This window comes from Simochromis diagramma, unplaced genomic scaffold, assembly GCF_900408965.1.
Source record: "Simochromis diagramma unplaced genomic scaffold, fSimDia1.1 OVJJ01000343.1, whole genome shotgun sequence".
Classification (NCBI taxonomy): domain Eukaryota; kingdom Metazoa; phylum Chordata; class Actinopteri; order Cichliformes; family Cichlidae; genus Simochromis; species Simochromis diagramma.
In genome coordinates this window covers 13,284,950-13,425,954 of record NW_024386831.1, presented here as the reverse complement: position 1 = coordinate 13,425,954, position 141,005 = coordinate 13,284,950, and the positions used below count along the sequence as shown (strand labels likewise).

At 39.6% G+C, this 141,005-nt stretch overlaps 4 protein-coding genes across 16 annotated transcripts; 2 read left to right on the top strand and 2 right to left on the bottom strand.

Annotated features, from left to right (window-relative positions):
- Positions 1-3,433: 3,433 nt before the first annotated feature.
- Positions 3,434-38,994, bottom strand: galnt13 (UDP-N-acetyl-alpha-D-galactosamine:polypeptide N-acetylgalactosaminyltransferase 13). 5 transcript variants are annotated; one of them, XM_040028015.1, is made up of 13 exons: positions 38,552-38,994; positions 33,029-33,309; positions 28,542-28,707; positions 25,800-25,966; positions 24,722-24,929; positions 21,559-21,729; positions 20,823-20,940; positions 19,700-19,880; positions 17,879-18,018; positions 15,821-15,919; positions 14,578-14,712; positions 11,192-11,414; positions 5,208-5,318 (listed from the first exon to the last, which is right to left on the bottom strand). In XM_040028015.1, exons 2-12 carry the CDS (start codon positions 33,168-33,170, stop codon positions 11,229-11,231), a joined length of 1,713 nt encoding a protein of 570 aa, XP_039883949.1. In that variant the 5' UTR covers positions 33,171-33,309; positions 38,552-38,994; the 3' UTR covers positions 5,208-5,318; positions 11,192-11,228. The 5 variants fall into 5 exon arrangements, with proteins under 5 accessions (XP_039883950.1, XP_039883949.1, XP_039883948.1 ...); XM_040028013.1 differs by lacking the exon at positions 5,208-5,318 and adding an exon at positions 33,502-33,591 and having other exon boundaries at positions 11,229-11,414; positions 28,542-28,710; positions 38,552-38,992; XM_040028014.1 differs by lacking the exon at positions 38,552-38,994 and having other exon boundaries at positions 28,542-28,710; positions 33,029-33,170.
- A 2,200-nt stretch (positions 38,995-41,194) lies between these two features.
- rprma (reprimo, TP53 dependent G2 arrest mediator candidate a) lies at positions 41,195-42,405 on the top strand. The gene has a single exon (XM_040028407.1). The coding sequence runs from the start codon at positions 41,441-41,443 to the stop codon at positions 41,747-41,749; it is 309 nt and encodes a 102-aa protein (XP_039884341.1). The 5' UTR covers positions 41,195-41,440; the 3' UTR covers positions 41,750-42,405.
- Positions 42,406-73,256: 30,851 nt separating this feature from the next.
- Positions 73,257-90,337, top strand: prpf40a (PRP40 pre-mRNA processing factor 40 homolog A). Of its 2 annotated transcripts, XM_040028007.1 has the most exons (27): positions 73,272-73,325; positions 74,738-74,818; positions 75,997-76,140; positions 77,830-77,913; positions 78,521-78,539; positions 78,632-78,651; positions 78,779-78,820; positions 78,935-79,045; positions 79,388-79,508; positions 79,815-79,839; positions 79,953-80,168; positions 82,064-82,169; positions 83,286-83,350; positions 83,451-83,615; positions 84,608-84,716; positions 84,873-85,023; positions 85,151-85,284; positions 85,448-85,562; positions 85,918-86,009; positions 86,136-86,252; positions 86,977-87,114; positions 87,249-87,344; positions 87,441-87,527; positions 87,774-87,864; positions 87,963-88,024; positions 88,124-88,279; positions 88,510-90,337. In XM_040028007.1, the coding sequence occupies exons 1-27, from the start codon at positions 73,323-73,325 to the stop codon at positions 88,597-88,599; spliced, it is 2,640 nt and encodes an 879-aa protein (XP_039883941.1). In that variant the 5' UTR covers positions 73,272-73,322; the 3' UTR covers positions 88,600-90,337. The 2 variants fall into 2 exon arrangements, with proteins under 2 accessions (XP_039883942.1, XP_039883941.1); XM_040028008.1 differs by lacking the exon at positions 74,738-74,818 and having other exon boundaries at positions 73,257-73,325.
- fmnl2a (formin-like 2a) lies at positions 89,776-139,532 on the bottom strand. 8 transcript variants are annotated; one of them, XM_040028006.1, is made up of 28 exons: positions 138,819-138,932; positions 125,187-125,270; positions 121,942-122,022; positions 116,643-116,719; positions 111,702-111,785; positions 109,494-109,649; positions 106,254-106,362; positions 105,986-106,062; positions 105,044-105,137; positions 103,766-103,840; positions 102,423-102,533; positions 102,009-102,158; positions 101,589-101,690; positions 101,119-101,440; positions 100,834-101,025; positions 99,212-99,232; positions 98,199-98,323; positions 97,904-98,106; positions 97,542-97,776; positions 97,373-97,441; positions 97,203-97,283; positions 96,988-97,117; positions 95,772-95,935; positions 95,518-95,619; positions 95,304-95,399; positions 94,751-94,874; positions 92,157-92,203; positions 91,540-91,658 (listed from the first exon to the last, which is right to left on the bottom strand). In XM_040028006.1, exons 1-28 carry the CDS (start codon positions 138,930-138,932, stop codon positions 91,653-91,655), a joined length of 3,231 nt encoding a protein of 1,076 aa, XP_039883940.1. In that variant the 3' UTR covers positions 91,540-91,652. The 8 variants fall into 8 exon arrangements, with proteins under 8 accessions (XP_039883933.1, XP_039883940.1, XP_039883937.1 ...); XM_040028000.1 differs by having other exon boundaries at positions 91,550-91,658; positions 92,107-92,203; XM_040028001.1 differs by lacking the exon at positions 92,157-92,203 and adding an exon at positions 93,580-93,699 and having other exon boundaries at positions 91,551-91,658.
- Between the last annotated feature and the right edge of the window lie 1,473 nt (positions 139,533-141,005).

Sequence of the window (141,005 nt, the reverse complement as noted above, 5' to 3'; positions counted from 1 at the left end):
TTAATACCTCTGCAGTGGGCACCTTAGAGAGCTTTGAGAAATACTGATCAAAAAGCTACCATAAGTGAGGACAATGAAAATGCACAGTATATCTGCTATGAGTGTTTATTATTTACCCACTATGTCTAATGAGACTTTAGGCACAAATAGTTTTTGTTTCTAATTTTATGCTTAAATGGTTATTCTTTCTTTTATTTGGTGAAAAAATGCGAAGCTGAGCAGAAACAAGGAACATCAGCACACCCAACACAGTCAATATTCATTATTGGTCTATTTTTATATTTTTTGTACAAATATTTTTGCATGGACTTTGTTCTGGATTGCACTTCGAGCCAACACATCTCTATGAGGCTGTCAGGTTTTATTCAATGCCCCTCCTTGAGCCTGGTTCTGCCAGAGGTTTCTTCCTGTTAAAAGCGAGTTTTTCTTTCCCACTGTTGCCAAAGTGCTTGCTCATAGGGGGTCGCCTGATTGTTGGTGTTTGTCTGTATTACTAGGTCTTTACCTTACAGTGTTAAGTGACTTGTATTGACCATTGTTGGGATTTGGCGCTATATTAAAAAATTTTTTTTTTTTTTTGCTGGATTAATGATGCTATACCCAACAAGTTAAAAAGTTAGCTTCAGAGATTCTTTGTTTCATGTAGATGTGAGAAAGTTGTTGAGACTCACATACTTGCTAACATCATATCTAATCAGCCAATCACAGCCAGTGAATTTAAGCATGCAGATAATGACAGGATTATCGGCTGAAGTTCAAATCGAGCATCACCTAGGGGAAGAGATGTCATCTGAACATGGCGTTGTTGTTGGCGCCGGGTTGGCTGAAATTACTTATGTACTGGAATTTTCCCACACAACCATCTCTGGGGTTTAGCGAGAATGGATCGAAAAAAAGAAAACACCAAGTGAGCGGCAATTCTCTGGTCCAATGTCAAACTGGAACATGACAGTTCATTGTACTTAAACGGCCTTCATAGGCACCTGGTTACAATCTAATATATCTCATGTGGTGGAAAGAGGCAGTTGCATCATTGATGTGCAGAAAACAAATCTATGCAATAGCAAATTCAATTAGTTCGCAAGGCAAAAGTGGGTACTAGTCAAGCCTAACTTACTGTATAAAGTGATGAGTGTAAGGATGTTCGTCAGCATGTTCAAATCGTTTTCTAATTCCTACACTCTGTGCTAACAAAGAGTGGCAGCAGATAATATTGTGCTGGATAAAAATGCCGATTTCAAACACATTTACAGTGAGGAAGGTGTTTTATGCCATTTTTAGTTGTTTTACTAGTTTTTAGTTGGGTGACTACACTGACACCAGCTGTTCTTGAAAGTATTAACATGATTTGCTATGAAGTCTATTATGAAGCCTGATTTGATAGCTATAATAGAAGAAGTTGGAAATGTTACCTTAGTGTTATATCATGGTGGCCACTGGACTGTGGGCAGCACTTTGGAAATCCTGGTTCCAATCAATAAGCCTGACATTTATTGAGTAAGTCATCAAACCTTTTTTTTTTTTCCTGATTCCAGCTTCTGAAATGTGCAGACTTGCTGTTCACACAACTTTGCCTGTAAGAGGTTTGAGTATAGAAAACAAATATTAAAAATATATGCTGTCCTTTTCAACAACTTAAGGCTTCAAGGCTAAGCCGTTAATTAATCAACTGAACAAAAATCAGAAAAATGAATGAATATTTCAAATAATAATTAGTAAAGTTGTATAATTCATGACGTCCAGTGTCTGCTGGGTATTCTGCTAGCTTTATTTTTTCAAAGCTTTGCTCAAAAAGAACAATTTTGTGTCTCAGACTTTTTCAGAGTCACCTGAAAGGTCGAGCCTTCTGTGATTAAAAGCACACAGAATAATGACAAACTCCTTTACACATAAAGCAAAAAACCAACAACTAACATTCATTACAATGTAACTCTTATAGTATCCTGTTGTATTGGTGGTTTTTTCTAGCTCATAATAAAAGAGACGGTACAATTTGCTACATTTAAAAAGGACAGAGTAACCCCGGGTAATGAGATGTACGTGAGGCCTTAAAAGCTTATTAATCAACCGTATATTTTGGTGCGACAAGCTGTCAGGTGCTCAACAGTGAAGCTAATCATTATTTTATGTTCAGAAGTTTTATTTTTTCTACAAAAAAAAAAAAAAAAAAAAAAGCGAAATGTACAAATAGATGACAAATGTGCAACCCACACATTGAAACATTACATTCCTGTTCTAACACCATGCACTTTAAGATAATGAAAAACAATAAATGTGTGTGTGTAATATCAAAGAGGTCACTGATTTTCAATCTGAATGCCAAGCAGGCACCTGGCATCAGTTCAGTATTCAAGCAGCATGGGCAGTATACCCCACCCCACCCCTCATGTACTTAGTCCTTCAGATAGTCTCCGAATTGGTTTTTGTGGGACCAATGAGGATTTCCAAAACACAGCACAATTTCAAAACCCAGAGTCAGCACTGTTTTTATTACTTCCAAATCTATCACGTGATTTTGTTTAATCATCATTCAGTATGTTTTGCAAGAATATTCCAGTTTTACAGCATCTTAGAAAAATAATTGGTTCTGTATATATAACAACAATGGTGCTAGATACATCTGAACAGCATTATGTACAATACAATTTGTTTGCCGAATGTGGTGAAAGATATCTGTAAAGGTAACGATGAGTACTGATATACTTCATATTCACTTAATGCAATGATCAAGACTTTGTATCATTTATTTATGAGATATGGTAATTATTTAATATCAATAAGCTGCAATATTTTATCTCAAACCATCCTTTTCAAACATAAAATGCATCCACCATCCAAAATCACTAAAAACCAAACATGTAACAACTTTTATAAGGAAAGATTTGCACCCGGATATGTCATGATATCTCCTATGGAAAGAATTTGAAATCATATGGAAACTGACTTAAAAATAATCTTTTTGATGTAATGATGTTTTGATAGCTATAATATTACAGTGTGATTTTCTCAAAAGTACCTGTTAAAATCTACATTCATTCAAAATGTATCACTTGTATTTCTAGTCCAAAACCAACATCATATTTCTCATCACCTGTAATAGATTAACTTCCATGATGTAATTCCTGTTGGAGTAATACGGAACATCAACAGCTGCGTCAGTTAACAACCGACCTGGAATTTCAAAGATATGTTTCAGGTATAGTGCTGTGCAAAAAAGTCTCGAGTTGCCCCTCATTTCCTTTTGCTTTGCTTCCAAAGTAGTTAGAGTTTCTTGCAATTTTTAAAGTGGTCTTGAGCAATAATTATCATTTGAATCTTTAAAATTTTGTCTTTGGACATTGACTGCTTTTTATTTGTTGTTGTTTTTAATTTCAGACAAGTTCTTGCACCTGACCATTTTCAGACTAATGTTTTGGGGGGATTTTGCATTTTCTTTTTTTTGGGGGGGGGGGGGGGGGGGGGGGGTGTCTATCCACTTAATAATAACCTATGACTCATTCAAGCATAAGAACCTAACCCAAGGGATAAACCAGTATTGTGGCTACACGTAACAGACAACTTACCACAGAACCAATTTTAAATTGTATCTTTAGGCGCTTTGTTATTAGCATTCTGTTGCAAAAAACATTTTTCCCACAATTTCTTTAAACCATCATGACTATGAACAAAGGTATTCAGGAGAGAGGTTCAATAGTGAGTCTCTATAGCCATCTGTAAAACAAGGTGGCGGCTCTGTCATGGTTGTGACTGCAATTCAGCCACTATTACTGGGGGATCTTCAAAACTCATCAAAATTGATCAGATTTAGATCCACCATCCCCAAACACACCGCCAATGTAGCAAAAACATACCTGGATAGAAAAGCACACAGTGAAACACTGTCAATCATGGACTGGCGTCCCCAGAGCCCGGATCTCAACATTAATAAAGCAGTGTGGGATCAACTTGACAGAATGGAAAGAAAGGCAGCCAACATCCAAAGACGACCTTTGAATGTCTTTTAAAAAGCCTGGAGAACTATTCCTGAAGACTTACTTATGGAAGTTACAAGAAAGCTGCCTAAGAGAGTTCAGGCTGTGTTGAAGAATACTAAAAACTGATTTTTTTTTAAAGCTCCCTAGAATTATACAAACTGTTTTGTCTTATACTGCATCTCCATGTATGTTTGCATACTTCAATAAAGCACTGCAAATATCAAGAAGTTAAGGGTGGCTCAAGACTTTCTGCACAGTACTAGAAACTTTAAAGAGATTAGTACAACTCTTTAACAAAGTTTAAGGGATCTTCATAAAAATGGCACTCCTCTTAAGTTAAACTGTAACAACTGATATGGGTGTCAGGGCTTCAACTGAAATTTGATTGTTCAGTTTGTTAAGGTTGGGCTTCCGTTTTCTCTCGAGCAGATTTATTACCACACGGTCTCATGAAATGTGATAAAAAGACACGTCCTAAATAGCTAATGCTACAATGGGCTTGATAAAGAAGAAGGAAAAGCATTTGTAGGTTATACAGGGCTACGACTTTATCCCTTCAGTAAATCACCTCAAGAGGGTAACACCTATCAGTGCTGATCTCCATATGTCAGTCAACAGTTGCAGTTAAAATGACCACCATTCTGCTTGAAGCATAGACACAGTAGACACCGACATGAAAAGATAATGAGCAGCAAACCAGCTGTTTTCTTTTACAACTGTACCTATAGTAGATACATCAATGCCTGTCTGGATACAGTGGTGGTTATAGAATCTCAACCATTGCAAAGATACGTCTCAGAAAATGACAAATGGTCTCCTGTTTATGTTTTTCCAGAAGCTAATCAGCAGTCAGTGCAGCAGATTCACAGCTAGCAGGTGTCCATCACAGTGTAACTCCTTTGATGTGAGTGTTTTCCATGCACGACCCGATACGTCATTATCCTAGTTCAGATCTGTAAAAGTTCCCAAAGCTACAGCTCATCATATTTTTAGAAATGCAGGTGCCAGTGCAGTTTATCCTCAAACCTGTGTTGAACTGTAATACGATCAAATGGAAGAAAAGCCGCTGCTGCCCAGTTCTCTGCATTTCTTGGCCAGGATGTAAAAGCAAGAGGTGCATGATGTGTGGTAAGAGCCATCTGGTGAGGGTAAGGAAAGCCAGGACTGGTTGGGTGGAGAACGACAGAGGACTGAGGTGAAGAGTCAGACGCTAAGGGTCATGTTACGGAGCAGCCACTGCTGGGAACGGCTGCCATTGCAGTCTCTCAATGTGGGGACCATCTTGTCGTCCTCAGAGGGCATGTCCAAGCACTGGTTGCTATTCACATGCAGCAGAGTAAGTCGCTGGAGAGAAAAGATGAAAAAACAAAACAACAGGCAGTTACAACTGATGTAAATATATATACGCATGACATTAAACAATTACAAGTTGAAGACCAACCTCCCCTGTGTTTTACAGTCATGTACCCTCAAAGATGCAGGTCATCACTGAGGGCATCAGTGCCAGCTGCCAGTGCCTCACTGCTTCAACTGTGGTCTGAAGAAAAGCTGAATCTATGCGCATCACTCAAACCAACCCTCACAGATTCATTTTAACTACTAATTTCCCAAATTTCAGCTTTGTTGTACCATTGACCCAATAAATAAACTTAAGTCTGTGCCTGCACCATTTATTAAAACAATAAAAACAGAATGACAAAATAAGGAACATCAAGAGAAAAAGACTTGAATAAAAAAAAGAGTTACCCCTCATACAATACATCTCTCACTGTGAAACGCTGTGGAAATCGAGGCTCCTGTCGGGGGAGAAACTTGTCATTGGCACTTTAACAAAAGGATGTTTCTGTGATTGACTGAGCTTCAAAAGCATCAACCTCTCTAGAGCCAACTTCCCCCCCACATTCAGTGGTAATGGGAAAACGAGTTGTTTTAATGTTAAAACCACTGCAACAAACTCGCTACAGTGTTTTCAGTTTTATCACTATGTTCAGGTTTGCAAACTCCTGTATGTTCATTGAATAGCAGGTGAAGACATCATGAACAAGTGGATCACATACAAAGTAAATGTAGACCTGTGCATACATTTGACCTTAACAAGGCGGTCTACTGAGGCGTTTTCTAGTCTTTAAAGCTGATTTTTTGACCATTAAAAAAGTGATTATATTCTGATTACGAATGGAAATAACACATTGTTTACACATTCAGAAATTACAAAGCAGCTTTAAAAATTAATGTAGGGTCTGTTTATACTCCATTTTTATCTCTGTTTTGGTCTGTGCCATCAACAAAGGAAAAGATCCGGTCCTGTAGCTCCTAATTTTCACCAACCATTCACTGCAGGCCAGAAAATCAAACCAAAGAGCTGAAATGATAGCGATGTGAGGTGATAATAATGTTTGTTCCTCTGAGTGACCCTTATCACATACATGTGGTGATCTGGTCAATTCTCAGGAACAATAATAAATAGTTTTAACTATTTATTTATTCCAATTATTAAAATAACCTAGGAAAAAGAGTTTATTGTTAACACTGCAGCTCATTATATTTACTTTTTGATCAAAGTGCTACAGTATAATAGGCACCATTAGCACCAGCAGTAATACTGCTGGTGCTTGTTAGCACTGACCACATCACGATTATTTATTCAACACCATGCTTGGGATAAACTGTGTTTTTATTGTTAATGCGACACATTATAGTAGCATCTTTTTTCAGAACAGATAAGTAACCAGGGATCACGAGGAGAGGAAAAAGGTTACAATGTGACATTAGTTGCAACAAATATCTCTACCCTAATGATTGTGTGTGCCTTAATCAGTACACCACAATGATCGCCTCTCAGTTGTGTAAAATCTGATTAAAATTTTCCATTTTTGTTACTATGGTTGCTGTAGCTCAGGAGGTAGAGCAGATCAACTACTAATCAGAAGGCTGGTGGTTCGATATCTGGCTCCTCCAGTCTGCATGCCGAATATCCTTGGACAAGATAGTAAATCCAAGTTGCTTGTATGGATGGGTGAATTAGGCAAGTTGTATAAAAAGCACTTTAAGTGCTCAGTTAGAGTTGAGAAAAAAAAAAAAAAAAACTATATAAGAACCAGTCCATGTATTAGCAGTGTGTCACAAAAAACACACAATTTGTTGCCATTTTTCAGCTGATTCAAAGACAACACAGTTTGACAGCATAAATTTTTTTGCACCAACAAGGTGATTTGTAAAGAGTTATTAGCAGAAAACCCGCCATATTTGAGCAGGGTGCGCAGTGTGTCCTTAAAAATTTTGAGGAAACTAGACAAGTGAAGGACAAAAGAAGTGGCTACAGCAGATTCACTGTATTTGAAAGTCGTGTCCTTATAAAATAGGGGGGGGGAGATGTATCTGGCCATTGAACTGATCCATCTCTTGTTCATTGACACCTCATAAGAAATTGTTCCTGTGGAAGGATGAGGCAGAGAAGAGAAAAGGCCAAGACATGCCAAATTATATTTATAGTGATAAATCCAGTTTAGAAAATTTAGGTTCAAATCATGATGAACAGAGGAGTTCAGGAGAAAGGTACAACAGGGAGTGTCCACAGTTATGTATTAAACATGGCGGAGGATCGGTCATGGTTGGGGGTTCAATTCAGCCAGTGGTGCTAGGGACCTTGTCAAAATAGATGGAATTATGGACACAGAGAAGTAAAGTCAGACTCTGACCCACCAACAACTATAAGGCATCTGATTGGCAGCAGCTTCAGTTTTCAGCGTGGTCTCAAACACACTGCAATGCAGTAAAAGCACGGAACAAAAGAAGAGCTTTGACTGTCCTTCAAGAGGCCTTGAGAATTATTCCTAAAGACTACTTTAAAAAATGACATGGAAGCTGTCTAAGACAGTTCAGCCTGTGTTAAAGTATAAAGTCAGTAACACCAAATATTGACTTTCAAGCTCGTTGCAATTGCACAAACTCTGTTGTTGCCTTAAACTGTATTTCTATGTATGTTTGCACGTTTTGAGAATCACTGCACTTAGTTCCCTTTTTCCTAGCAAAATATAAAGAAATAAGAGGTTGCTCTAGACTTGCACAGCATTGTATACCCATAAAAACACCTGTACAGAACTAATGAAGGTGTGTAATTGCAAAGCTTATCATTATAGAAGTATTTTAATAACCTTACATTTCTCACAGTGGCTTCATTACACATCACAGGCCAAATATGCCATCATCTGCTAACTAAATTGACCGTGGGACAAGTTGGATTGGGCTCTGTCTAACTGGGCTCAGGTGACAATGACTGATTAACTGGCTTTCTTCATGAAAGACATTTTAGTAAAATAATGATGAGTGAAAACCATTTACACTCTCAGGGATCTGGTACTGTGCATACTGGCTCACTGTCACTGCCATAGCTCATCAAGACACTTAAATAGAACAGGGTCCCTGTTAATGTAATTACAGTATTCCTTCTCCTGCTCCACTCCATCGCTCCTGTCTGTCCTATGTGATGCTTTTTCGTGGAAACCAGAAAGGCTAGAAAACAGGACAAACCGGACCAGACTGGAAATAACACACCTGTTGTGATGAGCTCGAACTCAAGCACCACACAAGTGGTATGTACCACAGGAGAGAATCTGTGGCTATCTGCTACACGTCACCAGAGATAACACCCCCCACTAACAACTGTGAGAGAGCCCTCAATAGCCTTGATTAACCATTTATGTTTAAATCCTCAGTAGTAACATGCTTCCGCAATTTCATTCCTCACTTGAGTTGCTTTTCTCATCCTAATGATCACATGCAGAGGAGTAGGGGACTTGAGAGTTGGTTTGTAAAGAGAAGCAGAGCCTCTGCAGAGAAAAACAATGCCACGAGAGAAATTGGGAAAATTATGTTAGGAGCTACAAAGATGCCATGTAATATATGAAAATGTATAAGCGTATAAATGAAAACCAAAACAGAGATAGCCTCAGGTTTAGCAGTTTGCAGCTTAACACAATGTTATATTGGCATAAAAAATAAAACTCAGGTGAACAAATAACCTAAAAATACATCATGCCATAAAAACTGGTCATTAAGCATGATTTGTTTGTTTTTTTAAATTCTGCAATCGAGGCATAATTCTTCATTAAAACAAGATTGTGCTTTGACAGTTAACAGAGGATATTCAGACTAATGAGCTCACGGAGACGCTCAGGCCATGTTTGATCTCAAGCTATAAAACACAAGGGCCCAACACTATCTGCCTGGATACAAAGAAGTGCATGCAAACACAGCCATATACACACACACACACACACACACACACACACACACACACACACACACACACACACACACACACTGCCCTACAGGGCACACTTGTTCAAACAGAGCGAGAACAAAGAGAGCAGGTGGCACACAACCTCACACACCTGTCTAAAAACAAAGGAAAAGAACAATAAGCTTGTGCTACACTATACTTTAATTTAAAAAGTAGTTCTTTAATAGTAGTTGTAACTTCATAGCAAAGTTCTCCCTAAACTATTGAGAAGAAGAATAAAAAAGAAGCAAAGATCAACAATTTTTTCCTAATCCAAACTGAATGAATACTACATTTTTGAGCCATGCGCAGGGCATAATCATTTACAAAGCCTTTCTAAACAGCCTTAAATCATAAAGATAATATTTTTCCTTTCATTCAAAATCTAAATTTACTCCAGGGGAACATGTGGCACAAGAAAAGTATGATTTGAAAAAGAAAAAAAGTTCCATGTTCAATGAAATTACTCGAAATATGGAGGTCCTGTCCTTTGCTCATAATTATTACATGCTTGCTTTGGGGCAGAGAAAACTCCCATCTTCCTCCCAGCAAACCAAGCACAGTCTCCAGAGCAAGAAACCGAGTGTGTGCACAGCTGAGACCAGCTAATTAAATGATGACCGTTTCTAACCATAACCCAGGTTGAGGAATAGCATCCTCTTTATCACCACAAAGCACACTGGACTTGCTGATAGGCAGAGAGGTTCTTGTTTTGACGTGATCTTCTGTGCTTGCTGCTGGGGATCTAGATAGAGGAGTGGCTTTTTTGTGGGAGATACAAACACAGCAGATACTTTTGTATCTCAGGGCAGATTCAGCAACAGTGTCATTTGCTTTAATGGAGCCCTTCTCTTGTGTACGTGCTCCTCTCTGCTTGCTATGCTAGAAGGATGTCTGAGAGAGAACAGCAAATCAGGCCATCTAACAGCAGGTCACTATACTGCCACAACTCTGACACACACCAGCAGTCCCGGGAGCTCCTTACCCAATTTGCCCTGCTTGGACACAGAAACTGTGGCATGCTACAGTGAAATTGCTCTTTAGCGTTTTGAGAGATACAACAGTACAGGATTCTGAGGTGTTCACTCCAAATTACTCAACAGAACAGAATTGGCTACAGAGAGAATGACTGACAGACACAAAGCCTGGAAAAAGGCAGGAAAATAACAACTCCGAAATGGACAGAAATGCTGAGCTGAAGAACATTTCTCAAAAAAAGTATGTAAATAAGAAGGCTTAGCGGTGAAAAAACACTGATAATGGGCGTTTTACAATGTACATGGAACACTGTGTACACAGCTGCTTTTGGCCAATAAGAGAGTGGCCTGAGCAACTACAGCCATGAAAGATAGGTTCACAATGAAGGATCACTTCAAAAGAACTTGTAAACAATGGCGAGCCCATTTGAATAAGCTCCGCATGCAGATAATCAGCTAAAAATAAGCACGTCCTCCATCTCGGCCATCATTCATCATGTGCAGGCAGTCCAGGGGACAGCCAGTGAATTTTCACATCAAAATATAATATTTATTTTGGAAAATAAATGTCAATTGAGATGTAATTTAGCAAAAAGATTAGCTAAAGGTCTTCCAGATAGCATCTTATACAGAGAAGCATCTTGACAGGACATCTGTCATTGCGTAATGAAGCTCTTCCCATGTCTCTGTGCACTCCCCCCTTGAAAGGTCACCAATAACAAAAAAGTGTTAATGCTTCCTAAAACACATGCACATTCAGGCGTACACCTGGAAGAACCACAAGTCTACTCTCACTGACAAAAATCAGAAAGTCAAACATACTCTCAAAACAGCCAAAGTTGCCTATTACAGCCCAAACAGGTCTAGTGAATTCTAACAGTGTGAAACTACATTGCTACAGAGCAACTATGATGACCACCAACCTCTATTCTACACCTAACTTGTGCTAATCTGCTCACCTCACGCCCCCCGTAGCCCCCGAGAGCAGACTTGAGTTTAGAGAAAATAATCCGTGGGACTGAAGTAGAGGTGTCTAGCGACCTCCAGACGAGTGTAGTTGTGGAGGATCCACGACTGTATTGGACTGTTGTTACAGTACTCCACAGTGGGGCCATAGGTGCCGTCCTCCAGACGGCCGATGGTCAGACATGATTGGGTGATGATGTGGAGGAAGGTGTGCTTCTGCAGTGAGCCAGGAGGGAAAAGGGACAGATGGTTTTCAAGGTAAGTCACAGAGTCATAAAGTAATTCTTAAACTGATGCGTCTGTTCTTCGCAGTAAACTTTCCCAGACACTGACTAAATGTCTGACTTATTTGGTCCATTTCTTGTTTTATTTAGTTATTAGATAGACCATATCTTCATAAGCGATATGGGTCATGTTTCAAATTATTCATGTGACTATTGGCTCAGTCACCCACGAAAAAAGGTAACAGGATGGCAACCTCCTTGCAACAAATCAGTAGCAACAATCACTTGTAGGCAGATCTCATTAATGCAGACAGATTGGCAACACATTAAAATCTGTCTGCATTTATGAATCTGAGTGTATTTGCACCAATAAGCGCTTGCCCATTGAAAGTTTTCTGGTTAAATTCCTATATAAAAGCAAGCAGAGTGCCTATGTCATTCTTTAGTTAAACTGCCATCCTGCAGCAATTACATCACAGTTTAATGTTTAATATAAAGGTGCCATATTCTGCTGATTTATCACAGTGAATCCCTCTGTTCTCACAGATTGCATGTAACTGCCAACTTGACCCCGTTCAATGGCAGACTGTTGACAGTCTGATAGGAGACCCACTTATTTTTAATAGACATCTTGATGCACAAAGTGGCTTTGAGGTCAGCAACTGACTGCAAGTAGTTGCAGGCCTGGTTGCTGTCTCCAAAGCAACCACTTGAAAGTCTAGGAGGTTGGTTTCAAACCCCTGAGAAAATGACTACATCAACAATTTGAACATATCCTTACAATGAGGCAGACGATATTTGCCAAAATTAGCACAATGCAAATAATTTTGGGGGGGTAATTTATAAAACGAGATGGGCAATTTAAAAAGAGCAAAAAAAAAAAAAAAAGTTAGATGACATGTTTTTACTAAATATCTATGTTCTAATTCGTGGTAGGGTGTGGTCGGCAGGGAAAGCGGACCCAGCTGCGCAGCATCGCAATCACGCCTCGCCAACTTAAGATCGGTGTAGAGTCCTGTTGTGGTGTTGCTGTTGTTGTTGGTATGTGGCTGGCAGCTGGGAAGCTGAGCCGACTTGTGTGAGCTTCAAGCGTAATAAAGAGAATGTCCAACAGTGGTGAAACGCGGTCATGTCATGCCCCTTACCTGCAGGAATTTGATTTTATCTATTTGGTTCTCCTATTTTACTTCCTGACACAGCCTGTGGCTTAGTGTGCCTCACTTGTAAATAGCTATTCAATCAATATGCCAATCCATGCCTCAAACTCTTTATCTCCAATAAACTCATTACTTGCATTTTGCTGCAATAGTTCAAGTGTGAATTAAATAACGATTAGCTCAAATATTTTAAGTCTTAAAAAAATAAATAACATTTTGGGTTTCTTTAGCCAGAAAACTGGCTGGAGAAAAAAAAAAAAAAAAAAAAAAAAAGTTTAAAAACTACAGTAATTAGACTCTACTAAAGCTAAAACACAACTTGACAAGCACAGCAAACTTAAAAAAAAAAGTACAGATAAATTGGTGAAAACTTCAGCGCACTTAGAAATTTTGGCTATCATGTGTTTGAGTGGGATATCCATGCGAGGGAAAGCACAGTAAATAGAACTTATTACTGGCTGAAGCAGCAGAGTAGGTGAACAGGAAAGTGGATGTCGGTCACAACTGTAAATGAATACAGGAGGAATATGGAGAAGCCAGGTATTTCTGTGAAAGTGAAACTGATGACCAGATGAAATGTTAATGGTACTGTAGTCATCCAGGATTCAGTCCCTGTCAGTCACACCTGGGCTAAAAATAACACCGGCCACTGACAGCGATGAAACCCCAGAGCTGTTTACAACAGAGACCGGTCCTCTTCGTTATGAATTATTCATTTTATTCTCTTTTTTTTTTTCCATTTTAAGAAAAGCACACTGAGAGCAAAGTGTAATGAAAGGATTTCTCCATGGATTTGTTCAATGCTCGATGAAAAGGCCTCTGAGCTTCCTCACTTTGTCATATCGCCATGTCAGTGACAGGACATCTCAATCACTCGTAGACAACTCTGCATGCGACGCTGCCTTGTCTAACCATCTCCCAGAGGATTAAAAATGCATAAATTGTTCATATAAAAATGCTTTTTGAGTTGTGTAATCCATAATGTATTTTTGATGTATTCTGAGGAAACAAGGCTTGAGAAGAATATTTAGTTTTCCTATGAGATTTCCTGCCCACAACATCTGTTTCTTCATTTGACTGAATATCAAAAATGCAAGCTTATTACTGCTTGCATACCCAGGAATATTAGGTAAAGTGAAACCCTGGTGTTCAATATGCTTTGTCGATTTTTTATATTTTCTAATTCAGTGCTATAGCAAAAGGAAAAGACTTTGATACATACATATATACACATATAGCAATACCTGTAATGAGCAACACAGCTAAAAAAAAAATAGACATAAGGTTATTATTTTTTCACCTCACCATTTTGCACCTAATGCATGCAATCATTTTTCTTTGATATTTGTAGGTGATACTTGTGTTTTGGCTTGTTTGTTTTTTGAGGGGGGTTATAGGTTAGACTTCAGTTTCTCTCTGCGATGCAAATTATTTGGTGACTTGATTGTTCTGCTGCACATACAATATATTTGTCTACAAAATATAAAAGGATAAATTGCAATGCGTGATTCCAGGTCACCTATGTAGGAAAAGGCTTCAGTACACATCCAAAAATATATATATATTTATATAAACGATTTACCGTACTAAACACTAACACTTCAGAGTCCACACACTCATACTCACTATACTAAATCACAATGTGGCACTTCAGGAGGGACAAATTGAACAGCTTACCTCAAAATCATATTCCCACTTGCCAACATACTACATAATGAGACGAGAAAAGAGAAACAGCTGCTGGGTTGAAATAGCAACTCAACTTCCATGGTGCTTTAAAAAAAACAACAACAACAGCACACAGCACCATCTTGTGGCAGAAAACAGTCATTCTAGTTTCCCACGACCAAAGATCCTCAGTGTCCTACTGCTCATGAAATTACCTTTTGACAGGTAAAGGTACAAACGTTAAATTGAGGAACAGGGGAAAAGAATGGCCACTTGCTTTAGAACCCTTATTTTGAATTATTTGGTTCCTAAAAGGGCCACAGATCCTACCTCAGCATCGTACTCAAACATCTGATTGCCCTTCATGTGGTGACACTTGAGCATGACAACAGGCCCGTTGAGGCGGGAGACATCCAGGCAGAGGTCATCTGTTCTGATTTCTTTATCCGCAGTGTACGAGAACACCTACAGGAAGAGGTTTTATTCAGCTCTTGAAAAATATCAGTAACATCAACATCACAAAAAATAAAACAACAGTATTGTAAGGGGTTTTAGGGATAGATGACTAAACTGTACATATTTATTAAACCTTAATTTTTTTTCTTTTTGTTTTTTGTTTTTATTTACACTCCAGAGCTTTTTAAAAATTGATTGTGTACTTTATTGGGCATTTCCAGGATGTTCTACAGATATTTTTTGTACAAGACTGGACAGATATTCTGTCTTGTGTGCTGCAGAAAAAAACTATAATGAGACTTGAGTATAAAGAATATTGATTGGACCAAAGTGAATTCTGGGCTAGAAATCTTTGAGTCTAATCAACACTGGGCTTCAGAAATGAGAGAGAGAAAGCATTGTATTGAAAATCTGCACATTGACTTAGAAGTTGGAGATTAACACACTCCTCGCTTCCAACCTGAAGTCAAGTTTTTGGGCAAGATAATGTACTGCTAGAGTCTGCACTTTAAAATTAAGTACACCCCATGATTTAGTAGCTTGGAGAACCATCTTTAGCAGTAATAATTTGAAATGATGAGCAATAATTTGAAATCATCATTCTCTCGAATCCCTGTTGAGAAATTGAAGTTTGTTTCTGCGCAGCTCTCTTAAGCTCCTGCCATAACATTTCAGTCAAGTTGAGGTCTGATTTGACTGGACAATTGCAACACCGTGATCATTTTATTTTTCAGTCCTTCGGCTTTAACACGCTAATTGAAGCCTGGATGGTCTGAGATCTAGTTCTTGGGATTGTGCTTTTAATATCTTTAAGTATTACATGCCCTGACCTTGGAGTAAATTTGTTGGCATGTCTACTCCTGGGAACACTGTGTTAACACCTAAATGGTCCAGATCAGCAAATTATAGAGGTGCTCACACCTGCTAATGATCAATTAATCAAGTATGTTTAGTTAGCAACACCTGGCTGCTACCCAAGTAGAACGCTTAAGGCTGTGCTTAGTTTCATTCAGATTTAAAGTTACATTTGCAAATTCTATTATGATATAGATAATAGTATTTCTTTCCACAATTAAGTATAATACTCTCAATACAGTATTTCCTGTTATCTCCTCACCTGGTTTCCACCCATGCCGTGGCAGTTGAAAAAGCCAACCTTCTCGTTCTCCTTTCTCCCCATGTTGTCCATACACTGGTTGGTTTCAACATTTCTGATCTATAGACAGGAAGTTCATATTTACAAATAAGAAGTACAAGTTTATTAACTTTGTAACACTAAAGTCTTAAAGTGTTACATCATAGCATTTTATTTATGTTTCTTTTGACAACAGCTAGGCTACAGGAACAGAAAAAACATGCATTACCAGAATAATGACGTCCCATTTAATACATCAATAAAAAAAATTCCTTTTCTAAGTCCTTGTTTTTTGTCCTCCCTCATTGTTTGAATTCTTCATCCAAGGATCTCTTGCGCAAATTGATTATCAATCACTACATCTTAAATATTGTCTTCCAAAGAAATTAATCTGTTAACATATAATTAGCAACAGCATTTTAGTTCACTCAGTTGTACTGAGTATCTTTAGGGTTATTTAGTTTTTTAATTAACCTTTTAAACCCAAATGTATTATATTTGATCCATGAGTTTTGGAAACATATACATCAGTGTTTTGTTTCCTCCCAAAACAGCAAAATAAATTGCACAATATATTTTTAAGGGTTTTGTTTTTAATTTTTTTTTCAGAAGGTTTAATAATCACTCGATTTCCTAAATCTTTAATTTTCTGGCAATTATTTCATGGTTCAGGCTTTAAAGGGTTAAAAAAATTAACCTATTTCTTGGCATTTGATAAAATAATCATATAAGTAAATAACGGAGAATAATGTTAGTTGCCACCCCAGGTTTGCAAATATTGCAGCATTACTAATGCTGAAACCACTTTAAATGCAAGTCACAGATTTAATGATGCTTTCTTTTTGGAAACTGGAAAAAGTTTGTCACCATCTTCCATAAATCCTATAGCTAAAATCATGTATATACCATGTCACTGAGTTAATTTAGTCCAACCTCTGCTCATTATATCCACTTTTAAAGATGAAACTGAGCTAAGTTGACTGCACACTTCTCAATAAGCAATTATCACAGCTCCTACTGACTTCCAGTCAACTCAGCTATCTAATGAACTCCTACATTCACAGAGCTGAAGCGGAGCTGACTATGTATGTTGCCTAAGCCATTACCATGCCTATCATGCAGGAACGGAATGGCATTCATAATAATTAAGTGATATAAAACCTAATGGTTCCGGCTGTTAAAGAAAGGCTGACTGTGTGTTATGGGGGATGAGAATCAGCCAGAAGTAGTCTGGTTTAGAGGAAAATGGGGGGGAAAAAAGGTGCTGCAGTGGCTAAAGGGAGATAGAGAAAACCAGTTTTTACTGCAGTATAGGAGAGCAGTGCAAAGGAGAGAGAAAAGTCCCCTCATCCTCAGCTGTATGAGTGTTAGAGGATTACAACCTCATTTCACACTCAGTTCTTAGACTGACATTACTTTTACATGACCTCCATCTATGTCCAGATAGCACGGTCCATGTTAGCACTGAGTTGACCCCCGCTTCAATGCTTCCCGCACAAAGCTATGTTCATCAAGAAGATGATTGTAGTCACTTTAAAAAAGCGGAAGGGAAAGAACTAAAAAATCTCTCGTAAAATAAGCTGCGTCAAAACTGCAAATTAGTAGTTATCAAACCATACTACATGCTTACAATTTCTACCTATTAACAACCCTATGAAAAAATCAGATTTCTAAGGTAGGTACTCGGAAACAGTCTTTTTTTGTTCTTTAAAGAGCAGAATACAAAACTATCTAGAATGCATACACGAGCTTTATCTCACTGCCTCAACATGTGGGGGGGGATCAATACCGACTCCTTGAACAGCCACACGTCTGTTTATTATGCACGTTCAATACAAACTTGGTTGTTTGTTTTTCAGCTTTTTTTAAGCCTTTCCTGGATCCTGATATTTTCAGGCTATATCTCACAGAGATATTGTCTTTCTGAAAGAAAATGAAAAAAAATTAGGCCAGGCGCAAAAAGGATATATCTGACTGAACGCAGAAGGAGCCGGTGTATGCGATACATTATAGAAGATTAGAGTATAAGAGAGCTCATACTTCACCAAGAGAGTAGTATCTTCTTGGGATCTGGGAGTCTGGGTAGATGTTCTCTAGATACCAGGAAAACGGTTTGCACTTTAAGGCCTCACGGAGGGTTTTGCGAGAGGAGACGTCTCCGTACTCCACCCGCATCACGCCTGCAAATGAAATGTCAAGACAGGAAATGCAGCCATATGTATCAGTGAACATCATCCGTCACATTAAGAGACACATTTTCTGCTCTGAAAAATAGGATGGTTCTGTGTCTGTGCACCACCGAGACCCGACACCAGAGGGAACCTTTATGAAGGGAAACAAAGCGCTTTACCTGAAAATATCCTAATCATAATGTTAGCCTGCAATCCCATTTACAAACAGTGTAATGTGGAAGATGCATCTCCTTCAATAGCGCACAAGTGCAAAAGCTGTGCAATAACTGTGGGCCATGATGCAAGTCACTTTAGCCAAATGTGAACTGCCTGATGTATCAGCCTTGATGAAACTAAAGACTAAGAAAGGATTAGACAGCGACTGGGCACAGACACTTACAAACACATTAGACAGATGGTTTCTTCCTAAAGTGCCGCTTGAGGACTCGTAGCTTGAATGCAGATAGACTCAAGGTGGTAATTTAATATGAAAGAGCATGATTGCAATGAGGGAAAATAGAGGACAGCTTTCAAAAACCAGTCAACATGTAAGATGTACAGCACTGTATGAATCTATCACACATAACTAAGATATTGCAAACAGCTTACCAATACCAATAGCATCTCAGGCTTTAATGTGGGAAACAGAAATATCAAGTTGGCAAATAAAAACAGTGAGCTGAAGGCTACTTTTCTCTTCCTCTCTTTTTTTTTTTTTCCCTTCTTCTATCTGCGGGGGCTAAGCATCACATGTTATAGATCATGATGAATAGCCTCTTAGATCCAGTGCAGAGGAAGGACAAGGAAAGGGGTACACTTTTAATAGGATCACTAGATGCCACTCCCAAATTCAGCCTGAGCAACATACTGTGCTCTTCTCCACCAATAAGGGAGGTCTGGCAGCAGCACAACCCAGATCATTCTCCCTAATGTCCTGGAGGAACAGACAGTCATCGCGGGGCCACAATACACAGAGAAACTCATCCATCACAGCCCTGGCTCTGTCTGCACACATGCCCGTGGAGAATCCTGCCTGACTGAGAGGAAGAGAAGGTCACAATTTGTGCCGTAAGATCGAAAGATTGCGGATGATCCCTTATAGGTTGGCTGGCATCTAAAACAGTTAACCCGAGATTTCCGGGATACCGCTTCCTGCAAAAGGGTAATCACATTACTAAGTCGACAGATGGAGGGGTACTCATCTCTCAATCTGCACAGTCGTATTGTCCTAGTTTGTCCATATGTGTTTGAGCTCTGTTTGAAAGATGGCCGTTCGTGACTAATTTCTGAACCCAAGTTCAAGAGAGCACTAAAAAAAAAAAAAAATGTATCTGAGAGAAGGAATTAATTAATCCCACTTTGAAGATGGCAAAGCTGCATTAAATTCAAATATAAAAGTAAAAGAAAATGTACATTTGCATAAGAATAAAAAAAAGAACCTTGCAAGAGAATGAAAGACTAAAATGGAAGAGACATGTCTTTCCTTTTACACCAATTTGCTAAATTAACCACACAGGGGTCCAGCAATGAGGTTTGTTCACGTCTTCCTTTGACCAGCAGTGCACACTGAAACCTTTTTTATAACGTGTAAAATCAGCAGAGCTGATTTAAACTCTTGGTTTTCAGTTTTCTGCATCATTTTAGTGGCTGAGAGTAGTAGTGACATGGTGGCAGTTTCATTGCTCTGTACCTGGTGATATGATATAAAAGAAGTCTTTGAAATCATCCATCCAGACTTCGGCCAGGCGCCTGTTGTTCTTGTTGATGACTTGGCCCGTTCCTCCAGGGAAACTGTATGGGGTGGCCTTCCGGAAAACATGGCCCACATGTGAACATGTTACAATTTCCAAGGAGCCACCGCATTGCCAAATCTGCAAGCGTAGAGACAAGGCAGATTTATGTAGTATGTGACAGGAAAGCAGACAAATAGGCTGGATAAAAACTGATGAAACAGTCAGTGAATGCTTGTTCCCTTTGTTCTACCCCCTTGATGCTTAGGTGACCTACATAAATGATAACGTTTGTTACCAGTAAAAAGATTTGCTCTTAAATTTTAACAGCGTACCATCGTACCACACACACACTTACTGTAGATCTGTTTGTGACTAGATGCTGCAGCTCACAGGCATGCCTTATAACAGCACTTCATGTTTTCTGATTACTAACGACAAGCTGTGACAGGAAGACAAAAACACCTTCTATAAACTGCCCTTGTCATAGTTTCTGGTACAGTAGGTGTCCCCAGAACTAAATTTTCAATGATAGCAAATTCAGAGAGACTCATGAGGTGAAGTACGAACCACACTATCACTAACTGGTAACAATAACATATACTTTGTACAATAAACTGTACAAACATAAAGCAAAGAGACTAAATATTTTTCCCTTATGTTTGTGTAAGCTCAAAGCTAAGTACACACAACATGTAATATGAGCACACACATCTAAGGCTTTCATGTGATGTCAGTTCCACATCTGCAAGGTTTCATGAGTACATCCTGTACAGTTGTGACATTACAACAATGACAAAATCTGTCCACAGATGTCTGCCAAAGTGCTCAAACCCATCAATGCACAACAGTACATTTGCCAGGATGATGCACAAAAAGAGACTCTCACAAAAAAATCAGCAGCAGCAACCACATGGTTGCAGCAGGAAACAAAATGTTTGCAACAGTGTATTTTTTTTTTATATATATATATATATATATATATTTAGAAAGATCATCCAATTTTATAATATCTGTAAATATCTACAAAAAGGGAACATCACAAGGCAGAAACATGTGCTGGTACACAGAGAAACCACTCACTCTAAAAGACATTTCCAGGTTTTCTCCTCCCCAGATATCCATCCCTGGATCGTAACTCCCAATTTCTTCAAAATAAGTCTTGTCTATAGAGAATAAGCCTCCTGCCATGGTGGGAGTCCTGCAAAAAACATAAATTAAGGCAACAACACAAAACCTCTTTGTAATATTTCATTTCCTCATACTGAATTCGTTAGCATCTTTTTGTAACTAAGAGGAACATTGAGGATATAATAACAGGCCAATTTGTTTGACAATTTGAAACAAAGCCTTAGAGGGGCAATTACTTTTATCTTTTAATTCATTCTATACTCAAGTCAGTCCTAAATAAAGGATATTGTTTGCTGCTTGGAGTGATTTGCATACAGATGAGTTTTGTGAAGCCAAAAAAGGCAGCTCTAAGCAGTTTCTATTTTCCTGTTTCAAAATACATGGATACTTATACTACAAAGAGAAACATCACAACTCTGTGGATGCCATTTAGGCAGAAGCTGGCATCAGTGGGACACAGAGGGAAAGATGATCTATTTCTAGCTCTAGATAAAAATGGAGCTTTTTATAAAAGAATATTTTGTAGAGAAATTTAACTTTCAGCGTTTCCTCTGTAGCTTGCTGTACAGAAAAAAAAGCTGCATTTAATTAAGCTTACAAAATGTTTCCAACTTTTTCAGCGTTTAATCCGATCTCGCCTCTCTTATTTCAAGACGATATGCAAGTGCAAAGCCACACACAGATGTACCTGACAGGGAGTGTTCTATCCCCTTTGCGTCGATCCATCTCCCGCTGGGGAACAGGATACCATCGAAAATTCAGCTTCCAGTTGAATCCACCGTAAGTCATATCAGAGCCTGCCATGTATTCAAATGTCTCGTCGCTGATGACATCTATGATAGGGCACACCACTGCAGTCCTGAAACACACAAAGTGCCATAATGTTCACATGTATGATGAAACAGGCTTGACTGAAATGAAGCATGTGGTTCATTATCATATTCAACGTGCCTCAACATCCCACCATCATAAAATCGACCGCATACTGTGAAGAAATCAGGTTCTGGGTTGTAACTGCAAATTCTATGCACACCACGCCAGCAACTAGCTATTACTCACATTATTAAATGTTCTGAAGAAAATGATCATTAATCATAATGCGCTGCAATCAGCTGAACATTCACGTTTTGATTAATCAATTAACTGGTTAGTCTTTAAAAAGTTACAAGAAAATATGAAAATTAAATCATCAAATGTGTTGTTCTCCTTTTGTCCACTCAGCTGCTGTAATATAAACAACATTTCTGTAAAAACAGAGATGAATCCCTGTTTCAACTTATGAAATACGAAGTCAAAACAGAATGCAAAGATTTGTAAGTCATTTAAACCCTAAACACAAAATAAAGACAATATATTGAATATTAGGTGGAATACATAATAGCTTAATATGTTGAATTTATATCCAACAACATTTTTAAGGTGGAGCTGGGGGAACGAGGATTGTGTAACAGTTTGAAGGGCAGAATGACACTGTGTTGTAAAGGACAGGGATCTGAGAGGCTGATTGGCTTTGGAGAAGGAGTCAAGAAGATTACGGGATCAGAGGGGATGATGACAAAATTAAGAATGAGTGGAATTTAAAATAGTGGGAAAGCGGAAGTAACCAAAGAAAAGATCAACAGGGACAACAAAACACCTAGAAAAGCAGGCAGATGGAATAACACAATTTCATTTCTGAAATTATGCAAGCAATATTCAGAAAATCCAGGGAGATCTCGGTACACAAGGGACACGGAGAAAACCAATATTGAATCTTGAATATTTTGAATTTGCCCTCAGGCAACACTGCAGTAGAAAAAAACAAAAAAACAAAACAAAAAACAAACAAACACAGCTACAATTCTGTAATGGAAATCACTTCACGGGCTCTGAAAATCATTGCAACTGAACGCAATTTTATCGTAGCTAAAAATTTACCATGCAAAGAAAAACAGAGCCCGAGCTCATTTAAGATGGATTGAGAGGAAGTAGGCAAACTGTCAGGTGGTGTGATGGAAATCACAGATCCTGCATCCTATGGGATAAAGAGGAAAAGGACCACCCAACTTATTACCAGCACAGTTGAAAGGCTAAAATCTTATGGGATATATTTTCAAAAAGATATATTCTATGTTTTATATGCTGCCATCCAGACAATGTCTATGTTTATTTGATCGAGACAATTTTCTTGCATGCATTACAACAGCACAGTAAGACTGTAGCTACCCCACAATAAGAGGTTTTATTTAAACATTTTACATATTATACATTGAACAAAATCGAACACAGGACCACCGAAATTCTTGGGCAGCTGACAAACAACGATAAACATTCTCAGTTCTGTGTGTTGGAAGACAATGTAAATACAGTTTCTTGGAATCCCTGCATTGTTTTTATTGAAAGGCGGTGCAGATGTGTAGGAAGTAGGGTTGCACAGGTATTATTTTGTAAGATAAATGCATGTACTTCCTCTCAGGATAGTCACAGACAAAATTATTTCTTTATCAAAAAGAGCAGGTCTGGAAATGTAATCTTTGAACATACAGTGTAATTTCTGCACCATCTCAACAGTCTGCACTCAGACTTAAAGACATCAATACATGTGCAGCAGCATTCAGTAAAAGTGTAATGGCTCCATAATACAATATTCGGAGTCATATGATACCAATTTCCTCCTGAGGGTAAATTAATGTGTCTGACCTCAGATAAGGTAAGAATCACAAGAGGATCATCATCATTCATTACTGTCACACAGAAACAGTGGATGGCATAATGGTGTCTACAGAGCATGGGTAAATTGCCTTAAGTAGTATCTTAATATTTTGATAAACAGCATAAATTAAATGAATTCTTCATCACTTTAAATCAAAGCTATTTGTTTAATGGTTTTACAGATGCAGCAAACTCAAACCTTTGCCCACTTAATACAGATACTGCATAAGTCATATAGTGTTGACATGATGACGGTGTTAATTGTCATGGTCCCAGGATTCTTATTTGTTGGTGGTTTTGTTTATTATTACAGTTTCTTTTTTGATGCTGTGATTATTTCGCTTTAATGACTTTCTTGTATAACTTTACTGAAATTTCCCAGTATTTGCCTTAGTGTAAAGCTGCTGTGTGTAGGTGTGTGTCTAATCTCTGCATTTATTAGCTATTTCCCTTTTTTCCCTGTAATGATTCGTCTCCGGTGTTTTGGATTTAGTCTTACTTCCCCACCTGACTCGCTGTCTTTGATTATCTTCACCTGTGTCTCGTTACAGGGCTGTGTCCACTTTCCCTTTTTTATAAATACTGTCATATAAATGTTGTTGTCTTCCCCTCTGTCCCTGTCTGTGATCATCACCCGGGTGGTTTTGTCTTCATGCTCTTGCGGCTTAGGTTTTGTTTCTCTTCGTGTTTTGCTCTGTGGACTTCTGCCATCAGCCTAATTAAACGGCTTACCTTTTGTTAAACCCTGCTGCCTCCTGTGTCTGTTTTTTGGGTTCTCAACCTTACACTCTACACAGTTTGCATAACCTGCAGATTGACAGAAGCTATCTTTTCCTCTGAGGTTGCAGCATAATTATTATCTCATATCAGCAGTGCCAGGCAGCGTATTAATAACGGAAAGTTTGCTTTCCCATCAGTATTCAGATAGTTTTGGCTCAAGTACCCAGTGATGCAACTAAGGCGAAATATGATAACAACTGCAGTAATAAAGCCTTTTTAGGGCTCAATAGTAACACTAAACTGTCAAAACAATAGGAGGTTTTGCAGTAGTGTGGTGCACTGCTGCAAAAATGTCAAACATATGTGTGATTTCCTATCAGTGCCTTCAAAAAAACAGCATTAAATTCAAAATACTTAGTGATGTCAATTTTAGCTCCTACCTGTCCTCTTTGATGCGAGCCAGCAGGGGCTCTAGCCAGCCAACAGTACACTCGCAGTGAGCATCAAGAAAGGTGATGACCTGACCAATGGTGGCGGCTGCCCCCCTCAACCTGGCTCTGATTAGACCTGAACGCTGCTCCATCCTCAGGATCCTCACCGGCACCTCCAGAGTACGCACATAGTTCTCCAGTTTCTTCTTTAGGAAATCTGAAAGAAATTATGCAAAAGAAAATTCATAACAAGTTAAATATGGACAATATGATGATGAGATTTCAATCAGGTCATCAAATTAACAATTCGAGCTAGTCAGCTTATGTCCAGCTGAGAACTTATGGATTCCAAAATAAAATAATAACATTTGAAAACAAGGTTTTTAGCTACTACCTATTGGGATTATATGTCATATTTATGGGTTACAGAACTGCAAATTAAAAAATAAGGTAAAGATAGTAAGACCATAATTACTTGAGCATATAAATATTGTTTCTTGACTCATCAGAGGTGGATGTGCCACCTAAAATAATAGCATAACCAATAAAGGAAGAAATTCTTTACTTACATGTCTTCTAATATTTCACGATTCCTTAAACTGTGATATGGCAGAATCAAAACCTGGAAACCCGACCATTATTTCTATAATGCTCAAAAATGTACTTATCAATGTGTTTTTACTTGAGTCTTCAACATCACACTCCTCATTTGTTTTTTCCAGGGTTTAGTGAGGAGTTCTCAGAGTAAAAAACCCCAAAATTATGTAAATTTGAACCACAAACGTTCCATTTGGCTTTTTTATTAATCTAAAAGATCTTAAATGGTTATTTGAAGATTACAAGAACAAATGGGACTCACAGCCTTACATCGAAGGTTAATTGGTGTATTTATTCATCAGGTTCTAAAAATAAATACTAACACCATAAAGTCCTTATGTTGTAATTATTTTAAAAAAAAAGCTAGATTAGTTTTAATTTATCTTGCTACACAGCCAGAAACTTGGGTCCCTTTTATCATAATCATCCTACAGTACTCCATCACATACATCCTGTATGTATACTTTGTTAACGTACACAGATTACAAACCTCGCTCGCTGGCATCATCAACTAGAATAATTTCCACTAGCAAGTGTTTAGGAGAGCGGTTGATGACACTGTGAACAGTTCGCAGCAGCGTGCTCCATGCCTCGTTGTGAAACACGATGACAATGCTGGTGTTGGGCAGGTCATCTGAGTACACTTTGGTCTTACAGCTGACAGAGTAACACAGGGGGGGGGAAAAGGCAAATCAGTGACATAAGACTTTACAGAGGAAAGTTCCATTAGATATGCAGAGTCAACAAACTAGGTGAAAAGTCAGAGCTTTAATAAACCCTATTAATTTAAATCCATATCTGCTGGCAGTTAATTTAAAGAGTGTTTTTTGTCTTCTGTTGATAAAATAACATTAAATCTTTTTTTTTTTTTTTAATAGTTCAAATATTTCACAAATATTTTAACTATAGCAGATGTTTTTCCATACTGATAATTATTAATATGTAATCACCATTTTACAGTATATTAATCTTAGACTGTTTAGATTTTTACACTGACAATTGTTGGAGATTGCAGATTATTGTGTAACAATATGTATTACTGTATAACAAATTTTAAAAATATTATTTCATTTTTTGAAAGAAAAACAATTATACTTTTAGTCTCAAATAATTTAGTCCTGTAAAATTACAAGCAGTGACAATTAAAGTTTCTAAAAGGTTAATATATGGTAAAACTGTAATGTTACGATAGCTGATGATCTGATTATCATTTGTTATAATCTTTGATATTCTTCCCAGTTAAATTTACCCTTCATTCTAATTTGTGTTGTACAGTTATTTCATTTTTAACCTTAATTTATATTTTATTCCTTCCTAGTTAAATTTACCCTTTTTAATTTTTCATATTTATTTCCTATCTTATTCATAGCCTTTTCCTTTTTGTTTTCTTTAGGTCACGAGCAGTTGTCCAAGCATTTCACTACATATCGTACTGTGTATGACTGTGTACGTGACAAATAAAATTTGAATTTGAATTTGAATTTATTAAAGGATTCATACTTTGAAAATGTATCCCAAAACTAAAATGGTCATTTACAATGACAAACATAATTTCTCAATATGTTTGAACCACTGCACAGAGCATCTAATCTGTTGCTGTACTTCTACTGAGTTAGTTTCAAAATGCAGCCCATTATTTTGTATCAGAGAACATAAAGTTCCCAAGTGTTATCCAGTTTCGCCATCAGTGCAAAAACACTGTCACAATAGGTTTACTGAAAGATATTGAGAAAGAAAGTAGAAAAAGTTAAACCAGTGTTGACAGCTATGTCAGCATGTCCTTGGATTAATGTGACGTCTGTCAAAGCCAAAGGGTGTGAATGTGGGACGGTGCTCTAGTCAGTGCTGTTGAATAAAGAATTAGCTACATTACAGAAGAGGATGTGGACAGTGAAGGCAGCATGCATGGCTAGAGGAGGTGGTGATGTGGGGGAGGGGGGGTTACCGGAGCAGGCAGCATTGCTAGTTCTGTCCTGTCTATTCAATGTGACAGCACTGACTGACATAACTAGGCCAGGAGGCTGCCTTGAAGACATAATGCTGGTGAAATTTTGCACAGCTCAGCTGTGCGCTGTAATAAAGATGCTGTATTATTTATATGGACCCATATTGGGCAGAAATACAGAGTTCACATCATCTGAATGTTCAACTTTTTCTCTCTAATATAGATCTTCTTTTGCACTGTATAAATTTTTTATGTATTATATTTTATACATTTTTTCCCACATCCCAGACAATCTGGAGTGGTCTTCTTCTTGAAACAGGCAAAAACAGGAGCTAAAACAAAAAGAATGTAGGAGTTTAGAAAGATAATTTTGTGTCTTATTTCTCATTTGACAGGTAGAGACTCTGATAACCACTTAATGAAAAGTGCCGTGAAGAACTCAACTGGAATAGTTAAACATGAATCACTTGGATATTGTCTCCGCACTAGGCAAACGTCTGTGCATATCAGCAGCCTTAAATGAATGTGCCCATGTTTCATACAAGATGCATTTTGAATTTTCATTAGGTGTTCAAGAGGCTCTTGAATGACAGTAAACAAACCCTACTCCCATTCAAATGTCAAGCCTAATGCAAAACGCGAGGGACCTAATAGATCCTGCATGGAAATGATAGTCATTATTAAAGATGTCTTTCACAGTGGGTACAGTTGTTATTACTAATAACATGTAATGGACCCAACTGTTTAAATTCTATTTAAATTATCAGAAAACTTTTCTTACATTTCCTTAGTTTCTGCAGTCCTTATGAGACTATATAAGCATCTTTCAATCAATTTGATAGCATAATTTCTTGATTTCACTTTCAGATATCATTAAGCTCTCTCTGCAGTCTCCTTCGCACTCAAATAGTCTCCGTACAGCTTCGTTCAGCTCTTGCTCAAAACTGTAAGTGTGTCACATACTTGGCTCTGGTTTTTGTGTAGCGGCTTATCACTATAAAAATTCCTCCAAGAATAAAATGCCAGATATGGTGTCGACCATGGAAGTCACCTCTGTATTCTTACCAGGCTGTTTGCTTTGAGTAGAGTGAGTCAGTCTTGTTCTATTATTCTCTGTTGCTTTCTCAGTAACTCTGAGTTAATTATATGTTAGTAAAAATCTGACAAAAAAACAAAAAAAAAAACCCAAAACAAACCTCTTAGCAATGACGCTAAAAACATTATGTGCCATGAAATGTGATGGATATCAAAGATCTGCTGTTAGTGAGGACACACGAGCCTACGCACCCATCCAGCCTCACATCTGGCAGACTCCTGTTGAGTGCAATCATATCACTGGCCATCAGATTGAACTGGTTAATCTTAAAGAGCTCCTTCATTTTCTCCTGGTCATCCTTAGGGATGTTTACCGCTTTGCCCATCTCACCTGGACCCTCGTGGCTCCGTGATATCACTGCTGTAACATAACAAGGACACCACAGAAAAATATTTGATAAGAAAACATATTTTTTCTCACCAATGAGGCAAAAAATTAACATCAAACTGCATCATAAAACAAATCCTACTGCATAAAAAAAATGGACTCTGTGGAACAAGGAGAGTGCAGAAAAGCGTGCGTGTTCTATTTCTGTCCACTTTGTAAATTTTCTAAACTCATATAGCACCCAGAGCATGAAAACCTAATTTTCCAGATCAATGTGCATGTGCGTTTGATAACAGAAATAAATGTACTGGCAGCTGGTGTTCACATATGAACAGTACATCATGTTCACATTTATTACATTATTATAATACTGTATATACAAAAAAAAAAGTGAAAGCCTCTAAAAGCCTGTGCTATTAAAAGCAAGGAAAAATGTGTTTCTTCAAACATCAGTGCATGCTCAGCAGAGAAAAACCTTTAACACAGCGACAGTGCATCCTCTCCGCTTAAGCTCTCTCCTGGTGGTTCTGGCTTAGGCTGACAGGGTATTAAGCACTGTACACTTTGCCAGCTATATTTAATTTAAAAATTTAATCTATTAGGAGGTTTTGAATTCAGAGATTTAGGCCGATGTATTAATAGGTGAAAAAAAGCAGCATGACAGCAAAACAATTGCTACAGTTTTTGCTATGAAAGGCCTGGAAAATATCAGAATTGCTACTGGTGCTGCACAGCGCAAGCTTCTTTCACCGAAGGTAAATAACCACCCATTAATTTATGGCTCTGCTCTCTCTCACTCTCTTTCTCTCTAATAATCTCTTAGAACAGAGGCTGTGATTTCCACGAAAGGGGGACACATAGTTCACATTAGCTGCATGGCCTCCTGCTAAGAGGATTTCCTAAGACCCCTTTGTGGAGACGGACTGGGATCGGTCGGATTGTAACCTAAACTGATCCTGGGTTTTCTTTATAATGCTGCTGACACTCTTCATTTGGACACCAGCTGACATCTGATGGACACAGCTCTCGAGCTGGATGACTGAGCATCAAAACATTCTCAGCCTGCTCCAGCCATACTCCAATCCATCATTCTTTGTGTGTGGATAAACGTCTTGCAGAAAGAGAGAGAGCACCAAGCAAACCATCGATAGTAGTTTGGGTTTCTAAAGAAATTGTAGTGAAATTGCCAGCTGCAAAGCTGAGACTGTGCAATATTGCTTGATAGATGGATGGCAGCCAAGCAGCAGTGCAATGACTAAAAGCTGGAAGCTGTACAGTACAGGTTTGTGTTATCTGAAAGCTAATTTGTACTGCCTAATTTATAGCGGCTGACAAAGTATTAGATATGCTAATGTGAAAATAGGGTTAAAAGGGCAAATGAAAGGCAGAGAAAGGTGCTAAAATGAGAGTTAAATGTGTAATTATGTGTAAATTCTCAAGATCCAACTTAAACTATACAGGTAAGAGTTGTCATGTTTTGATTGTTAGCTACGAACCATGTGCACTAAACACATCCGTGCATCTTGGTTGTGAGCTTTGTGTTGGCATTGTGATTTTTTTTCCAAAGCCTTCAATGGTCATAAAGCTTGTCCTAGTGGAAAATGCAAGCTGGAAGGGACATCTTTTAATAGTCTTCCCCTACTCTGTAGGCACCAATTAGCTTCACTTCACATCATCGGTCACTTTCTTAAAGGAGCCCATAACATTTGAAGGGCCTGATAATTTATCAGTCTCTGAATTATCATAAACTGACACTCCCTAATGACACTTCTTGACCTGGTTTCCAAGTCCTTATCAGTTGATTAGGGCCCAACTTCCTAATGACGTTCTAATAAGTGTTGAAAACAGTCTGAACCCAGGATTTTAACAAAAGAGAGAACCTAGAGGCCTAAAGAAACACTTCAACAGACCAGTGCAATTAGCAATCTAATTAAATTGCTTGGTTTTCTAGAATATTTCCAAGCTTCTGTAATGCTGTGGTAGCTAAATCAGAAAGAAAGGTTCTGGAAGAGAGAAAGATGTAAAAGTGGAATATCAGAACAGCAGCCAACATGCTATTTAGGCAGTGCCAGGTAAGAGAAGAAGCCACAGCTGAGACCAACACACACGTGAGCGTGCAGATTTTGTGCAGTCATCATCACATGGCTCCTAAGGTTCCCCTGTTGTTTTCATTCTCGTTTACGTAGAAAAAGATCTGTGTAGTGTTACACAGTTGGAGTCTCCTCCTTAGGCTCAGTCCATTCTTTTTCATCCAGACATTACCTCCTCTTCTTCCCTCTCCTGCTCTGCTCTGCTTCCTGCCTTCACAGCTGCCATTTCATTAAAGATCAGAGAAGCTCCTCTTGAACACATAACCACAGAAGGCCATGAACACACATCACACAGAGTACTTCTACACGTCTCTGATATGTACTTTAACTGTAACTCTCTCTGGTGGTACATGACAGGTAAGGGGCTTTGTTCATAGAAAGATTCCAGCCAATTAGAATTAATGTACCATCTGTGAAATGTAAGTATACAGAACTGGCTTAATTATTCTTGGCATAGATGTAACAAACATTCCAGGAAGATTTTGGTCTATATTGATATGACAACATCACACAGTTGTTGCACATCCAAGAAGAGAATTTTCAGTTCCACCACATCCCAACGTTGCTCTATAGTATTGAGATCTGGTGACAATGAAGACCATTCACAGCTTGAGATGATCTGAGCTTTGTAACAAGGTGCATTGTCCTGCTGGAAAATGCCATCTGAAGATGAGCACATAAAGGAATAGATATGATCAGCAACAATGGAGAATGGAGATCAATCAAGTGAGACCATGCAAATTATAGGAAAACAGGAAACTGAGGCTGACTTGACAAGAGTGGCACCCGGTGTAGTCTTCTGCTTCATGGTTTGACATGTAATAACGCACCCTGATTCTACCAGCCTAAACCAGTGTGGCCATTTTCCTCTGACATCAACAAGGTATTTTCACAAAGACAACTGCAGCTCATTGGAGATTTTCTCTTTTTTGGACCATTTTCTGTAAAGCCAAGTTTATGAAATCTCCCCATCTGCCACCAACAACATCACCAAATTCAAAGTCACTTAGTTCACCTTTTTGCTCCCATTCTGATGATCCACTTCAGTGGGTCATCTTGACCATGTCTAAATGCACTGAGTTGCTACCACTTGATTGATGTCATTGATTACACATTTTGTTTATCAAGCTGTTGCACTGGTGTACCAAAGCAGCCATACTCCTGATAACCTAAAACTGCCTTGTAGATATTTTTTAGAAAGAAGAAATTTGTTATGGAGACATATACAAAACTTATTTTATATTAAACTGCAAGAGATATGAATTTTCTGTCTGAAGTTAAGCATTTTTAAATCATATTCTATAGGGAATACTTAATCGGCCTCAAGCAGTCATTCGTGGAACCCCAAGGGCTTCATTATTCAGCCTCAGAGCTTGTTTTGTCTACTTAACATACTAACACGTGCTTTATTGTGTTTTCAGCAGGTTTGCAGTACTGACTAAGCAAATTTTTCATGCAAGACTTGTTTTTACTAATGTGAATCCAAGCAAAGAACTATTTTAAACCCAAAATATAGCAGTGAATTTGTGCTAGACTAAAAATTATATTTTCATTTGACAGCTGAAAACACAAAATAAAACAGGGGTACACTAAACAAGATAAAACTTGAAACACCTGCAGAGACATTGCAAAATCCAGTGTTTGACAGCAATCCTAAGATATAGTTCATATACACAGAAAATCCTGCGATCTTAAATGCAAAATAACATCCAATGTAACTGCCGACTTTTGTATGGTAATGAGACAGTAACTTGGAGCTCAGCATCATTCTAACCTTAAAAGCAGATTACTAAGCTTCTTAGAAACCTGCTTACTTGAGGACATGTGAGGAAATTAACTCTCCAAGAGGAAGTGTGTTAAAGTGATTTGAGCAGCACACCTTTATACAGAAAAGCACAGTTTTACAACAACAACAAAAATCTCAATTTCATCAGTTTTGTTTCATAGTCCATTTAGCAAAAAAGACACTACATCAGAAATGTCTAATTCCTATAAATGTATTAATATTTTTGTAGTTATAAAACCAGAATTCCTACCTTTTCTTACATTACCATCAACTATTAACTGTTTCATATGTTTTGTGTTTTTCTGCTCTTTCAGGCAAAGCTTTCCCCTCAGTGAACACTGTTTTAATAGGATTTGTCACAGATGATGAATATTTTACACTCAAGTGAAATTTTAGAAGGTATTATTGTCTCCAGCTTACATTCTCATGCATGTTTGATACAAAATAACAGGGAAATTCTGCAACATCAACTTACCTCGAAGAGCAGGGAGCAGCGAGCGGTCCTTCCTATCATCACATTTGTTACACTCGCTGAAGTACAACAGCAAGAACACATCCACCAGCACCCACACTAAAGAAGTGGTCAACACCACCTTGCAGTAGACAAACCGTCGCATCACCTCTCTAGGATGACAGCCAGGCAAGTTGATAGCGAGCACTTAGGAGCGCTCAGGCTGCCAGTGAAACATCTGAAGTCCAATGACAGGGTGAAGTAACAGGGACGAAACCAAGCAGGTCTGACCGTGGGGCATCATCCTTCAGGAGATGGGAGAAAAAAAAAAAAAAAAAAAAAAAAAAAAAAAAAAGAGGACAGAATACTAAATTTAATGTGAAATGACATCATAATAGTTTAAGTATTCCTGCTATGAATCCAACTGATATCAATCCTTACAATAAAATGACATAAAATGCAAAGGAGGAACTACATTAAAGTAGATCAATATTAACCTCTTTTAACCTTTCTCAGGCTTCACTTTATCAGTTCCATTGCTCTGTTAGCATCCTCTGTCAGAGGTTTCCAGTAGCTACTTAAGAGACCTGCAAAAACATGAGTAGTATGAGTATGACCTGCTAAACTTAAGTAAAATTTCTATGATCTTTCTAGGATATTGATTGATCAGCTATAATCTAGTAATGACACTGCTTCTTCACTGTTTTAGGAGGAGGACCACCATTATAAAGCTCAAATATTTCCTTTTGTAATTTATTTTGTAATTGATCTACTTTTTGCTTTGATTTATTGCCCTAGAAATGTTTAAAAATATCCAGGGGGTCTTATACAAGCTGCGATTTCTTTTTTTACTAGTAGTGGTTCAGTTTGTGGCAAAACAACAATGAAGATCATGCATAAGTTTAAGAAGTAAGCTCTCTATTTACTCATCTGTGTGTTTGACCTGCTAGTCCATTCTTAAAACACTCGAGTCTGTCTTCATCACTTTAGCCCATTCATTTTCCCACCTTCTACAAGCTAGTGACCCACTTTTTCATGTCCTTCTGATCTCAGTGCTCGTCTATCATTCTGCCTTTCAGAGTCTCATTCGTGCGACCTGCCTCCTCCCTGCCTCCACCTAACTAAAAGATCTTCATTTAACTTTTCATTACTTCTTCTCCACCGTCACCAGCATCTGGGTTCCAGGGGCTCCTGTCCCAGCATTGTTGGGACTCCACTCTGCTATATGGAGTCACTGTAAAAGTACACTGCTCTTTCAGTTCAATGGTTTTCATGTTAGGACATAATAAACATATGGTGAGATCTGCCAAAACCAGCTGTTAGTTTCTGTGGAGCAGTAAGGATGCACTTGCATGTGACACAGTGCAACAGATGAGAGGACCACCAGGCTACACCCCATGAAAAATGATCTTGCATGACAGTAGCCTGTTTTGTTTTCAACTGTATATCGCACTTAATTTTTCATTTTTTAAGCATGACCTCCCTGTACTGATTTTTGCAAATCATATTTTCTTCCGGTGAAGTATAACTGACAGCATATACAGACAAAAATATACTCTTCTTCAGTGCAACAAATTCCTTTGGATTATTTTTTCTTGTTCAGCTACACGAGTGTGACTTCAGTGTCTGATCAGGTTTTTTGATAGGAACATTTTCGTAGTGGTCCCCTATGCTTTGCTTGGTGAACTTTGGGTCTTCGCTTACAATGAAGAGCTTTCATGCTAACAGCATGTAAGTGTGTGGCTGTGAGTGAACACTCCATGTTTTTTATCACTATTTTTTCACTGTCCACATGTTATGCAGGAAACCCATGAGCTACATCTCAGACTCAGTTAAATGTTTAAGTTTAAGACAATATGTTTAGAAAAAGACTGAAGAAGAATGGCTTATTTGGAATGGCTTTTTCTCTCAAAAAAAACAACAAAAACATGTCAGCACAGCCTAGCTTTGCAAAATCTGGAACAATTTCCTTTGGACAGATGAGACCAAAGTGGAGATGGTTGCACATAACCATGTTTGGTGAAAACTAAACAGAGCAAATCAGCACAAACATGTCCTGCCAGCTGTCAAGTACGGTGATAAATTGGTGATGATTTGGGTTTGTTTTGCAGTCAGAGGATCTGGGCACCTTGCAGTCATCGAGTCAACCACAAACTCCTCTGTATGCCAAAATATTCTAGAGTCAAATGTGAGGCCATCTGTCCGACAGCTAAAGCTCAGCCAAAATTTGGTCATGCAACGGGAAAATCATCACAAGCACAGCAGCAAATCTACAGAATGACTGAAAAAGAAAACAGGCTGTACCTTAAGAAAACTGTGCATGAACAAATATCTGCAAACCTGAATGAATTGAAGCAACATTGGAAAAAACAGTGGGACTGAAATCCTCCACGGTGATGTGAGAAAGTGAACAAATTATACAGTTATTGTTGCTAAAAGTTGTTCTATAAGCCACTAAATCATGTGGGTATGTAGCTTTTCACACACCGATCTGCACTTCAGTTCATTTTCTGTTAAATAAATAATAACACAGCATACTGCAATTTGTCATGTTTTATAGGTCATCTGAGGTCGTATTTACTTAACTTTATGACCTGGTAACATTTACATGCTATGTAAAACCATAGAGTGTAAAACCTTAGGGCATACTTTCCTTTTACCATGACTCTAGGTTCAGCTGAGTCTAATTCACTTTAATTCACTTTTATTTATATAGCGCCAAATCACAACAACAGTTGCCGAAAGAAGCTTAATATTGTCAGGGAAAAGACCCTATAATAATAGAGAGAAAACCCAACAATCAGGAAGAAACCTCTGGCAGAACCAGACAACGGCGACCTGTTAGGAGTGAGGAGAGGAAGACAGGGCAAAGACATGTGGTGGAAGAGAGCCTAGATTAATAATAACTAATGATTAAATGCAGAAATGTGTATAAACACAGAGAGTAAAAAAGGTGAGTAAAATAATAGCCAAATAGCTTATTACTCAAACTCTGTGCTTCTATAAATCACGGTCAATTCTCAAGCAATCTTTGCCTTCGCTGCAGGTGTTTAACTTTACTGCAAACATTTTCTAATTATAACTAATAATGATGAGCAACATATGAGACAAATAGCACTACACATAGTATATTTTCTTCATACACGGTTCTCATTTTCTATTTCTCTTCTTTGTTGCTTTTACAAGAATAATAAATAAAAATTAAAAACTGAGGAATGAAGGTCAAATCCAGCCTCCCACATTGGACTGACCACAGTCCCTTCGCATTCTTCCATTTGAGAGGATGAGTGAATGCTCATTTCCCTTGTACAGTCTTCACCCACTTCATCAGTAGTGCTGCTAAGACCATCTGGGATGCTTAAATACCAGAGGCAATTTGCAGAGGTTAAATATCTCATTGGCATGGAAAGTGCGCCTCACAATATTTCTGATGAAAGACAACATAATTTTCTGTCTAAAAGGATACTTGACTGAAATTATAGGTTTTTGTTAACTGAAAGACTTACGAAAGTACAATCTGGATGATATTACAGTCATGAATAACGCTTTCATTCAAATACACAAACCAAGCACAGAAATGGTCAGGAGTTTTTTGAACATCTGTAACAAAATACACCACAGTGCTTTTACATTATTCTGGGTAGTAAAACAGATCAAAAAGATTGGATGGTCTACCGATTGTTTCCAGCCTAGGATGATGTGGTACATCCCATGTATTAAAGCCACATGAGCCTCTTGATATTCTCAAAATGTAAAATACATTAAACATAGTTTCCATAAATAACTATGCATTTAATTGCCAATGCATTTAGATATAACTTACCTGAGTAGTTACTTTCATAACTAGCGGAAAAACGCCTGCAGAGGAGTAAGGACAGATTTCCTTATCTTTCACATGCAGCATGGTAATGACTTTGCACTACACACACACACACACACACACACACACCTATCTCTCAGTCCAACTCTGTGCCCCCTGTCTAAATGTCCATCACAGAGGCTGACACGGCTGCCTTAGGCTAACTCTTATCTCATTCAAAAACAAGGCAGCCTCTACCCAGCTGCATCAAGACTGAAATCACAGTGCAGTGGATGATTTCAGTCACTCAGACAGAAACTGCACACCACTCAATAAAGTAGATGGATGCAGTCTACACTTAATGATTGTAATGAACAAAATTGTGACATTAAAAGCGAAACACAAGTCTGCATCTAGCATATCACCTCCACTCACACTGTAGACAGATCAGTGATGATTCTGCCTTTATGATGTCTGTTTGCATCTCTAACCATCTGCTTTGCTGCATGTGTGTTACAAACATATTTGGGTGACTATGACTGCACCAGCCACACCACCAAGAGTTTGCTGGTCTGAAGAAGTCTGACTCAATTAGTCCCACCATCTGGAGAGATGAATATTTCCTGTCTGCTGTGCACAGCTCTAAAAATACATGTCTACATTCTCGACGTGAAGCGATTTTTTTTTTTTTTCTTTCAATCTTTTCAATAGGAGTGTAAACCACTGGCCATTATTAACTGCTTCTCAACTGACACTTAATTGTGTTGTTAGCAACACTCTTTGTTGTGAAATGTCTGGTGCAGTGCTACAAGTTAAATTATGTATTCCTCACCCATTCAACAGGAGTGCTTCTACTGTATGCAAATGAAAGGCTGTATACTTAAACTGCCAAACTGCGTTTCACAGTAATATAATTGGACACGGCTCACATCAGCATCTGACAATGGAACTGTGACAGTAACAGGAGACTAAAAATTTAATAATTTAAAAAAAACATAACATTTTTGCATGAATCTTTTTCTCCTCCACATTTACAGTACAAACCCTGCTGACCATCAAAGCACCCACTGAGGTTTGGGTGCTTTCTTAGGAGTAAGAGAGACCAGGCCAGCTAATAATTGACTTTGATATTTTCCCATCACGCACCTGCATCTAAAAGGTCACAAGCATCATGTAAAGCTGCAGTACTTTTTTAAGTGTTAAATGAAAACTGTATTGGTTATGTGTGGTAAAAAAAAAAAAAAAACCTGGCATACAAACACTTAATAATTGGGTTAAACATATTGGTACAAACTGGAAGTCACACTGGCAGTGGCACTGAAAAATAACAATACATACACTGATCTTAGATTGCCCACTATGCATATGCAAGAGATTGTGGCAGCAGAAAATCATAGGCTTACTGGAAGAAAAGACTCCATCTATATAGCTCACTGTGGTGGTCTTAAAAGTGTTGATTACCCTCAATCTGTCAATCTTTCATTCATGTTCAGGTACATTAGGCCTTGGCTTCAAAGACTGGTTTATTAATTGTTAGATGTCACATGAACAAGACGACAAATACTGTAAGAGCAGCCAACCAAAACCACTCATTTTATGGTAATATAGATTAAATCTAAACTATAACCAAGCTCTCGACCACATTAAGATCACCGTTTAATGGTGTGATGTGTAACCATAGGAGCCAAATTTTAGTCTTGCTATGCAAGGTGTGCACGCAACAGAAAACGGGGACACTCTTTGCTTACCTAAATTATGGATGGAGTGAACCATTGACCTGTTCCTGACTCGCTCCCGGGCAACGTGTTGAACGTGGACGACATACCCAAATCTACTGCTAATTACTGGTTTAAAAAAACGGGGCCAAATTTACCGCGCGAGCGCATAACATCTCGTAAAAAGACACCTAAGTTGCAGTCCATCTCAGCGCAGAGTAGTCCAAAATCCAGTCCGTCCAGTAAACCTTCTCATGGTACCTGTGTGGACTCCTTAATGTGATAAGTCTCCGGCTGAGCCGCACTAAACCGGTGGATATGAAGAGTCTCCATTATTTTTCCCCTTTTGCGTTTAAATGGATATGCGGTCACTGCAACAGACGCCTCTCTCCGCGCACCTGTTTTCCGAGTGAATATTGTAACGGTAAGAGGACAGGCTGAGATAATAGTCAGCACAATCTAACCTCAGCTCAGACCGACCTGCATATATACCGAGTCTCCTCTCTGATTGGCTCACAGCGACGTCGCTCACGAAATCCCTTTGAAGTAGGGCTCCACGGGCGTCTGGTAAATGTAGGCGCGTGCATGCCACCAAATATAGTGTTTGTTTTTTTAAATCATATATTAACATACATTTATCGAAATACGCTTAATTTGATTTTAGCTACTTGAATTTTTATTTTGTTTTAAATTCGTTTTCACGGAATCTTCTCAGACATATATTAGGAGGTCAACTTGATGACAGTTATTTTCCATACTTTTCATTTAGCATAGGTTACCTGCAGCAAGAAATACAGCTATAAAAGCAATCAAAAGAAACGCCCAAATACCTATGCTCTTTGTGAAATGATCTTTTATTGACATTCTCGGTTTTAACTTTGTCCTAATATTCTGAACTAAGCCTGATTCCTCGTGTGGTTTTGTAGTTTCGCTTTTATAAAACTTATAAGCAACTGTTAGAGCGTTTTCCTGTTTATGTTTCCAATAGGGACAAGGAGAAAGCTGGTTAAAATGCACTCTAAGGCAGATTACACCCGGTCAGGGTCTAAAGGTCAATTCACTGAAAATTTCCAAACGACACAGACACTTGTGTACATCACAGCTATTTTGAAGCAGACTTTTGGTGGATCGTGTTGAACAATGCTGCCATCTACTGTTATTGATAAGAAACTCGGTTTTGCCCCTGGGCAATTAGCCAGATAAAATCTAGCCGAAGCATTTAATAAACATTCAGGGAATCATAATAACTCTGATGTACTGTCAACGAAGTGCAACCACAGACTCCAAACTCTCCTTTATTGCTATTTCATTTACCTCAGCGACAATAAAGAAGCTGCAATAAATACTGCAATCTGTTTTCTGTGAAATAAATCTGACTTCCGTTCATATCTGCAGTGTATGCAGATGAACACTGGCTTCAGATCAGACCCAAATTATCCACTAGATGTCACTACACGCCCTCCTTGAGTTAGAAAGTAATAAAAAAATTTGAAAATAATACTTTTATTATCATTAGTAGTAGTAGTAGTAGTAGTAGTTTTAAGACTTTGTGTAACTAGATGGCTTTGGGGAGTATGTTTTTCTACGACAGCTGATGTATAGTATAAAGTTTTTCTCAAGTTTTAGAGTGAGCTCTACTGGCTGGGTAATTGTGAGGGAAATGTAAAGTAAAACTCAGTGGAAATAACCTGAGTTTTGAACTCAAAACTTTATTTCAAAAAAATTCAGAAAGGATTCCTTTTATTGTTTATGACAGGCCAAAGCTGTGAGGTGAGAGGCATAAACCCCCTAAAGGCAAGATAGGAAAACACTGTGCTATAAGCAGGCCTTTTGCATGTGGCAGTGGAGAAAACACTGATTCATATTATTAAATTTGCCTCCAAGCCATTTCAGGGTCCTCATATTGCGCATGTTGGTTCACTGTCATGAACAAAGCCATTGTTACAAACATCTGTAACACTTGTGTTCTTCTTATTATCAGTGGGAGCCTAAATCAGCCAGCTAAGCATCCAGTCTGGGCGGCTTTGGATCATGTGTAGGAGGGAATATATTTTGGACTTTTAATTTATATTCATAGGTTTCAGATTTTCCAACGGATAATCATCGTTGCCATTCATAAAAAGGAATTGAGTAACAGATCAACAATAACAATTAAAACTACGGATATTTCTCTCTCTCTTTCGTTTTATGTTTGCTTTTCAATTCACAGACAAATTCATCAGGACGTTTTCTGTAATTTTACGCATGTATTAACTACATCTTACTACATTTACTACATCATTTACTTTATCATGTAGAAAAACTGAGACGTGCTGTTTCAGCTGCAACACGCATCTGTAAAGCTTATGAAGCTCACTTTGCATTCGTATATTGAACAGTGCTGGTCTTCAGTATGGCTGCAGGAACATGATGCAAGCTGCTCTGGCCTCTCTCTGACACGGGGTCAGCAAAGACCTGTCAAGGTTTTGAATGAACCACCAACTCATTAAACCATGCATGCATACACACACCAACACACAGATGGCCGCAAACACCCAAACATACGTAACAGACAGTACGTAATGTCCTACATACATGCACATTCGTGGCACGCATGCGGTCCGGTCGTATGGTGGCGCTCTTGCTGTGCCTTCCTGCCACTGGAAAACAGCGACAGTCTGGCTATTTAACGGCGGGGCTGGTGGCTTCATTCCGCTCTGAAACTGGCAGCACACCACATGAAATCCCCAGTAATGCGATGCCAAAGCAGCTTGTTAAACTCAAGAAGAGCGCTGTCTGATCTGAGGGAACTTGTTCAACTCGCCGCCTCCTCATCTTCACTTTTCACTTGATGACAATTTCTGCCGGATCGTGCCCAGCGCGTCTTTCTCTCTCCGCCTTCCGCATCTGTCGCACTGAAAGTTTGGTTTTGCGAAAGTAGACATGAATAACACCGGCTTCAACCAAACAGAGAGCGGCCTATTCAACAAGACAGAGGAGTTTTTTTGCTGCAACTTTTCATCCGTGGTGACTGATAATGGCTTTGTGGCAGCCGCTCCGGATGAGAGGAGCCTCTTCATCATGAGGGTGGTCCAGATAGCTGTCATGTGCGTTTTATCCCTCACGGTGGTGTTTGGCATATTTTTCTTAGGCTGCAACCTCCTCATAAAGTCAGAGGGGATGATTAACTTTTTGGTAACGGACAGAAGACCGTCAAAAGAAGCGGAAGCAGTTATTGTTGGAGCCTACTGACTGATAAAGACATATACAGTGATCACACTCTGATCAGATGGCCACAGATCGGAGACAGTGTGATGATCAGCCGCCAAAACCGGGCCCCGTTTTCATAATGGTACTTAGAAAAAGAAACAAGAACTCAGAGGAGCGGTCACCTTGCAAGAGGTAACTGAACTCTGCTGGTGACTGATACTCACGGGGTGGGTCTACCTTATTTCTGGTGGCCTTTAAAGCCAAGAAAGACTCATTCATCTTCTAGAGGTATAGTGCGTTTTAAGCCTATTGTTGTATTAAGTACTGTAGGCTATTTAATCACGCACTGTTGTCATTTCAGTATAGTTTCCCTGTTTGTAAAGCAGCATCCTTTGTCAAAATAGTGGCAAAGTCTTTGTATTTGCTGCTTAGAAATACCTCCTTGCATCGAAAATGCAAGGGCAAAATCCATGAATGTTGTATGCCTCTGCATGCAACATGCAGCTCTCTATTTTCTGGTGACAGTTGTTTGCGTGTCTTTGTGGGCGGCGGTGAAAGTCCGTAATGCTGTGTATCATGTTCATTTGAATAAATTCATTCTGTAATTAAAGTTTTCTTCTTAAGATCTGCTTTTCTGTCATATCCTCCACCACGCCCTCTGCCAAAGTAACTGAGATCTCAGAAGCTAAAATTACAGCAGGAGAAAGAGCTCTTTGAATCATACTGTGATAATGACATGATGTTAAAATACAACAGAGGGTACTGATCCTGATGAATATATATTTTTAAGCTTTATCTATATCTATGAAGAGTTGTACAGTTACAGGGAACCAAGAAATAGCTGCTTTTCCCTCTTTTGATTTTTTAAATTAGATTTAGATTTAACATCTAAATATGAATTATTTTACCCCAAAGGATGCCTTTAAAATGCTCTAGAGTCCAAGAAAACAAAAAGCCTTCCCGCCTTCCCAAGAGAGCCCTGTCTGGGTCAGATTTTGATCCATGCAGCTTTTTACATCCTTCCTCCTTCTGCCAAAACATCTGTTATGCTCATCCCCTGCTTCACCTGGATTCTACCTCCCCTGGAGCCTTAAAAATGACTTGCTTTCTCAGTTCAGAGAGGATGAAGCTATCGGACAATACGCTGCTGTCTGATTGCCCACCTGTGCTCCGCTCGCAGTTAAATAGAATCAACTTACTTAATTTAAAATGCCCTTCACCCCAGTTACTCCCCCCATCTGTTTTACCCTTTCTGATCTATGCATCTCGTCTGACACGGCCTTACTCGTCTGATGAATGTTTGTCAAGGTGGAAACTGTCTCAGGCCACATTTGCTGTCCTCATGCTGGATCTGAAGAACTCAAGCAAGCACTTATTTTACTAATCGTGCTGAGGAAAAATAAATGAGTAAGCAGTAATTAGATTTTATACTCTTATAGGTGGAAGACCTACACATGGGTTACATGAAATTAAAACAACTGCTATCAAATATGGCACAATCCAGTAGAGTGGCAATAAATGCTGCATTTGTGAAGCTTATGATGTTGACTTTACTGGGGCTATATTTTATAGTCTTGAACAGTGGGGGGCAAATATTGCCTAGATTCTTTAGAAGAGAGGAGTTTAATGAAAAACCACCAAAAACAACAGCTTGAGAAATTGCAACAACTGAAGCAACACCTCTCGGAGTCAGCCTCCACAGAAACCCAGAGCTGGAAATCTTAAATATACAGCTGAGCTGGGTTTATAGGGTTCATATTCTGTTCTTGTCTTGCCTTCTTCAAATTTCTAATAAGAAATAACTGCAAAAGCACACAATCCTGGGAGGTTATTAATAGCAAGTTAATAGGCTTCTTTACATGTAAAATTCACACCCCATAAATTTACCTCTGAATAATTAAGCCACATTTAGTTTTTCAAGCTGAGCAATAGATTTTTTCACATTTTCACCTCAGGTATGACTCTCTGTAGTTAGAGCAACACATTAACAAAGCAAATGATGCAAAGAGAAACATGTCTTTCTCTGTTAATAACCGCATGAAGTGTTATTAATATAAGTAAACATAAAACATATAAACACAAAAAAAAATTTTGGCCTAACTGAATATGGGATACAATAACAGTAAAAATGCAGCAGGTATAATTGTATTTGTATATATGACTCCAAGCGTTTCTCTTTTCTGTGATTGCTTCTGTTAGGTAGTGCTGAGAATAGCTCTCAAATATTAAATATCCAGCAGAGAACAATCTTCTGTCTGCAGCTGAGCTGTAGTTAGTTTATCCCGCAGTGCTTCATACACATTTATATAGGCTGAAATCTGGCTCATTTTAGAGATCCTGAAAGAAGCAGATCTAAAGTTGGAAATTCAAGTTTAAATACTATAATTTTTCTTCTTATTTAGGATTTTACTTTGGATTTACCACTAGAGGCCATCTCAAAGAATACACACACCTGTCACACACCAATGCTGAGGGAGATTTAGGAGATTCTAACAGCAAACAGTCATCTATACCGCCGGCCTTCCTGCTCTCAGCAATCTGATAGTTCCCCGCAAAGCTTATGTTAAAGTCCTCTCGATATATTTAGGCACACATTAAGAGTTTTACTCGGTGTAAAACAAAAGCACCAAGCTATGGCTTCATAACATGGTTCAGTTTATAACTTGATGTTACCTGGTTTTGTGTTAATCATCATTTATTCACAGTGTTTGGGATTTTAAAAAAAACAAACAAACATGTTCTTATTTTGTTAATACACTTGCAGTGTGGTTAGAGTAACTTATATCACAACCGCAGCACAGGTAAAAACAGCATTAACTCACTTTATCCCATGTGGACTGTATGCCAGCTTTGTTCAACTGTGACTGCATCTGCAGGGTGTTGATTGTGGGCTAAAAGAGGCTTCGGGTCCTGACTCGCTCTCATATGATTGGCTGGTAAGCAGAGATTCAGTCGATGAACTGGATAGTGACTAAAAGCTCCAAATAGCAGCAAGGCACCACAGCCACCTCCTCGGTTTACTCCTATTCTCCCACAGCTTTATTCCCATTCAGTTTATTTTATAGCTGTGATGTGGGAGAAATAAATCTGTTAATGTCGTCTTATGTTTATCTCATTGAATTGTGGTTTGATGAAGTTTTTCCTCTGCTGTGTCTTTAAACAGTGAGATGTTTCTTCTCAAAACTACTCAGGCTCAATGTAATTCTTTATTACTTTCCCATTTTTAAAGAGTTGGTACACTGAAATAAGAGTGAAAATTAAAATGTGAAACACATTTTAAAAAGAGGAAAAAAAACATAAGCAAATTTAGCCAATTCTCTAATGCTGAATGTGATTAATTTAATTGTATTTAAAACAAAATAGTGATTGTGCCCATTTCAAAAGAGTTAGGACAGGGGCTTGTTTATATCTACAATTCACTTCTTCTTTGAAAAACCTTGCATAAGCATCACAGGCAAGAGATTTAACTCGTACTATATTTTTATTACAGATACATGCTGCTGCAGCATGTGCAGAATCTGGTTTGACATTGTCGTTCAGAAATAAGCAAGCCTCATCTGGGTACCACATGACACTCCGAAATCTGTATATAATGCAGTTTACACCCAGAATATGATATTATTTTAATGCAGTGTTATCCAAGGGCCTTAAGATTACAACCCTTCTGTATTGGTTTTCACCCATATCACTTGTATGTGGACAGATTTTTAAAGATTTTACATACCACAGCTGAAATCTACTGAAATCTAGACATTTAGACATTTTATTTTATCTTTTATTTTCCTAAAATCTCAAAGTATTTACCCGCACCAACTTTCACAGAGACCCGAACCCCCCTTTATCTGTACTTCTGAAAAACACAGGATTTATGGGATTTTCTTTTTATATCCCGTCATTTTCCTAATTAGCGTCATTAATTGTGAGACGTTCTACCAGGTGTTTCTTTTGCAGTATTTTCATACCTCTACTCCAGTTTTTTTTACAATGTTTGTCTTGCACCCAATTCCAACTGAAAAACATTTTTCATTTTATCTTTGTTGTGCTATTAAATCAATGTAGGGATTTGCCAGTCATTTGGATAGATTTTTTTTTTTAGCATTTACCACAGCCTTCTTGCTTCTTTGGAAACATGGCTGGAAAAAAGCTGAATGCAGACTATATAATGCAGATATTTTCATCAACAGTAAAATGTATTCGGTCTGAACCAGCTGGTGCAGATGTCATGAGATGCCAAAATCTAACGAAAGCAATAATTGTGGAAGACAAGTTGTGATAAATCCACGAAGACTAGTTCTGAAGACTGATTGCATTACTTCACATCTCGAACAGCAGTTATAGGATGAGTCATGGCTCTGTTGTACTGTTGATTGTTTCACACTGAAGCATCACTGGGATTTAACATCTGAGGAATCCTGCCACTAACACTTTAGTGTAATCCAATGTGTGTGTGCATACATTACTGAAAGAGTAGGAGCAAAAGTCTGTTCACTTTTAGATTACTCTCAAGCTGAACAACTCGTTCACTTTTTGTTTCTTGAAGTGCAGCTGGTAATGAGTAACGCAAAATCCCAACTTGGCTGAACATCACAGCTCCATGAAGCATCATTTTCAGTTTACGGAGTGACTTTAACTGCTTAATGCTGTTGTGTTCATTCATGTCAGGTTCCCGTTTTTTGTGAAAAACCTCTGATTAAGTTCCCGTTCAAGCAATTTTACCACTCAATGTAAGGTTTATGGCACAGCTGCCTGAAATTAACACCATTGTTAATTATTGAAATAAATTTTTATGTTTCTGTATGCCAAATTACAGCTATTTGCTTGCACTCCTGAACAGGAAGAAGTGGAGGAAATTTGATTAATTTCATAGAAATCCAGTGTGCCTGCTCAAATGTGGGTATAAAAACATGAATTCAGTTAGGTTTTGTTTTGTGACTAATATATAACAATATGATTTATAGTTATAAACAAGTTTTTGACAGATTTCTAAAACATTTGTTGCAGAAATTTAACAAATGACGGGTTGTTAAGAACGCTAACTTGGACAAAACAATAACTGACTGACAAGACCGACAAGATTACTATCTCATAATATAAATGCTAGAATCTATTTATTAATCAACCAATAGGAATACCACATGAGAGGTACCCTGACACTCATGTTGGTGTGAAAAAACAAAGCAAGTCCAAACCCAAAAGCTCATACACTGCATGTGCTAAACAAGAAAGAAAATCTCATTTAGTTTGGCCAGCAGACGCCTTGTTCGTAGAATGTGTCTTCCAGCTGTTATCATGGCTGCATCAAGGAGGAGATAATACAGGGATAGAGAAACTGCATCCATGTTTTGCTAGCCTACAATTTAATAAGTATTATCATCTCTCAGTCTACTTACATAAAACTTGATGTTGTGTATGCAGGTTTGTTATCCATGCTGGACAGCGTGGCCTGCAATAAACTTATAAGACTTCTGAAATCTGACAGTCAGTTGGTGCCTTAAAAAGTAGGTTAATATGAGTTTAAGGACAGAGTTGGGATAAAGGTGTGTGTGTGCATGTGTGTGAGTGTGTATTGAAGAAGTAATCGGGTATTTCTATTTTCTAAATAGACACTTGTTAAGTTTTGTAACAGGATCTTACACCGGTTGTGATGCTATCGTGTTGGGAAAATCCACAGTGATAATAAAAAGAACCTGTCAACGTACTCAAAACCTCTTTTGTGACAACGGCCATAATAAAACATCAATAAGTGAAAGACATAATAAGATACATTATCATGTAAATAAATCTTTAAACATTTGATAAACTTACAAATACAGTCAAAATTTAAAAACAATGTGGGAAGAAATGTGAAGTGTCCCTTTGTAAAATAAAATGTCCCCTTACTCAAAATTTATGGATGCTCTCAGTGCTCTCTGCCAGCTCATATTTGACCTGTAACGCAACAAATGTGCCTTTTTTTGAAGACCTTTACTAAAATGGTGAAAGTGAAAACACATTTTTGTTGTTACATCACTGTTAAAAAAACCTGCTTCTGAAGATTGACATGAACCCTTGTTTCAAAAAAAAAAAAAAAAGCAGAGTGCTTTTCACATACCTAAATTTGAAAACAAGTCAAATGTGACCCAAACACAATATAAGCGTTCCTCCCTTGTAGTTTTAGGCTGATCGACCACCTTAATCTTGATTATCCTCACTCCATGAGGCAACATCTTGCATGGACCTACAGGCTGAGGGCGATTGATGGTCATTTTATATTTCTTCCTTTTCCGGATAATCGCACTAACAGTTGTCACCTTCACACCAAGCTTCTCACTGATGGTTTTGCAGCCCAATCCAGCTTTGTGCAGGTCTGCAGTCTTGTCCCTGATGTCTTTTGACAGCTCTTTGGTCTTGCCGGTGGTTGTGGAGTGTTTGGAGTGGAAGAAACTGATTATGTGGACAGGTGTGTTTTATACACATAGCATTTTTTATTTATTTATTTATATGTATATGTGATTGATTGATTGTAATCACACACAAAAAATCAGCACACAGCTGATATGTAGGATTCTGGATGAGTTGTAGGGGATCAAATTTCACTCAGTGAAATACATATCAGTTCATAGCTTTTATTTAATGTGATGTTTTTTTCTGAAATTTTTGCTTAATATTCTGTCTCTCACCATTAAAATGAAACTGCCATAAAAACTAGAGACTTTTCATTACCTTGTAAGTCAGTAAACATACAAATTCAGGAGGGGATCAAATAATTATACCCCCCACTCGGAAGACAGACAAAAATGCACCTGCCAAAGTATTCACAGCCACCTTTGTCATGCTGCTGTGGTAGGTGTACCCAACACAGCGCAGTCACAAATAGACTCACAAGGTAAAAGCAATACCAGCTTTGCTATGACAGCTTGTAATTAGAGGATACATCAGATTTTGCTAAACCAAACAATTTTCACACTAAAGACAAGATTCATGACAGACAACAGCAGGAACTCATCATTCACTGCAGTCATGCAAGCACAGTGCAGCACAATATGTAATGAGTCTTTGTTGTTTTAAAATAATAGTGGTTTCGATGTGTTATTGAACCTGCAATCTATTACAGCTGTTGTGTGAGTGCGTTTCAGACTTTACTGACCTTCTAACCATGCCACTCTCTGCCAGCTACAATCTGAACAGTGCTGTCACCGAAAGGGAATTATTACTTGACTTTCGGGGGGGAAGTTTCTCTATACACCATTACCACCAGGTAATAACCTTTTCAAGAGACCACTCTGACAGAGTATCAAGGGAGGGAGTTGTTTTTTTGCTTTTTTCTTAAATTGCACTTTCAAACTGATTTTTGATGAATGAGAAGACTTTGCTATCTTTCATTCCTGATATACAAACTGTTTTAGTGTAGTAATATTTCTGGGTAATGATTTGAATCTGTAATCTGTTCATGTGGATGTAGTGTTTTCAGCAGCGAGAAGTAATATTGTAACGTGACAAAATGTGGGAGAAGTGAAATGTTGTGATTATTTTCCACACATCGACAGTCAAGAAGTAGAGCTCACTAACTCAAATCACCAGAAAAAGCTACAGCTCCTGTCAATCAAAGCAGCCACACCCCTAACTTAATGTCTTATATATAAGACACACACAAGGGATATCAGTGACTGCAAAAAGACCCTCAGTTCTGTATGAATCCATAAGAAAAACAGTCCACAGCCCTGACCTGAATGAGTAAATGACTTTAGATTATGGTTTCAAAACATCAAGATGGTGATTTCAAAAACACTCATTGTAAAGCTCACAAATCAGTAGATGATCTCACAGTAGGATCCATCTATTATATACCTTTAACACAATGGACTGAGCAGGAGAGAAACTACAGTTTTTGCCATTTCTGCAATGTCTTCATTTTTACAACTGCTTGATTCTCCAAGAAAACCCATGAATTTGGTAATCTATGAGGAGCTGGACAAGTTTTAGTCTGTATTTCTACTCTACCTGAAGCATTCATCCAAACTACTTCAAGCTTGGCTCTGCATTATCAGCAATAGGCCTAAACCCACCAAGTGTAAAGCAGACTGGATGAATGGTACACAACAAAAGCTAAGACCAGCCCCACACAGACAGATTCTTTTATTTATTAATGAGATGGTTTCAACAGAACAACAAAAGACCTTCTGCGCTCTTCCTGCTTTTACAGTTTGCTGCATCACATTTTTCCTGACCTGTCACCATGACCAAAGTGTATTTTTAATCAAGCGGTCTTTATTTTGAGTCAATTGTGTGTGAAGCTGTTTGTGCACTTTCAGTGGCCAGGAAAACAGCTGAAGACCTCAGTTTGACATCTGGCTCACACTGGCATCACACACCCGTCTGTGGGCTTTCATCATCACCACCACCACCTGCTCTCGTGAGACCTGAATGACATAGAGGAGTACTCATTCGACTGCTTTACCGTTTGAAAGGATAGAGAGAAACAGTGATGGTGCAGTACAATAAAAACAAGCAATTATAAGGTCACACAACCTCTAATTAATAGAGTTAATAACTATCCTGTTTTCAAAAGTACAAAGTCTTCTGCAGCATTTATGTGAAGAGCTAATCTTTTGGCTGAGCAAAGATACACTGATGAGAAGTGTACTCTTCATTCCTGACCGTAGAAATGAGCCGTGACAGTTTTGGCCTCCCTGCCAAGCACCACTGTCCTATCTGCCTATGCAGTGCACTCCCATGCCCCAGCTGTCAGCTGCACTCAGTCACTGTACCATTAATGAACTACTTTTGGCTGAGCCATACTTTACTATAACATACAGTATTTCTTAACCTGATCATCTTCATCCAAGCTGCATCATTTCTATGCTTTGGCCACAACAGACTTTATATACAGCTATACAGTTTGCCCCATGCAGTGTACAGATATAGGGTCAAGTCATTTTATTTACAGGGAGTGCAGAATTATTAGGCAAATGAGTATTTTGTCCACATCATCCTCTTCATGCATGTTGTCTTACTCCAAGCTGTATAGGCTCGAAAGCCTACTACCAATTAAGCATATTAGGTGATGTGCATCTCTGTAATGAGAAGGGGTGTGGTCTAATGACATCAACACCCTATATCAGGTGTGCATAATTATTAGGCAACTTCCTTTCCTTTGGCAAAACGGGTCAAAAGAAGGACTTGACAGGCTCAGAAAAGTCAAAAATAGTGAGATATCTTGCAGAGGGATGCAGCAGTCTCAAAATTGCAAAGCTTCTGAAGCGTGATCATCGAACAATCAAGCGTTTCATTCAAAATAGTCAACAGGGTCGCAAGAAGCTTGTGGAAAAACCAAGGCGCAAAATAACTGCCCATGAACTGAGAAAAGTCAAGCGTGCAGCTGCCAAGATGCCACTTGCCACCAGTTTGGCCATATTTCAGAGCTGCAACATCACTGGAGTGCCCAAAAGCACAAGGTGTGCAATACTCAGAGACATGGCCAAGGTAAGAAAGGCTGAAAGACGACCACCACTGAACAAGACACACAAGCTGAAACGTCAAGACTGGGCCAAGAAATATCTCAAGACTGGTTTTTCTAAGGTTTTATGGACTGATGAAATGAGAGTGAGTCTTGATGGGCCAGATGGATGGGCCCGTGGCTGGATTGGTAAAGGGCAGAGAGCTCCAGTCCGACTCAGACGCCAGCAAGGTGGAGGTGGAGTACTGGTTTGGGCTGGTATCATCAAAGATGAGCTTGTGGGGCCTTTTCGGGTTGAGGATGGAGTCAAGCTCAACTCCCAGTCCTACTGCCAGTTTCTGGAAGACACCTTCTTCAAGCAGTGGTACAGGAAGAAGTCTGCATCCTTCAAGAAAAACATGATTTTTATGCAGGACAATGCTCCATCACACGCGTCCAAGTACTCCACAGCGTGGCTGGCAAGAAAGGGTATAAAAGAAGAAAAACTAATGACATGGCCTCCTTGTTCACCTGATCTGAACCCCATTGAGAACCTGTGGTCCATCATCAAATGTGAGATTTACAAGGAGGGGATTTTGAATGTCAGAAATGTATATTTGTGAATGTGGAGATGTTATATTGGTTTCACTGGTAAAAATAAATAATTGAAATGGGTATATATTTGTTTTTTGTTAAGTTGCCTAATAATTATGCACAGTAATAGTCACCTGCACACACAGATATCCCCCTAAAATAGCTAAAACTAAAAACAAACTAAAAACTACTTCCAAAAACATTCAGCTTTGATATTAATGAGTTTTTTGGGTTCATTGAGAACATGGTTGTTGTTCAATAATAAAATTATTCCTCAAAAATACAACTTGCCTAATAATTCTGCACTCCCTGTATATAGGAAATGTAAATACAACAGATGTTGACCGAAGTGCTGCACAATGAATAAAATCATCAAAACACAATGTAAATGATTTAAGGGCAATAAAATGAATAAAAATAATAATTCAATATTTAAAAAAACATGTAAAAATCTAAAATGATCACAGTAAAAACAACAATTAAAATAATAAATGTAAACAAGAAAGCGCTAGGGGAAATGCAGCATGTTCAAAAGTAGTACGAAGCTCAAAAAGCTATTGAAAAGAAATATGTCTTAAATTGGGATTTGAAGAATTTTAGCGAGGTAGATGGCCTAATCTGAGGAGGGAGACTATTCCAGAGTGTTGGTACTGTGACTGAATACACAGTCACCTTTACAAGCCAACTGGGAATTCATAATAATAATAATAATAATAATAATAATAATAATAATAATAATAATAATAATAATAATAATATATTTTATTTATAGCACCTTTAAAGAGCCTTAAGAGCCTTTTAAGAGCCTTACATTAGCCTTACATTAGTGCAGCAAAATAAAAACCTATACAATAAACAGAATCACAATTATAAACCTAATGAAGGTAACAATAGACTAAGACCAAGAGATACTGGATGATGATCCACAACTCTAAGTGAGCAATATGGGACATAGGAATGTAAAAAGAAATCCACTAGATAATCTGGGGCAAACCCTTTTAAGCACTTGTATATCACTTTTATATGAGCAAATATATTTTAAAATGGATCGAATATATTATTACAGGACAGATCTGAAAACAGAATGACTACATTTGTAACCTATTCTATGCATCCAGTATGAACAATAGGTCAAATGTGACTTGCCAGCTGGGCAAAGTGTCCTTTCTTTCCGACCTGATGCGGTACCTTGGGAATTCATGCCTAATGGTGCACCTTCTGATTCTGTCACAGCACATGAAAGCCTGAATGCTGCATGATAAAACCTCTACAGGGTCATGACTTATTGAGCTACCTCAAATTGCTTCTCACGGTGCTGCAAGCTCTTCCTCCCCCAGGCCTGGCTCCATTATCGCCTGACTCTGTCTGCAGGTTACGGTCACATCCCTGACTTCCTCTATTTAAGTTATACTGCAGCTTAACTCCACAGTGCATGCGATTGATTTGAATTTAGAAAACTTTTAAATTATCACAGGAAAAATAATAATGCCACATGGTTCAGTTTGTGTTAAAGGTGAACACATGAAAGTATACTACAGTAATCCTTATGAAAGACAATAATTACTCCCATGTATGACTTTTCTATTAAAAGCATCATATTTTATAAGAAAAAGACAGACTCTTTAAAGGGGAGACTTGGTGAGTAAAGATAAGAAGTTGCGTTGACAGAACGGATCTATCATATAGCAGAGGAGACGTGGCGATAGAGAGAGCGAGCAAGAAGAAAAAGTAAAGATAAGAAAAAGATGGAAGTTGAAGCAAATGAGTCAGAAAAGCAGATAACTCGAAGTGCTCTTTCTGTGCAAATGATTTTCATCTGAGTGCAGAAGAAGAGTGCCAATCACTCAGTGTCAAAATTATCCAGCGCACAAGTAACGTGTCTGACATTCAGAAATGTCACTACTATAACATATAACAGTGCTTCTCCCACATACAGTAAGTGCATGAGCAACAGCCACTGGGAAGCTGTTGTTGTTGTGTTGCCAAAATAGAAGTAAATAATCTGGCAAATTGATTTTGACTACAGCCGTCCTGATAACATCTTCCTTTCAGGTCTCTTTTCTTCAGCTTGAGCTGCAGTCGCCGCGGTGTTATCTCCACCATGTGGCGTGCGTCTTTATGTGTGTGACACCTTTCTCTCCTCTGCTCATACACTATAAGGGTCTGCATCGCAGGTGCAGCTGCGACCACAAAGTGTTGCAGCAGTGCGTGTGCGAAATGACTTCTCGGCCTAGCGGAGCCGCACCTTACCGCACAACAGCTGTCACAAAAGATCAGCGCCCAGCCTGCCACACTCCAGGAGCTGCTTTCTGAAAGACCTCTGCTGTTCTGTTGTCCGAGCTGCTTATTCTTACAAATGAAAGGTCAGCTCCATCATATGACAAATAAGCGCCCACCTGTTTGACTGTGTCGGTTTGCATCAGCTCAGGTGTACGGTGCCACAAAGAAGTGTTTGTGGGCTATTAACGGTATAACTTCCAGGTAAAATTAATAAAGAAATGAAGTTTTTCTTCAAAATTATCAAAACATACTTTGAAGTGTTTAAGAAGCTCTTGCTGGATATTAAATATAATGTGCAATAAACGTCTTATCTAAAGCACCAGTCATCCAATCAGCCACCTCAGATGCTCAGATATTATTAGCCTATAAATGACTATGGTGAGTGACGTCGCTGCATTTTAATTGCCATAGAACCACCAATTTAAAAGACAAAGTCTGACTATAATATTGTGAATTAGCTACACATAAAAGGTTTGATCCCAGAGCTTTGCACCTGGCTAGTGTTAGAGACGCTTTGATCTATTTCTCTGCTTGTTTTCCGCTTTTTTGTAACCATTAAACAGCTCTCTGGTTCCTTTGAGGGGAAATTGATTAGCGATTAAAAAAAGAAAAAAACAGGAAAGAGGAGGAGAGGCGTCTTTGTGTCTGAACAGACTCCCGGGTCTGTGGGTGGCTTTTACAGTGCAGAGTCACTGTTTGGAGAGGACAGCAAGAAGATGTCCGCAATATAACATCTATATGAAGCTGCTAAAGCAATCGTTTTATGCATATGGAGGTAGTGAAACATTTCACTGTATTTCACATGTACTCTTACTTCCTCTGTGTTAGAAAATTGAATAAAAAGAAACTGATGATGTGATCTCGGCTCATGCAGTAGACAGACTGTGACGCTGGCTGCAGATTCTGAAAGTACTCAGACCCCTGCGCATTTTGCACTAGATTTAATTCCAGATGGATGAAGCTTCCTTTTCAGTAGAAGGCTTTACACATTTGATTTTAACAGCAGTGTAGGTGATTTTTGCTTTAAGGATCCTGTCCAGCACCTTGAGATAAAATCTAAAGGTCTGTGCACAGTTAGGGTTCAGTTTGCTAATATTTCCACACATTACCTATTATGTGGAGGTTTGAAGGAACACTTATAGAACAAAGCAGACAGAAACAGAAAAGAAGCTGTAAGAACTTGAATGAACTATTCAATAAAGTGCATTCCTTAAATCTGTATGAATTATCTGATCTCTGCATTGCACTACAAACAAATGTTTAAAGCTCACATTAAAGTCCATTCAAACTGTATTCAAAGATTGTTTGAAAGTATGCAAAGTAGGGCTGGGCCATATCATACCGTTCACGGTATGACCGGTATAATGTTGGGCAACGATATGAAAAATGAAATATCGCGATAGAATATGGGTAAAACACGCATGCCTTTTTTCATACACACCGTGGAAAAAGCATGGCGGCGACGCAGAATGAGAAGGGCGAAAGCGGATCGTTGAATGAAACGGATGAACCAGAATTGGTTTGTAAAAGTGCTGCAATTTCAGTGGTGTGGAACTGGTTTAGCTTTCGTCCATCAGATACACAACAAAGCACTATTTTTGGTAGAGCATGCTAGCAGGCCGTCGTTATTACCGTGTTTCTTGGAAAATACGGCACATTTAAAATCAATCCTTTGATTTTTCTGAAAATCGACAGTGCCCCTTATAATACCATGTGCCTTATGTATGAATTCTGGTTGTGTTTACTGACCTCGAAACGATTTTATGTGGTACACGGCGCTCGAAAATCTGTCAAATGTTTCAGTACGACTTTGCTAAGCTACGAAGCCGCACCGCTTGATGGATTGTCGGAGCATTACGGCTATCGTAGGCAGAAGCCTTGCGGAGTGATACGTACGGTGCTTCAACATAATATTACTGTATTGTGTGTGTATAACCTCTTTTGTGGATATTATACATGGTTATGCTGAGGATATGTCGGCCAATTTCCACTGGAAATGCCTTTTGGTTAAACTGTCAGAAAGGAATTTGCATTTGCACTGTTACATTTTTATATAACTTTAATGCACATAAAAAAACAGCTGCTTGTTTAAGTGAAAATACATTAATGTTGTTGTTGGGTTTTTTTGCACTAATAAAGTTGTGGAGTTGTGAAGTATTTTGTCCAGTGTCAATTATTTCGTCAGTTATATCGTTATCGCAAATTTTCAAATGTATATCGTGATAAATATTTTTGGTTATATCGCCCTGCTCTAATGCAAAGTATGAACTTGGAGGAAAAGATGTGTTTAAAAAAGCATGAATCTAGACAATTATTTAAATTATTTTCTTTGGTCTTAGAAAAGCGTTGCCATTTGGGATATGCTGTATGCAAAAAAGGTTGTTGTAATGTAGAGTAAGTTTTTACACTTCCACTTTTACATTAGTTTATTTTCACTGAAGTTATGCAGGAAACAGTTGGTTTAATAAATATGGTTAATTTGTCTTAACACATTATGACACTACATTACACTTTTCTTCAGTTATCCGTCTGCTGCTCCAATTCTTCCTGGTTTAAATAAAAGAGGAGGCTCCTGGTTTTCTTCTTCTTCTGCTACTGCTCCTTCTTCTTCTTCTTGTGCAGAAGGTCCCAGCATTAACAACCTCTTGCAACAAAATACCCAAAATTAAGTATATCTTTATTTCTCTATTTCACCTTGAGAACTTCTATAGCTCTTCTATATATTCATTACACTTCAGTAACACTGCTACACTTTTCCTTTTCTTATCATTTTTCAGTGTCCTGTATAATGCTTTTCTAATAGCTGCATGGTTGAATTGAACCCTGTATGACCCAATCAAAACCTAGAGAATATGACTTGCCCCACTTTTTCTTATATATTACATAAGTGTCTTCACTTTGACCTGTTGTCTCACCTGTGCTGCAGCTTCTTTTTCATCGTCAGTGCTGTCAATGCTTTTTGCTTCCATTTTACTAAGTGCCATCTCCACCGTTCCCTGTTTAAGTGCCTGTTTGGCCCCAGTACCTGCCATTTCATTTCCTCTAATACCAACGTGTGCAGGTACCCAAATTAACTTAATTACCTTTCTCTTCTTTACCAAGTGAGAACACTGCAGGAGTGCTTCATACAGTAAATCTGACCCGCTACTTGAACTAAAGTTATGTAAGCTAGTCATGTCAACATCTGGAGGAATTTAAGTACAATAGTTACACAGATAATATATAGATTGAGCTGTCTCCCATTTGGACAGGTCAATGTGTTCAGATATTATTTTTTAAGCATTATTTCTTAGTGGAGTTCACTCTAGGTGACTCATTTATTTCTTAAAATAGTTTTTTCATGATAATGTATTTATTTATATTATTTTGCCTTTTTTAAGTGTATAATAAAACCCTTATTTTGAAAATTATACCTGTCCCTGTACATCCTCAGTTGCTTATTCCCTGCCATGTAGAATTGTATCTTTCATCTTTAATTTTAGTTTAATTATTATGATCAAGTATTGATACTTTTGGCTTGTCTGGATGTACTCACACAACTCATCTCTTTTCTGAATTGTCAGCCGAGCACCGTCTTCAGTTGTCTTTACAGACGTTCTTTGAGATTGAGGGCTGGGCTCGTATCAAGCTCAGAGCACGAGAAACAGTCAAAAAAATTGTTTTCGTGAACTGAACTCAGGACGAAGTAATAACAATGAATGTTTAGAGACAAACACTACTTGTCATCAGACTGTTCGGCTCACGTGGCATAGCAACATTCATTGGATTGATAAGTATGAGCAAGAGGAACATGTGTGTTGTGTTGAACAAAAAGTTTTCTTCTAAAATTATTTCCACAAAGTGTCAGTGAGACAATATTAGTATATTTTATCTATTTTCAAGAGCTTTGTTTTCTGTGTCTAAAGTTAAATCAAAGACAGATGTGTCAAGTGTTTTTAAGAGGCTCTGCTTTGGGGCGAGAACAAAAAGAAAACTTGTGTGTACTAAATGGCTGTAAAAGGGAGGGGCTGTGCTGGAGACATATTCATAAAGTGTGAAAAGAGGGATCATTAGAGTGCTATCAGCCTCCTACTCTCCTGCTGCTGTCTCCTGATGCAAAGGGGTCATGGCTGCCATTAATCTGTGCCCTGCAGTAATGTCAGAAACTGCATCTGGTGTCCCTAAGCCAAACTCCGACCCCCTCTGCTCCACCATTTGCAAAAGTGGTCACATCCCTTGAAAATGCCTCACTTTTACCTGTGAATGCAAATTGTTCTGGTACCTTTTGCAGAGAATATGTCCTGTCTTTGCTCTTTTTAATGTTTTTGTTAGCTTGTGGACACCTTAGGCTCTAATTCGGCATGAAATTCTAATTTCTGGGCATTTTATTGCATAATGATTGCATTATTTAGCATATAAATTCAATATAAAATAAATTTGCAGGAACATAATAATTAAAGCTAAAATTCAGAATGAATGCTGCTTTCTGGATTACAATTTCAGTTCAGATATTCTGCCGAACAAAGCCACATCCCCTGCTGCTGCCACGCCTCCCGTTCATTCGTTCTCATTTACAAGACTGAATTAAAATCAATGTGTATGAATCCATGGGACTTTCCACTGCAGACAACGACAGCCATCCTGTGACAGTTTCACCAATATCCCAGTCTTCCTCTTACACTGGCAAAGACATATATGGATTACCTCAATACGCTCACCGGGTTAGACCAGCTCAACACAAAATCCCCAAGCTGACAGCCAGTAAAGGTTGAGCAGGTCCTTGCTGAAGCTGCCCAAGGGCAGAGAGGAAAGTAGTGCTCTACTGCCCCCAGCTTTTATCACGCAACGCACATCAAAGCATCTCAAAACAGGCAGCCTGTGAGGGGGGACCTCTTTGTCATATGTCAGACACGGGCATTACTTTGTCTGGTTGTTTGAAAGATTATCGGAAAGGTAAATTACTTTTCAAAGGTTTGCTCTAAAAATATCTCAGTCCGGGTGGTGCCTTGTCATGTTAGGTTATTTTTACATAGCAGATGTGATACTGGCACAAAATGGATGGAAAAGCCTGGAGATGATCCGATAATATCACTAGCTCCTTTAATCTTTTTCTAACCTGATAAGATACCAGCACAAAACAGGGGCTGTGGAAAGCTAGAAGAAATGCACTGTTCTTCTTAGGCTTGACACTGCATTTGTGTTTTTATGATTAATACCCTCTGACAAAGATGAAAGTGACAGCTGTCGTTCTCAGAGCCCTAAAGCATTCACTATATAAGGGTTAGTGAACTCTAAGAGCTTTCAATACCAGCAGCACACAGACACCTGAGAGTGCATGAGAAGCTGTCTCCATTACACAGACTATTTCAGCTGGTCAGCTGCTGATGGATGAAAGCCCTGAAAACTACAGGTGACATTTGGAAAGCTGTTCATTTCATGATGAAAAAGTAATAACAGAACATGGTCAGCTGCCAGATTTCTCAGGTAGACAGTGCTGAAATGGAGCTTCTTTTTTGTTTTTAGGCGACACTATGAAAACTTTGTCAGATATAAAATCTCTCTCTTTCCGTGGATGTTTATCTGTGCATTTATCCATCCTGTTTTAATGGTCTTCAGTCCTCTCTACTCCCCCCCATCTCTGCTGTGTCACTCTTTCTGAAGTCCTCAGTGGGACCCTGTTTGCTTTCAGCTTGCATTTTGGTGACACTAGTGTCAAAACACATCAGCTGTTTCAGCATAGGTTTCAGTGCCACCAGGCTCCACAGCTCTGGCTCTGTAAATGCAAATCTCTCACAGGGGCTACAGACACCCACATCTCTCCCTGAAACCACAACATTAAACCTGCTCCTTCATCCTGCAAAATAAATGCATTGTTTTTCCAATCAAAGCCTGCCAGACTGCTCCGAGCTGAAAGGAACATAAATTGAACTCTAATAATACGTATAAATGGGAGAATGTTTTTTGCTGAAGAATGATAGGACTGTAGACAGCAATGTGCACATTCACAAGATCCAAGGTGTCAAAACAGGGGTGCATACGTATAAGACTGAAAGTGTTACACGAAACATGTACTGGGATTAACTCTGCCATTAAGAAGCGGCACATTTTTCTAGGCAACTGAGAAATTGTGACACTTATCATTGTTGGCTTTCGAAAAAAACAATCTTAGCTGCAAGGTTTCTGTCTCTAATCAATCATTCTCATTGTGGGTGAACTGAAATACTTACTTCTGGCATCTGGTCAAGAATGAGACAAGCACACACTGCGAATGACTGTCTCGGTATTGGCTAGCCTCATAATCCCCACTTGATTTTGTAGCATCCAATTTCAGAGGCTCTTCTGGAAATACTCCACTGTGGGCAATGCTCTGATGGAGATCTCTAAGAAGAGAGGGGGGACAACTGTGGTATTAAAAAATGAAAATGACATCAAGAGGCTGCATCTAGAAACTGCCAGTTGTTGGTCTGCAAAAACATAGCTTGTATTATGGCCACAGTGCATTGGGGTACACACTGAAGCTAGCTGTTTGCATACTAATAAAGCAAAACCTTGAATTTACCCTCATTTTTACAAATAAATCTACGTTTGCACAAATCATTATTTTTGTAATAATAACATTTTTTACATTTATGACTGATTGAATAAATGTGGATGTCAGGAATACAAAACGCTTCACTCTACCAGCAGACTCTGGACCACACCTCAAACACATGAAGGCTTAAGGCAGACCCGACACCATATTCGCACTTTTCAGCACACTTTATTACGGTTGTCGTTCTCTTACACTCAGCTGCAGCTTTTCAGCTGTCAGCCACACACACTACCACCAACAACAACGTCAGGACCCAGTTCATTCTTCCTAAGCAGGTGACGCATAATTGCTGATGCAGCTCCAGTGTGTCAGCGGTGCCACAGACCACGCCCCACCACAGCATGCTTTGAAAATTCAAATTATTTTTTTGTAAAATAATTCGAAATCATTTTGGGAGGGATGCATGTGAGCTAAAACTACAACAAACCCAAAGGCAGACTCTTTACAAATAAAATTTAAAATGTCTTTATTCTCATGGCGTGGTCACATTTATCCTAAAAAGCTCCAACGTGTTTCAGATTACAACCCTTAAGCGATGAGTTGATTACATGAAAACGCCAGTTGTGAATTTCCACAGTTCCAGGGTGTGAGTGTTATATTCAACCAGTGATGCTCCGCTAATAAGAGAAATAAGGTGTCGACACAAAGCCCACAAAACGTAACAACTTTAAATCAAAATTATCCATCAACCACAGATAACATGAAAAAACTGTAAGATCCATGTCATTATTTAAACTGGGATATTTAGAGGTTTTTCATTAAAAGTATAAAAAGCTTGCCTTTGGTTACAACTCCTTTGTCTGTCACCTCTTCATAAAGGGCTATGACTAAAACTTTTTTTTTAAGTCCTTGTAATATGTTAATATAAATATATGCCATTAAAAAGTGTACAATTTTTTTTGCATTTTCAGTACATTAAACCAAAATTCTATGTAAAATATCAGTCATTCTAAAAGCTGGTCACAAGACCATGGTCAGAAACCTCTTTTTCCATGTCTGTGCACAACGCTGAACAGATCCAATTTCTACAGCGATGCCACAGATATGTAGCTGTGAGCTGTAAGGCTGTGTCTTCTGGAAAGATGTGGTGGGTGACATGGTGCATCGATTTGACAACTGTCATGTTGCGTTAGCCTTTGAATGCAGGCACTGATTACTGGCAGGTTGAACAGGTTTGACAGAAGGCAACTGACACTTTGAGATTCAGTTTTGAGCAGCCAGGACACTGGAATGTAATCTGAGAGCTGGCTGTTAAACATGTGGCTGTTGCCTGTGTGATTCTTAAACCATGTTTATGTCCCTCCACAGCATCACGTGCAGAACAGGGTGAGGATCGGTGGACTTCTTTCCTTTCAAGCCCTTCATAACTGAATTAATGTTGCCAGCTCCTGACCTTTACTTCCATGTTTAGGTCTAGAGATAATAGGCATCACATCCTTCAAAGATTCCTGTTATGGAAATGAGCGTGTGAGTGGGCCAGCAGAATTAATAAGTGACTCTAATAAGGGGCAGCTGCCACTCAAACAATAACAACACAATCTTCAGTAAATTTCACTCACTAGATTATTTCATGTTGAATTGAACTGCATTGTACACAATTGCCTTTTAGTTAATGTTAGGATTTATTTTTAAATGGGCGAATGTGAATTTTAGAGTATGTTTCATTGTTTCTTATGATACTCGGACTCAAGATGAAATAAAATAAAAAGAAGAAGAATATTAAAGAAGTAGGATAGCATGATCAAACACCAATACCACAGCAGTACAGTACATTAACCTTTCATGAGGCTGTTAAAATTACTAATCAATCAAAAAAGCAGAAAATAATCACATGTAGGAAGTCAGTGAACCAGTTAATTTTACGCATCACACAACTGTTGCTCGTGTTGATTGATTTCTACAGTTTATCCCTACTTATTTCCATACTTAGTGAAGGTATCTACTACTTTGTGTGTGCACAGAGTTGGTTGACATGTGTTAGTTGGGTCTGTCTTGGTGTAACACTGAAGATTTATTTATTCTTTCTGAATCCTTCCAATATTGTCTAAAAATAATAAAATGCAACCTTTAAAAACAGGCAGATCTTTTTAGGTTCTGTAGTTTTAGGGAAAAGATGCGTTAACTCGATTCGTTATTATTTGTTACTTTTGTAGTAGTGATGTCAAATCAAGGCAGATAGCATACACAATATTGGCAAACGTTTTCACCCACCCAACCAAATCACTGAAGTCAGGTGTTCCAATGACTTCCACAGCCACAGGGTGCATAAAATCAAGCACCTATGCATGCAGAGTGCTTCTACGAACATTTGTGAAAGAATGGATCCCTCTCAGGAGCTCAGCAAATTTCAGTGAGGAACCAGGATAGCTGAAATTTCCTTGCTAAATATTCCACAGTCAACTGATAGTGGTATTATAACAAACTGAAAGCGATGGAGAATGCTAGCAACTCAGCCACGAAGTAAAGCAATGCTGCCACTGGACACTATATAGAGTGTAGATTGGTTTATACACTCATCTGCCATTTAATTGGGTACATTTTTTGTCGATATTGACATGACAGCATCACAGACGCTGCAGGTTTCTCAGCTGCACATCCTTGATGAAAATCATCCTCTCCATCACATCCCAAATATGTAAATAATCCACCGAGTTGCTACCACGTGATCGGCTGGTTGGTTATTTAAATTAATTAGCAGTTGTTAGCAGAACAAGTATATCTAAAAAAAGTGGCCATGAGTGTACATACATCATGATGCTGAACAGGCTGAAAACCTTCCTCAGGTTTCAAGACTATTTTAACTTCTGTTCAACGTATACGTCAGCCATTTGTAAGCGATGCAATGACTTCAATCCAAGCAATTGAACACTGGGGAAAATGGTGTATCAGCAGGCATTTTATTGTTGTTCTTAATTGGCTGTTTGTGCAGTTCTAGAAATTAATCTGCATAAGTGTTTCTACTGGCACTCTCATTTAATCTACTACATTCACTTCAAGAATCACTTAAATGTGTTATAAATCTCGTGGCCTTATTTTCAATCTGTGATCACAAACAACTTCAGAGTGAGTCGAGGGCTTTTATCTGCGCTCAGTGATTGGAGAAGTGCAATTACGGCAACATCTAGGCATCTGTTATCTAAACAATTAAACATTTTCGTGTTGATAAGTATCACAACTTTGCAACAGAGTACAGACGATTGAGAGCACTGTTTAATAATGGTAATGCTCTCAATTTACATTTGAATGTGATAATCATAGATTCGGTCCAAAAACTGATCCGAATGGGCTGAAAGGTTTATCAATATTAATGAAACTGGAGCTGCATTTAAACAGATGAAACACCAGACGTTTTTTCCTTAAATACCACTTAACCAATTGAAGGGAAAGTGATATGGCTCAATGCAAGACAGTGAAAAACAACTAAGAAGTGGTCTTTTAATTAAATGCCTGTTTCAAGTCTGACAGGACAGACCTGTGGTATCACAGCCTCTAAGAAACGGCACAAAAGGATTGCTCCGTGTGTGAAGTCAACAGGACTGCAGCAGCCTAAACGAGAGCCAGTGGAGAGATGGCTTCAGCCCAACTGTTTCCTGGAGATAAGGGGGAACAGAGCACTTGGGATGGAACAAATTAAATAAGGCAGGCAAACAGGGAATGACAGTTTAACATGATATCTAATTAACAATCGGGGATTGCCAGATGCTGACACGTTCAAAAGTGTCCAATTTGGCTGAAATGCGGCGCTGAGGAATTGCGAATTTCCCCACATCGTTAGCAGGTTTGATTTATCACAGAAGAAGAAAGAATTTTTTTCCCTTAGAGAATGAAAGAAGTTTCAGCGAATATAAATGACAGCAGATCCCAACTCTAAGATTTAACAGGAACATGAGTCAAGGCTATAAATAAATTTTACCCTAATGGAACAACAACTGAACCCTTGGTACACGTAATTATACATCTATTACTTTTCATCTGTTTAAGTTGAAAGAATCTTTTAGATACTATTCAAATTTTGCCATGTGTTTCCACCCTAATTCACATCAGTGATCACAATCAACCTGAGAGAGAGTTGAGAGCTTTTATCCATACTCTGTGATTGGAGGAGTGCCATTATAGCGTCATTTAAGCATCTCTTATCCAACAAATTAGATGTTTTCATGTTGATAAATAACAACATTTTATAATGGACTAAAAAAGATAGGAGACAGCAGTTAACAGCCTTGCAGTAACATGTACATCATCTAATGTTTAAGCATATGTAGTATACCTTTTTTTTAGATACAAATTCAAATGTTGTTTTAAATATCTTACTTCCAGTCTCCTCTAATATCATAATATGGAAATGTATGATTGCCCCCATTATTTTTTTATTTATTGCTCACAAAATAATAATGTTAAACCATGTTTTGAGAATTTGCCTTGTAGGTTGGAATAATCGTGAAAACAAACCTCTGAGGAGAGCGTACCACAGAGAACTGCAGTTTCTCACATTGCAGATTAAGGCAACGCTTAAATGAAATATCAAATATGTCACTCAGCTAAAGGGATTTTTAAATTGAGTCACCACACAAGCATCAGACATGCGGTCATTTTACCTGGGCTCACAGTTTCCATCAGGTTTTTAGTATTTGGTTGATGTGCAGCAAAGCCTGCACATATACATTGCACATACGGAGCAGGTGCATTCAGCACGCTCAATATCATAATGCTGTGCCAGTCACAACATATGAGATAGCAGTGTCTGACTCTGTGAGGGTATCATGGGTCCCTGGGAAACTCAGAAATTGAGTTTTTAATATAGGGCAGAAAACAGAACCCAGAAGGGAGGGTTGAAAACTGCAGATAAACAACATTTAAAAACTGCAGTCATACATATAAGTGGCATTGCACGTTGCATTAATATTACCATTGTTGACTCTCAGTGTTAATGATCAGCTCAGTCGCCTATTTGTCAGCATAGCTTCTTGGGGAGTACTAACAAATTACAGTGGTGTGAAAGAGAAAGTTTTCACAGGACTGGATACAGTGCACTGCTTGATTCAGTAGTCTATAGAACTACCTTCAGTAATAAGCATTTCTCAGTCTCTCATGCAATTGTCGAGGAATTTTGGCCCTCTCTTCTATACAACATTGCTTCAGCTCATTGAGTTTGGTGGCTATTTGTTTATATATAGCTCTCTTAAAGTTCTGCCACAGTTTTTCAGCCAGGTTGAGGTCTGAATTTTTTCTGACGCATTGCAACATTGCACCTCGATTCTTCTTTTTCAGCCTGTTCTGTTTTGCGTTGTGTTTTGAATTATTGTCCTGCTACCTGACCAAATTTGGGCAAAGCTTTTGCAGAGCACATTTAACTCTAGAATACTTTTGTACACAGAGAAGTTCAGGGTTGACTCAATGACTCCAAGGTTCCCAGGTCCTGTGTCTGCAAAACAAGCTCAAATCAACCACTCCACCTATGCATTGGCTGTTTATTTGAGATGTTTGTGCTATTATGCTGTGTGTAATATTGCCAAACATGCTACACTTTTGGCCACTTTAGTCCCGTCTGACCAAATGACAAGGTTCTAGAAGTCTTGAGGTTTGCAAACCTAACCTTTGCAAATCTAAGCAAAGCCATGTTCTCTCTAGAGAGAAAATACTTTCTCGTGGCTTTGATCAGTGGTTGTTGATCAATGGTCATGAGAATCTGCATATTAATGATCAAGGAACAGACCACCCAGCCCATGCTAGTTTCAGTCATTATGCAAATGTACTGTTTATAAGATTGGGGAAACCTGCAGTCGGCTGAGACTGAAGAAGTCACTTGGATGAGTGACAAAACGTTTCTCCCACTGAAAACGCTACGTCCAGATGAACAGAATCAACTTTTGGGGATTTACTTACCTGGATGATTGAGCATGCATCAAGATGTCCTAATGGCTACCCTTTAAACAAGCCATACATTCCAACTGAGGCCTGTAGCTCTTGCTTTTCTTCTTTTTTTTTTTTTTTTTTTGCAATTTCTGCACAGTCTGACCTTGGTGTGAATTTGCTAGAACATCCATTGCTGGGAAGAGCGTGCCATTTTGTTAACATGCACCTCAAATTGTCAAAACCTCTGCTTTTATAGAGGTGCTCACACTTGCTAATGACCAATTAATCAAATGCTTTTGATTAACAGCATCTGGCTGCTAATTTTTCACAGGACTGGGTTTTTTTTACATGGCTGTATGCTCAGAATCTCATGTCAGCATGCTATTTCCTGATTAAATACAAAATACATTTAAGGCTGGCTGAAATATCACCAGTTTCTCATAATCAGTGATATTCTATTTTCTATTTTTAGATAGCTATATATAAGAAAGTGTGAAATGTAAGGTGAGATGATTTGGTCACACATTCTACTCCTGAGGTCAGCAATGACATTTTATGCCTAAAATGATTTTTCTGATATGATAAAGTCTTGGCGAGTTGAATTTTCTGCTTCTTCTCACACATTTTGCTGTAATAACTCACACATGCTCTAAGTGCAATATTTTTTATATTAAAAATCTCTCTACATATATCAGTTTAAGTTTAATGCACAAATATATATTTAAAAACTAGATTAACATCTGACAACAAAACTTCAAAACAAAATGTTCTGCTCTCTTGTGGCCCCAGTGGTCAGTCTTGCGTGTCTAATTGGTATTGCCAGATGTTTAGAAGCATTCCAGTGTGTTACAGAATTAGTGCTGTTGCATAACAGATGTCAAATGTTTCCTCTGAATGAGCATTTTAGGGAGGTATTTATCTCAAGTTTGTCAAGTGCTCTGGGATTTAACAAGGTGTGGTGAACCTGCCATGACGGCCCCATTTTACAGTAGACTACTCACAGCAGCCCCCTTTGGGATTTGTGTGTCTTTCCACACCTGATGTTAGTTACCCACCTGATCTCAGCACTTCTTTTTAAAGCAGCCATGCTTAGTTTCACAAACAGATGTCACGTCAGCCCTATAGATGGGAATCTTTTACTTCTGATTGTATAATTCAGAAAGTTTAGTGAGCATCATTATCTCCATGGAGATACCCTTCCTGTCTGATTGACAGGAAGGGTATTAATAACACACAAATGAGTACTGTAATAGCTAATTGACCGCTCATTCGTGTCCTGAACACAATGTTCCATGAAGAGAGGAGGGACTATACTAGCAATTACATTGAGCAGTGTAAGTCAATGTGCTTATCGATTCTGTGTATTTTCCCCTTCCTTTGGAAAAGAAAGACCTGTGCTGTTCCTTTGAGATAGGACGGCTTTAAATGGGCTTTGGTGTTGAAAGAAGCTTAAAATTTGAAGTAATCTTGTGAGAGCAGTATGGAGACTTTGGTAAAAGCCATATCTGATCCAGAGATTACACTGTAACCCATTCCCTCTTCATAGAGATAAGCTGAAGATCCTGTGGCAAATATATTCATCTTGGGTTTGAGGATAAGTCTTATGTATGTGACAGTGTATGTGATGCTGCACTCCATGGAGATCTCATGTGTTAATTAAAGCTGTGGAGTTTACAGATGTGTAATGTGTGGCTGCATAAGGCATAAATTTAAGTAATATGCGTCATAAAAAATGGGAGGGTTGAAATGATTTAAACTGCTGCACAGACAGAATAAGAATGAGCTTATGAGCTTTATTCATCATCATCTTCTCATTTATATGACAAACAAGCAATTACAGTGGACACATCTCTATGCACTGTTAATTTCGCCCATGTCTGTGATGCCATTTTCTTAAGCAAAAAATTTATTTTTCATTAAATATTAATTTGTGATTAGATTTAACAGTGAGTTGAATTACAAACAAAAGTTGATGAACACACTTTAATTCAATTTTACTATAAAGAACTTTTTTCCTTTCTTAAACTTAACTCATAGCTTCATCAGAACGAGTGTTCATAGAAAATAATCTCAGGAAAGAAGCCGTCACAAAACAGACAACAGCAAACTATTGTGTGTGCACACGTAGATTTACTGGTTTCATATAAGACAAGCGATTTTCCAGCAGCCCTTCATTCCTGATGAACCCCCCACCACCTCCAATGATGAGAACACATCTCAGTAGCAAAATATTCTGCATGAAATTTGAAATATGGGACATTTCAAAGACTTCTATTACACATAAATCCCCTGGCATCCTCTTTACGCCTCCAACGCTCCCCCCACCCCCCATTTTTTCCAGCAATTTCCCCTCATTATAGGCCACAGACACGGAGGCGAGTGAGTGCCACTGGCAACAGCTGGACATCAGTGCTCAAATGAAAACAACTCACCACCTTTATTCCTTCCTCAGATGAATCAAATGAGAATCTATATTTTATCCTCCCTGTCTTAATGGAAACAGGCAGAAAATACTGGATATAAGGATTGACTGAAGACAAAGTGAATGACATCTTCAGTATCTAAAGCTGAAATTCAAATAATTTAATGTAAAAGTTTCATTGAGAATGCATATATATATATATATATAGATAGATAGATAGATAGATAGATAGATAGATAGATAGATAGATAGATAGATAGATAGATAGATAGATAGATAGATAGATAGATAGATAGATAGAGCAACAAAGCCATTTCTGAGCCTTTGAGACTCCAGTATATACCACAGTGAGATCTATTATCCACAGATGGAGAAAACTGATGATATCCATGCGAGAGTTCCAATGTGAAAACTACTATGGACCAAAAAGAACACAATGGCTCATCTCACATTTGCCCCCCAAAAAACAACTTCTTGATAATCTCCTCTAAGTTTTTTGGGAAAAATCAAGAAAAAAGCTGATGATCTAGTGTAAAACTAACACAGCATTTCATTAAGAAAAACATCATACCAACAGTCAAACATGCACACAAATATGCAAATATAGACAGACAGATTGGCCTGCTGGAAGTAGCCATCAGAAGATCAGCTCAGGAGTAATATTCAGCTGAAAATGAGATCCATTAGAGTAGGCAATTTTTTTTTTCTTTTGTCAAATTTTGATGCCTTCCTGAAATCTCAAAGCAATTTATGAACTCTCCCAATTCTCACAGAGAACTGCTGCTAGCTGAATACTTTTTTGGGACCATTCTTTTGAAACCCTGGAGATGGTCACCACGAATTGCTTTAGCAGCCCCCCAAAATATCTACACACCAAACTAACATTAGGTCTTCTGGTAGTAACTTAATACCTAAAGTATTCCCAATACTTAAAGTTAATTGATATGTATTAATTACTTAATTACATGGGAATTGCAATTCAAGTCCAGAAAGTCTGACCATCTAGATACCATTCTGATGTAGTTTTAGCAAGACTTAACTTCATTCATATTTTTTATGATATCTATATCAGTGTTAGTAAACATATTAAATCACCCATGCAGGGGCTTGCAGATGAGACAGTGTGAACGTGTTGTATGCACACGTTTGCTTTCAAACTAAATTAGAGTCTCTGAATTCATCTGGTATACTGAAACATTCAGTGGAAACTTACAAGTGCTGAACATCTCTTACTTATCAGACAAGAAATAGTCATATTTCAGCAACTCAGAAAGTCAACCTTTTCAAGTTGTCTCTTTACTCTATAGACGAATCTTTCAGAGATTTTCTAAGTGAAGTCTAAAAAGTGTACAAATAACACCAAGTACAGTGTCTGACATTTCCCGTGACATTCAATGAGATGCCTGCTTACTTTACTCCGCTTTGCCCTGGTGCCGTGGTCATAGGTTTTCTGTCATTTCTGTCTGAGAAAGCGACGAACGCATGCGTGTGGGTGGCATTGCAAAGGGAAAGAAACAGACCATTTGACCAAAATGACTGATATCTGTGAAATCAGCAACTCTTTCAGAAGCAGAGACTGTGACTAGCTGGTGCTCGGCAATCAACAGATTTGTGTTGTGTGAGATAATTGCACCCCAGCCAAGAATCTTGCCAAAAATAGTTTTTCAACTCCTGCAATAAATTTTCTCTGCAGAACACGGGGTGAGAAAAATTACATCCCTAATTTGCGATCTCTTGAATTCCTAGAAGCAGTACAATGTAAAGTCAAGTAGAAACCAGGCAGCATATAGCAAGGACGCCATATGTCATGTTTGACTTTTTTTTTTTAAGAGCAGGGCTGAGAGGTCATGATTTCATTGATTATGTGGCTCAATAATCACCCACAGGTTAAAAAGGCTTTTAGAAAGAAAAAAAAAAATTTTCTCAAGAAACATAAAAAGCACAAGAGCTTTGGTTAAGCAGCGTGCCTTTGCTTGTCAAAGAAATAACTGGAGGCAATGTGAACATAAAAAAAAAATCTTAACTAAAAAGAGCTAAAAATAAATCATGAAAAAAAATCCATTAATATACGTCTACAACCCAAAATTGTTTTTTCTTTGTAAAATCTGTGCAGCTGAGAGAAGAAAAAACTAATCTTAACAAAGCTTCTTCTGCTCCTTTATTTTATGAGAGGAAATGGAAAAGCAAGCTGGAATTGTAATACTGTGTTTTGTTGATAGTTAATGTGACTGTGGTTGACAGGAAGCCAATTGTCAGATGAGAGAAGAGTGCCTGTAAGGCAGGTCAGCAGCAGGCTGGGCTCAAAGCTCACTGGGTAAAATGGCCAGAAGCAAACATTGACCACATCAAATATTGTGAATCAATCACAAACAAACAGACACACACACACACACACACACACAAACACAAACACAAGAATGAGGTTCTGGCAAACAGTGAAACTATGGAACACCAATGCGCATAAATATACAGCGTATAGGACTGAAGAGTGAAAATTAGTTTGGAAACATCATAGCATTCTCAAGGATTTTAAATATAATATGTCTTTATTCATAAAAAATAAATCAGTGTGTCAAAGCAGCTATGTACAAGCGATGCTGACTCATGGCTGTTTTTTTGTTTGTTTGATGCACTGTGGTTGACTGACTCCCATCATTAGACTGAAGCCTGATCTATCTCTGCCCCTCACTGTCACTTCCTTTTTTTGTTTTTTAGCTTGTTAAGATAATCGATAGGGAATTCTCCTGCGCTTGTCAGGAAATGCATCAGAGTTTATTGCAGTCTGCCTCAAGTGAGGGCTCATCTGTTTTCCAACTCTTTGTTGCATGCTTCACACCTCGGTGGCACTCTAAATCCCAGGGACAACTCCGGTAAACAACTTCACTGACAAGCATAAAGATAAACCGGACATCGCGTATACCTGTATAATCGATTTTTCATTTTGAAAAGATCTGAACACACACGCACGGATCTGATTGTTCAAAATCTTTAATATAGAGTCCAGGCGATCTGCAGAGCAAGAACAGCAATAAATGAAAACATGTTCATTAGGCCATCAAACTAATTTTCTGTTTGAATAAACACCTTAATGGGTGAGCTACTCCTTAACCTTGTTTTGTGTGGAAAATATATGACTGGAATGCAGAAGCAAGAAGGAAAGGAGAAAAAGTGAGTGCTGCAGCCATGTGAAAGGCACTTAAAGCTAAACTGTGTAGACTGACTGCTTTATAATTTCCACTGTCATGGGGAGTCTTTGCAGCACCACAGAGGTCTAAGAGCTGTGTCACAGAAGCCAATAATTGGAAAATCACAGCCGGTCCTTCAAATGATCCCCAATACACTGAGGTAATTTTGCTGTGTCTGAACACCAGCTACCTCGGCTTCTGAAATAGGTACCTGTTATAACAGCAAAAATAAAAAAGGGAATCACTCTCTGTTACGGTGTAAAGAGCAACCTGATCGGTATTTATTCACGAACACTAAAAAAGTTAAAAATAAGGATTTAACAGTTCGTAAATTAGTGCCATAATGACAATTACCTCTTACCAGGTGTTCCTAATTATTTAAGGCAACAAAAGAAAAATAAACTAATTGATTAGTAATATGCATTAAGTTGCTTATCTGATTTGATAAGCTGTTGAATACTATCGATCATGGATGGGCCTCCCCAGAGCCTCGACCTCAACATAATTGAAGCAATGTGGGATCATCCTGACAGATAACAGAACAAAAGGCAGCCAGCATTCAAAGAAGAACTTTGAATGTCCCTCAAGAAGCCTGGATAACTGTTCATGAAGACTACCTTCCTGAAGAAATTACAAGATAGCTTGCCTAAGAGATTTCAGGCTCTGTTGAGGAATAAAGATGGTCAAACAAAATATTGATTTTCAAGCTTGTTAGAATGATTCAGTCTCTGTTTTTGGCTTATATTTTTATTTCCATGTACGTTTATGCAGATTTTAATAAATTCTTGCGCCTATTGCCCATTCTACCTAGCAAAATATAAAGAAATGAGGATTGGATCAAGACTGTTGCACAGTACCATATATCGTATTAATGAGACAAGTCATAAGTATATGTGGCTTTCTCTATATTTGCATATATTGTATGGCATAAATTAAATTTCATAATAGAAAATAGAATTTGTTTATTTATTTATTCATTCATTCATTCATGCAGCTGCATGGCTATTTTTACTTTAAGCTATTTAACATCAAGAAACATATAATTTTATGTCTAAGTTTGACTATAGCGTATTGACTTAAAGTGGACTTTTTTTTCCATCGCTGTTTCTTCCTTGGTTAACACGCCAGTTTCTTTTGGAGGAAACGGTGGTGTTGCGCATTGGTGCGCATTTCCAACGCAGAATGACGCTACAGAATTGTTACCTTTGACCTCTGAGCGCTAGGCGGAAGCTCAACCAATCGTTTTGCTTGTTGTTGAGAAGTGCTCAAATTTCTCGGAGGTTGTTCTCTTCAACATGGTGAGTGCAGGCGTTCAAAAAATAGTTTATAGCGGTAACGAAAAAGACGAAAACTGTTAAGACTATGTGTATGAATTTTTAAGGCCTGGTTAGCAGCCATCTTCTTCTCTAAACTATACCGTTACAATGCCGTGTATCAAAGACCACGGGTTAGCATTTCTTGTTAGCAGTGGGCTAATAAAGCGGTATGTGCCTACCTTCGTGTTATAAGCGGTTTCCTTTAGCTGAAGCTTTTTTGGGTATAGCACGCCCTTTGATTTGTTAATGTGTAAAATCAGCAAAACGTGTTACGGTATTCGTGAAGTAAAATTACGGTGGTGAAAGTGTATTTGGTTAGTTGAATAATTAAGCAGTTGAACTCTTGCGTTAGCCTTTTACGATTCACTTCCAGAGATTAGACGGAGCCTGCAGTCATTCATCACAAACAGCAGCAGTTATCTCAGGTTCTTACGATTGTTACCAGTCCACATAATTTACATTAGCACAGCCAACGTTACTGATCAGATTAAGTCAGGAGTTAAGTGAACTTTATCGGTTAAAAGTAGTAATTTCGTAGTAGTAAAATAGAATATCCCACTCATGCACCCAAATGAGTGGACTTAAATAGACCATATTTGACATATGATCACCGAAAACAATCATTACTATGCTATTTCATGATAATATATTGTCTGGTTAAACTACAAGGCTTTCTTTAGGGTTCGTTATTCAGATACAAAAAATGTTAAAGCTTCACGCATTTTGAATTTGTTGTTACCCAGGCTATAGGTACATGTGTTTGCCTGTGCCATATGTAATGTTGGTGTCCGCATTAGAGGACCCTTATTCATTCTGAATAAACCGGAAGTCTTTTAAATATTCTTTATGTAAAAAGAAAAAGGAAGCACTTGTTTAAAAGGTGTAGATTAAGGTAGGCACCGTTTCATCCTCAGTTAATGATGCAGATATTACTTTTTAAATTAATACGTTTTTTTAAATAAACCAAATGCTTGATAATTTGTCGCAAAACGAGAATTGTGTAGTTTTTCTAGTCTTTTGTCTTTAGACATTATAAGCTTTATATATGTCAAATTAAAACTGATTTCATATAATGTTTTGATTACTGACACCCCAATTAGTACTACCTTATTTAAACTTTCAAACCAAATATTCACACACTCGTTGTGGTTTCATGTAACTGCACTAATTGAAATGCACAATGTAGCCATTACTTTACTTTTTATGTGCATTTTTTATTTGGGAGCAGCCAAATTTATTTAGAGTGCTTTATTAGCTGTAAACTACTTAATTTCACAATTCCTTAAACACATATCTGGAGAAATGGTAGTTTTCCTGATTGAAGCACACTGCTAACTGCACAACTGGCTGTTGGGAGTTCACTAACTCTGTGTGGTGTTTCTCACTCCTCACAGTCTTCGTCGGAAGCTAATAATGGGCCGAGCCAAGCACCACCTTATCCAGGTGTACCGCCCGCGGCGATACCTCCCCCATTTGTAAGTCATCAAAATGCAGTTTTGTTTACAGATCCAAAAGAACATAATTTGAATTACTTTGATTTCTGCATTGATTACTTATAAATTTGCTGGGGGTTAAAGTTAGAATTATAGGCAGTTATATGAATAAATTTCTTAGGCAAGAATACCAGTAAACTCTTGCTTCCTATAGCAGCAGCAACATCTTACAAAAACTGTTTCCAGTAGCTGTTTAAATAATGATACAAACGCCCTTTTTTTTCTCTTTTTTTGTTTTAAGGAAAAAAAGAAAGGACCTTTCCAGACATTGATTTTATCAACTTGCACACATTTTTGCAGGTTTTCAATATTGCATATTGGGCTGATTGGGCTCGTGTCTAGGTACATTTAGAAACTGAGGGGATTTTTTCATGCTCAAACATTTTTTCTGTGCAGGAGAAACCCTGACAGTCTTACTTGTATTTATGTATTTATAGGTCACCCAATCTCAACAAAACTGTACAAACGTCCTCTCTCACACAGTAATTATTAACATCTGTATATTTAAAACAATAACTTTACTATAAATCACAATTCTTTTGATTTTCATATTAATCATCCTCCTGCAAACTTGATCATATATTCTTCACTTGCGTTTGTTTCACGCGTCATGTTCAACAAGTGTCGCCATACGTAACTTAAAGGTTGCCAAAATTTGTATCTCTGGTGGAATTTTCACCACTAAATGTGGAATGAAGACTTTGAAAAAACACTTGCTAGTTCCCCAAATTTTTAGTCAATTTGTCTTTGATTCAAAGAACTTCCACATCTGTAGATTTGATTTAGTTTTTTGCTCTTTCCAGTTTAGTGCATGTGTAGTGCTTCTCCTAAGGTCCTGTGAAAGTTAGTGTGACTGAAGCACAGTTCCTCTGCCATGTTCATCACACACTGTGGCAGCCAGTGTTCACACACTCCCTATTTTATCTCCTCAGCTAGAACACCTAACTTAAATTAGCCTTTGAAGGAGCAGAGAGTTGCACTTGCTTTCTTTCATTTCCCCCTTTTAGGTCTTATTCATTATGTGTAATTAACTGTGATTCGGTATAATGTTAGATTGCATATTATATGGAACACTGCAGAGATCCAGGTAATTTCAGAGGGTTAAGAAAGTATTTCTTCTAACTACGATATAATGTTTTTGTCTTCCTTCTTCTATGAAGATGGGACCACCTGGAATACCACCTCATTTCCCTCCCATTGGAATGCCCCCTATGGGACAGCGACCTCCCAGCATGACACCAATGCCTCCTGGTATAATTCCCCCGGGTATAATGCCACCAATGGGGGCACCGCCAATGGGACAGGTGAGCTTTGTAGTAACCTCATAGATTTGTTTGTATTGGGGGTTTTTTTTTCCCTCTTTTTGTCCTCTGTGCCTTATAAAGTCTAGGGACTAGGCAGCCTATTTATTTCTCCCTCCACTTTAATAATTTAGGGAGAAGCATAACCTTAAATGAGACACATCTCAAAATGTTTTAAAGTGAAAGAATTAACATTTTTTTCTAGTTATTTGCTTGAATTGTTCTGATCATTGTTGCATGTATCAAGTGGTTATACTTTCATGTTAGCCACATCCATCAACATTTACAGACCAGGTATATTTTCTTATCTTCTAACGCTCCAAATGCTTGATAGGGCCGCTAATTAACTGAAGAAAAAATGTTGTTCGTCGTAGGGCTGGGCCATATCATACCATTCACGGTAATACCAGTATAATGTTGGGCAACGATAGAAAAATGAAATATCGCGATAGAATATGGGTAAAACGCGCATGCGCAGTGCCTTTGTTTTCATACGCACACGGCAGAAAAAGCATGGCGGCGAAAGCAGATCGTTAAATGAAACGGATGAACCAGAATTGGTTTGTAAAAATGCTGCAACATCAGGGGTGTGGAACTGGTTTAGCTTTCGTCCATCAAAAACACAACAAAGCACTATTTTTGGTAGCGCATGCTAGCGGGCCATCGTTGTTACTGTGTTTTTTGGAAAATACGGCACATTTAAAATCAATCCTTTGATTTTTCTGAAAATCGACAGTGCCCCTTATAATACCATGTGCCTTATGTATGAATTCTGGTTGTGTTTACTGACCTCGAAACGATTTTATGTGGTACACGGCGCTTGAAAATCTGTCAAATGTTTCAGTACGACTTTGCTAAGCTACGAAGCCGCACCGCTTGATGGATTGTCAGAGCATTACGGCTATCGTAGGCAGGAGCCTCGCGGAGTGATACGTACTGTGCTTCAACATAATATTGTGTGTGTATAACCTCTTTTTAAGTTTTGTGGATATTATACGTGGTTATGCTGAGGACATGTCGGCCAATTTCCACTGGAAATGCCCTTTGGTTAAACTGTCAGAAAGGAATTTGCATTTGCACTGTTAAATTTTTATATAACTTTAATGCTCATAAAACAGCTGCTTGTTTAAGTGAAAATACATTGATGTTGTTGTTTTGGGGTTTTTTTGCACTAATAAAGTTGTGGAGTTGTAAAGTATTTTGTCTGGTGTCAATTATATCGTCAGTTATATCGTTATCGCAAATTTTCAAATGTTTATCGTGATAAATATTTTTGGACATATCGCCCTGCTCTAGTTCGTCGGTTTAAATCTCTTTCATTAGCTGACAGTTAATGAATAAATAGGCATGATGTAGCTGTAGTCTTTTTTTCTTTTTTTTATCTAGTGATTAAAAAAAAAGTGGATCATGCATGTAATCCTGTCATGCATAAATAGGTGTGATCATGGGGAGGAGTGTTTGATCAGAGTGCCAGAAACGCAAGTCTGAAGAGGTGGTGAAACACTGTAGTTTGGCATATTGCTGCTTCACAGGTGTCAGGCTGTGGCATCACACTTTCAGTAAGCGCAGCATAATCAGTCAAGCAGCCTTCTACACACCAGCAACCTGTTTCACACTGTGTCTAAATACCTCTGCCTGGATTAGGTAGCATGGAAATACCAGATGAATATTTCATGGTGCCTCTTTTATTAGATGCCAGGCATGATGCCACCTATGATGCCAGGAATGATGATGCCCCCTCGCATACCAGCTGCGGCTGTACAGCCAACGGGACCGGTAACTCTTTTCACTATGTTTCTTGAGTGCTCTGCTTCACACTTCTTAAAATACACTGCAGTCTGTGAAATGCCTAATGAAACATTTGCACAGCCATGGAACACTACTGTTTGCTATAAATTTATAACCTTCCATAAAAAATATATTTTCATGTTGAAACAAAACAGCCAAAAAACCTAATTAAACACTAGCTAATGAAAATTTTACACTTGCATGCAATGTGTCTATTATTGTCACATTTTTTGTGTTTTTGTTTTTTGGCTTTGGGGTTTCTGTGAATCGCTTATCCAAAAAAAGCCAAATACATTAACCCTTCACTGCTGAAGTTCAGTTGATTTTTCTTTTTAAGTAATAGTTAGCGAGTTATGCAAATAAGCAAAATGATTTACTGTATTTATCTCTAACAACATCCAGATGGGTTTAGTGATCATAAGACACATGTAACCAAACACTAGCTATACATCTTGAGGTTGTGGAGTAATGCACTGATTAGTAAAGCTGTGTCTCTTACTGTTTTGATGTTAATAATGAATCTGTAGATGTGTACTTTAAGACTGGGGAAAAAAATAATCCACCAATAACATTGTTATTTTTTTCCTGTCGACAGCCTGGTGTTGACTCCACAGGTAGGATTTTTTACTTAATGCAGTAAAATTAATGTTTAGGCGTATTTAGAAGTTTAAAGTCTGACTACTTTTTGTCTTGTTTATTTTCACAGCTGCTGCTCCTGGAACATCTGTAAGTATAACATTTTTTTGATATGTAGTAATTGGAAGTCTACAAGCTTTGACAATTTTGAGCTACCATCATTAGCTCCAGTATTTTTCCTGCTGTCTCACAACATTTATTTCCGTTCCCCCTGCAGAGTACCACAAATGGATCCCCGCAGGAAGAACAGCCAAAGAAGGTTTGTGCACATGAAACATTGAAAGACTAGACACAATTAACAAGGAACTATAAAATCATTCAAAATGCAACCAAAATAATTATCTGATTTATCTGTCGTGTTTGTTTGCTTCAGAAATCCGTGTGGACTGAACATAAATCACTAGATGGAAAGACCTATTATTATAACACAGAGACTAAGCAATCCACATGGGAGAAACCGGATGAACTCAAATCTCCTGCAGAGGTACAGAGCTTTTAATTTGAACTATTTATATTACTTGCATATTCACATACATTTAATTCATTTGGCACTTAGCAATTGCAGTGTTCACGTATTAAAATTACAGTAATGGTAAATGTACCAGATTAAGCTAAATTGGATTTTGCCCCACTCATTTTGGGGGAATTATTTAAATCCTTTGTGTGCATATATTAAACAATTTTATTTTTAAAATATGTGTGTCATCTATACTTAAAAAAACTGATTTGTTATTGGACTATGGATATTGACTCACACTAATTAAGGCCTTGCTGTTCATTTAAACTATTAAAAAAAACCTTTCCCATCATTCTTTGAATTCTTTAGCAAATGCTGTCAAAATGCCCCTGGAAGGAGTACAAGTCAGACACAGGGAAGCCTTATTATTACAACTCTCAGACAAAGGAGTCAAGATGGACAAAACCCAAAGAGCTGGAGGACCTGGAAGGTAAAGAGCGGTACCTGATCATATCAAAGCTGTTGTATGAAAGGCAGGGATTTTTATATTGAAAAATGTTGCCTTCTACAGAAAAGCCTTTAATGGCACAATGACTGGAAGAATGCTGACTTTGTCAACAGATCACTCCATACATTAGGGGATGTGGTGTGATTGATGTGCAAACAAAGGACTTACAAAACACAGGATACTTGTTGGCTCCTTTAGTACATTTATCTTTGAAAAGGTCTCTTGATCTGCTGCATGATTAAAAATGAAAGCAAGCGCCTTAACTGTTATCTCTTTTGTCAATTCCAGCTATGATCAAAGCAGAGGAGAATGGGTAAGAGTTTGCTGTTACTCTTGATGTCTTCATTTTGTATTGAGGTTAACAAATACAGCAGTCATCAACAATTATTAATCTCGTATGGCTTTATTGTCATGATCTTACATTAGGACTGCAGAGGCAGCGGCTCCTGGAACCACTGCAGCTCCTGCTGTGCAAGCAGATAATGTAGCTCCTGCAGCGACTGTAGTGGAGGCGGAAACTGCGGTAGTAGTCTCAGAGGAACAACCATCCCAGGCAGCAGTGACTCAAACACCTGAGGTGAAGACGGCTGATGCACCTGTGGCTTCCTCTGAGACTTCAGCAGCTACCGAGGCTGTAGCCAGGTAAACAATTATAAATCTAGGGTTTAACTGAGCAAGCGCAATGACAAGTCTGCCTGTGTGGCTATCTCCAAGCATACCTGCTGTTGTGGTTGAAGTGGATTATGAATCAGAAGGTGTAGTGATTAATAAATGGACTCAAAGCCAGCCACATTGCTGCTCTCATCGATCTGGAACAGCTGTGCTGGTCAGAGTGATGCATGACAACAATAGCTCGGCAAATGAAAAGAGGCCTCTCCAGGAAATGACATTATTGTGAGAATGGTTCAGAGCAGTGGAGAGAGACCACATAGCTCCACAAATCTGCAGCAAGATGCAGATGGTGGATTTTTTTTTTTAATTTAACTTTTACAGTATTGATGTAAATAAATAATAAAAATTGATTAATTCTCACACTGATATAACCACAGCAGTCTGAGCTATTCTAGTTTTATTATTATTAAACAGTCATATCATAAGATATGACTCAACGGCTGTATCATAATCCATTTCAGAAAATAAATAATGAATGGGTTTTGGCTTAAGAAGAAGTTGGAAAGTAGGCTGTAATGCACAATGATCTGCTGATTTAGCCAGAGATTTTCCTCAGTTTGGCTATTTTGTACCATCTTCCTCTCAATTAGTTAAACACAGTAGATACTATGTTTATGACAGTGTATTCCACCATAGTACTCATAAAATCCTAGGGTTCTGATTGATTGTTGTACACCCTGCTGCCTTTTGGTGGCTACAGGGAGTAAGGAATTGAAGGAAAAGGTCTTCATACAGTTTTATGCAGATGTTAACATGAAATACTCAAAGTATCAGTTACAGTGTTTTACATTTTAAACTTGTTGTAATTGAATGGAAGCCTCTGAAGTAATTCATTTTGAAAGTTAGTTTAAGAATTGTTTAAAAATTTTGCTGTTTTTGTTTTCATAAAATCACTATAGTGGTGCTAGAAACCCATGTGATTGTGAGAAGTTAATATAATGCAAGCTTGTAACGCATCTGCCATCAAAATACCAACAGCTTAGATTGCGCTTCCTCATTTAAATGAACATGATGGTCAAAGCAAATTTTTAAATGGACCTGTTATGCTTTTCCTCATTTCCTGTCACGTATTGTTAAACCGGTGCTCTTATTAAATGTGGGTAAAGTTTCAAACAATGACATCAGCAGTGTTGGGAAGGTTACTTTTAAATGGTAAATGGCCTGTATTTGTATAGCGCCTTATTAGTCCCTAAGGACCCCAAAGCGCTTTACACATCCAGTCATCCACCCATTCACACACACACTCAGACTGGTGATGGCAAGCTACATTGTAGCCACAGCCACCCTGGGGTGCACTTTTAAAATATATTCCACTACAGATTACAGAATACATGCCACAAAATGTATTCTGTAACGTATTCCGTTACGTTACTCAATGAGAGTAATGTATTCTGAATACTTAGGATTACTTAATATGTTATCAAGCTTTTTACAACTACATGAATGTACTATTGCTGTGTGATTTATTACTATTACTGTTACTGTTACGCCACCAATACCAACGCGGTTTTTAAATATTAATATAAAATGAGTAACAGTAGTGTGGACATTAGGTAAGGCTGCACTTTTTGCAGCGATCTTGTAGAAAACTATTCCGTGCATATATAAAAAAGGTCCGCTGCTCCAAACTGTAGTAAAGGGACCTCTGGCTAATACGTCGGGTTCCATGTCGGGCTTGTAACCAAAAACTAGCTTTAAAGGGTATCCCCATTATGGTCATCTCAGGCCACCACAGCTCTGTTGGGTTAGCGTTCACAGAGCACTTTCTACTTATAATATTGGTGTAACAAAGCCGTTTTTTAATGCATCTTTGATTGCAGAGAACTACAAAAGTGCTCAGTGTCAATAATTTTCTTTGCTCTTAGTGTCGAGGTTGTAAAAGAAGAAAGGCCAGAACTTCAGAAGAAAACGTACAAATGGAATACAAAAGAAGAAGCCAAGCAGGCCTTCAAAGAGCTGCTGAAGGAGAAGGTGAGTCAGGCTGTTAACAAGCTGTAGGAGAGAAGGCACGCCTTTACTGCAGGGGAGTACTGAGTGGTCACAGTCATTCTTGTTTTCAGATTCTGACTCTAAAATGTTCTCTATTTTTCAGTGTATAAATTAATTATGTGAGATGTTAGGCAGTCAACAAGTGTGCAGCAAAATTTGATTCATGATGTTGCACGAATTTGGTTCTTTAATCAAGCAGAGTGTGTTTTAAATCAGAAAGCAAATATCTGATAATTTGATAACTTTTTGTGCCCAAAAAGTCATCCTACAGCTTTTCAACTGTCTCCATTGAGGGTTGTTTTTTTTAATGTGTGTGTTTAAGTATCCATTGACTGTTGCTCTGTTGTTGGCACTGGAATCCAAATCTTGATTTGTTTTTAAGACTACTTTTGCCACCTCAGTGTTCACTAGTGCCTGATGTGTTCATCATCACATCATTTGCATTCAGACCTGGATCTAATCCCTGTCCCTGCTCTTGAGCCCCTGGGAGGCCTATTAAACCTCACCTCCTGTTGCTGTGGACGTGTTGTGTGTTCGGCTTGCACGGCGGCCTAGCACCACCCACCTTGAATGTTGCTATATTTAGGAGCTTTTTAATTTTGTGCACAAAGCTCTCCTCTGAGATTGCTTGCCATTTCCTGCAAGATCTTAATGGCTGTGTCTTTATGATTAGCTTTATTGGATCAAAGGCATGAGGACTGGCTGGGATTAAGACAGCGAGAGAAAGTGGCATGCCTGAGTGAGTTAGAATAACTGTGACAACTGACAAGACCGAGGCACATAGTGGAATCAGTCATAATGGATGAAGTAGTCACTCCTTGGGAGAGGCAAGTGGCAGAAAGGGCACTTACAAAGGTCCTTGGTGGCACTTCTTGATTTATTGCCACTCCACACCTTTTAACCCACCATCTATTAGTAATTAAGAAAATGTGTTCTGTTCTAGACCAAAGCAGCAAAAAGCTCCATTTTCGTATCCAGGTCGATGTACTTTTTTCTAACAGGACAACAAGGCAATCCATGTGAATATTTTTGAAATATTTCTTGTGTGCAGATTTTATTTGAAACCATCATGAATATTTCTTATGCTTTGTATTTCAGGGTGTATCCTCCAACTCTTCTTGGGAACAGGCCATGAAATTGATTATCAATGATCCTCGCTACAGGTACAATGCTTTCCAGAGATCTGTTTATCCTTCATACAATAGTAAGTTTAAACTGTCACCATCTCTGACTTACAATTTGTTACTTTTCTTGTCAACAAAGTGCACTTCCGAAGCTGAGCGAAAAGAAGCAGGCGTTCAATGCATACAAAGTCCAGACAGAGAAGGAAGAAAAGGAGGAGGCCAGAATTAAATACAAAGAGTCAAAAGAGACTTTTCAGAGATTCTTGGAGAACCATGAAAAGATGACATCTACCACTAGATACAAGTAAGTGTTACTGTGATATGGCAATAAAGTATTTTGGTTTTTTCCCCCCTGCATTGATTTGCAGTTCTCTGAACTGTCAATATGATTATGCAGACTGGTTGAGTGAGAGGACATCTGTGGCGCTTGCACACCATCGTGCAGTTACAGCACTGTTGACTTCCACTTAAGCTACTTTGACCTGTTAGTGCTAGTCACGTTGATATTGCTGAATTTGTTTACACAATAACAAATTGTTACAAGGTCATCAAACTCATTACACAAAGCATGTGTAATGAGTTCATTAGAAAGTTAATGATTGATGAATCTATTCAAAGTCAAGGTGCATGTGACATAAAGGTTATATATAATTCAAAATCTCTTAGCTTTTTTTGTTGTTGATTTTGTTTGCTAATGTCTACAACAGCTTTCCAACAAACACACTTATTGGAAACTTACTCGATCTCAGTGAACAACACATAAAACACTTAAAATATCATATAACTTCTTAATAAATTCTTGGAACGTCTTTTTCATCGGCACTCTTTAATTTTTGGATGAAAGTCGTGATGATGGGCAGAGGAAAAGGGTAATCAACTGGTGACCTTGACAACAAGCCAGCTTCAGTGTTCTGCTGGCATTGGGTTTGTAGTCTGGGGTGGCACACAACAGGCAGTTGGATGGTGAGAGCAAGGCTTTCTGATGCTGTGTGGGTGTATGTCCTTGCATTTAATACCTTGTTTTAGCCCGTAACACCGAGTGACTCTTCTGAGCAACAGGGTTTCAACAGACGTCAAATATATTGAATATTTTCAGCACACATCTTAAAAGACATAACTTTTTCAGCTTTCATTAACATCTGTGTTGTGTCTAGGATGGCTCGCAAAAAACCATAACAACTGGTGCCTTAAAGCTAAATTTGGCAAGTGAAATGGTGCCCTCACGTGGCTTTGTGGGAAAAATATTCTAAAGTGTGTGTGTCTGTGTGTGTCTGTGTGCGTACTCTTGCAATCCAGGAAAGCAGAACAGATGTTTGGTGAGCTTGAAGTGTGGAGCTGTGTGCCAGAGAGAGACAGGCTAGAGATCTATGAAGACGTGTTGTTCTACCTTGCTAAAAAAGAGAAGGTAAGGGCTCCAAAGTGCATTAGGAATCTTTGATTTTATTTTTAGTTAGCATGTTTGGCATAATTATTGTGTATAAGTCCTCTTTCAGTGTCCTATTTAGGAGTAGGAGCTTTATGGTCTAGTGCAATTACCATCTGGTTGTATTCTCTACTTTAGGAGCAAGCCAAGCAGCTGAGAAAAAGGAACTGGGAAGCTTTGAAGAACATTTTGGACAACATGGCAAACGTCACATACCGCACCACCTGGTCTGAGGCCCAGCAGTATCTGCTAGATAACCCTACCTTTGCAGAGGATGAGGAGCTGCAAAGTATGAGATAATACAACGGTTTTAGTAGAATTAGAAGAAAAACATTTCTTATCAGGTCATTGTGCTTCTGCATGAATGTGTGTTTGTATATGTTCAGCCTACTGATAGTGCCGTTATCTGCTTACAGATATGGACAAAGAAGATGCCCTTATATGTTTTGAGGAGCATATTCGGGCTCTGGAGAAGGAGGAGGAGGAAGAGAAGCAAAAGACACTTCTCAGGGAAAGAAGACGGCAGCGCAAGAATAGAGAGGCCTTCCAGGTGAGAAGCAAAAACAAAGAATTGATGTCTAAAAAAGAAACAAAAAAAATGCGCTGCATGTAATTTTTCACATTTAATCAGGTTAATAACAGTTTTAATATAAGCCAAAAGAAGAGGCCACATGTACTTTCCCGATCCTCATCTCTTCTTGTTGTTTTCTCAGAAATTTCTGGACGAGCTTCATGATCACGGCCAACTTCACTCCATGTCTGCTTGGATGGAGATGTACCCGACACTGAGCTCAGACATCCGCTTTGCCAACATGCTGGGCCAGCCGGGTAGGACAGCGGGCCACACGCACACATGTCTGCATGAGCTGAATGTGACAGTCGGACTTGAATCATAGCATAAACACAGAAATAAAACATTCACAACTGACAACATAAACGATTTATGAATCACAGTTTAGCTTTTTGAGGTTATATTTTCTTTTAATTTCCTTATTATTTCCATATTTTTTCCTTTTTATTTTTCATACTTATTCCGATAATACACTAGTCTCTAAATCTTTTAATTATTTGGCTTCACTGTTTTGCACCCTTGTTGTGGTCCATTGATGCTGTTGAACCTTGTTTATTTGCTGCAAGGATCAATATTTACACATTTTTAAATTTAATGTTGTTTGTTGCGCAGGTTCCACTCCCCTGGACCTCTTCAAATTTTATGTGGAAGACTTGAAAGCACGCTATCATGATGAAAAGAGAATAATCAAAGATATTCTTAAGGTATTACTCTAACCTCATAAAATGTTATTTATATTTGGTATTTTTAAGGAACAGTCCGCACTCGTGCACCTTCCTTGCGTTGATCCAATTATACATCTAATAATTATCTGATGTGTTCTTTCCCAGGACAAAGGATTCCTGGTTGAAGTCAACACCAGCTTTGATGACTTTGGATCAGTCATCAGCTCGGATAAGAGAGCTACCACGCTGGATGCAGGAAATATAAAGCTAGCCTTCAACAGTGTAAGACTCCAGCTCTGCATCATATGCTTTGAGTTGGCACCTGTTCGTAAACATTAATGGACACAAATATTGATATTAAAGTAGGGTGAACTGTTAAGTAGCTGACCCTACAGCAGCTGGGTTTAATCTATTAAATCAGCATAATAAATGTAAAACAGGTCACAGTTTAAATAACCAGCACCTCTCCTTCGCTTAGAGAGCTTTAAGTTTTATCCTGTTGTTAGGTGTTAAAATATGTTCATCATATCCATTTGAATTAATAATTATTTTAAAACTCATGTTAGATCTTTCCACACAGTTGAAAGTGATCTCATCAGTTCTGTATCCACACGTAATCCACCTATCCCCGTCACAAGATGTGTCAATGCTGAGCCTACTTGTTTCTACGGCCCCCAAATAAACAAAAACATGTTATTACAGATTATAAAATTATGGAAAAAGGAGAATAATACACCTTTCAGGATAAACAGGCCCAAATCAATGAAATTTTAATGAGTATACATAAGCACAGGCCTTGACCTGCTTGTTTGAGGATGTATGCAGGTTTGAATTGGCTGTAAGTGTGGATATGGTGACCTTTCCTGGGTGTACCCCACCTTTTGCTCTGTGCCCTGTCCCATCTGAAAGACTTCACTTGGGATGAAAGATGTGTGCGTTGAACCATGGCTGTTTGTTGTATTTCATTATAAGATTAACTCACTTAGAAACCCTTTTTCCTAATTAGTTGCTTGAGAAAGCTGAAGCCAGAGAGAGGGAGCGAGAGAAGGAGGAGGCCAGGAAGATGAAAAGGAAAGAAGCTGCTTTCAAGAACATGCTGAAGCAGGCCACACCGCCACTGGAGCCAGAGACTACGTGGGAGGGAGTATGTACTTTCAATGCGGATCAAATTCGTGTGTTTTCGCAACACCGTTTATTTTCTATTTTTATCCTGATCCCTTTTTTCCAGTCTTGATTGTGTTTAATGTTTCCTGATGACTGACATTTTTACCATTTCAGGTCAGAGAGAGGTTCCTAAAAGAGCCTGCCTTTGAAGACGTGACTCTGGAGTCAGAGAGGAAAAGAATATTCAAAGATTTCATGCATGTCTTGGAGGTGAGTCATGACGCTAGCAGGGGCATGAAGTTTTTAAACTTGACAACGACTATAATGATGTTTAACCTGGTATTTACTTTTTATTTAATTTAACAGCATGAGTGCCAGCATCACCACTCGAGGACCAAGAAACACTCAAAGAAGTCCAAAAAGCACCACAGGAAGCGCTCCCGCTCTCGATCAGTTAGTACCACCACAAGAAAATGAACATTTTATACACTTAGACCACAGATCAAATGTTTAAAAAAACATGTTTTTTTTAAAAATACTTTTCTGCCCACTGTTTTAGTCAAATACAGGGTTTAACTGAATGCACATCATTCCATTCTGTATTTTATGTAAAGATTTACTGGAAAATGATGTAGCAAAGCACACTTTACAAAAAGCATTGCTCATATCATGCACTGCTAATCTGTAATGTTTTAATAGGGCTCCGAGTCTGAGGATGAGGAATACCACAAGAAGAAAAAGAGGTCACAGTCCAAATCCCCCTCAGAACGGTCATCTAGTGGAGAATCTGGTGAGTGTTTTTACAGCTCCGATCAGTTGATTTTTGTATTTAGGAAGGAAAAAGTGCCACACTGTGTGTGTTCATTGACATGTTCTACCTGAAAACAGAGAGAAGCTATAAAAAATCCAAGAAGCACAAGAAGAAGGGCAAGAAGAGACGCCACAAGTCTGTAAGTGTGCAGGAAGAAACAAATGTGTGCGCTTGATGTCTTAAATACAAATGTACTGGCAACACTGGTGTGTGCACTAACTGTAATTATGACAAACAGGCGTCTCCAGATTCTGACAACGAGAAGAAAGGAAGAGACCGTGATGGGAAGCGAGAAAAGGAGGTAGAGAAGGAGAAAGAGAACGACAAGTCTCGGGGGAAATCTCGCTCAGAGTCCAAACAGAAATCTCCCAAAAGGAAAGCAGCCAAAGAGGAGGTGAATGTTACTATTATTATTATTATTATTATTATAAAAAATCGCCCCTGTGTTGTGAGATTAGCTTGGGGGCTCAGGTCAAAGTTAGTGTGTTTTAAAGAAGTCTCGAGCGTATATGTTAGCTTACAGTTTCTAGCATGAGATAAAGGTCTTGCGGTTAACTAGTTATTTAAAAAGATCTAATTTTCACTATGACTGAATCTTTGTATTTTTTTAATGGCACGTTTAAGGGTGGCTGGGACACGTCGGGCAGTGAGCTGAGTGAAGGAGAGCTGGAGAAAAGGAGAAGAAACTTGCTGGAACAGCTGGACGCACCTTGATAATAATTCATGCTGCTCTCTCCTCTCCAAACATGCATTCCCCTTCAAGCTCATCTGACCGTGCTGGTCATACGCCCATAATGGACTGATTTGTGGTATTTATGGGAATGCCATATACTGAGCTTTTACATAGACTTTGACTAATTTCATATCAGGAAACTGATCAGCTGTTAAATACTGAGTTGTTTTTTTGTTAGCTTACCTTTCTTCAGTTGGCTGTAGTTATACATGTTTTCCATTGACAATTTTTTTTTATATTCACTTAAAAGCATATCTTTATGACACACTGCAAATGTGTAGAAATACAAGAAACTTGTCCACATGTCCAGGAATACTGGGGGTTACGTCTGATTTGAAGTAATTTAACTGCAGCTGGTTTGAATGAATGAAAGGTTTTAATTGGAGGATTTGCTGAAATCGATACTTTAGTTAAATGTAATAAAACAGTTTCACTGGAAGTTGTCTGCAGGTGTTGCTTTGACTTACTTAGACGATAAGTTGTTGCCAAACCTTCCCAGATTATAGGATTGTTGCCATGCTGTTGCAGATTTACAAATAGCCAACAAAGAAGACTAATGGGTGATGCCATTGTTGGTTTATTAGGAACACCTATGCTGTCTAATGTCGTCTCAGTCTTTGCATTAACCTTTTGATAATTTTCAGGGATATAGTTTGCATTACATTGCAGTTGATTTGTAGTATTTTTTAATTCTGGGAAACAAGTGGTCCAATATTGATATTCGGCAAACATTGAGTGGGTGAATATTAACTCCTTGTGTTACACAAAATTACATCTATTGCTAGTTATTGGTAACACTTTACTAACACAAATGCAGTCATAACCACTTAATGTATCTTTCTGCTTATTTTAAGGGACAGAGTTTGCATTGTGGTTCAGTTATGGTGTGCTTTACTACTGGTTAATATTCAGTCACTGTCCTAAATATGAATAAGTCAGACAAACACTGTGTATGGACTGTAACTACTTACAGTTTAAACACATAATATAAGGTTGCATTGACATTGCTTAAATAGAACAAATGGAGAAACACTGGTTAGCTTTTTAATGTGAGGTTCTGCTCTTGGCAAAAAAACAAAAGCTACATGAATGCATCTGCACTCACGAACTTATATTTTCATCGTTTTGACAAGAATCAGACAACAAACCACAGAGAGTAAAGAACTTTATATTTAATGTAAATAGTTTATTTGAACATATTGAAAATCTCATCACCTAATTTAAAAATTGTTACTTTGTTATAAGCACAAACTGCCTAAAATACATTTCTGGTGAACGTCCAAGATAAAAGCATGCTGGTAATATCCAGTTCGAGAAGTTACGCTGCCACAGACAGTGAAGTGCAAAGAAAAGGAGCCGATGGCGTCACATGCTTCGGTGGAGACAATGAACAGAACTACTTTTGATTGTTAGTGTAGCCATTAAGTTGGCGTGTATAAACATCTGCACATCAGAACCTTTTCCAGACTTTCTTTGTTTTTATGCACCTCTGACACCCTAACAGGTAAAGTGCGTGACCCCACTGCCGTCTGCATAACAGTAAAAGATGATCAAACACACTACTGTAGATTTCTGGCTGAATTTGGCTTAATTAAATATACAAAAATGGGGGGAAAAACTAAGTTAAAATAACATTCAAGCTGTATAGCACAAGGCAGGGAAAACTTCTGTTTAAACAATATGTACAATATTAACCATCTGGTGATGTGAATTAGGTAAAAAACAAACAAACAGTTTGTAGCAAAATATCTGTACATTTAGGAAACTTTTTATGTTGTATACTTTTGTTTTGCCCCGTTTTAAAACACACATTAGATGACGACATAAGCTTAAATGAATCTTTTAAGTGGTTAAATACTATACATTAAAATTACAGTAAAGCGAGTAGACTCGGTGACCTGGAATGTTGTTAACCTGTAAAACGCTCACAGAAGCACGACGCTTAGTTATGTCCAGTTCTGACAATAAGATCATCCAGTAAAGTTTCGCATCTTGCGTGCAGTTTCTACCCTCGATAGAAAAGGTATTCGGTTTTCTTGCTCTGCATAATTCCTTCCACAAAACCAGCTGTGCAGCTACAGATATGCACAACTTGAAAATAAGTTGTTTTTTAATGGATTAGAAGCTACAAATTCAGCCCTTACTGATCACTCGTAATAAGACGTGACAGAAGAATCAGTATGGAGATACCTGCTATAAACAGAATTCACATTAAACTGGTCTTTATTTACCTTTATAGTTGCTTTAGTACAAATATAGAGTTCATACCACATTAACAGCCCTGTAATAATTTGAGAAACCCTCATGAGATGTAAAAAAAATTTTTAAAAAGTGCAGGTTGAGCATGTTCATGTTGTTAGAGGAGCGGACTAAAGGGCCGTAACAATAATATTTGTAACAGCTAAAAAGAGAACCCGTCCTGTACATTCTACATCTTTCCCCACGTAACGCCATTTCACGTGGCTCTTAAGGCCACCGCATGTCCAGTTTTACACATCTGAAAAATTAAAGCCAGGTCACGTTGTATTGCTCAGAGTGGGATTATTAAGAACAGTCATTAGGCAAACACGGCAACGTGACGTGAAACCACAAAAAAACAACAACAATAAAATTCAGGCACTTGGCTCGTCAAAGGTTTTTAAATCAACCTTTCAGACACTTTAAATTCAGTCCCATACGTGTCCCAGTCCTTCATAGTGAAATGCTGCTAATACTATAGCACAGATGTGGAGTATTGAGTATTCTTATGTAATATATATACATAATCATCTCACATGTTGCTACAAACACCTGACTTTCACGCGTCATCCTTCACTCTGCTTCGATCTTTTTGTCACTCCTTACTCTCTTTCTCTCTCTCTCTCTCTACCCCCCCAATACCTTTCTCCCTTCCCCCCATCCCCTGCCCTAGCACATGCATTATTCCCTCATCACATGACTACGTCGCCATTGTTGACCGGCCGCAGGTTCTGATCATCAAAGCGTCTCCTGACACTCCTCCGTACGGCGTCCGCTCTCCTGTAAGGCTGATTCCTCAAATCTGAGAGAGAAAAGAAGGGTTGGGGATGGGCATGGATAAAAAGATGGTGTCAGGCGTCTTCATCGGGGTGTTTTGATGAGCTCACATGTTCACAGTGCTGGCAGCCTGTCTTTCAAAGCAGTGTGATGTCTACACAAACAACAGCCAAACAACCTGTCTTTGGTTTTTAAACATGAGACAGTCCACAGAATTGTTTTTAAAAACCTCTGCCAGAAATCTAGGAAATCTCTCATGCATATTGTGAATGCATGAAAATGTATCTTTTCTCTACAATAAAGCCAAAGCGACAAGTGAGGAGAGTAAGGTTATGTGCTAATCACTACACACAGAAACTTCCTGCTACAAAGGAGCATTAATGAGTACATCGATGAACAGAAGTAGGTCAATGATGAGTGGACTTGAAATGAAAGAAGTATGACAGAAACTGAGGTAATAAAGAGATGCTTGCCAGGTTTGGGGCACATCCACTACAGGGGTGCTACTGGAGGAGTTCCTTACCCTCGAGTAGACATTGGGAAATTTAGTAATATTATTCTTCTTTAGGGCTAGATGAAGAGAAGACAAAATGAAGGTTAAAAATGGAGAAGGAGGCTGACCGGTGCACGTCAGCCAAACAATTCACACTGGCTTTGCTAAAAGAGCGCTGCAAGAGCCAAGCGGTGTGGCAGTAGGCTGGATGTAGAAAAGCTAGAGCTGGGTAAGGACACGAGAGAGGACAGAGCTAGAGGTTGTTAACTGTTTCAACTGGCAGAGGAGGGAGGAGGGAGTGGAGAGAAGGATAAAAGCTTTTTCTTTCTCCTTGTTACTAGACCCAGACTGCTTTGCAAAGTGGCTACCAGCAAGATGGAAGAGAGCCCATTTCTACCTTTCTGTGCAGCACAACTGTAAACTGAAACAAACACAATTCATCACCACCAAAAAAACAAAACACTGAAGCATGCATGCAGCCAGGGAAAAACACTGACAACCAGTGATTCAAACACCTTAAAACCTTCAGTGAAGCAACCTGGTTGCATGTTAGTAGCACACACAAACTCCTGAAATGCACCAGATGATCTATATGCACACACCATGCAGAATAGCAACGAGCCTGACAGACCACACCGAGTCACCGAGAAGTGACCCAGAGCGGCAAAGCGAGCGTGGCACATGGACTAACTGGGAGAGCAGGGGGTGCAGTAGGAGCAAGCAGCAGGGATGAAGCAATCAGCATGCACACAACTATGAACATGTGATAATGACATGTGATAGTCAACAAACATGAATTTTGAATGAAAACACTCTTTGAAAACACACACAAAAAAAGCAAGGTATAATGCCACAGACACTTCTACATCATACCTGCCGTGAAGATGATGACCTTAGCTTGTATATTGCAAGATGTAGTGCGACATGTTAATGTCATAGTGACCCAATTAGAGGCTAAGAAGAGAAAAACTTTTTAAGTATGTTCATAGCTCAGTAATTGTTTTTGAGTCTTGGCCACTAGATGGCAGCAGCCAGCTTAACGGCGTTTCTTTACTTCTCAGCACTCTTAAAGTCCAGATTGGAAACTGCTCTCTCTGTGACATTATGGTTTGCTGTATTTGATAAAACAATGATGATCAATGTGGGTGTCACACTCCATGCATTTGTGGAAAGAAAACTGTTACCCCAGCACCTTATGATGGTCAGTGAGGGAGAAAATGTGAACACACGTGGGGTGAGGGAGAATTGTTTTGAAAAAGACAAAAAAAAAACCAAGAAACACAACACCCGCACTCGGGCGTGTCTCCAGGGCTTGTCACAGTGCACATGCACAGGTCCGAGGTGTGAGAGGTGAGCGTAACTGTTAAAGGAGAATCGTGGGGGGGGGGGGGAAGGCATGCAGAGGAGGAAGGAGAGAAGGACACCAAGAAGAGAACTGTTTGTTTCCAGCAACCTTTGAGAAGATAGAGAGTTCTACAAGCTTAGTAATGGTACTCCTCATTGAGAGCGGACTCGCAGAAGAACCGAGAGCCACGCTTGGCTGTGCGGGCGGTAAAGGGCACGGTCTTCAGCACTGCATTGGAAACGACAGGGACAACAGCCAAGACAAAACAAGACAAATACAATGTAAGAAAAGCAGACTCCTACAGGGGTTTAGCACTGGTTAGCACTAAGCAAAATACCCAACAACACCATCTCGATGCAAAGGCGAAGTCTTTTTTTAAAGAAGGTCACAGCGAATTCTACAGCCGAATTCTCCCAAAACCAGATGATATCAAGGTTATACTGTTAAGGAGACATCAGTAACATTTTACTGTTATAGCTCTTTGATAATGAGCCAACTGTCACCACTTTATCTTTAAAGCCTGGGTTGTTACTGTTACAATCCATTAGATGTTTTGTATTTTTATAAAAGTAGTCTGTATTCTGTAGAAACTATCTAACATTTCTCTCTAAAATGTAATTAAATATAAAAGATAAAACTAAATACTTAAAGTTCATCTTTTATTGCTGCTTCTCAGAACTTCTGTTTGCCAGGGGCAGCCAATCAGTAGAGAGATGGCTTAAAGGGAGGTTGGTGTTAAACTGAACTGAAGAGATTCAATGAGGCCTAGTTTAAGCTATACAAAGACTATAATAAAAGCTACAGAGTGCCTAAAAAATACACTGAAGCTTACTTAGGTACTGAACTGAGTTAATACACTCAGTTGCTCAAGTTTACTCAAGTTTTATCTCCCCTCAGTAAACAAAGGGTGAATTTCATCCCTAAGTTTTTATTGCTGGAGATAGTCATATCCGGGATTGCCTATGTACAGATGGTGTTACAAAGCAAAGACAAAGCAGATAAGCCACGATGAGACACATTTGAGTTGAACAGATTGCCGTCAGTGCATGTTTGGACTAGTCAGGTATTACCTTTGGTTCTCAAGAACCTGACAGTTGAAACTTAAAAGAGCCAAAGTCATTGTGTTAGTTTTGAATCCTTCTGTTAATGACTGCTTTTATAGCAGAAAAGGACCTTCATGCAGGGCACCAAGTGTGTGTGTGTGTGTCTGTGTGAGTGTGGATGTGTGTAAATATGAGTTTAGCCACAGACTGTAGCCACGTGATCCGGGGGACGTTACCCGTAATGATGTCCTCGATCGCTCCATCTTTGCCTTCGTAGACGTGGCGACTGTCTTTCACCTGTTTCCTTCTGAGCTCCTGGATCAACTCTTGCTGCTGCCTCTTGCTCTTATGGGATGGAGACTGAGGAAGACACAGGCACATAAAAGTGTTACGGCCAGTAAGTAAAATATCTTCGACAAAGGATTCTCCCACTTGTAATTTGTTTCAGCTCAAAAAATGCCTCTGTTCATTCAGGCGTGTGTGTGAGTTAATTGAACCGTTCAAGTCGTATAATCGCCGATTCTGAGTTGATGCGATGTGACTCAGCAGGGCGTAAGACTGCAGAACTAGATACAAGCGCGCCCAGCAGGCAGTCGGCACTCAACTAATCCTGTGATCAAGAGTCTGGAGGAAATTAGGATGAAGCGGAAGGGGAGGAGGTGGAGCTGTCTTACCTTCTGGTCATTGTGATCCTCTGTAGACTCCTGTCCTAGAAAGTAGGGGGTTGGGGATAAGTAGAAAAGGGTAGTTGGAGAGCTGGGAAAGGAGGGTGGGAGGTGGGGTGCTTACCTTCTGGTCTTCCTCCATCATGGCTTCTTGCTCCATAAGTTTTTCCAGCATAATCTGCTCCTGTCTTTTCCTTTGCTCATTGTCCTCCTCCGCTTGCTGAGAAGATTTCACATTCATGTTCAAATTCAATTCAATTAAATGAAGTGAAGACTACTATTTATCATGTGTGTTTTGTCTGTTTCTGTCCAATGTGTGAGACTAATATCCAACTCACCCTGTAGGCCTTAACAAATCGCACAAACACAGGGAAGAAGACTGATGGCGGTGTGGTTTTGGCATTCTCGCCGAAGAATTTCACCACCTCATCAAAAGCATCCTTAAAAAAAAGCAAAAACAAGAGCAAAAGGCACAGATATCTGTCAAATGAAGTAACACAGACTCATTGCCTGCACTGTATGTGGACCAATCACGTTTGCATGCAAATACATGCCCCAGTGTCTGACAGCGAGCCACGAATCACCCTTTTACCTGTGCGATCTTGGCATCATCCTGCAGCTTCTTTAGCTTGCTCTCATTGTGTGCAATGAACTCTTTGAGCATGGTGTTGTGGCCATGCATGCTGTATTCTCTTTTGGTCAGCTCCATGCCTCTCTGCAGCTCCTTAACATCCAGCAGGACGTTCTCCAGCGACACTGTGAACACAGAGAAGTTTAGCTTACATGACACAAACCTGTACATGTAAAGTGTGTAGCATCTTCTAGATCTAAATCACATTGTTCTCCCGTGGGCTGTAGTGCAGTTTGAGCATCTAGATTGTTGTGGCATGAGTTGTCTAGCTTTCTACATTTCTGCTATTTTCTTTCTATTCCCTTACTCTCACAGTCAGATACATGCATGGAGTAGATTAACTTCTTCTTCCAACTGCTCCCTTTAGCGGTCGCCACAGTGGATCGTCTGACTCCATCTCACCCTAATCCTCCCATCCTCCACTGTCACACTAACCCTCTGCATGTCCCTCCTTCACTACATCCATGAATCTGCTCTGCGATCTTCCCCTTTCCCTCCTGCCTGGTAGCTCCATATTCAACATGGTTTGTACTTTATATCCAGTCTCCCTCCTCTGCACATGTCCAAACCATCTCAGCCCTGTCCCGTACTCATTTTTAATCTCATCCATCCTGGTGGTCGCTCCCACTGAAAATCTTAACATCTTGCGCTCTGCTTTTGTCAGTGCCACCATCTCCAAACCGTACATCACAGCAGGTCTCACTACCATCTTGTAAACCGCTCCTTTTACTCATCCTGCCATCCTTCTGACACTCGTTTCCACCTGCTCCACCCTGCCTGCACCCTTCTTCACCTCTCGTGTGCACTGTCTGTTACTTTACATGGTGGACCCCAGATATTTAAACTCATGTACCTTCACTACCTTTACTCCTGTTACACTTGTCTCTATTCTAAATTGTCCATATGTGTGAATCAACCTATCATAGACAGCTGACCTATGCACGGTGCCTTTCACCCTAAAACAGACTACAACTCACATCTGCACAGGTTGGCAACTCACACTGCAATAATCTAGATGGATAAATTGCACCGCCGGCTAGAGAAAGAAATACACAATTAAATTCTGGAGTTTATTCCAAGAGAAACATGATAAGATTCTGTCTGTTTCTCACTGACAGACGCAGTCAGATTATGCGCTGTTCACTTCCGCCCAACTTAACTTCACTGTACGACTCACCTGCTGCAGCTTTCTCCACATAGTGCATCTCATTGTAGAAAAGGGAAACTTGTGTGTATTTCTCTCTAACCACATTGGCTATGTAGTGTAATAATGTTTGTTTCCGGTCTGTAGACTTGGTATCAAGCAGCTGCAAAGAAAGAAAAAACAGACATGTTGAAACATTTTCTAAAAGTCTTTAAAGTTTTGCTAAAAGGTAACAAAATGCAACTTACCAAGTCTAAACTCTGCAGCTTGAATCCATACACCGCTCCTCTTTTGCTGCTGTTCATGTAGTTTCCAAGAGCTAAGATAATCTGCAGGACAGGAGCAAACAAGAATGAAAAAGGAAACCACGCATGCATTTGACACGATGCGTCATAAGGGACGCAAATGGTTCCGTTACCTCTAAAATCTTCTTCAGTTTCTGTGATGACTTGATGGACACAGATGCTGCAATGACTGCATGCAGTTGCTGTGGGTGAGAATGAGACATCAAATCCAGCACAGCGCTGTTGCTTTCTAAGGTTGCAGCATAAAAACATTAAGAATGACAACGTAGCGTCGTTATTCACCGGTGTAAGCATCTGCACGCTTTCGGCGAAGTTGCCGATGAAGGCCATGATGGTCATCTTCTGCATGAGCCTCTCGATCTTACTGAACTGCATCATGAAGCGGTCCTCATCCGTCAAGCTTTCGAGAGGCTTGCGCTCCTTCTCGAACTGTCGCAGGACTTTAATCTCGTTCTCCGTGGGCTGGAAGCGCATTAGACACTCCACGAAGTCCACCGGCAGAGTCCGTAAATCAAACCTGGACGATGAGGAGACACAAGGACACGTGTTATGAACCATTAGTCTATTTTATAAGAAAAACAGGCATACAGCCATGTGAGTTTAGGAAAACAGACTGCATGCAGGAACACCAGTTGAAGGCTTACAGTTGAATGGCTTTGCAGATCTCCTCGGGTGTCTTGCCCACTTTCCTCAGCGTGATGGCCAGGTTCTTTGCCCTGTTGGAGTCCAGCAAAGTCACCTTGTTGGGTCCCTTCTGGATGACCTTCTGCTTGCTTGCAGTGAGGTCGATGGGCGGGCCCTGGGCTTTCGTCTTAAACATCTCCTCGAACTCATCAACATTCAGGTCCTAAAAAGCAACAGCAGTCAATTCGTGATTCATTTTCCTGGGATATAGGCAGGAAACGGATGCGTAACCTCTGAATCAGCGGAGAGCTTTACCTCCAGTATCCTCTCATCATCAATCTCATTGAAAACAGTCCCGTTGATCTGGTTTGGTTTCAGGGCCACCCAGTTGAAGACGGGCATACGGAACTTGGTCTTTATGGGTTTCTTGATCTTAACAGCTTAAACAGAATACAGACAAGTTAGCACAGGGTGTCTATCTACAATCAACAGTTCACATAAGCATGCAGGTGAAAGGGTAGACAAGTACCTGGGACTGGTAACACACATGGATATGACTCTCTGGGTAGCTAGATGCCATATCTGTCTAATCTCTAAAAACAAAGTCCCACTTTGTGTTATTTACATTAACTAAATGCTTTCTGTAAGCCCTTCAAAATAAAACAGAAACTACGCTGCCTTGTATGTATTTTTTCCCCAAATAGAGCAAAGCTTCTTAGCCTTTGGCTGGACAGTAAAGGCCAAAGGGGATCGGTGTACCTGTTAAGTAAACGGTGTATGCGGTAAGCCTGATGACAAACTATTTATTGGACAGATTATAGCTATTTGTAGCCACCACTGCTGCTTCATTGAAGCTGAACATTGACATGGTGCCCTGATTCCCCACACGGACAAGGTGTCAGCAGGGACAAATAAGATAAGGCTGTCATGGGAAAGGTAAACAGCATTCCAGTATGCACGGCGCCTATCGCTTTAATCATCTGCATGCCACAGCAGGTCACTGTGCCTCAGCATGCACTCAACTCTTTCTGATGTTGCCAGATTTCATTCAAATAAACACTTAAACAAACACTGGAGTAATACTGCAGAAATGTGGAGATTGCAGTGTTTTTCAAGGGAAAACTAGTTGGGGATGTGTTGCTTTATATAGCATGTTGGCAAGCGCACGTTAATGAAAATGGTGAAAGAAGACAGAAAGTGTTTGAGAAACGTGAAAATACAGCATGAATACAGCAAACAGGTTTGTGTTTTTAACTGGGGAAGTGAAATGTGGGACACTAGAGGGGAGGGGTGGGGACAAAACAGCAAACACGACAAGCATAACCTACAGAAGAGTTTGATGGGTCCCTCTGGTCGGCAAAAAAAGGAAACAATTATAAGACAAATAAAAAGGAGGGTTAGTGAGAATTAATGCACATCTCAAATCACACAGTACAGTATAGAATCTGCTCTCCGAGGGGGAAATATTTACCCCCATCTACATACAGTAAGAGCTGATTAGTGACAGAACTTAGTCATCAAGTCACACAAGGGTCACTTATCAATACTAATCCACTGAGCAGAGCAATCCTAGTAAAATAAGTCTGAACGTGTATTGTGGTGTTCTACTCAACACAGATGGGAAACAAAATATATAATAAATATGTTCCTGTCTTTCTATTTATCTGATTGCCGTTTTTTAATATTCTGTTTGAGCCCACCAACTAAAATGAGGCCAATCAGTGGCTACTGTCTAACTCAGTACATCACAAACTGGCAGCAGCTCTACAGTAAAAAGCCTCCCAGCAGTATCTCTGGAATTAGATGGTCCTTTCAGCTGCTTGTTTATCTCCCAAGAGGTCACCACAGCAGACGATTTGGCGTGTTTAGTCTTACGCCAGATGCCCTTCCTGACATAACTGTTGACCACAATGTAAGAGTGACACTGCTGAAAGTAATACTTATTAAGAAAAGGAGTTTTACAGGAGAATCGGTACAAAACCCCCCACATTTTTATGCAAAGGAGACACATCGGTAACAGGATTGTTAAGATCATACGGAGCTGAAGAATTCAGCCAGTCCTAGGAAACACTTGTAAGTGACTGGTAATAAAAAATGTTAAAAAACTGGCACAAAGTAAGAGGCAAAAGTTCCTTTAGGGCTAAAATACATCTTTAAGCAACCAAAGTTTTCCCACTTGCTAAATTGTTAAAACTTGCTGTGGTTTTTCTTTGCATTTAAAGTAATCGCCATATGACTCCATATGCAGTGATTTCTGTGCACTTTATGAATCGCAGGGGGAGGTTTTGATTAAAAAGTAGCTCAGAGCAGCTCATTAAACAAAAAAGAAAAAATGAACCAGCTGATTTTTGGGGGGACAGTGAGCTAAATCTAAAGCTCAAAACTTTAATGTCACAACCTGAGTCAAGCCTGACACCAGAGTTTGATGAAACCTTGGTTTTATTTTTAAAAAATTCTTAATAATCTCAGCTAAAAGATTAACTACTTATCTCCCAGAAAGCACGAAGGCAAGACGTGGTGTCGCCTCAAAAGCCAACCTCAGGCTCGCCTTTACCCAAACTGAGACTCCTGCGCGGCCACTGCAAGGCGAGTAGAGGTTGCAGGGGATTGCAAACCGTGAACTATGAATTGAAGCTAGCTTGTTTGAGTCTGTATGAAAGTGAACACTGAACACAAGGTCTTTACTGTGAAGCAGCGGCAACATGTATCAGATAGCCTCAAGGTAAACTAGAAGCAGCTGAGTACATTAGCCGCTGTTATGTAATATTCCAGAAGTTTGTGTGTACAGCAGCAAACCTGTACTAAAGCAAATCAAAAGCAGTGCTAAAGCAGAGCCACATAAACATCACCTCTTGTATTATCCTATATGAACAAATTGTGCATAATCCCTATTCTACACATTTTCACAATGCATTAAAGAACATTGACTCAGTTGATTTGATGACCTTACCTGCTAACCCAGAGTTCATGATAACGGTGGGAGTCCCACAGCCGGGCAGTGGGGGGGCCACTGGAGGAGGCGGAGGAGGGAGAGGGGCTGAAGTCTCTGTAGGCATTCCTGGGGGTGGCGGGGGAGGCGGAGGGGGTGGTGGCGGAGGCGGGGGAGCTGCTGCTGGAATTGTTGACGTTGGTCCGTTTGACACTGGGAGAGGGGTAAGAAAAACAGTTCAGGCTGACCCGCTGTTATCGGCTCGGTTTTCTCCAACTAATAATTCTGAGCTAATGTTAAACTTACGTGTGCCGTTCATCGGAAGCGGCGGGGGCGGAGGAGGCGGTGGAGGTGGAACAGGTGTGCCCGCCGTAAGTGCAACATGGTTTGGACTGACGGCTACACCGTTTCCGCCGATCACGGCGCCCGGCGAGCCCTCCGTAGCGGAGGGTGGCGACGTTAGGATTGAGATGTCTCCGTCTCCTTTCTTGTGGATCTTGATGGTGCCCTGCTTCTCCAGCTCGTGGATCTTCTTCTCGAGTTTACTTTGTCGCTGGATGGCCTCGTCCTTCTCCTTCAGCATCTGTCGCAGCGAGTGCACCTGCGAGCTGGCATCTTTATAGACTTCCTGTGTGGTACAGGGAAACAGAAAAAAGGAACATATGAGAAGAACAGAAAAAAACGTGTGGCGATATTTTACATTTTCTCTCCCATTAGCTAAACTAGCTATCACCAAGTTGAAGAACTGATGTCAAGGTAGAGAAAACGGGTCTGACCCTGATGGATTCCAGCTCCTTGTTCCTTTGCATCAGCTGCTTCTCCAGCTCTACAATTTTGGCCATGGCCTCATTCTCCATGTCCTGCAGCTTCTCTGTCATCTATGGGAACAGTATCAGGAAGAAAAGATTGCAGAGTGATGTGAACTAACTGAAGAGACACCATTCGAATCAACATGTTAGCACAGAAATATACTGAGGCACTACGAGGGTTTCATATTTTCATGTATCTGGATTAAAAATGATCTGTCAGGGCCTAAAAGTTCTGCATTTTTCAAAAAGAAAACCCTTTGCACCATATCAAGTTGCTATTCCATCAACTTCCTATTGTTAATATTCAGACTGCTGCAAGAGAAATAAGATCAAAACGGCAACTTCGCCTCAAGTCAAAGAGTACAACCAACACTAGAGGGTTCTCACATGTGATATGTTCTCCTCCAGCTCCTCCACCCGCTCCAGGGCAGCATTTTTGGTCTCCGCATCCTCCAGCAGCGCTCCCACATCAAACACATTATCCAAGTAAGCCTGGATCTGGACCTGCAGCTTATCACTCTCTGTGTGCTTTAGTTTCTGCAGAGCAGATACAACAAGTTAGGGAAGAGGAGCTGTAGTTTGATTTCAGCTCACAGCATTGGGATAACATCGATCTTTCTGCAGAAAGTCAGGAGACAAAGAACTACAAAGCTGACCACTGTTTCTGAAGTAATGGAAAAGCCATTATTGACAGTGGTTGCTGTCTCAGGGGCACTGTAATGACAGCCTATCCTCTGGACTGTGAGTGTTCAGAAGAATGTCTGTCTAGCCATTTTCCTGCAGCACTATGTCTCAACTCACATCTAAGTAGTCGTCCAAACACAGCTTGGTGAAGTCGTACTGTAGATGAACCCTGAAGTTCATGTCCTCCACTGAGTGCACGACGATGTTGATGAACTGCATGCACGCCACCTGGGGAATGGCAGGTAGGAACGGTTAGCGAGAGAGAGAGTTCACTGCATATGCATTTTCTATATTACACTGTTTATAGGGCTGTAAAACACCTTTATAGATCAGTGTGCAACAAGTTTGTGTTTTTATACACCAGTTTGCTACTTCCACGATTTGGTTTTTATGCTCATATATAATATATGTTGCCTTTTATTATGTCTCGGGTATATAAATCCTTATTATTTTGCTTGCTTAGCTGGCAGGGTAGCTTATCTGGCAGATTAAAAGGATCTGAAAAAACAAATGAACAAAATCTGCCAGTTCAACACTACTATGGGAGCTTGCATAAACAGATCAAGGGGGATCTACTCACAGTTTCTAATGCACACACGCGCGCTTCCCAACGCTAAAATGGGGATTCATGAACATCCTACAACAAGCTCAGCTGCCCCAGTGTGAGAAAGCAGCTTTTGGCAAAGTCTGTTCACTTCAGAGCTGCTGTCAGGTGACGACTGCCTATCGGGGGGACTGCAAGGGAAACTTGTTCAAAGTGAAGCACTATTCAAGCACAGCCTCTGTTGGTTTTCACTCAGATTAATTAGAATGGATTCACAGAGGTGTGACGTATAAAATCAAGCATAAGGTGGCATGTCCATCGATGTTCTTAAGTCTTTTCTGTCAGATTAATTAACACTGCTGAGCCTTGAAAAAACAGAAGGTCTTTGCTTAGGGATCCTCAGGTTTGATCCACTGCAACACACATCTGTAGCTTATGCAGTGACCTTGCACAGAAACTGATAGTACTGCATATCACAAAACTGGAGGAACAGTTTGTTAATTTTTTACACTGAACTCCTGCTCTACCTCCTGGTAGAGGCAGGGCAGGTCATCTACCAATCGAAAGGTTGGTGGTTTAATTTGCATGTCAAAGTAATCTTGAGGAAGATACCAGACACTGAGCTGCTCTCGATGTGTTCACTGAGTGTGTGTGTGTGAATGCTAAAAAGAAAAGAATCGGACGTAGAAAACAGTTGTAAAAAGAGCTCATTTAGGTACAAGTATGTTTACCATTTAAGTTCGATTGGGGTTTAGACAGGTATATGAGGACCTGTTTCTAACCTCTTCTGCCCACACATTACAGTTCACATCATTTTCTCTGAACTTTTGACACTGAAAAATCATTCGGCTTCACAGAAAGGGTTTTCGGGGATTGCAGCACAATTAACAGTCATCACAACTGTGCGTAGGCTGACCATGAAGTCAATGTTGTTGTCCTCATTCTTGAAGTACTCCATTAGCTTCTCGAATCGCTGCTCCTCCATACACACCTGCAAAGAAAACCACACATTAATTTACTTCATTTGTTTTAGACCAGCTGGAGAAACAAAGCCAGGGATTTAGCCAGGAATTGCACCTCATAGACTTATTAATCATGTGTCAATATGTGGTTAAAAACTACTGATGTAAGCTGCAAAATACTTTACAGCTTCCTATGATCTCAGAGAGAGCTGTTTTCAAAGCGATAATTAATAAGATACGTTTTTATGAAGTGCTGCAGGATCATTCTTTTATTTTATTTCAGCTACAGTTTGCACCGTGCATCTGTTTTCAATGTTACTCGCAGTATGTTAAAGCGTGTTTAGAGTGGAATTTGGGAGATAAAAAAGAGGGAGTAGAGAGATGCTGTGCAGTTCAGGGAGTTCATGTGGATGTCAATGAGGCAGACAGAGGATGATAAAGAATTGAGAAGGAAGGGAAGAAGGAAAAAAAGAGGGATGCAATGCTGTGAGCTTTAGCCTGCAGCCCCCATCATTCAGCAACATATCTAAGTTACTCAGAAAAATAGATCTCGCATTATGGTCGACAGTGTCACTTTTCATCTAAAAGGAAAAAAAAGAAAAGAACAACTAAACCCTGCCTCCACCAGAATAGAAAAACATGCTGCCATGCTTCCTGCACTCACATTATCCAAATGCTTTCTCAAACTTCGTCTCATTAGACGGGCAACGTTCTCTCTATGCCTTAATCTCCCATTAATGCCAGTGCCGCTGAGAGCAACGCTCAATATTTCATTCCGGGAGTGTAAATATTACATTAACTGCAGTCAGCCCATGTTTGCGGGCCGTATGCTACAAAATGGGGCGGCTGTTAGCGCTCTCTCCATCACAAACCTCCCACTTCTTTCTCCAGAAGCCAGAATGCCTCATCCAGACAGGCAGAGGTCAGGCAGGGCTATCTGTTACAACTAACTCACTGCTTTTCTGAGCTTTGAAGCTACTGCCAAATCCAGTTAACACGCATATAACTGTTATCACTTGCGGCTGTGTGTGTCGTCCTATGCGACGCAGCTAAACTGGTGTCTGTAATCTGTTGACTAACAGAATTAATTCCTAGACGCTATCCCTTTGAAGCAACGAGGAATACGCCAGCCTCACAACTGCCAGACGAGCATTCCTCCAGGGCTGAGTCACTGTTTGAAGCAAAATGTAATGACATATTCGTCTCCTCCGAACCATCTTTGCAGCTCGTACCTCCTTAAAGTTGTCGAACGCAGAGAGAATAATTTCGTGGCCTCCTCTCACGAGGCAAACCGCCGCCAGGAGCTCCAAGACCAGAGCTTTGGTTCTGAAAAACAGGGAGAAAATGATGTCAGGAATAATTAATGAATGAACAGAAAAGCAGGAGATAATCGCAGTGGAAACAAAGCGGAAAACTGTGTAATTTAGGATCATCTCGCTACTGAAACGTCTGCATAGGACAGATCATAAACAGCAACCACTGTCACAGCAAAACAAATTTTCATTGTGTAGTCATTGGTTTAACCTCTTGAGAGTCAAAAGCCCAGAGCTAAAGGGGGGTTAAAGGCCAGGTATAAAAAATGAATACTTCTTGGCCTGATTCATGTGAGTTTATTAAAGTGCACAGACACTGAAAGTGCCGGCTCATCCCGTCTCCAGTTCATTCACGCGGGATTTCTATGTCTGGATGAGATGAAATGTGACAGGTGATGCGAAGTGGTTCCACATCCACTTTTGAGAAAATCCTTAAACCCTGGGGCATGAAGTGAAAACACGACCACACACACACACACACACACACACACACACACACACACACACACACACACACACACACACACACACACAGAGTGCTCCTCGTAGCCGTCTCAGTGAGCAGCTGCCAGTGTGGTGGACTGTGCCAGCGGTGCCTTGACCCGTCTGTCAAGATGAATGTGCCCCTGAGCAACAAGGGCTCCCACTCTCAGACTGTGCAGGTGCACAAAATCTAGCGTTTGTGCTTTTATGGATGTGGGTCCAAGTTGGTAAAACATAAAACCCATTTTATTGAATCTTTTATCCAGCAGCTCTTTTTTTATTTGAAAAAAGAAACTTGAGATTTTGTTCTTTATTTACTTACCTTTTCATTTTTGGTTCCTTTTTTGTTTTTGTTTTTCAACCTTTGGTCGAACTTACCTCGGGTTTTTGTTGTTGAGGCTTAGTGCAATTTCATTCACAGCATGAGGGTGTGACATGACCATGTTGAAGCCATACTGGAAGATGAAAGACAGAGACAAAGCAGTTCATTAACAGAGAAGATGAGACACAGAATAAGCAAGATGGGACTTGTAATAATAAAAACAACTTAGAAAATTGAATTTAGCTTAACAAAATGTGGCTCAGCTCAGAGAGACGTGCAGTCTGTGTGGACTGGATGGTCCCTGTAGAGGCCTTGGGGGCTGACCTGGTAGTTCATGATAGCACGCAGGCACATGATGCAGACGTGGACATCATCTTTTTTGCAGACCAGTCTGGAGTTTTTCAGCGTTCTCCGGCTGGGCAATGTGTTGAAACTAATAAATAAAGATCAGAAGTCAGTATTAAAGGGAATAAAGCTATAGAATAAAATGTTAAGCCTATGTGACTGAACAAAAGAGTTCACAAGAACTGGATAAACAAGATAACAGATGCCATTTGTAAACAAGCCCTCATTGCACACCATCTTCTGCACATAATGAGGCTGTTAAACTGCCAGGGCACCTTATATTAACACACACAAAGGCCATAAAATCTACAACCAAGCACAGGGCCACCGGATGCCTTCTTTCAATTGTTTCAACAGACCTTCATGGAGATATCACTTACAGCTAACACCACAGCAGCCAGTCATTTGCATGCAGCACAGTGATTGTGCAGCTTTATCTGGACAAAAACAAGGCCTCTGCTCCTGGTGCAGCTCCCACACTAAAACAGAAATGCTGGAGCAGCAGTCTAACTGAATAATATGCAAAAAGAGTCGGAGAAAAGGAGTTCTTTTTCAGACTTTTATCACGAGGTACAATTACCAAACCCAAGTTCTGGGGAAAAATGTGTCTTCGGGCTACTGACAGACATGCCAATTCGTGTCATCACCCATGCCTGTAGGCGTGACTTCTCTGTGAGTCAAAACACATTGTGTGAGTGTGCATGTGTGTTTGTCTGAAAAGGAACGGAGCTTTCAAGGGAGAGTATTACTGCATATTGCATTAAGTAAAGTGCAGCATTAAAATAAATAAATAAACAAATGAAGTAGATAAACAAGGCTTTTCCTAACAGAACAGGAGCACCTGCTTCAAACTGCAGAGATAACCTTCCATCCAGGAGTTTTTCCACTCCTGATTAGGCAACATCCAGGAAATGACTAATCAGCGCTTTTTAATCTCAAACCAGTGAATAGATACATTATTATGTAACACCAACAACATGAAGGAGAAGTTTGAGAGAAAAAGCACAAAGAAGAAGGGAGACAAGGAAAGAAAAATAGAAAAATAGGAAGGTAGGACGATAATGAAAAGAAGGTAGAAGAGATACAGAAGAAACAGAAGAAGACGGAGGAGGAGAAGAACAAGGAGGAAGAAGAAGAACACGAGTATGGCGATCAAGGAGGAAAACATGAAGGAACAAGAAAGAAGATGAAGAAGGAGGGGAAAGGGAGAAGAAAGACGAGACAAAGAATGAGAAGAAGCAAAAAATAGAGGAGAAGAAGAACAAAGAAGTAAATGAAGCAGAGGTAGAAGAACAAGAAAAAGCAGAAGAATGGGAAGAAGGAAAAGGAGACACAGAGTGAAGCAAATGTAACACCAAAAAATCCTAAATGTAATTTAAATAACAGAACATCAATCACTACAACTCTATTTACAAGCTATCAATAACAGCTCTAACACGGCTACATGTGACTAGCTAACGCTTCAGACATACCATCTTAATTGAGAACACTTTGGACAGCTCAGTGCACTCGGTGTCCTTCAAGTTGGCAGTTTCAAGAAGACATATAGATAAGACTTAATGTGGGATCTAACAGTTTCTCTGTATTTATCATTCTACTTCAAAGCCAGTCTAAAAAGCATAAGGGAAAATAATCTGTATAATGGACAAAATCGATATTATTAGGAATTATAAAACCACTTAGGCCAAAGAAAAAGATTCATAATTCATTTGCCATTTAAAAAAATATAGAAAACAGAAAAAAGCAACCAAAATACAGAAGCTTGTTAGAAGCTACTTATTCTACTCATACTGGTTGTAGCCTAGTGCTGAGCTTTTAATGGTTGTTGTAGAAACTAGGCTAACGTCTGCACAGAATGGCATTTAGGGAGCCACACAAGCAGCACACAGACACACAGGCAGGAACAATGAGTGCAGTAAAACCCATTTGCTCCAAGGAAAGGAGAATTCAGTCACAAGCGCAGGGGGGGTGGGCAAGCAGTACAAATAATTCACATCCCCGACACAGACAGCAGGACAAATAAACTGGGCAGCTCTACCAGGGAGGTATAAAGTACAATGAGGCCGGGGATTGTGCGTGGACATCCATGTGTGTCTCTGCTCGCAGCATTATAAGTGCGTTTGTTTCTCTAGAAGGGACGGGGATGCTGGGGTTACAGCCGAAGAAAGCTCACTCTGAGCCAGCAGAGCGAAACTGAGACCTGCCTGCTGTCGAAGACTGGCAGACAAAAGAGCAGATAACTATAGGAGGGTGGGGGGGCATTAGGACAGAACAGAAAAGACAGTCAGCCAAGAGTGATGTCACATCTGGGGCCAGCAGATGTGTAGGTGAGGTGACATGGCATGGGAGGGTGAAGTTATTTATGGGACAATATTGATATTTGACAGTCATTTAAATATCAGTAAAGCATGGATGAAATATGTGCAAGTAACAATAAAACATGACCTCATCATGTGGTCTGTCTACAACTTCCACATTTAGCAAATTAGCATCTAAATTCCTGGTGAAAAATGTGCAAAAGCCAAAACACCAAGTCAGTTTGTCTGGTCTGCGTTTCTTCCATTGCATCTATTTACATATTTATCAAGAAAACACCGCTACTTTGTGACACCACACAACAGGAAAAACAACAAAAAGTGGCTGACTTGATTATCATTTAAGGATCTCGTATTAAAAAGACATGTGCTTCCATGAATCAATAGTGCTCTTTGTGTGCAGTGTGTTCAAGTTAACCTCTTCAAACTAAAGGATTAGAGGCCACAGAAGCCAGCAGGAGTGCTGTACCAAAACATTAATGGAATGATGGGAAAGATTAGAGAAATAATGCACAAATGAACAGGATTTATGCACCTATGCTGGCATGGGTTTATAAATAAACTGCTCTGAAATCCTCTACACACTGGATTTTGAGTGAAAAGGTCTGTTTGGTGTTTATAAAAACCTAAACAATAAAACCTGACGAAAACCTAGTTCCATAAGAAGATCTGTCACAGAAATTACTGTTACTCATGTAATCACAGATTATCACAGTCAAAAAATCCAGGCAAATGGTACTTCCCCCCTGCACATATCTTAAGCCATTTAAAGACTTAGACCTCATGACTACACAAAGGACGTGGCTGAGGCATCATATGAAATGTGTGAGTTCTCAAAATAATCACGATTCCCTTGGCTAGTCATTTCGTCAGCCAGAGAGGGCAGTTCGTGTGTGTGCTGTACCGTAACGTGGAATGTCGCCCGACTCGGGTGATACCGTTCCCAGTGATGGGAGACGGTAGGGTGCTTCCTCCATGGAGGTCTTCTATAGAGCGGCTCCAGGGCTTAGATTTATCCATCGCAGCCTCTGGGTTGTTCTCCAGGCACTCGCCATCGAAACTGTTGTAACAAGGAACATCTGCATTTACTCGGATTGCTTTACATCTGATGCTGTTTACAGGCTGTGAACAACAGGTCGTCTAATTTATAAGACTGCAATGCCAATGCAATGCAATCAATCTGAATCAGTCTGTGCCGATAAGTGCAAGTTCTCTGCAAAGCATCTGTTAGCAATAATGACTCAACTTAACTGGCTGCCAACTAGTTGTATTCTGGTTGTTCCTGTGTCATTTTGTAGTTAAACACCATCCTTTAGCAGCTAAGTCATTTGGGGAGGAATTTTTGCTTCGAAATTACAAGGTTATGGCTGGACTCTGAATGTAAATTTTAATGTGAATTTTTCTGCATGTAGACAGCAACTGATTTGTGAGTTTCAGTGTTGCCAACTCCTCAGTAAGGAAAATCGCTATTGGTTGTCCTAAAAGTCACTAGAAGTCGCTGAATGATGTCATCGCCTAATTTGCATAATTGGTCATGCTAATGTAATTGTAACCTACGCTGTTGGAGAGAGAAATAACATCGTGGAAGAGACATAAAGTCAGTAAAAAAAACGTCTTAAATGCATTTAGAATTTATTTAGAACTACAAATTAAATTTATTTTAGCAATTATTGTTTTTTTAATGTCACAATTCCAACCCTGCTCCTTCATCCGGGCTTGGACCGGCAAAAGTGACCCGAAACAGGCACTCTGGTGGAGTTACTTTGTGTGTGTTCATAAGTAGTTTTAAACTTTGTGGTCCACAAAACAACATAACGGTAAAAGAAGAACTGACTGCGTTACAGTCAGTGCCTGCCCTGCCCTGATAGCAGCTGGTGGAGGACTATGCTCTGCCTTTGGCACAGGCGAGGTGCCCACCGCAGCACCCGCTGCTTATTGAGAGGAGCAATATGCGCTTTCACGTCAAAAAGTCGCGTTTTAGGAAAAAAAAATTTTCCTTGGTGTGACTGTAGCATGAAGTACTTATTTCCTACTACTACAACCAAATCAATACATCGTGTCTGATACACACATTTAAAAAAAAAAAAAATTTGTTTAACCATGCTTACATGGTTAAACAAAAGTGGCACAAAAGTGGCACATTACAACTATGCTCTGCAAAGTGTATGAATTAGCATGTTGCTATCATGTTATGAGCAATGTACATGTAGTCATGAGCATTCCTAAAACAAAAATATATTTTTTTTCTAGATGTGGGTGTAAATTCACTGAGGACTACAGCAAGGAAAACATGCAGTAAATTTAAATGCTGATAATTAGCCAGACTCTTGCTAAGCTAATCGAATGATGCTAGGCTAGCCAGCAGATTTTTAAAAAAGCCACACTGACCAACCGATAACAGATGAGGAATCCATTAGTAAACCACAAACCCTGCTTCTGCCTATAACATATCCAAACATAACATATGCAATCTTATTATCTTATATATTAGGGCTAATTATAATTATATATGAGGCTAATTCTTTTAAAAGTAAAAAAGTGTTCAACTCCATGTTTAAAAAAAAGTAACAAATGTTTTAAAGGGTTTTTGTGTTAGACATGATCCTGTATATTAGAAAAAAGCTCATGTTTTGTTGTAGTTGGCACAAACTATGGAAAGCTGCTTGTTAAATCATACCTTTTATGATCTATTTCAGTTTTTAGACTGGTCCTTTGACTTTAATTTGCTGCTGCAGTGGTACTGCGTAAACACAATTTTACGGCTAACCATTCATAATTTCGACAGACTATAATAACATATGGTGAAGTGGAGTGGTGAATTAAAAATTTAACTGTGTGGCACTCTGGCCCTGAACAGCGACTCTGTGAGTGACTAATAACCACACTGTCAATCCATGAATAGAAGCATATGGTTAGCATAACACACAGTGCCTATGTGTCAGCACTGGGCGTCCAGTGACTCAGTGTTTCTGACAACCAGGCAGCAGCGACGGTGGTGCTGGCGCTGTGTGGAGATGCATCAGCGGTTGTGCAGAATAGCATCGTTGTGTTGATTATGAGTTGTGCATATAGACCATTGTGGTGCAAGGAGAAAGAGCTGCTAGAGACTTACGTGACAGCATACTGTGCGAAAGAAAGATAGTCCACCAGCACATCCAGGCCTTTGTTCTCTTCATTTAGGAATTCTCGTACCCACCTGACGAGAAGTGTAAACTATTAAACCAAAAACACTTCAAATGTGTTAAATTAATTGACAATTACAAATTAGGCAAGTTAAAGCAGGACAGTTGTGAGCCTAAACTGTAAAATAGAAAGATGGAAAGGGAGAGTAATACATTGCTTTTAAGAGTACACGGTATTTTAAAAATGTTTATTATCCAGTGCTCTCCATAATGTTTAGCACAAAAACACATTTTTTGTAGTTTTGCCTCTGCACACAGTGGGTTGTAAATCAAAGAATCAGTACGTGATTGAAGTGCAGACTTTGGGCTTTAATTCAAGGGGTTTTACAAATATTACACCCATTTTCATTCACCCAATTTTCAAAGGTTTAAAATTAATGGGAAAGACTAACATAAATGTGAAGACTCTTTTTAACCATTTAAAGCCTGAACCATTAAATAATTGCCAGAAAATTCAAATATTTTATTGAACCTTATGACAATATTAATTTGTATATATGAGTTTTATTTGTATAATTTTACTACATCTGGCATTTTTTTCCATTTATTGCTTAAAAAATACAATTTTTGTGCAATTCTTTCAGGTTTCAGTATGAGAAAAAATATATCACACTGATTATGTAATAGTTTAAAAAATGCAAAAAAAAAACCCCAACCCGGGTACCAAATAAATACTTTAAAAAAAAAACTTGACACCCAGTGTCTGTCTGAAGTCTAGAACTCACAGACACCATCAAATTCTGCATTTCCTCCCTTGAGATCCTTAATTGAAGCCACCTTCAGTTGATGCTTGTCTGTGGGTATCTCTGCATTCAGTACTTAGTAATGGAAAAGCATGCTCTGTTCGGTTGAGATCAGCCAACTGACCATTGAAAAATAATCTGTCTGGTACAAAAAAGTCTGAGCTGTTTTGCAGCATTTGGCTGAATCTGAGCAGAGTTTAGTTCTGTGCACTTCAGAGTTCATCCTGCTTCTTCTAGCAGCAGTCATATCATCACGAAGCACTAGTGGCCTGGTTCCACTGGCAGCCATACACGCCCATAATTGCATAACACTGCCTCCACCATATTAGATGTGATATCTGTTCTCTCTTCCTCCACACTTTTCTCTTCCTGTCATTCTGATACAAACTTGTTGGTTAACCTTGTTTTATCTGTCCAAATAATTATTTTTCTGAACTCTGAAGGCTCTTTTAGATGTTTCCTTGCAAAGTCTAATCTGACCTTCCTCCTCTGGAGTATAATCAGTGGTTTACAACACAAACTATAAACTATATTTCCATTCATGAATGCGTCTCTTGATTGCAGGCCTTGACAATGATACGCCTACGTCCTCGAGAGTGTCCTTGACTTGGTTAGATGTTGTAAAGGTTATTTTTTTAACCATGGAAATAATTCTGTCATCATGCATTTTAGCTGTGGTCTTTCAGGTGTTTTGGTGTTGCTCCCTGATAGATTTATTTGGGTTTTTCTGCCTAATTTTGGCTTTACTCATTTGCAACAACATCTCTTTGTGCCTCATATTAGAAATCAAATCTTTGTCCCGAACATTACGTATAACACATTATGTGCAATTAGTTTTTTCTAAACATTCTTCCCGGGCTGTAACCTGGCCTCGGTAGATGTTTTCAGATTATTCACCCTGTCTCCCTTCCTTTGCAGAGAAGAATTGCATTGACCATTTCAAAGCTTCCTGGCTCAGAGAAACAAACGTGTTCACAAACACGCAAATAGAAACTCATTATTAATCTTTTATGTATTTATTTCTCTATCGCTCACACACACTGATGAAGACAAAGCTGAAGAATGATCAAAAGCCCTTTATCGCTTTCCTTACAGCCACTACAGTGGGCCACCCATCCAGCGCTTTGCCTGCTTTCTAGTTTTTCATTCTGCACAGAAAAGCTGAGCTTTTCACAGGAAAGCTCCCACCACCTCTGGTATGTGCTGCTCTCCTTTCGTATTTATAAGCACTGTTAAGCTGAATCACAGAGGATCTTTATTTAATCGCATCTTGTGGAGGTGCCGTTTCGTTTTATTGGTCCCACAACTGCTTCGATGGGGCTGATTGCTCAGCGATTAAATAAATTTGTAGGGCATAAACATAATGACACAGGCAGGCTTCAGAGTGGTAGTGCGCTGATGAAAGCTAAACTGCTTTAAAAATCCACTAGCTGCTTCTTTATTAGCTCCCCTGTGGTGTAACTACATGGGACTGAAAAAGACTAACAAGATTGTCCAGTGAACTAGTGCCTAGTGGGGTCGGTGGTGGTTTAAGTAGGCTCGGGGGTGTGGTCTCATAGTAATTATTACCAAAGGACCCTAACTAACAATCCTCCATTCACTGCATGTTGGTGACCAAATCAGAAGCAGGCTCACATCAGCAGTGCTTATAAAGGGACAATCTGTCTATTATACACAGCCTGCATAATTAATATCTGTTAACCTCTGACACTGTGTTCCAACATCATCAGTCGCTTCTACCCTCCCAATCTCCCTTTCCCTGTCCTTTTGCTATTATGGTACCGCCTCATTGTTTAATCTAGATTAGTGAGACTATTTGTGTAATCTAGTTACCAACAATAAGGTTTCTAAAATAACTTTATCCTTGTAAACATAGCTTCAGCTCTGAAGGCGGACATCGTCTCTGGCTGTGGTTGGAACGTATTTTTGGTTTGAAGAGCAGAATTTGACTATTGTGTAAACAGCGTGTAGGAGTGTGAGAGACAGCGTTGTCAGACACATGAGATAACTTACGTGAGTGTCGCTGACATGGACACACTGAACTAAAACAATATGTGTGTGGGAGGCAGGAAAAGAGAAAACCAGAGAGACTGAGAGATGTAGTTTAGGATATAGAGTATTGTTGCTGTTACAACAGCCTGTGGGCAGCGGATGTTCTCAGGGTTGCTTCATCCAATCCTCGACAGGGTGTCCATGTCTTCTGTGACCATCCAACCCACCATTCTGTTGTGAGTTGCTAACTTTCATTACTCGTACAGTAAATCCAGGTGCCTCATTCACAAGCAGCACAGGTTTTCCACAAGGTTATACTAAAAATATTCACATGTCTTAAGCACAGCCGTGAATCATTCTCCATTGAAGCCCACAATACTAGTTTTGGTCTCTATCGCATATTTTACTATGTAATAACATGTAAATGGTGGTGTATTTATAGTGTAACCCATTTAAATTTTATTAAGGCTTAAAGTAGTGCATTATTAGAGACTTAGATACCACTTTTGGGTGACGCGCAGGTGCTGCAAGCTGACTGCAAGGCCTCACCTCAACAAACTGGAGTCAAGGAAATGTACTCTTTTTTTTCTTTATTATCTTAAAGATTTGTAGTCATTTTTGACTATTAGATAGAAGACAGTAAAGTTCGGAGAAGGGAGGGGACATATAGCAAATGACTGAGGCGCATATTCAAACCCCGGGTCGCTGCACTGCAGCCACGCGGCACGTGGTCGCCTACTCTTTTAAAATGGACATGTATGTTGTGCTGATGCTTTTTACTATGTAATTATCTGACAGATAACATGGCTTGCTGTGCAGGTAATGGTACTAACAAACCATCCAAAAAGTCTCCAATGTTTGTGAGTGAAATTCTTGTATTTTCTCTGCAGTCTAATTCAATCAGACACAAAAAACAATCCACAGGTGAACTTCTGTTTTTAATAGGGAAGCAAAGCGACTGGGAATCTGTGTCTTTAAAAGAAAAACTTTGAGCTCCATTCAAATTCAGGTCTGTGTGTTCTATTGTGCAGAAGAGTGGGTCCGCTCTAGCTCTGCATATTTTTTACACGTTTTGTCCTCTTCCAAACTTTAAGCCATCAGCAATAACCAACTATCATTTACACTCGCTTTATGCTAATATTTTCAAAGAGGAAGCAGTGCTCTTGAACCGCTCCCTTTAAAGTATGAACATTTCAAAGGATAGCTGCTTTCGGCTGCTTCCTTGCCACAAGGGGTCGCCACACCAGGTAGCGCTGCATGTTTGAGTTGACAGATTTACACCAGATGCCTTTCCTGGTGCAACCCCAAAGGGGATTTGTATGATTATACCTAATTACAAGAGTCTCTAACCCTTGTTTTGGTTGCTATTTGTTTCTCTAGTACTGCAGTAATAACCTCTTAATTCTTTTAACCAAGCAAAGAATATTTTCTGCTTAGCTGACAAGCAAAAGAAAATTAAACTGTAATTTTTTTTATGTCTCTTTCTAAATGTTTGCACCATCTTCATTTATTTAAGTAGTAATAGAAGTCTCCTGAATCCAACATGTCCCAGAATCCAGTGGGACTCATTAATGTCGAGCAGGCCATCGTTATCCTCATACAGGGTCTCTAGTTAGTGACTTGAGCCCTGTGATCTTCAGCAAGACAAAACACTGAGACCTTGTATGACTCTCACCGAGATATTGATCTTTCCTCAAGGCTAAACATACAGCACTGAATCAATAACAGCTGCAGCCAGTCGAGGCTTGTTACCCTGGAATACCAGAAAATGCAGATGAATGCATCATTGTTTTATCTGTTACAACATCAGTATCTCTTTAGCAACCGTTTCAATACGTCTCCAGAATCGCAGACTAGCGAGCAACTATTGCAAGAGAAATGTGTTTCCCCTCCAGACGCTGTTCATGTGTCAGCTGCCCGAAACAATCAATTGATTCATCTTTTCTTCGTCGCCACATGGCTTTCGATGTAATATTAGGTCAGAGCACAGATAGGAATGGGGGATGGTGGTGGTTAGTGTCAGTGTCTGCGTCTCCGGGTGTCTGGAATGCCAGACTTTTCCCCTTAAATCTAATATAGGCAGGTCGCGGACATGCAACGCTACACAAGCCTCGCGCACTTTCTGCGGTGACTCACCCTATATGATTGGTCCGTAACGAAATTTCCAGTTCTCTCAGGACCTGGGTGGACTCCTGTACTCGTCGTCTGAATTTCTGAAGGAGGAAAGAAAGTGGGGGAGGTAAAGTTTCATCATACTCCTGTAAATCAACATGTGGTAGCACAGAGATATTTTGGCTGGAGAAAGCTTTGTTTCTGACAGAAAGGTCAGACAAACAGACAGAAGGAACCACATTGGCATTTAGATATAAAAGCAGGCAGCCTGCACACTGATTACAAAATAAAAGAATGAAAGAGGAGATGGAGCTGTTCCCATAGGTTTCTAAATTATGCTTTTATTTGCCAGTAACCAATAAAGAGGCTAAACAAGAAGGCCAGCTGAGTCATTGGAAACTGTGAAAGTGCATGAGTTGGATTTTTTTTTTTTTTTTTTATCCACTTATGTTGTTTCTGTTTGCTCATGTTGGTTCTGTAAATAGCAATAATCCCTCCTGGAAGCAGCATGATAAAATCAAGTCACCTAATTGGCTACCTCTCAAGCCTGGCCAGGAGCAGTAGCAGCTACATAAACACAATTGTACACACACACACACACACACACACACACACACACACACACACACACACATTCTCAACCCTGTTACTGTGGCTACAGACAGAAGACAGCACGCAGGAAGCTGTGAACTAACTAGTGAGGGAAAGAGAAACGAGAGAACAGAGAAGATGAGCGGGTTCCTCTTTTCTTTCATCCTCTAACGGGAGGTGTTCTGCAAAACCAAAAACAAAAAGGCCCTTCAGGCTGTTATACAATCACAGGAACAAAACAAGAGAAGTGAGTGACCGGTGATGATCAAACAGCCTCACAGTGCAACAGGAGGGCGGGGGGGATCCCTGATCAGAGAGCGGGACAGAGAGGGGGAGAGTAAAAGTGTTACATCAGAGGAGTGAGGAGGAGAGGAGGGGAGAAAATTGATTGTATAATAGAGCACTGGCACTGGAGTTTGAAACACAGTGTGTCAAAAGGTGAAAACACCATCTCATATCCCGTTGCCGTCTTGTTAATAAAAACTTCAGAAGAGCGTAATTGGAGTGGTGCTTGAACTCAGGCAATTTCCAGTGTTGGAAAGAGCTCGTGAAATATCACCAAACACAAACGTGTGACTGCAAGTTAAAGTTTTAGAGGGAGGAAAAAATGTTAGCATTTGCTCTAAGAGATGGAGAAAAATATTTAAAAAGTAAAGGACAGGAGAGGAAGATAAGAAAATAAGGACTGCTCAGCAAGGAAAATTTGATAAACTGGAAATTCAAGTTTGGGTAGATTATAAATGTTGCTTTAAATATCTTTTTTTAATCAGTTATTGGATCGAACTTACTTAAGTTGAATGACTTAAAAAAACAATTTAAAGTATATAACTTTTGTATTATTTAAACATTGCATGAACATGATCTGCAGTTTAGTGCAGGTTAAACTAGTTCGTTTCCATTGTGATGAATTTTGCACTAATGCAGCGTATTGGACTGTTATAGGGCAAAATGGGGTGTTTATGGCCGATGTTTGGTTACATCGAGGGTCGTTGGATTCAGTCAAATCCACAAAGAGCACACAGCAGCTGCGCAGGTCAGCTGATCACATCCTGTATGCAGAAAAAACAAACCCAGTGCAGCTCACAAGCCAGTTTTTTATATGTCTTATTTCTAAGTGATCGTATTTTCCACTCTGCATTGCTACACTGGATATTACGGTACCCACACCAGCCAAATCCCACTTTAACCCCCGGTCTTATAACACTCAGGTATATTCATGCTAATAGTTAGCCGTGTAATCGTTCAGGTATTTTTCCTGACAAAACAGGATACTGTAAATTCTACTGTAGACTTTTCATGCTGTTTTATATTCAAGTTAAATAGAAGATAGTTCTGCATTAGCGTTGTCCTGTTTTTCCTGCTGTATATATACAATATACTAAACATTGCCATTGTTTCAAATAACGAGGTCAGCGGAAGTGCAGGCAATCCTCATGAGACTAAAGCAAATACAGTTTTTTCTGCTGTTCTCCATATGATGTCACTGAGAGTGGATATCCCTAATATGGTCATCTTGGGCCGATAGCTGTGGTTGAAGAGAAGAGAAGAGAAGAGAAGAGAAGAGAAGAGAAGAGAAGAGAAGAGAAGAGAAGAGAAGAGAAGTCCATCGAGGGCTGGAGGGCCTAGTCACTTTCCATGATGCGTTTGTATCAGGGGGGAAACGAAGCTCAGTCCCACGTTAACCTATTATTAACATTCACAAGAGCTGTTCCCATAGCTATGGCCTGTGTCTTTGGGCTTAGGCGGCGTGTGTCTGGAACATGAGGAGATGAGAAACAGAGTGTTTTTATTAGGGAGGAGTCGTTTGTGCGCTTGTGTGGAAAGCCGAGCAAATTTCGGGAGAACTGCGCAGGCTCTCGGAGCCCCCACCAAACACCCCGCACTCCACACTTTAAGTGCTACCAGCTGCAACACGGAGAGAGCAGGAAGAGAGAGGAGCAGACAGTGGGGAGGGAGGGCGAAGACGACACGAGGGGAAATGAGAAAAAGGAGGAGACGCGGAGGGAGAAGTGAAAGGGGAAAGCAAGCGCATGGAAAGCACTGAAACCATAGAGAAGGGAGGGTAAAAAAAGGGAGTTTTTAGGGAAGTGTGAGCTCAGGAGGGCTCATCCTGGAAACAAATCAATAGCTGATACATTCTTGGGGACTAGTTGGACTGCAGCTCTTCCTCCTTGGCTGCCTATTGGTTGAGAGCTGCCTCGAGGAATGCACCGGAGCCTGCCTATGGAAAAGCAGAGGCAATGACCTCCAGCTCTCTCACAGTGGCACAAAGTGGCAATTGTTTGAGCTTGAAGAAAAGGGGGATGGAGCAGGAATGTAGAAAGAAGCCCATAACTCTTTCTTTTCCTCCACACTCTCTCGTGCTTCTTTTTTTGTCTCTCACTCTCTCATTCACTGTCCATCTCTTTCAAATCCCCCCCACCTACCCCCTTAACCCACTCTATTATTCACTATTTCTTGTTCCCTCCCTCGCCATTACCCGACTCACTTTCTGTTTTCATTTGATTCCCCTGTGCCTGACCACTTGAGGTTTCCGATCAGGGCAAAGAACAGGCAAAGACTTTCCAAAATCCCACATGGCCCACTCAGCCTATGAGACTAATCGGTAAAAATATGATGGTAAATAAATAAAGAGAGCTTTGTTTTATTTAAAGGGGTTTAATATAGATCAGTTAGTCATGTAGACACAGATGACTTTAAGATAAAGAGAAAAGAAGGAGGATGCGACTTGAACCAACAACGAGTGTGCTGAGTGTTTAGACTGCAGGAGCTTTAAACACCAACTCCTTCAAGTACTGTGGAAAATTTGCTTAGTCAAATTTTACGGGAGATTTGGAGGAGAAAGTTGAGACACCAAATTTAAAGCTGCAACCAGGAGGTGGACAGCTCAGCCTTGCTTACAATTACACCTACTAGCACCACTAAAGCTCAATCAACAACATTGTTTTTGACACCTCAGCTTTAGGCGGATAAAAAAAAAAGTTAATTTGAGAGCTTAAAAAGTGCTTGTAGGTGGATTTTGTTACCTTCGGCCAGAACCAAGCTTATGCATTTCCCAGCAACTACAGCTAAACAGATTTATTACACACCTGAAAATATTCTTCCGGTTCTCATATGAGATAAGAAATGTGAAAATTAAACACAGTGATAGCCAGTAACTACCTCATACTAGGCATTCATGTGTGAAAACTTCAGCAGCATGTGTGAAGGAAGGGAAGAGGAGTACTTCTCCATCTATAGTTTCACAGTCAGTGTCAGTTAGAGAGGCAGATTTATACTAGCTGTCAACAAACCTGCACCTCTACCACTGACACAGCCTTTCAGTGTTTTGTCTATCATGTCTCCTTTGACATGCGTCACTTTCTTTGTGCTTTCTGCCTTTATCAGATCTTCTATAAGTGCAATCTCTCAGGCATTACATTAGCCAGATAGGTGAAGCAGTCTCTGTGACGGTCGATACTCCAGATCAGCCTAGTTAGCTCTTTATCGTCACCATCTAACATGCTGCAAATGCAGTTCTTTGTGCCAAAAAGCAAACAAAGTCCCAGCCTGGCAAGGCCGAGAACTAGGAGTCAAACTGCTGAACTTATCATTGAAAAGCATATATTTTGCAGCCTAAGCCACCATCACCAGTCAGTCTTAACCTGAGTGGTTGTAAATTAAACTAGCATTCAAAATGCTCTTAAAATTCTGTGAGAGCCTCGTATTATTGAACTGTCAGCATTTCAACAATTTAGGTGTACTAGGAGACGCAGTATGTGCAGAGAAAACTTTTATCGCATTAATTTTATGTTCTTTCTCTTTAAAGATTATTGAAGCTACTCTTTCATTCCTGACTAAGCTGCATAATTTACCATTAGGAGTCACTCCTCACTGTACCCATTAATAACGCTGATTTTGGCTACACACAGAGAATGTGCTGTCTGGGGTATTTTCTTGCACCAATAAAACATTTCTGCTCCTCTTTTTACCTTAGTCATCACAGCTTTTGTTTGTGCTGCTCTAGCTAACCAGTTGTGCTTTAACATCTTAACTCCAGTCAATCCAAATTGAATTATTCAGCGATTTGTTGTTATTCTGGCAGAGTCTTCTGGTTAATTTGTTTATCACAGACGCTGGTCTCCCAACCTTCCCCCCACAGCTCGCTCAGCCAGGCCAAAAAGACTTCATTTTGGCAAACCCCTAAGAGCTGGCTGATACTTGTCTTCACGAAGCTCCTCCTTTTACTCCCTTCTCCCTTCCAAGCTGCCAGGAAAACAGCCAGAACTGACTGCTCAGATGACATAAGACCATCTTTATCATGTTGCTGGGACGCTCCTGATCTCTTCAGTTAGTCCCTGCTATGCTACAAGGTGATGTGAGTGCAGCGCTTCATGTGACTGCGTCGCTCTGCATTCAAGTAGCTTGTTTCAAACTTTTATTTCTCCATTGCTCTTTCTGGCAGTGCATGGTGAGTGCAGAGCATGCCCTCAGCCACAGAACAGCAGTGGCCAGTGGTTTTCTCAAACCCGGGCGGTTCCAGATAAACAACTGTCTCCTTTCTATCTAAGTCACTCTGATGCCCGTTTTGCAACTAGTTCCCAGGTTGTCTCCTCCAGAACTCATGTGCACAATTTTTCCTCAGTTGTAGGGATATCCTGGACAAGAGATAGAGGGGTCAGAGGGGAAGGAAAAGCCACAGCGCTGAAACGGCCAGTGGAACAGGGAAGCATGTTTTAGCAAGGCCACTCACCTTTCTTGTGACCGCTGGATCTAGATAACTCCTCAGCTTTTGGAGGTACGTGTGAGGCGGGTTTTTCACTTGGAATCGCTCCTGTAAAAAGGAACAAAAAACAAAAATACTGAAATGAGCAGGGGTGGGAGGAAACAAGACGAGAGGAAGAGGAGAACAAGAGCACAGGGCAGAAGCTAAACATCTGGACAGTTATCGTGTAACAATAGTGGAAGTTATATTCACAGTTTCACAGTTTTTTTTGACAGAGCCACTTTGTTCATTCAGATGACTGCACACACACAGACACACACACCACAGCCTCACAAGTCTGAACTCATGGCTAGTAAACAGCAACCAGCCTTTATATGCAAAACAAATTTCATTGATGATCTTTTCATTAATTTCAGCGTGCTATAAAGAGCTGCCTGCCTGAGAACTGTGGCCACACCTGGCTACATGAATGTTTAAGTCTCCCAAGTTCAACCAGCAAGACTTTTGACGCCAGACCGTTATATACGATGCTCTAAATATATACGATACAGCAGATTAGTGCTGGATTTGGATCACTGTGTTGAGCAGGAAAGAGCGTCTGGATCAGGCTGAGTGCCGCATCGTAGCCCACACTGCATCAGTTTGAGACTGCAGGCCATATCACAGAGAGGAAAATGTGTTCTTCATGCAGTGTGGTCACATTTCTCCAGTGTTCTTCCTAATTTTGAATGCTCTGATCTTGTATAGATTTATAGATCGGGAGGTGATATAGATCGGCGGCTCGTTTCACTTACTAGCAAGAATGTTTAACCAGAAAGAAAGAAAGAAAGTTACTGTCCAGCGTCAGATTCCCCAAAAAGAGGAGCGAGAATTTAGCAGGCAGTGACAAGAACTTGATCTCCCAGTGGCTTTCCTCTAACGGACAGCCATATCTCTTCAAACAAACGTAACAGGATACAGTGATTCTGATCTCGTTAAAGGTCAGCGACAGTTACAGGTTGGCCGTACACGTGTGCGAATTACTGGAACACATACACTTGCAAACCTCCCTCACTGGTAACCAAAAGCCATCCATATCACATGCTTTTATGCAAACAACTTCAAACTGTCAGCTTCATCAGCGCAGTATTTGCTGTGCCGCTTTTGTCATGAATCACATCCTGGAAAGGTGTCCACCCTCCGTACACAGATGCAGAGAACGGATCGACAACATCACATTTGTCACTGCCACAGGGTCTGTCGCATAAAAACAGGAAAGACGAGAGAGCCGTCAGGAAAAAGAGCCGGCTCTCAGCGGACAGCAACACGCAGGCGGACAGCTCTAAAGCTTGGAAGCTCGAGCTGGAGAGTCTGCAAAATAACGAGCGAACGGTACGGTGCAAATCATGATGAGCGCAAAGACCTGTGAGGTGTGTAAATACCTCACAAATATAAAAGTGTGAATTTATAAAGACCGGTGAAATCACAGTGAGCAAATATGTTTGGTATGTAGAGGAATATAAGCGGGTTTCAACATGCTATGTGGCAATGAAGAGTCCAGAATAGCAGGTTTAAGTTAAGTTTGAGCAGTGATCTTTACTTCCTGCTCTACATCTGAGAAACCTTTTAAAATTAGAGTTGCCAACCAGTTGTTGTACTCTCACAGCGACTCATCTATATGAACTACGCCTCTGTACAACGCTCCGATGGCTAGAAATAGATCACAACCACAGCATTCGACTGGGAAGAGTTGATCGTGCCGATCTCCCTCTTTGTACTCGGGATGTTTTAACCTTGCGTCCACCTCAAGAACAACCTCAACAATTTATCAATATTTCATAAATCCTCATAATTGCTGGAAAGAAAACGTTTAATATTTCATCCGCAAGGGCTGTTTTCCAGAGGGGGTGTGTACCTGTCGTCTCTGCTTCTCTCTGTTGCCATGGTTACATTAAGGGCTTCACTGTAGCTATGACACAGAAAGTAACTTAGTCCCACAGCTGCCTGCAGTGTCATGGGTATAGGTTTATTTTGAAAACAAAAAATGAATAAAGAACTGGAAGAACTGGGTTAGCAATATTCTTTGATGTCAACAGTAAAACTGAGGAAAATGCATTATTTCATTCTATAACTTCAACCTAATACCAAACAAAGTGTAGGAAAGAGATGGAGCATACTTTCAAATGACTGATGTCCACCTTTATTGTCTGAGCAGGTTAAGCTTCTAAATTTGGTTTTCCAAATGTAACCTTTCTCATAAGAGAGAATTATATAACTAGATGTTATCACAGGATTGAAGCATTACCATAGTAAATCTATATTTAGATGAATTTACTGTGGTTTTTTCCTTGCTAATTTCAGTACCACACAAATTCATTGCTGTAACTTTCCTGCGCTGAAAATTAGTTTCCTTTCAGAACCGATTTTCTGGCTGGAAAAATTTCCACCATAGTTTTCCAGCTCAAAGCGGTCTGTCTCAAGGTTCCCATCCTCACAGAAAGGATAAGAAACTTTAAATTCACAATATAAAACATTTATTATGAACATGAACTGTGGCGAGCATGTTCCCTTTTTCTGTGCGTGACCATCGAGAAGCCAAGACTGTCAGCAAAAATCACTGGGCAATGTTTAGCTTCAATGAAAGCGACTATTTTTACTTCAACTGTGACAGTTTGCAGTCAGCCCCATGAAGATCTCTGACTGCTGGTCAGCAGTCTGGTGGTTTCTCTCTGTTACAGTTCCTCTCAGGGTCAGTAACTATCAATACAGTTTTTGGTGGGTGGTGGTCTTGATCTTGTCTCTGCTTTTCTCCTCTGTTCAAGGAGGCAGAAAAACTTTCTGGCACAGAGGTTGCGGACTGAGTAGAGCGCTCAGACCACAGCTCATTGCACAACGTGCACCCTCTGTTATTTCCTACACGCAGCACTGACGCCAATAAGAGGCTGAGTTTTTTCAACTAGCTAAGTGATGTGCGCTCCCTGCTGTGCCACTTAACCCACTTGACCAAGGAAGCCAGGGTGGCGTGTAAAGATGGCAAAAGGCTTACTGGATAAAGGCAGGGCAATGGAGCATGAGTGTTGCGGTCACGACACACAGTGGGGTGGGACCTTCTCCTAGATTACACGCTCAGCTGACAGTCCAGACAGCACATATAACATCATTCTGTGTGAACCTTACCCAGATGTTTTCAGCATTTAAAATGATTTAGTAATTAAGCAGCTACAATCAATTAAATGTGACTTATGCAGCAGCTACATCGGATCACATCATTTAGATGAGTGGCTGATGCTCACCTGATCACAGATCAGTTCCCACTTCTTCTCATTGTCATACTGCCGCAAGAGCCGCGCTTTGTCTGGAGGAAGATTCATTGAGTTCTGAAAGAGAGAGAAAGGTCCCAGTTAATCAAAACGATGATCAATGTAATGAATAAATAGCATCATTAATCCCAAACATAAAATCAAACTAAGAAACCTGTCATCATTGGTAAGATGCAAGCATCTATACACTATACTCTGCACCAACAACATCAGGGTGTCCGTGGCTCCCAAAGAGAGTAATTAAGAGATTGCAAGCGTAATGGACCTCTGACCTAACAGCTGGTTACGCGCTCTCTCGTTGTTAAACAGAGCAATGAGCAGGCAACAGAAGAGTTACATTAGCCAAAGTGTGAGTGAGGATCATTGGGGAAAGGTCGCCAAAAGTGTTTACATGTGCTCTTCCCTCCTGTTCATTTGGGATAATCCAGCTGTAAATGAAACTGACCCCTCCCTAAGGCGTCTTAGAGGTTTTATAAAAATGGGCCACAATATATAAACAGAAAACAAAAGGAAAGTTTAGAGGGAAACACAAAAAGTTCCACTTTGTTAAGAAGAAAATATTCTGTTCTGTAAACAAGATTGGACAAACAGTGCACAGAAAAAGATTTTCTATGATTAAGGAAATCTGACCATGAATTTGTTTTTTACATTCCTTACAAGATTTTTGCCATCAGTCTACAAATAAAATATCAAGTCTTCCACTAACCAAACAGCTGATGGTTTATCTGTCTTGCCAGATACAGAAATCTGCTGAGGCAGGACAGGTAAACATCTAACCCTGCTTTCTAAGTTACTGCTATGACTCTTCAGCCAGTTATCCCAGGACAAGAAACGAAGGCGTGAGCACAGAAGTGAGTCTGAAGTAAAGGTGGATGCTCTGAACATCTTTCAGTATTTTGCTTTGAAACTTTTTTTTAAAGCTGTTCCTCTTTGATGAGGTTAAGCAAGTGATTTCCTGTGAAGAGCCTGTTGTTCAGTCACACCTAATGTGACCCATGTGTTGGTGAACACATTAAGACTGAAAATAAGCTTAGATCGTGCAAAAAAACACAACTCTTGCACAACTCTTTCTCTTTATCCGGTTTTACTTTATCGACATCTGCTTCATGTACGAACACCTCTGCAGCTGTCCAAAATGTTGCACTTTCCAGCATTATTCACCACACCCTCGTGTGGATTTAGAAAGGCTACAAACAATTATCCAGCGCTCCCAGTATGCTGCGCAAAGAATATGGAAACACAAGTGCGACCCAGCTGGATACTGGTTAACCAGCTATTCTTATAGAAATAAAACAGAAACACATTAAGAGCACAAAAATAGCATAGAGGTGTATAGCTAAACTGAGTGTTTCTGCAGCCTTCGGTCATAGAGAATACACAATAATACAGATGCACAATACAGCTGTGTGAGAGAGAGCCATTCAGCAAAGAGCAGGGGAAAAAATTAGAAAACATAACCATTAGAGTTGAGGTTGTTTTTCCCATCCACACTGGTTGGGCTGCATCATCTATCAGAGCGGGTACCGCACTCAGCTTCTATTTTTCCTTCGCTGGATTTTCCAAAGAGCACGAGGGGGGGGTTGAGAGGAAGATGGATAAGAAATATCTCGAGATCAGACCCATTTCCATGAGTGAGTAACACGATAATCGAGTCAGACCTGCTCTTAGAGCTATTGTTTTGTTGTTTTAGAATTTGCTGGAGATTTTTTTTTTGCATAATAACGTGTGGCAAGCCTATTCGTCTTTATCACCATTTTAATTATGAAATGGTCCATTTATAAAGAGAACAATCAATGCGATGCCAGGATCGGGCTAAGGCACATCTTTGGATTTTACTAACAGCTATCGAGAGGAAGGCTAATATACATAAAATAAAGCTCATCCTAATAAAAACATAATATCTAAGCCAGTTTTTGGACCTTTTTTTTAAAAAAAAAAACTCCATTATGTTCATTAGGTCATGTTTCCCCCCCGCCCACATATTTTTGTGCTTCAGAATAGTTAGTGATGAACTGAACTGATCCCAGTAGACCTGTGAAACGAATAAAAATCCAACTGACAGCTCAGTACTGTGGAAGAATCTTGCACCTGTGTGATATGACCAAAATCTCATATCCCGATATAAGAATTCTATCGTCCCGATAACGATATAAATCACAAAAATGTAACATTTTTGTAAATTCTGTGAATCTCGGGCAGCTCGACTTGCGGGAAGTGTTTCCAGCTGCGCATCATGTAGCTGGAGTCCAGTGTTTTAACCGATGTATGAAACTATACATTTTTAGACATAAGTTGTAACGGCCGCCGTTTTCTTTGTGAGTATTTATTACACGGCGTGCTGCGGGGAAAAGCCTGTTCTAACGTTTGAGTCTAAGGTTTATTTATTAGCACCCGGCGGCTCTTTTTTACTTCTCATTCGTAAATAATCTGCTCTTTCACGTGATTCAGTTTATTTTGAAAAGTCTCAACAGGATCTTGAGCTTTATTGTGAAAGGTTTATGTGGAACATAAACAAGCGGACACGCGATGGTTTTACGTCGTTGTTGCTAACCACAAGGCATACAAACAGCCGCTTGTCCGTCTGTAGTGTGGTTATATTAAATAAAAGAGAAAGAGGGAACTTTAAGAAATTAATATAGCCACTACAGTGACCATCAAAACGATGAAAAAATATTGCTGTAAAGAGTTTATTTTGCGACACCACGAAACAACGTAAAATGAAACGATAGATGTTTTTATATCATCATCCGATATATATCGTTATATCGAACAGCCCTACTTGCACCACCTATTATTTTTTTTGTTTTGCCTCCTAGAAGACAGACTTCAGCCAGCAGTGTTGGGGATCTTCTGAAAACTGATGGAAATATGAACATAGAAAAGTATCCTCAGAGTCTAATCCACCAAGTATCATCATCTGGAAAGCTTTTGATTTTTCAGCCTAACCTTGATCCCAAACAGTGTCAGTGCAGTGAAACCCCGCATGGATAGAACAAACACGGAGTCAAACACTATCAGCCGTGGATTGGCCTCCCCAAACCATGGACCTCAACATTACTGAAACAACGTGTAATCATCTTGGTGACAAATGGAACGAAAGGCAGCCAACATCCAAAGCTCTGAATGTCTTTTAAGAAGCCTGGAGAACTATTCCTGAAGATGACTTAAATAAATTACAAGAAAGCTTGTGTAAGATAGTTCAGGCAGTGTTGAAGAATAAATGTGGTCATACTAGATATTGACTTTCAAACTTGCTAGAATTGCACAAACTATTTTCTCTTATATACTGTTATACACTCTTATATAAATTGTTCACCCCTTTCTCATTTTCCTGGCAAAATAGTAAAAAAAATTAGGGGTGGCTAATGGATATGGTAAAAACTCAGGTTGTAGCCTGTAGATATTTAACTAAAGGAAATTGAATTAGTATTCTGCCGAAGCTTTGAGTCGAATGATCGCTGCTGTGCTGACTGCAGGGAATTGGGAGTCATAAGGGTTCTATTGACTCATTCTGGCTGCTGACCAGATGACTAGGCTTTGTATCCATTCGTCTTCCCTAAACACATTAAAATACAATCTGACGCCTGAGCGGACGGTCACATTAAGTGACAGAAAACCACCAGCGGGTTTACTATGTTACACACAGAAGTGCTTTTACATTTTGGAGAGAGAAACCTGAAGGAGGGTAGGCTTTTACTTCTAAATGTCTACCTTGTTTTGTTTGGAATTAAGAGTACCTTTGGCCTGGGTGCTTGTGTGGCTTGGGTGGTTTGCTGAGTCGCTGTGGGTGCACTGAACTGCTTGGTGAGGCTCCAACTAAAGCAAAAGACCACTTCTACCAGCCTTCATTTCATCCCACTGCTAATGAGCTGTGACAAGCACTCAGCTCACTGGGTTACCCCATGTCTACAACCACACTGGTATCTGTGCAACTGTGTTATTAATGGGGTGCAGCTGAGGAGGGCTGGGCAGCTTTTAACCAACACCTGATGGCAGACCACCCTGACGAATACGCACCTAAATTTAACTGGTTAGTAAAACAGTAAAGCATAACAGAAATTTGAGACACAGGCAAACATGCTAAAAGGATGCACTCATTCATGCTGAAAATTAATAATAATCTGATATAAAATGGTGGCAAAGCCATTTTAAGTATTGGTAAAGCAGATGCGTGCAACCAGTGCAGCTGCAAGGAAGTTTAAATCCTAAAAAAGCACAATGAAAGGGATTTAGTCAACAAGACAATCCTGTTGGGAGACCCTGACAAAGCATCGGAGACTCCCTCCAGACGGCAACAAAACGTAAACGACAAGAGGGAGAAAAAAAAATAGTGGAATTTACTGTGCTAGATGACCATCCCCTCTCAGTGAAATGTGGGGTTTCAATGCTCTCCAGCCTCCCTTCATGCTGCCAAAGTCACATTTCATCTCCAAAGCAGCTGTCCCACATCTGTACAGTTACTGAGTGAGTTCCTTTAGAAACAAAGCTGTAGCCTGAACATGAATCCAGGTCATTAATAACTGTCAGTACTGTGGAGACAACGAGCCAGTATGTTGTGCTAAACTATGCCATATTTACTCAGATACAGGGGGCCAATTTTAGTGTAGCTCAACTTTAACAGTTGCTACTAATAACTTTATGCCAATGTTTAACTCACATCAGGTCTTAAGGTTCATAAATATAGAACTTATTAGAGCCCACGTATCCTATCATTATCCAGCTTAAGTCATAAAAGAAGTAAAAATAGACTGCTGGCTCAAAGCCCACCAACCACCACTACCTACCAGGAGGTCTGCTCAGGCACAGCCTTCACAGCACAGCTGGCTAGAAAAGCAAACACACAGCCCACATGAAGGACCTGCTTCAGTCAGTAATGCTGCTACAAGATCTAAACTATATTGACACAACTGGCTAACTAACTACTTGCTTTGGAACGTGTCTAAAATGTAGTGTTTTGCACCTTTAGGTGTGCAAACACACACACACAAACAAAACACACATTTTTATTTCCATTTTCTTAAAACACCCTGCAGGTCTTCAAATGTGTCGCAGAACAAACTAGGAGTAAAACATATACTGTGAAGTATACATAAAAATAGTTATAAACTTCATAACGTCTTTGATGGTAACTGCAGTTCAAACATAGATCTGGGATTAAGGAGAAGCACTTGAATTTTCTGTGACAGCCAACAAAAAAAATGATAAAGCACCAATTTTACATCAGATAGAATCCACAACCACATGTTCACATCATCACTCCACATACTGCCTGCTGTGATCTCACATACCAAGCAATTTTGGCTTGAGCGAATGCAAACAAAAGAGCTCGATCCAAAAATCAAGAAACCCTGGTAGACCACCTATTAAAGAAAACATCCACTTTCAGAACATGCTCCACTGCGTTTACTTGTGTTTACTACACAGTAACATGAGACAGAACCTGACAAAAGTGTGCCGTACATCACCTCACTGTCACCAGCTCTCCTCTCAGATATCTTTCAGCGCAGTGATTGGTTTCTCCTTGAGGATTTGGGTTGCCATGAGTTGGTAGCAAACCCACGCTCCCCTCTTTCTTCCTCTGCGTCTACCTTCTCCCTGCTAACGCACCACAATCCAGAAGAACTTAATCTCTGTGTTCAAACCAACAGATGCGGCATAACTGTTTTGTCAGCATTAATGAAACTAATGACCTTAATAGAAGACCCGTCTTTCTGCTGTAAACAACCAATTTGCATCATTCAAAGCCACGTTCCGACCTCTAATCAATTTCTTTTCGCTAAAACGTCTCACTTGTCTTTTTAAATGAGCAGACTGATGCCACGCTGCGTGCCACAACAAGAAAACCTCACATTGCATCAGTTATTAAAAACTAGTCAGAGCAATAATCCTCAAATTGCTCAACGCTACGGAAATGACTGGATGCTGTACTGGTCTCTCCCAATGCTTGCTTCATCAAATGCTGGGGTGTTTTGTTTCTGAGGCATTTACAAATTTATATTGAGGTTAATGCTGTGCTTCAGGCTAATGTGAGTTGTAAAACACCATCCCTATGAGTATTAATATGTGACGGCAAAACTGCATAATAAATGATTCACTTCACTTCTTGCTTTTCACGTTAACCTTCAGGGGAGCGGAGGAGCCCCGCAGCTCAGGCAGAATCGAAATCTGTCATATTCATAATGGAGTGTCAGAGATAAGAGCCTACTTAAAGGAGAAAGGAGCTGCACAGCCCCGAGGCGTGTGCTGTCCAAACCGAGCTGTCCTCCACTCATTAGCACAGCGTGGATCTGTAATCCCTGGCGTTCTTTGGGGGCACAGGTGTCCCCTGTCTGTCCTCAGATTAGCTTTGTAATCCCCAGGACCCCCCTGACCCGACAGTAGCGTTTGTGTTTGTGAAGCTGTTCACTAGAATGCCTCTTGACCACTCGGTGAGTCAAATGTTTTTGCCTCTCGTTTTACACATTCCAACGACATTTCATCCATTTACCTCACTGCGCTCACCGATAACATGACATACTGGACTTAGCAGACCATCTGTCAGCTTCACACTCTCTAACAAGAGTGGGTACTTGCTATTCTCATTTTATCCACGCTGCTCACAATGCCATCAAAGTGCCTTCGGCAAGCCTCGCCACAAATGCAGCAAAATGCAGAAGAAGTCAAATGATCGATGTTGAAATCGGAGCCCAACAGCTTTGTTCAATTTTAAAGCATGACACAGAAAAAAAAATCTATAACACTTTGTGGGTAAAATACACAAAATATTGCAAAAATATGTTTAAGTTGTGGATTAAAAAGAAAGGGAAAAAAAACTGTGGCTTGAGTGCTGGATGCTATCCAAATTCCGGAAACATCATGGAGGTGGTGTGGAGCAGCAGGAAGCTGTCCAAATAAAACAAGTGATACATGAACACAGAGGCGCTCTGGCCAGACCAGATGTTGTGAGGTTGCGAAAGTGTCTGGACTGAGGTGGAGTCCACGTTCCAGAGCGAATATGAACCCGAAATGTTGTTTGTTCAAAACAGTTAATAAAAAATGGCTCGGCTGAGTTAAAAATGATGAGAAAAATTAGTTTACATGGATTATAATATTTAAAAGAACCTTTTAAATCTTCCTCCTGTGGCAGGAAATCTTCAATGAAATGAAAAAGAAGCCGGATGATTTAATACTACTGCTCAATAATAGCATTTAATTTGTCCTTTATTAACACAAGCCTGACAAATACAACCAGCTTAGTGGCTACTTGTAAAGAGTCTAGAGTAAAAGGCAAATCTTCTGTCCAATAAAACCTGAAACAGCAGACTGCCACATTGTCTTCAGGTCTAATGGAGTCCATTCAAATTCAACAGCACCTCCCATTCTGCTCCGCGGATGTTAATTCTGGCAAGTTGCTACCCGACAGAACCTGCCTTTTTTACTGTGGCCATTTCAAAAGCAGCTTATGTCTCACACAGAATAAAATAATAAAAACGTACTAAAATAAAAGCCTGAAGAAGAATGTTAAAGTTAACTTTTGAGACAAAGTGTTACATCACATCACAACTGAGGACAAAAATTAAGCTCAAGGCCCAGGATTGACAAGTGTCAATCCCAGAGGATAAAGTGTATCCTTGTCATAATGACACTAATAACTGATGAATTTGCTGGAAGTTTTAGATAAAACTCAACATCATTAACATTAACTAATTCTTAAGAGGTCACAACAAAACACCCACTCTTATGCAGAACTTTGACAGACCAAGCAGAATGTCTTTCTAGTGCAGCTGCCACCTTGGAGCCTGGACAGATCCTGACCATAATGCACTTCTCAAAAGAGCTGCAACTCTGTTGCTCTTTTGTGTGAATTTTGGACTGGTCCTGGCAATAGACTGTTACCCACATGAAAGGATCAGACTGGTCTTTTTAAGACTCCATCATCATACACCTGCAGGAAGAATTACACCAAATATAACTATGGATAGCCAAGTCTAAACAATGACTCCAGGCTGATGTCAAAACTCCCAGGGACATTTTCTTTTCCTCTTAACACAGTTGCTAGCTGGCATTCAACATTTCATTGATGCCAAACAAAGTGTTCGGCTGCTTTATTAGTCCACAACCACGCAACTGAAACTTCATTCAGCAGGTAAACAAAAGCAAAGTACAATCAAAACAAAGTCCAGCTGCCAGGTTTAAAGGTTATTCTAGAGTCAACGATTTCCTTTGGGTTTATGTGCCACCCACATAGTGGAGCAGAAAACCAAACCCCCGAATGTGCACATGTCAAAACTGAAGTTAGAGCAACAATACTGATTGGACCCTCAGTATTTTCAACTGGGTGGTGACTGCACACAGCTGAGAGACTTTTTCTCACAATCAGCTGAGCCTCTGCCAGCCAGGCAAGATGCCTCCAGGCTATGCTTTGGGATCTTGAGCAGCACATTATCGCTTCACACCGCAGTACCTCACATCCCCTCTGAGATTTCACAGGCCAGAGCGTTGGTTGCAGGATTTCATTGCTCCCTGAGCATAACATCCTCAGTGCTGTTCTGGCTAATTGGTGGGTGAGTATCCTGGGGATCCAGCACAGCAGAAACCGATACAAACACACACACACATAGAAACGGGTATGTGTGGAGGCCTCTCGTGGCCTGCCGGCTCTGGGTCCAGTGCCAGGCTCCGTCTTGGGCTTCACACAGAATAAAGAGCAGCTCTGTCTGGTGGTCCTGACGCACGGGATTCAGCCACTGCTCATCCTCTGCACCACAGACAAAACCCACTGTTCTATTTTATTAATGAAGAAGAGTCAACGTGGAAAAACCTAAGAGGTTTAGCTTAGTCACTTCCTGGGTTTCATGTAGCACTGTGAGAGATGCAGGGCTCGGTGTCTTCGCACATTTGAATGACATTCTAACAAAAAGCCACAATTTGCATATTACCACCAATGCACTTTGGATACACCTTACCCTGGGAAGTACCAGAAAGCGTTTTCCAGGTAAAAACCCACTCTGGACCTGCCGATGTGACAGATTAGACTTCATTTAAACATGAGGGCTACTCTTGTGATTAATCTGCTGGAGTGGATTTCAGATGCGGTACCTCACAGCAGAAATAACAGCAGATTGTGGTGCGTCGCAGCCTTTAAACAAAGCAGCTTAGACGTAATCTGGGCAGACTACTGAGAAGAGCAACAACAGCATCCAAGCTACAGTCCCCCCCATATGGCATTTAAACAAGTAATGACTCTGAACTTCTCTGTCTCCATGACAGCAGGCACCATACTCAGAGATTCAACTCGACGGTCTCCTGGATGTGGGTGCAATCTAATTTGATTGTCAACTCTGTGGTTAGCTGAGGCAGAAGAGCAGACATGAGGCCTTGGCTGCATTCCTGTTACACAGAGTCATTTTCCTTTGGTTCAGTGTGAAGCATATAGACTGACTAATACTGTACATGTGACTCCCAAAGACTGACTGTAATCATTTCACGTGCTTTCAGCTATTGTGCACTTATAAGCCAAGAAACATGTTAAAAATGCCGTTCAGAAATTTTGTCTGGATCTGGCAAGTGTATGGTTAACTGATCAGCAGCACACTGACATGACAGAACTGTGCCGTGCAGATTAGACATCAAGAGGGCTCACTCATAATCATGTGGAACTCATCTGTGGTTGACTTATGTTACCAATACTACGACAACAAGCGAGCAAAGATGCTTTAAAAGAACCAGCAAGCAGAGAGCCTTGGCATACAAACAAATTCCTATTTATGTCTCTATGACAATCTGCGCCGTCTAAACAAAGATTATTTGGGTTTAATCTCCTCCTGACTGAAGGCCAAGGCTGCATGTGAATCAGGCAGTCCTATCACAGCAGAGGCCTCAGATTACTATTAGCTCAAGTCTGTTTCAGAGATCAGTTCTTGGCCTAATGAGCCACTTCACTGGGAGCTTTTCATTTGGTAGAAACTGCAGACTCCACCAGAGGCAAGCCACTTGTATGACAATCACACACAGTGAGAGCAAACAACCATATCTAAGGAAGGTGGGTTGAAATTTAACTTACTACAGCTTTGAAGGAGCTGAAGGCAGTTAAAACTACACCAGTATAAGTTAGGGTTAGCTCACTGAGCACAGGCAAAGGTTATAGTTTCTATTATTTCTTTGGGTCTTAAATACAAACTTTCAACTATTTTAATGAGATAAATGCGATAAGTACAAAAAAACAACAACAAGATATTACAACGGCCAAGAAGTGGGGACTTCTAAGTATAATTTAGATTGGCACATGTACACAAATCATTAACTACAGACATAATATGGTGATAAACTTTAACAACACTGAATTTTGCATTGATCTTAACAGTTTATTCTTGACCTTGGAAACATTTTTGCTAAAACAATCTCCAGTGAAGGACCATTTAATGGCATTGACACATTAACTCATCTTGTGGACTGTGCCAAGATCCTGGACTTCCTGGATCTTCCAGCATTCAGTGGGTAGTTTAACAGAACACCGTGACACCAGTTCCTGTACAACACAAGTCAACATTACTTGTGCAGCTACACAAAATCTTTACTGTAGAAACTAGGTTAATTTTACATGTGTGGTTACACACAGATGCAGTCTGCTCAGATGATTTGAGTCACGAGTTCATATTTGAAAAGCTTTTCACATCACACACCGTGCAAATTTTAATAGAGTGTAGTTCTGTGCAAAACTCTTGTCACCCTTCATTTCTCTTTATATTTTGCTTCCAAGGCTCTAGACTTTCATGTAATTTTTAAGTGCTCTTGAGCAACAGTTCTCCAGGCTTGCTGAAAGTTTTTCTCTGGACATTAACTGCTATTTTACTCAGTCTGTTGCAAAAGCATGTCCTCATTTCTTTAATTGAATTCATGAAAAATGCCAACGATAACACATGAAAGGGTGGTTTTCACGCAGATACTCATAAGGAAGAAAAAACGGAGTAAAGGCTGAGTTATGAAAAATTACACTAGAACTGGACTACGAATCGGTGGCAACAGGTCTTATTTAGTGATGAATCAAAATTTGTAATCTTTGGATCAAAGTGTCATCATGTGTACGGAGGAGCTCAGAACAATGGATAGAAAAAAATAAATGATGGAGCAGTATCAGTCATGGATTGACCTCCTCAGAGCCAACACCTCAGCATTATTGAAGCAGTGACAGAGACAATGAGGAAAGGCAACCAGCATCCAAAGAAGAGCTTTGAATGTCCTTCAAGAAGCCTGGAGAACTAATTCTGAAGACTAATACATAAAGAAATTACAACAAGTGATGGTCAACCTCATTAGAATAGTACAAACTCTGTTTTTGCCTTATATGTTTTGTTTTTAATCTTTCATGTTTGCACGTTTTAATAAATCACTGTGTCTATTTCCCATTTTCCTGACAAAATATCATGAAATGAGGGGCAACTCAAGACTATTGCAAAGAACTATATGTCCTTCATTAAAAAGAAAAAAACGAATACAAAGCTGTGGACAACTTGAATGTGGTTACATACTGTGCAAGCCTTTAATCCAAATGGTTCCCTGCTGTGATCCAAAGCTTGCCTGTTGATCAAATCTATTAAAAGTGGCAAGTAAACAGTCCTGCAGCTATTATTTGACCAATCTGGTGTCAATATGCAACAAGAAGACTACTATATATATCATCATGTCCAAAAGCAGTCATTTAGTTATAGTTTACATAACTGATAAGGGGAAACCAGCCAATCAGATCGATAAAACTTTATGGGTGACTAACAAGGGGCTAAATGGCCCACTTAAATCTTGATCAGCTCTGAAGGCCTCTGTTATGTCAGGACACAAAGCAGAGCGAGGGGAATCATCCTAATCGTTTGCCACTCAAACTGAAGTGAGGTGATCAGAGTCACGTAGTGCCACTTGATAGTGCCAACTGCCATGAGCCACAGCTGAGACACATTAGGGTTTAAACGGCAGTAACTAACACTAAATGCTGTGATTATAGCACTAAGTTCTTTTAATGCTGGAGGGCTTCCATCCCACCGAGAGCTGAGGCATCATGCTGGCAGCAAGGAAGAGGAGAGGAGTCAGCGGGGGAGTTCCTGACATGGTATGAGGACGGGCGTTTCAGATAGCCATCCTAAGAAATTTTAGACTTAAATAGTTTGATTAGGGCGGGGCTTTGTATCCTGGGAAGCGTAATAATGATGAGTTTTATAATCAACAAACTAAATTTTCTAGATCCCAACTGTTTTGCTATTTCTCATTTGAGAGGGGAATTCCTAATGCTTGTAAAATGTAGGAAGTAGGTGGTTCTAGTAGCAGATGTGATTAAGAAAAGGGCCTAAATCCCTCAGCAGTGTGACGTCAAACCTCTCTCTCCGTGCTGCCTCCAGGACAGAAAGGGATTCACCAGTGTCTGACAAGCAGCAATCACACCCCAACACAGCACAGCGAATTGACTTCCACCTAAACTGCTTTTTTGTGATGTGCTTACAGGCTAAACGATCTGCCCCGCCACCACTAACATAACAAAAATGCTCTGTAGCGAGTTGAAAAAAAAAAAAGACAAGCTCGAAATGAAAAACCTTCTCCTCGTCTCCGTGACGAGTGCACGACGATGCAGTGATAAGAACCGGCTTGCTCAAGTCAAATTCCTTCTCCTAAAGCAGTTAATGTGTATGAGGGCACGAGGCCAGGCGACAATCACGTTTGACCCACATTTTGCCGGCTCTCAAATTTCACCTCACTGTTCCTCTGTGCAGGTTTTGATTCAATGACTGGGGCACAAAGCTGGAGAGCAGAAAGTCCTGTGTTACTCTGTGATGGCTTAAATAAATAAAATTGTCCAAGAAGATGGTAAATAACACTTTAGTACACCAGTACACCAAGAAATGAGCAACACATCTGGCCAATCAAAACCTATTATATACAAACCTTTTGTGAATCCCTGCAACACAGTCAGTATCTTGATCAACTGTTTAGAACTGTTTTGCATGGAGGACTCTTTATGTTGGTGCCCAGGTAAGGTAACTGTTGACAGATCCACTGCCTGCCTATGATGTGACAGATGTTTCAAAGGACCTGACATGCCAGGCACTTAAAGCTTCAATGGGGAGCTTGTGTCTGGACTCATAAAGTTACCACTGTAGGTGTCTCATGCATATACTTGTGGAAGTGCTACAATATTAACATTTTATCTTTTATTTATTTATTTATTTATAGGGCCAAAACGTAGTGTCTGATCTATTTCAGGACTATGTGGTAAAAAGTGTAAAAGCTGACTCAGATACTTGTTGAATCAAAAAGAAAGAAGGTATCAAGAAATTCCCAATCCTGCTACAACTTCATCGCTACTTTGATTACGGTTAAAAAAAAAAACACACAACAAAGTTTAGAAGTTTTGTCAAGCTCAAAAAACGTCATATCAGAGGAACAGATGCGGATCTTGTGCAAATAAACAAACACTTTTCTGTTTGGAATGACTTTTTTTTTTTAACTGAGCAACAAAGAGAGGATCGGGGCGTGCAGGACGAGAAACAGAGGGTCCAACCTACACACACAGCTGTCCCGTCCCGGGGCACCGGAGCATGGAGGGAACAAAGAGAAGACAGATGCAAACGACTTTTTTCTTACCAAAACGATTGCAAATCTCTCCTCCAGTTCACCTGCGTCTGGCATGGGGAGTTTCAGGGGCATGTTGTGTCCCCTGAGATCAGTGTGGTGGTCCATGCTCCCTGCGTTCCCCATGATTCCTCTTTTGACCAGAAACCCCAACTTTTTCCCCTCTTAGTCCACTTGAGAAAAAAACAAAACAAAAAAAAAAAACTCTGCACGGCGATAAAAAGGGGAAATATCCGCACGCTCTTCGCTTTGCTCAGTCGCCCTGGCAGGATCCTCGCAGGTTTATCCAGATCACTTCTTCTTCTTCTTCAACATAAAGCACATGTGAGGGAAGTAACATAATGCGACGGGTCCGAGCGCCAGCGGCGGCGGCGGCAGAGGAGTCCCTGATGAAACATTTTCACGGCAAAGGGAAGAAACCTGGAAACGTGACTCCTCTTACTCACTCGGACCTTTTCTATGCAGTTATCCGTATCTTGCACAATTTCGGCTCCACTCCCAGCCGGTAGTAATGACGACGAGCATGATTCACGATTACTGCAACCCTATCTGTTACTTAGTAGTGACTGAGTGAGTGAGTGAATGAGTGAGTGAGCGGGTCCGGCTTTCCTAATCCCTCCACTGCTGACCAGCTAGTTAAGGAGGAGGGGGTGTCCACACGCTCACACACACTTGGACACACTCGCAGCCTGCGCGCACACTCTCATCCCTCTTTTACAATGAGTCCTTTCAGGGGGGCGAGCCTCCCACTTCTTCTTGGGGCGTAGCTCCCAAAGCCGTAGCTAAGGAGATGCTCGGTGTTGCATTGTGGTACTTTGAGTCCAGAGTCAGGGGTCAGTAATCAAGGGACGCCCTCATGCAAAAGAAGAGCGAGTGCAGGGACTCTGTGAAGTGAATCCATCCTTCCCACGGTGTGTTTTTCACTTTTTGTGTAGATAAACTTAATTTGTTATATAATATCCTGCCAAACTCTGTCACAATGACTTCATTAGTCAAGCGTTTTCTACACATGTATGATTATCAGTTTTGAGTGTAATAAATCAGTAACTCCAGGCATCATAAGTAGTCACAATGAGATAAGGCTATTTTAATTTACACCTATTTCTAAATTTTGACCATGACTGTATTTGAGGGAAAAGATTTGCACACAATGACCTTTTCCCTCAGAACAGTCATCTTATTAGACAATATTTATTGGCTGAAAATGTGCGAACCAATCACTGCGGTCAAAGCAACAAACACAGACAGGTGTTTTTAATTGTGCGTACTTTTCTATAGCAACAGCAAACTTATAACTTATAACTTTTAACAGGAAGCGATCTCCAGCAGAATCAGGCTCCGGGTGGGGCAGCTATGTGGTGGAAAAGAGAGACCTCTAAAAAACGGGACAAATGACAGCTAAACAAAGATGCGAGGAAAGTTAATAATGGATGGATGGAGAAGTGCCCAGTGCATCAGGCAAAGTCCCTCAATGTGACTAAGGGGTGGTTCAGGATCATAACATCCAACCCAAACTATAAGCTTGATCAAAACAGTTTATCAGCTATTTCAAACATTTCCCCCCCAATGAACTTACATTTTAAAAAACTAACTCTTGAACCTCTTGAACATTGGATTCAGTGTAAAATGTGATGATCAACATTCAGTGACAGTAGTAGCAGTCTGCTCAGTTGTGACACCTTAACATTTGTGTAATAAACATATATACATATATATCTGTATTATACTAAGTACATATTCAGTGGTGAAGGGCAGTCAACATCCACTGTAGAGTTCCTATCAGATCCAGTCTGTTTTTTTAAAAACAGATTAGGATCTTCAACATGGCTTAAAATGAAATCTGATGTGATCAGGGTGGAGACCACATTACGCACAACTGGGTGACATCAGCATGCAACCTTTTGGAGAAAATCCAGAGGTTCTCCAGATGCACAGTGCTTTCATTCAGCCTGCTTGACTGACCGAGTAGGGGAGGGTGTCATATATGAGGTTACTTGGCTGCAAACACCAAGGATGCAAAGCACAGCTGACTGACCTCATTCGCTCATTACGTGTTTAAAGTTGAGTATTGTTATTTTGCTCTGTAAGAACCCCTCCCCCCTGCACTGGCTTATTCAAAAGCCATTTATGCTCATTTTGATGTCTGAAAATACTAATTTACCAACAAATTTATTTCATACACCAATTCAACTGCTCAAT

What these genes read in the sequence shown, in the direction of transcription:
- galnt13 (XM_040028013.1), bottom strand. Translation starts at nt 33,170, where the DNA reads ATGCGACGGTTTGTCTACTGCAAGGTGGTGTTGACCACTTCTTTAGTG. An exon ending in GATAGAACACTCCCTGTCAG is followed by an intron (nt 20,941 to 21,558) that starts GTACATCTGTGT and finishes TGTTTTTTGCAG; the next exon opens with GACTCCCACCATGGCAGGAG. An exon ending in ACGGCATGGGTGGAAACCAG is followed by an intron (nt 14,713 to 15,820) that starts GTGAGGAGATAA and finishes CTCTTCCTGTAG; the next exon opens with GTGTTCTCGTACACTGCGGA.
- rprma (XM_040028407.1), top strand. Translation starts at nt 41,441, where the DNA reads ATGAATAACACCGGCTTCAACCAAACAGAGAGCGGCCTATTCAACAAG.
- prpf40a (XM_040028007.1), top strand. An exon ending in CGGCGATACCTCCCCCATTT is followed by an intron (nt 74,819 to 75,996) that starts GTAAGTCATCAA and finishes TCTTCTATGAAG; the next exon opens with ATGGGACCACCTGGAATACC. An exon ending in AGGAAGAACAGCCAAAGAAG is followed by an intron (nt 78,821 to 78,934) that starts GTTTGTGCACAT and finishes TGTTTGCTTCAG; the next exon opens with AAATCCGTGTGGACTGAACA.
- fmnl2a (XM_040027999.1), bottom strand. Translation starts at nt 138,932, where the DNA reads ATGGGGAACGCAGGGAGCATGGACCACCACACTGATCTCAGGGGACAC. An exon ending in TTCGCACAGTATGCTGTCAC is followed by an intron (nt 109,650 to 111,701) that starts GTAAGTCTCTAG and finishes TTGTTACAACAG; the next exon opens with TTTCGATGGCGAGTGCCTGG. An exon ending in GATTTGTTAAGGCCTACAGG is followed by an intron (nt 95,400 to 95,517) that starts GTGAGTTGGATA and finishes AAATCTTCTCAG; the next exon opens with CAAGCGGAGGAGGACAATGA.